The 144,179-nt window shown below is 47.1% G+C and overlaps 1 protein-coding gene and 1 long non-coding RNA gene across 3 annotated transcripts; one reads left to right on the top strand and one right to left on the bottom strand.

The window, feature by feature from the left end:
* The first annotated feature begins 16,172 nt into the window (after nt 1-16,172).
* Nucleotides 16,173-66,676, top strand: LOC135375524 (gastric triacylglycerol lipase-like). 2 transcript variants are annotated; one of them, XM_064608211.1, is made up of 9 exons: nt 16,173-16,420; nt 31,427-31,625; nt 31,724-31,844; nt 33,324-33,474; nt 39,607-39,702; nt 49,282-49,434; nt 53,861-53,932; nt 57,500-57,565; nt 66,285-66,676. In XM_064608211.1, the coding sequence occupies exons 1-9, from the start codon at nt 16,259-16,261 to the stop codon at nt 66,528-66,530; spliced, it is 1,266 nt and encodes a 421-aa protein (XP_064464281.1). In that variant the 5' UTR covers nt 16,173-16,258; the 3' UTR covers nt 66,531-66,676. The 2 variants fall into 2 exon arrangements, with proteins under 2 accessions (XP_064464281.1, XP_064464287.1); XM_064608217.1 differs by lacking the exon at nt 16,173-16,420 and adding an exon at nt 25,742-25,896.
* A 10,298-nt stretch (nt 66,677-76,974) lies between these two features.
* On the bottom strand, nt 76,975-116,837 carry LOC135375520 (uncharacterized). Its single transcript, XR_010417267.1, has 4 exons — nt 116,773-116,837; nt 111,669-111,743; nt 90,243-90,305; nt 76,975-77,086 (listed from the first exon to the last, which is right to left on the bottom strand). It is a non-coding gene; the product is annotated as an uncharacterized LOC135375520 (long non-coding RNA).
* Nucleotides 116,838-144,179: the final 27,342 nt, after the last annotated feature.

Genomic DNA, 144,179 nt, shown 5'->3' with positions numbered 1-144,179 from the left:
ATGATGAAGTCAATGTGCCTTCGCCACGACAGGTTGCGGTCCAGGATAACACCCAGGAACCTGTGAAACTCGACTTGTATGAGGGGCAATCAGCAATCCGCAGTTGGAACCTCCGCATCTCTCTCCGAGTAAAAGGAAGGACAGCGCTTTTTTCGGTTGAGATATCCATCCCCGCGTTCAAGAAGTTGTTGATGGCATCTAGTGTTCTTTGCAATCGATGTTGAATTGCCGGCCGGGACTTTCCGACAGTCCAGATACACGCATCGTCCGCATATATGGAGAGATTTACTCTCCTCGGTAGACATTCCTTGAGGTCATCCATGACAATATCAAATAGTAACGGGCTTAGGACACTTCCTTGCGGGACACCCTGTGGAACAGCAGTCTTTTCTGTGTCACCCTCGCCTGTTCTGACAAAAATTTTCCTTTGGCTCAGGAAGTCGGAAAGCCATGCAAGCGCTTTCCCAGGCACGTGCGACCGGAGTAACGCATGAAGAACACCGGGGTGACTTACGGTGTCATACGCCCGCTTGACGTCCAGGAAGACAGCCATCACGATTTGCCTCCGGGCTTTCGCTTCCTCAACAACAGAGACCAAATCCATCACTGAATCCATGGAACTACGATGCCTACGGAAGCCTGACATTTCCTGGGGGAAAACACATCTCCCCTCAAGCCACCACTCGAGCCTGTGCAGCACCATGCGCTCCAGGACTTTGCCTAGGCAGCTGGTAAGGCTGACAGGCCGAAAAGACGCCAGGCCCAAAGGGTGTTTTCCAGGTTTCAGTATGGGAACCACTAGGGCCTCCTCCTCTGAGCAGGGACTTGTCCATCCCTCCATGATTTATTGTAGATCTCTAAGAGGACCAGAAGGCAGGTGTCTAACAGGTTACGGAACGCAGCATAGGTGACGAAGTCCGGACCAGGCGACGACTTTTTCCAAGAAAACGCCAGGGCCGCCTTGAGTTCTGCAATCGTGAAGTCTGCGTCTATGTCGGGGTCCGATGATGGAGAAGCTTGGCTAATAGCGCGCTGTAGCTGCACAACATGTTCCTGAAAGCCTGAACATTTCGCTGTCTCGGAGCTCGCTGCTACGATCTTGCAAAATTCGTATGCAACTTCCTTCTCCTGCTTGGAAATCGAGAGAGACAGAGATCGCAGGGGGTTCTTCGCCGGAGGAGCTTCCCGGAGACTTCGAGCAACGCGCCATACCTTCGCAGTACTGGTAAAAGGGGTCAAAGACGCACAGAACTGCCGCCATCTACGTACATCCACGGCCTTCAGGGCCTTTTGTATCATTACGTTCGCACGACGTGCGCATCCTGAACATCCGTGAGTTGGCCAGATCGCCGAGCCTTTCGCTCCGCCCGTCTCCTCACGCAAACGCTCCACTACTGGATCCGTACCTGCATGACCAGCAGCGACCTTAACAGCCATGGTGGACGACGTTATGCACCGCACAGTGAGATCAGTAATTTCCTCTGCTGTCATTCCCGCCTGCACATCTTTCTTGCTCAGGTTGCGAAAGGACTGCCAATTGGTCAACCGAGCGATCCTGTGGCCTGTTCCGGGCGCGTACTTGGAATACGAGAGGAATATGGGGAGATGATCGCTGCCTCTGCCGTCCAAATCCGTACTCCAAGTGACATGTGGAAAAAGATCCCTGGGACAGAGCGAAACGTCTAGTGCGTCCGTCGAGAAGTCTCGACGCAAGAATGTTGGAGACCCATCATTCAAGACACAGCGAGCGGGCGAGCTTTGGCTATATGTAATGACTTCTCCGTGATCATTCCTTCAGTTGTCAACTAGCGCTCAGATAGCACTCTGGAATCCCCCATTTGGTAATTCCCTCTGTTTCTGTGTTGACCTACAGGAATAGTGATTCGCCTAAAATACGCATAAATTTGGCTCACATGGTATCCAGTTCTTGAGCTTTTTCCACAGGATTTCACATTTTCAAGTTTGGATTGAATTAACTGAGACCTAAGCATCCAACACAACGAAATCTGGAGGAAAAAAATTACGCTTCAGAAGTTCCTATAAAAAGCGAAAAAAGAAAGCATATATTTTCTTGTCCCACATGATAAGGATGTCGAAGTGCCCTTTTTCCTACACGCAAACAAGAACCTCTTATGTTGTCAGGTGACAATTGTTACTATTTTTTGGTACTGTGTGCCCTTTTATTTATTGTCGAATCGTTTTTCTTGGCGTCCAGGAACAAAAGAGAGAACAGTTTCTGTTAGGAATATCGCGACTCCCGCTGCGAGGCCTCGCCGCTCGAGCTTTTCGTATCTTCCTTGGTTGGTATCTTGTGTTTCCCGACCTGAAGTCTTTATCACCCTTCACCTCCTTTGTACGGTTTGGCAATCTAGCACACCATGCCGTGACGAAAGGAAGTCCCCTGTCACTGGGGATTGTCGACTGACACCATTTTTCTGGGCTGGTGTAATATAAACGAAAAAGAAGGGAAAACAGGGGTGAAAGGAATCTCTCAAATATGTTACTGAAGTTTCCGGATAATAATAAGCAGTCTATTTTGCGACGAAAATTTTGAAGGGTATATTGCGCCAACGCCTTCAAAATGAATTCAGATATGTGATAATACTTTGTCGTAAAACGAATTGTCATTTTTGCATGAATAATAGAGGTACTATCAAGGTAAATTGCGTGTAAGCGAGTGCAAAAAAAAAAAAAAACTGTTTCGAGTACTAGATTTTCCAGACTGGCATTGTAAGCGCTGTGTGCAGCCGAATTTACAGCCGCTGGTACATTCAGTTGAGAGTCTCCGATACACCGACATCTCGGGCGAGCATATGGAGTAACCTTTTCGTGGCGATTTCCTGATTTCTTAATTGGCAATCGACTAGTGCTCAGACTGAATGTCATTCTTTTATGACACCATCTGTGTGTGTATTGCATGGCTTTCCGACTTCCTGAGCCAAAGGCAAATTTTTGTCAGAACAGGCGAGGGTGACACAGAAAAGACTGCTGTTCCGCAGGGTGTCCCGCAAGGAAGTGTCCTAAGCCCGTTACTATTCAATATTGTCATGATTGACCTCAAGGAATGTCTACCGAGGAGAGTAAATCTCTCCATATATGCGGACGTTGTGTGTATCTGGACTGTCGGAAAGTCCCGGCCGGCAATTCAACATCGGTTGCAAAGAGCTCTGGATGCCATCAACAACTTCTTCGTGAACGCGGGGATGGATATCTCCACCGAAAAAAGCGCTGTCCTTCCTTTTACTCGAACAGAGATGCGGAGGTTCCAACTGCGGATTGGGGATTGCCCCCTCGTACAAGTCAAGTTTCACAGGTTCCTGGGTGTTATCCTGGACCACAACCTGTCGTGGCGAAGGCACGTTGACTTCATCATCTCAAAGGCTCAGCACTTTGCCGGCGTGCGCTGGGGCTGCACTGAGCGGGATCTTCTTGTCCTCCACAAAACTCTGGTTCGCGGCTCCCTGCTATACAGCTTGCCCGTATTGCACGGTATATCAGCCACGTCTGAACACAAGCTTCGGTGTACACTGGCACGCAGCCTGCGGACGTGCCTTGGTGTCCCGCGCAATGCTGAGACACGGATGGTGATCGCCGACGCCGGGGAAATACCCATCGATGTCCTCCGCCGAAGAGAAACCATCCGACACTACCTACGGTTGCTCGCTCACCACCGGCGTCATCCTCTGGTTCAAAAGCTACGTAGGCGGAAGAACAGTAAACTCTCGCTATGTGTTACAGTAACATCTGGAAACCTCCCTGGCTTCACTGTTGCCCCGACCGCCCCTTCAGTGGCACCATGGACACTGCCGAGCCCATCCCTCTCGACACACATCCCTGGCCTCCTGGGGCCGAAGAGCCAGATCCGGTTCCGCCTGTCACATCGCACTTCGTCGACCTCTGCGGAGCTGTATGCCATCTTGTTATCTCTAAAGTCTGTCTCCAAATACCCTCCCCGTTCCTGGGTGATATACACTGACTCAAAATCAGCCCTGCAATGTGCAGGAACTATGGGCATCCGCGGCTCGTTGGCCCCGGTGGTTGTTGGTATCCTGACGGCACTCAAGGTTCTCGGCGAACAGGGACACCGGGTGACCCTACAGTGGATCCCCGGCCACACCGGCATTCAGGGCAACGAAGAGGCAGATTTGGCGGCTGCTGCGGCCCATCGTATCTCCAGAGCCGTGCCCATTATCCTCTCCGACGGGGATAGGCGCTCCTACTTGTCTGCGTTGGTGTCACCCTTGGCCAGCAATGGCTGCATGACATCACTCAATGGTCGCTCCTTCATGCAGTGGACCCTTCATTATCATTTAGGATGCCAAGTGGCTTCCCTCGCAGCTTTACGACACTCCTGCGGCGTCTACGACTCAACGTCGCCTTCACCCCTGTGTTCCGTGTTAAGCTGGGTTACAGTAACACGGCGCTGTGCCTAGCTTGCCGCACCCCAGCTACGATCCCCCATATCATCGAGGACTGTGAGCGGTACACGTGTGAACGCCGGGTACTTCGACGCTAACTTGAACTCCTCGACCATAGACCATTCAGCCTGTCCAAAGTACTTGGCCCATGGAGCTCCCTTGCGCATCAGTGCCGGGCTCTTCGCTCCCTTTTTGCTTTCCTACAGGCCAATGGACTCCTCGAAGAGCTCTAAACAGAACTCCGACCTGTCGTCGCTTCAATCTCACCATAATTCATCCTCTCATATTAACCACTGTGATGTGGGGTAGTGTCCTGTGGCTACCACGGGGAAACATCCCATGTCATCATCACCTCTTCATTTATTGTTGTTGTTGTTGTTGCACATATTAACATCCGTACTATCCGATCACACTCCTCCTACGTCAGCATACACTAAGTAGTACAACAATACGAATAGCAACTAAAATTCTATAATCAGTCAGTACGGACACCAGTGATTTGTCAAAACGATAATTATAGAATAAATATATAACACCAAAATAAAAATAACAAAGTACTCATTTAGCAATAGGCAGGAGACAAGCAAGAAGGCGTGAATGTCTCGATTCGAACTGCGGACCTTTACCTCTCGACAAACAGCGCAGGGGAGCGTGCCGCCTTAAACCGGTGGAGTGCAGCTGTAGCTTCCACAGTTTCGCCACGAAAACCACCGCCCCCCTTGACCACGTGATCATCCGTAACGAATCACGACAAAATAGCCGGAAAACGGCGCCAAAAAGCGCGCGCTGGCTGATCGTACTGCGCATGTGCGCTGCGTGCCCTCTCCACACCCTCTCACTCATCTTCTCTCCCCCCTCCCCCTGTTCCGAGCGCTTCGCCAGGCCATCTGCTAATATTATCGGGAAGCAGAAAATGAAAATCCAGAAGACGAAGGAATTCACATGTACAAATTTATTGACACGGTAAACATATACACAAGAAGCAACATTTGAATGCAAGTAAATCTACACGATTATTACAGAATACTGCAGAATAAATAGTGCAGAGCAACAGAAAGCGTGACTATCATATTATACAATCCTTAAGGAAACCTATTCGGTTTGGAGAAAGTAGATATTATTATACCTATATATATATAGCACGTGATGAGTCGCAGAAGCCATCCGCTTCATCCTAGCACAACTGTCGAATTTTCTGGTGACGCGGGCCACGAACAGCTGTCGGTGTCTGAATGAAAAACAAAAGACAACAACAAGAGAACCTGTTAATAATATGGTAAACCCGAGCACAGGCAACGTTAATTGGCTGAATACGCTCTGTAAGACGTGACAGCGTTACGCGCCTAATGTCGACTAATGTCAAAATTGGAGGAGCACTGCGTACGCGATGCACGCTGTTTTCCTTTCCATGCACACCAGTGTATTAAACATCAGACACATTCAAATAGCGGAACAAAACGCAACAAGTAACGCCACGCACAATCATCAACCAGATCATGACTGATAACCGGCAGAAAGTGATGTAATACGGGGCAAGGCGTACCGCCATGCACATAGTTAGGCGACAGTATTAGACGTCTGATCACTGACATGCATCATACGTTTGTCTGCTTACCTTTCATTCAGGCGTTCGTCCATGGCTCGAAGATCTTCGAAATCCATGAAACGAAATCACCGCCTGCTCACATACGTAGACGCGAGCTACACAACGGTCAGACCGGTCGGCGCCTCGGAGAAACGAACGCGGGCGAATCCACCGGTTAAATGAGCCTCAGCCAATCATGATCGAGAAAGGTCACGTGGGGGACCGGAGCCAATGGAAAGTATCGCGGCGGCGAAACCGGCTTACTGTGCCTCCTCTGCTTAAACTCGCTACCTCAACCGTGCAGAATGGGGTTATTTCGGAGTCGGAGGCGAACGGTGTGATAAGGACGGTGAGCGTGGCGCCATCTAGAATCGGGAGAATCGTGAATCGGAGTTGCTCCCCGACTGGTAGGGCCTCTTAAAGGAGCATGGAAATCATTTGGAACATATATTTTTTTCACCGCTTGATATGAACATACTACTTTCATAAACTCTCACGCAAAATATTTCCTTCGAAAAGCGCGAATTTACTAAGAAAATTAGTTTGTAAGAATGCGCTCCGCGGCGACAGTCCGAGTCCAAGCCGAGTCTGGTGTATGGTGACGTCAGGCGGCCGACCACTCCATTGGCTGCCGGAAGGGCCGGAAGCGTCCGCTCCCCGCCGGAATCGTCTGCTAGCTTCGGAATCGTGGCGACTTACCGACTGAAGCGGTAACCGCATACGACGATTTCTCGACGGAAAAACGGCCAACTTCTCCACCGGCACGACAACTCGACGGAAAAACGGCGGGATGAACCGCATGCACAGATTTCCACTGCGGCGGACGGTGGCGCCCTAGTGGACGTTTCGTGACTCCGTGTTAAATTTTGACTTCAAATTAATTGATAAATATTTTCCTACACATAGAAAAGTTATAGTGGCACACACAAGAAGCTCATGCGGTCAAAGCATATTCGCCAAGCAAGCGCTACAAAAGCGCCCTCAGACAGCAGCGGGCGGGCGACAGCATGCTTACCGCTTCCCAGGTTAGCCATACGGGCATCCGAAATGCCCGCCACTGGTCCGGCACATCCGCTCGTGGAACGACAGCGCGTGGAGCGGTCCTATTGGCTGCCGTCGAGCGGCCGCTTCCGCTCTTCGGCGAATTTTTCTGTCCACCGCTGTCGTCGAGAAATCGGTGAAGTTCCCATTGCTCGCGTCGGCTCACCGGAAAAACGGTGACGGTGGCCGTTTTTCCGTCGAGAATTCGTCGTATGCGGTTAGTGCTTGAGACGCTGTTGCTATTTATTTGCGTTTGACATTCACTTGCGTTCTTACATGATTTGTCTCGTACGTTTTGCATAAAACAAGACTGCGGGCAGTGTAAAAGGTGTGACTAGGCCCCTGTGTTGCCGTGACAGGCCGGGTTGAGGTGGATCGTACGCGGTTGTGGTTTCTGTTCCGATTGTGCTGAGGTGTCGTTAATTATTGAATAGTATTGTGCCTGCGTGTGCAGCATATATATGGTACGACTAACTATATTCCTTTCAGTTGGAGATTTATTCCATGTGACATTGTTGTATGCTGCGTATGACCATTCCAAAAAAGAAAATGCTTATTTGGCCACGTGTTTTGGGATTTCCCACATATCGCTAGCAGATGAACTCTACTGACTCTATTTTGGTATCCATGTTGTTGTGCTCGTGGAGACGTTGCGCTCCTGGTATCAGTAAGATATGGTAAGCGCAATGTTACACAGCTAGGCATTCATCGGTCAGGTCTATCGCCTCAGAGATGCCAGTGTCCATGCGGTTCAGAGCACATAGTGTTGACCAAAACATGGAGAAGTCATTGTGGTCGACGACCTCTTCAGGTGAAAACACTGGTCACTGCGCCGCGTCTTCATGACTATGCATTTGTAACCACGAAGAAGCACTACATATTTCAATCCGAATGTTCGTTCACACTTAGCAGCATCACTTATCAGCCTCCGGTACATTCGTGTGGCGAAATCGAAGCTGGCGGAGCCTAGGCTCCAACTCCATAAAACGTTTCGTCAAGAAGAGCAGACGCGTCGCCTAAAGAGTGTTCAGTTCACCACCTGTCCTTTCCGCGACGTCCGATGAACAACAACGCTTCCTGCCCGGTCGCCTTGCCGGCGCCGCGACGCGGAGAAGCCGCAAAAAAGGAAGAAAAAGACGGCGCGGCCATATGACGTCAGCGGCTGGCAGCCGATTGAGGGGGCTTTTCTGCCGCGAGATTCAAAGCTCCCTAGCGCTCCAGGATTGCGCGCTACGCTCAACAGCGCTGTTTCAACAGCGAGTACGTGTCCTGAGCACCTGATAGCGCTAATCTAATCTTCGATAAGCTAATGCTTCTGACGTGTTACGGAATCACAAAGAAACCCTTCGTAAAGAAAACTTTCTGCTGTCTTAGGGCGGGGGATACACACGCAAACACAAAAAGGGAAAGGTTAGCGAGTGTCTATAACGGCGTCTTCCAATCGGTTCGCCATAATTGTCCACCTAAATAAGACTGAATCATCCTGGAGCGATCCGCAAAGGTTAAGAGATGGAGACAAAAGTGCCAAAAAGAAACAAGAGCTTAGTTGTCGGGAGTAGTCAGAAATAGTCTTGGTAAAGACCACATTTCCTAGGATACCACGACGTGTAGTTCGCACGAAACTTCAAAACTGAGTTGAGGGTTTCGCATCTAAGGTTAGGGTTCTGAAACTTTGACCCGTGCATTGGCATCGAAAAAATGCTTTTGGGCTCTTCTGGTTATGTGGTGATAAATGGATGTCTCGAAAAGTCTATATCTTTTTTCCCATGCCTTCGTTTTTCGAAGTGAACCTTGAATCGAGATATTTCGAGGGAGAAAATTTTCAGGAGACCGACGTCTTATCCCACAAACGTTGTCGATCGAACTGTGCCAGGAGTCATGGTTATGAAGTGATTATGAGACGCATTCGAGTGCATTACGCCAGATAATAGCCAAAGCATACAACAGCCCTGCGAACAGACAACCATGCTAGTCAAATACAAGAAGAATAAAAAGCCGGTTAGTTCTCAAAGAAGTTCTTAAATGTAGGGAGGATATCTCAGGTGTGTGGACTATAGGAACTGTCGTGGCTTTTATAGGACACTCCATGCCGGCCCACGTTCTTCTCTTGTCCTTCGTAAAATCCTGTTCCTGAAGCCATCAGCAAGTTTTTAGATTTCCGAAAAATCATCGACGAGAATGCGCTTTGCCAGAAAGCACCGTGTACACTCTAAAAACAGAGGGGGGGGGGGGGGGTCGAGGTAGCTTGCCGTTGTTGGCCGCACTCAAGTGGGCATCGTCACGACTACAGCCAAAAAAAAAAAAAAAGGAAAAGAAAGTGGGAGAGGGGAGTTGAGGACTTCAAAGTGATGTAGAGGCAGGATGACCGGTACTGATGGGACGGAAGCACACTGTAGGTGAGAGGTGCACTAGAGTGGTCTCTCCGCCAGGCCCGTTTCTTGAAGAAAGCGCTCGAGGCCGCGAGTTTTTGAAAGTCGTTCCGCACAAGGACCTTCGGGGAAGAGGACGTCCGTCAGTATACCAGGCCTGGCGTGGGGAAGATGGGTTTCCCGCATGGTATGGTATGCACGGCATTCTGTCAGGATATGTGCAATTGTCTCCGGATGATTACAGTGTCCGCAACTGGAGTCCTCCCTGGAGCCGATCTTGCACAGTTGCGAGTTCGTGAACGCAGATCCTGTGCGTAACCGATGGAGCATTGTCTGCATACCACGGGGAAGATCTTTCGTGGGAAGAGAGGGTCGGTGATCCTGCATGATGTCCTGTATGCCAGGATGACGCATCTCAACTAACTGTTTGACGACCATGAGCCTGTCAGTGTCGGCCGGGACTGCTAAGGATGGGCTGCAGCTGTTGTGTGCTGAGGAAGCTAGCTGGTCCGCTCGTTCGTTGCCTCTGATGCCGACATGAGATGGGATCCATTGGAGCGTAAGCTCACCTCCGGTTAGCCTATGCTGGGCACACGATCTCCTTATACATCGGGCCAGAATGCTACCACACATGGGGTTTATCACGTTGTTGAGGGCACTTCTGGAGTCCGTAAGCAAGACCGCCTTAGGTATTCCGGTGACTTGAACCGCAGGAGCTGCGTGTAGCAAGGCCAGGAGTTCGGCCGTCGTAGATGAGATTGGGTAACGAACTGATTTCCCTTGCCAGGCCTTGTTTATTGACGGGATGTAGTACGCGCTGGTAGCACTTTTGGAACGGTGGTCAATGGAGCCATCCGTGAACACCAGAACTTCACCGCATTGCACGCCGTGAGCCAACCATTGCCACGAATGATAAGGTTGCCGCTTCTGATTCGAGGACAGAGGTAGGCCTTTTTGTGGCAATTTGGATAAGTGAAAATTGCCACAAAAAGACGTACGCCCCCGTCTCTCTTCGAATTATAAGCGATAAGCCTTGGCAATGGTTGGCACACAGCGTGCTATGTGGCGAAGTTCTGTTTTTAGACTGTACATGGCATTCATTTCGCGGCATTTAAGCTGCAGGGAGAACCCTCGTACACTCATGTTCAATATAGCAATGGCAGAATATAGACTGGCAGACAGGAACGCTGCGAACGAGACACATTTCACTGTAATTTAGAATGTCAAGGTTGTGCGAAATGATGTTTGCTCTAAGCATGTGGAGGCCGGCAACCACGTGTTCGCAGCCACATGTGCATATAAGGGGGGGGGGGGGTAACGTTGGGTAGATGTGCATATGAAACATGAAAACTAAGACAACGTTCGACATAAAGCGCTAATAACATGATAAGGTTCGCGACCATTAATGAGATGCGTGGAAACTGTCGTGATGCATGGATTCTCAGAATATGCAGTCAAGATGTAGGTACTTTAATCAGACACCGCTTCTTTTCAAACTTTTCCGAGAAATGTCAAAATGCTTACATACGATTCCCTAGTGTTTTCCATCCTACGTTATTGCTTCTTGGTTTAGGACGCCACAAGTTCAAGCAATATTCGAAATATCGGCGGGTTTTCTGTCCTGAGGCAACTCCCTTCCTAAACAAATTATTAGTTGTACAAAAATATGCTGTCAGTATTATAGCTAATGTTTCCGTGACAGTAACACTAGAGCACATTTTTCTAGTCTCAACATTCTTAAAGTTAGAAATTATTACGCTTATTTTCTACCCAGGGCATATTTGGTAGCTCTCAAACAGAATAACACCAACATGTTGTCATTATTTTCGTTGGAAAACCATCCCATTCAACGTACCCGATACACTGAGCAAAGGAAAATTTCCACTTCAAGGAAAAAGAAGAAGAAGAAGAAAATAACTACGGAAACTTCTATCTCGTGTTCTTCCCACGATGTTAAATAGTTATTATGTGAGCAGTGTAAATATAATACGATCAGTAAGATTACGTTGCGTGACGCAGGGAGAGAGTGTCATCTCTCTGCGTCCAGCCATCCTACCTGCAGCGCAGTAATATTTTGGGTAAGAAAAAAGTACTATTTGAGTGCAAGAATAAGGTTTAGGGTTTAGTTAAATATGTTTCTTCCAAGTACCACCCTCTATACGAATCACATTGCACTCATGAATTCAACTGGGCGCAGCGCGTTTGGAAAGAATCGATACGCAAGTCTGGAAAAAGTACCATTTCAATGCAAGAATAAGGGGGGGGGGGTAGCGAAGCGCATGTGATGTTACAGTATTTGACGTCAATTGTAACAAAGACCAGACAGGTTGGTACATATTGTTGACAAACGAGACGTAGTACACAAAGACGAGACAGACGACGTCGCAACTTTCAACCACTGTTTGCTAAACGACAACATTTGAATAAAATGAAAATACATCAAAATATCCGAACAACGAGACAACACCCCGTGATTTGATGGCCATGATTGTAATACGGGAGGAACATAGTATGTTTTACCATTACATGGTGCCTTTGACCGCGAGCCACTGGCTGGACATAAAGAAAGAAAAAATAATGACACCACTCGGATGCATGCTTCACTCATTGAGCGTCCGCAGAAGCTGGTCAATTTCCGAAGTTGAAGTGTGTTCTTGAAATATTACAAGGAGGGAAGAAGTTGAAGGGATCTTTCAAGCCTAGGCTTAAAAGATGCTGCGAGAGGATTCGGCGTATGGTGTCCTAACACTGCGAGCGGCGAACAGACGATCGCAAGCTGCCTTGGCCTTTGTGCTGCATGTATGTATGTGCGCACACACAAAAAAGTAGGTAGTAGAGTAATAGAAGTAGCTGCGTTAGTGGAGCTTGGTAACTCCCGAATTCGGGGTGTGCTGCACCATTTGTTTAGTTGAGGAGTATGTTCCTCTTCTTCGTCGGACTAATGGACGAACTCTAATAGGACACCTTTCCATCATCATCACTTTCTCATCCCTTCTACAAGCGCAATTGGGTAGTGTACCGCCATAACGGCAGAGAATGACATCATCATCCCATCTATGTGTGTGTGTGTGTGCTCTTCGCTGGCTGAGGGAAGGGGGTAGCTGGATTATGTAGCTTGTTGATGATTACATTTACATTTATAGATCGCAGGAGGATCGTCCTTTGCACCTTAGATCTATCTGCTGATAGTCAAGATGCGGAGTTTATTCTTCTCTGGACCTGGCCTAGTATTCGTGCACGATTTGCGTATGTTAGAGTACGTCACGCAGCACATTGAGTGCGATTTTTCGGTGTGAGCTAGTATTGCAATTGCCCATTATCTCTGCATTATCTTCCTTCTCTAACTGTTCACGTTCTTTGGAGAACCTCTTGCACTGCGTGATGGTGGGTTGTATACGGCAGCGTACACGTTGAGCAGTAAAGGGAGTCTGCTTTGCCCTGCTTGAAGAGGACTGAGCTGGTTGGCAGAGCTCTGAGACGTATGCGGGGAATCAGTGTGGTGTATTCCCGTTTCATGTTGCCAGGTATGGAATACTTGAGCTCAGGATCAGTGTGTTTGATGTAATCTTTTGATCGCAGCGTTTTCAGCAAGAGTTTCTTTGCATGTACTTTGCATATACTGTTGAGCAAGTTTACTGCACCTGCTTTAGTGAACGGGATAGGTGATCCTTTCTGATGAGACAAGGGCTCGTTCGCCAACTTGTCTGCCAGTTCACTTCCCTCGATATCACAGTGAGCAGGTACCCATTGTAGTTTGGCGTGGTGTCTTCTATCGATTACATCTCAGTGATCAGTGCGAGTCTTGTAGTGGAGCAAATTTGTCATGTCCGGTATACATGGACCCTGTAGCATTGTAGTCAGTACAAATAATCCAGGAGCCGACTTCGCATGTCTTGATATAGGTGAGAGCTTTCAATATCCCATGCAGTTCTGCTGCTGCGGACGCTGTCGTATATGACAGCTTGTAGCTTTTTGAAATGTCTTCTCCATAAACTGCGCTGGATGAGCCGAGTGCTGTAGTAGATCCATCCGTAAAAACCTTCTCTGCTGACTCTCTTCCAGATAGCTCCGTGCAAGTTGTTTTAGCGCCACATGAGGGAGGTCAGCTTTCTTTTTAATACCTGGGATTTCAGTCCTGATGGCCATGGTCGGCAGAAGCCACGGTGCGTTTTCACGAGTAAGGGTGCGTTTTCTGCATTTTGGAAGAAACTTTTCTATGACTGCAAGATGCCGGTGCAACGCAGATTTTTTTTGCGATCTTGTATTTTTTTAACCAAGTAGCGCTGAGTGTGCCTGGTGATGGTTCGGGTCAGATGGCGTCGGATTTCTCTTTTCCGATGTGCTTCGAGTGAAGGTTCTTTTGCCTCGACAAGTACCAACTGTGATTGCACTGTTTTCGGAACCCCGAGGACTATTCTTGCACTGCAAGAGATGATAACTTCTACTGTCCTTGCTCCGCGGAGAGGTTCTGTATGACAGGGAGGCTGTATTGTACACTTTGCCTTGTGGGCTGCCGCTTCCGGTTCAGACACGTGTACACCTGGAGATAAGGTTTGTGCGATAGGGGGAGACGCCCCTGTCTTCGAGATGTTACTTAAGCGACGGTGGAAGGCAGCGGGAGGAGTTTTTTGCCTGGACTGGGTCTTGCGGCGACACGACCGACGCTGCTCTGCGCTTGAACATGTAAGAGAATAAACACTGTTTCTCTTGTTCAATTGCGGTGTTCGTGTTCTTCGGGGTTGCGGCGGGTCGATTACGGAACCACCCCGGGTTTGTGGGCCGCGGTTCCCACAGCCTGATCAAATAACTATGCAAAACTGCCAACGTTTGCACGTTTCCCCAACGGTAACCTCCGAGATACTTCATTAAGTTCATGTAACCGTTGCATTTGTTGTTCATGCGCTTAACTTGGTTTGTCCAGGACAGCATTCTGTTAATGTGAACACCGAGGAAACTGGTTGCAATGACTCGCTTGATGGGTTCTCCTTGCAAGGTACGCTCGATGTTGCCGAGACGCTTGCGTTTGAAAGGGAGGTATACAGTTCGATAATAATACGCTCTCTCTCTCTTTTTTTTCAACGGACGCATTAATGACTCATTGTTCAAAGAAATGTGAGACCGCTTCTCCAGCGTACTGCAAACCCGTGTCTAAGGGGCACTGACTGCCTAGCATACATCCAGAGGCTATGCCATCAGCATAGACAGTACAGTGAACCTTAGGCTGTAGTAACGCTATGACAGATGCCAATAGGATATTGAAAAGTGTGGGGCTAAGAACGCTTCCTTGTGGGACCCCTTGTTCAATTGTGTGGTAGGGCGATTCACCATCTGCTGTTTCCGTGAAGATGCTGCGGTTGCATAGTCGATCTCTGATCCAGATGTATAGTCTTCCGCTTATCCCGAAATATCTGAAGGCGTCTAATAAGAGTGTATGTGTGGCGGTGTCAAAGGCCCTTTTAATATCAAAGAGGACGGCAACTGTGATATTGCTCTTCGCCTAATTATGCTTCACTGCACTCACTATGTCCATGATACAGTCCACTGTGCATCTACCTCGCCGGGGTCCCGCAAATTCTTCAGACATATTTTTTTCCTTCTCTATGAACTATTTAACCGGGCAAGGACCACTCTCTCCATTACTTTAAGCAGGCATCTAGTGGGGCTTATTGGCCAGCATGAGTTTAAGGCTGCTAGATGTTTTCAGGGCTTAAGAATATGTATCATTATTGCTCTCTTCCAGTACTCCTCCGCGACTACCATGCCCCTTTACTGCTCTCTTCCACAGCACGAGGCTCAACGTTCCCTTTACACCTGCCGTTCAACACCGTCTCGGCTCCACCTCGTCTTCCCTCTGCCCCACTTGTGAAGTGCACGGCGATCTCTGCCACGTCATCCTGGCTTGTGGACAATATCATCATGAGCGTGCACTAATGGAAGACTTTTCGTAACGAATTGACAAGCGGTCGTTCAACCTCGCGAAGATCCGCGGACCGTGGTCGGATGCTGCCCACCAGATGCAAGGCCTCCGTCTTCTTGCGGAGTACTTGTGCTCCACCGGTCTGGTGACGGCTCTCTGAATTGTCTGATCATGTCTGAAGTGTCATCATCCCCTCATCCTTTCCCAACGCGCAACAGAGCAGTGTACTGCCTCAGCGGCGCGGTGAATCGTCCACCCCATCATCATCCAATGTATGTGTGTGTGCGCGTGTTCCCGACCGGGGGCGTCTGGCTACTGGCCCAGGCTGTAGGAGGGATGTAAAAGATGTAAAGATTTAGGAGATAATGCGAAGAGTGGATGTGCTTGTCCCGTTAGTCGAATGATGCCCCTTGGTGAGTCGCGGGGAAAGGAGATGCCAGCGTAGCGCAATGGTTAGCGCACTCGAGCAGCAATCCAGAGGTGCGTGACTCGGTTTGCATAGTGCGTGGCTTTTTCGATAGCTGCAGCACTTTAATTGTTCATGTCCTGAGGCAACTTGAGGCGTGTCTTCTGTTCGTATTTTCTTTTTTTTTTCAGCTTCAGAACTGCTGCTTTCTATCATGCGCACGCGTCTGTTCCGCATATGGGTTAGATGCAGTATTGAGCACATACGTAGAAGCGTAGAAGCGTATACATATACGTAGAAGCGTTTGACACGTGGATAACCTTTGGATAATAGCTTATGCGAGCATTCGAGCACGGCGGCCTTTTTTGCGTTGTCATTACAAATGAGTAAACGGGAAATGACGCGAGGCCTTCTGTATTCCGTACACTGAAGCACCTGGCTCGCTCCTGTTTCATTTTCTCTCCTATACCATCGTGGAGCTGTACCTGTTTCCAGCGAAAGTTCCAACGGTATTGCAGGGAGATGAGTTTCCTCCTGAAATGTGCTATAATTCTTGCGCTGTCCATGGCATGTGCTGTGAGATGCTATGCATGTTCAAACAATACCGAGCTGCTGGCGTCTAAGCTACAAGAACTCTCGAGTCGCCAACCGGGTGTAGATGACCCTGACAGATGCGCAGAAATTGTAAGTTGTGTTCCCGTTCATCTGTGTTACGGTGTCCGCAGGTCTAAATGTGCGGCGCAACGAGGGCAGTGACATTGGTTACCTATGTGCAAGAAATGAGGTAATGCTCTGTTTATTTGCGTTTCTTCTCAGACATGTTCCATGAATACCGTATGACTGCAGCAGCTCACTCTGAACATATAACCGAGGACATTGTTCTTTTAAAGCACGTCGGACTGAGGCATAATGAATCACCCCGAAAGCGGGTCCACGTTTTGGTCGTTATCGCGTAGGATTCCGCATTTTCGGTTTTTATTTTGCAGCGGATTCGGCGTACGTTTTTCGATGTTCATTGATTTTAACGAAATCGTCGTTTTTCGATGTTTTTCCTGGCGTGTACATGGTTTACACGACAGTTGTCGGCGAATAGAAATCACAATGTAATTTCCGCACGACGCTCATTCAACATGACGTTGTTCGCTGCGGTGGCGTTTTACGGCTAACGGAAAAGCAAACGGATTGGATGGGATTGGATATGAAAGAAAAATACGGAGTAAACGGACATTTTTCGCAGCCATCGTATTTTTGTATGGTTTCCTGGTCTGCATCAACAACCTGCTGTGCATGTGCAGTAATTTATCTCTGTCATCGTTCCTGGAATGTCCCTCTGTATTCGGTGTTTTTCGATTAAAACTGAAAACGCGGAACTCTAGTTATCGGTAATAAGGAGGACCGTCGGTTCAGTGACCGACTGTCATAGTAACGAGGGTAAAGTACACGTGTTCGCCCGCAGTTGCGCCGAAATACCGATCATTGTCATATAAACGAAGTGTACTATTAACGAAAAAGAATTACATGCGGAGGCCACTACACTCTTTGAAATGAACTTCACCACATAGCACGCTCCTAGCCAACCATCATCCCGAATGACAACGTTCTCGCCCCTGATTTGCTGAAAACGGGAGGAGGAGCCTATTTTGTGCCCATTATGCACGGCACAAAATAGGCTCCTCCTCCCGTTTTCAACAAATCGGGGGCAAGAACGTTGTTATTCAAGATGATGGTTGGCTAGGAGAGTGCCTTGTGGTGAAGTTCATTTTTAAGAGTGTAGGAGGAAATGGTTAGCGACAAAAATTTTCATAAAGCGGAAATGTCGTTTGACTGTACTTTGAAGCAACCCGAGAACGAAGGCACAAATGACTCCGCAACAACTCACAACTGTTCGTTTATTACACGCAAACAGTTCTGTTTATGCAGAAAAGTTACGTCACTCAACACCCGTTGTCTCACCTTAAATGGTGATAAGAAGCTCTCTACCACGAGTGTTGAGTGAGTAATTTTTCTGTATAAAAAGAAATGTTTGTGCACAATAAACGAACAGTTGTGAGTTGCAGCAGTGTCGTCTGTGTCGCAGTACAAAAGGTAGCTCTGAGAACAGACGACCACAGAGAAGGTCGCCATTTTTTTCTACCACATAGATATAGACGGGACGAGCGCGTACTTACAACTAACTTCAATTGGCATCAGTCGAAGATACAAATGAGCTTTCTAAATTTATAAACGAGAAGATTAAATCAGCTTTCTGGAAGGGGGTGACGAGAGATAAACTTGCTGCTTGATAGCAGACACCGCACTGAGCCGGTTATTCTCTTTTGCTTCTTTGAACCTTTATATCTTCGGCTGATGCCAATTAAAGTTAGTTGTAAGTAAGCGCCCGTCCCGTCTACATCTATTCTGTGGTCGTCTGTTCTCAGAGCTATCTTCCGTACTGCAGTGCATCAACCAGCCCGACAACGTATACTGCTCGTCTGTGTCTTTGTGTCTTCGATTTCGGGCTGCTTCAGAATTCATCACGCATTCGGGGGGGGGGGGGGATATGTTTAATGCGAAGTAAAAGAAAAAATAGAAGGGAAAGGTTAGCCACGCTGTAGGCTTGCTATTCCCAAAAAGCTATCAAGCATACGAAAGGGGATACAAGCAACACATCATCACAAGCAACTGAGCACAGAAAATTATGAAAACATACACACATTGGCTAAACGTGCATAAATGTGTCTTTGCGGTTTTGCTACTGCAGAATATTTTTGAAATTAACATGTGACATCGGCAGGCTATTCTTAGACCTTATCTACGCATTACATTTGTCCCCCTGTAACAGGCACACACACACACACACCTCTACCGCGACAACACCGGTTATCTCTCTTGATCAGGGATGGGCATAAATACATTATTGCGTACTTAAATATACATACAAAGCACTTTGCTGAAAGATGTATTTAAATCTGCATAAATACTTTTCAATACGAGTATTTAAATACAGAATATATATAAATTATTTAATTACCATATGTAGTGTGAAACACCAGCTCCCGTGGCATAGTGGTTAGGATGATCGCTTTCCACGCCGGGACTGGGAGGTGACACGGGTTCGAATCCTGTCACCGGCTGTGCTGTCTGAGGTTTTCCCAGGATTTTCCGAAGGCTTTCCAGACGAATGTTCCCACTGAAGTCGGCCCAGGACACATACTAAACCCCCTATCCCCCACTCCTTGCTGCTGTCCTCTCTCCATCTGTCCACGTCTGTACGCAGTTCATAACCACAGTTACTTCGCGACGCTAACTCGGAATTAAAAATGAAGATGTCGTCTGGAATTACAGAAATGTTGATGATCCTAAAAACAAGTTAGCAAGCAACAGTAGCATTTATTTGTTAGATTTTCGTGGCAATTTTAATGTTAGAAATTTCCCGAAGCCCGCCTCATAGGTCTTCTTTTCGGCCGTAGAATCAGACTCGCAAAGGAGAACACCTCTCCACAGGTGTTGATGAAGAAAGGCTCGTAATATATTTGACGAAGATGCTTTTTATCACAAGGCAGTAGGGTAGTTCCAACAACAACAACAACAACAATAAATGATGACGATGAGATGGGGTGTTTCACCGCTGTGGTGCGGTACCCTACCCCATTGCACGTGGAACATTATGTGAAGATCATGAAGGAAGGATAAAAACACAAGAAAGACCCAACCGTTGGGCGCAACAACAGTGAAAAACCCGCCATTTAAAATGGTTTGTCGCTTGTGTCTGCTTGCGAAAACACGCCATTCCCGCGCAGCTCCCCGAACTCTGCTTTGTCCTTCTTACAGAAAGGTCAAATGCAGGGTAACTTCAAGACATGAGTCAGCATCTTACGAATTTAGGAGTATATTGATAAAGTAGCCACAAGACAAATACCCAAAAACTGGTATTTAAATATAATTATAAATACATTTTCGAGTCTATATTTAAATACAAATTATAAATACATGAACTTACACTTTAAATACTATATTTTAATTAAGATATATTTAAATGCTGTTCATCCCCGCTCTTGAGCAAATGTCATCGAGCTTTGTGTTGATACGCGATTCAAGTACGCAAATGTTCCCCTACAAACCCACCTCTGGGGGACACGAAGATTAAAGTTAAAATTCTAGTTTTGCCTCATAAACAGAAAATTTATTCACGATACGGAAAACACCAAACCGTCGCCCTTGCTGAAGGGGTTTGGTGTTGGCTACCAAAACGGCGATTATTGTCCCTCAGAGGCATTTCTACAACGTTACTCGTTCTTAACCCTGCATCTCTGCTTTGGCGGTGTCGCTGTCATTGGTGAAGGACCAACCTACGAAAGGCCACATGCCCAAGGTTCGCTGAAAAAAACTTAAAGCGAGCTTCGCCCGCATTACACCAGTAGACGCAATGCATAAGAAACGTATAATTTCATTTTGACGGAGAACGCCGACACTTTTCACTGGTTCGCCCCTGGACCCTGTGAGATCTATATACAAGGAATAATGCCGAAAATGCTTTTCAAATGCTGCCGCTTTTGAAATCTTACATACTGTACTCAATGGGACAGGATTAGAATTCGCGCTCCATCGCGATTTCACAGTATTATACATCAAAGTATATGCGCTTCAGGAAATTTTCGACTGTAGTTTCACAATTAGGGGGACCATGTTTGTAACCTAAAGCGAATGTCTTGGTTTCGTAGAGAGCCAATTTGATTCCCGAGGGCATCAAAGTGCGACTAAAATGTGAGACGTCACACTTAAAGAGGGCTTAGCCTATCGACACTTCCGCATGTGGGAAAGCTGACTGTACTTTTGAGCACTTGTAAATGGGAGGAGGAATGAAACTCGAAAGTGAGGGGAATTATCAGAGTTCAGCGTGCATTCTCTTCTGATAACCAGCACCGCAAGACGGGTTTGATAAAAACATCTACAAAATAAAGGTGGCATTCACGATCAAAGAGGCTGAAGAGCATTTCTGCTGTCTTCTGCTTTAACAACAGAAAAGACAAGGCCGCAGATACTGCGTTCCCGCACTCTTAAAAATGAACTTCACCACATAGCACGCTCCTAGCCAACCATCACCCCGAATGACAACTTTCTCGCCCTAGATTTGTTGAAAACGGGAGGAAGAGCCTATTTTGTGCCCATTATGCACGGCACAAAATAGGCTCCTCCTCCCGTTTTCAACAAATTAGGGGCGAGAACGTTGTCATTCGGGATGGTGGTTGGCTAGGAGCGTGCTATGTGGTGAAGTTCATTTTTAAGAGTGCATGAGGTTCGCGTTTTGGGAAATCGAACGCTCTCTTCTTCTTAGTATCACTTTCTTAAAATCTTTCTGGCATTGTACTTATGGCGTTAAAAAGATGTACAAAAATTCTTATTATGAAGAAAATTTATTACATTAACCTGATGATATGTACAGTGCAAGCAGTAAATAACAGTGGTATATACAGTGAAGCCGGTTAATAACATACAACGAATGACAGTGGTATATACAGAGAAACCAGTTGATAACATAGAATGAATAATAGCAGTATATACAGAGTAACCAGTTAATAACATACAATGAATAAACAGTGGTAGATAAAAAGAGACAGCGAAGAACAGTGCATACAATGAACCAGTGAAGAACATTACATTACATTACATACATTATATACATTAGATTACATTACATGCAATGAACCACTGAAACTATGAGGAAGAAATCCTATACAGTGCTAAATTAGTGAAGAGAGAGGACTAAGAAGGAAAGATAAGACCAGCTTTCATTTGATGTTTTAACACTGTATGAAGGAGAGTGGTAAGACGACTCAACAGTGCGTGAAAAATATTAAGGAATTTTTCACGGTGAAAACGTTCGTGGCTAGCCACGTCAATGAGAAAGCAGAGAGGTCCAAGTGGTGCAACTCACGGGTGAAAAAGTTTCGCACCTCACCACGAGGGGATGCTACTGCTGCCAGGACCGGAAGGAACCTCGCACGTCTCACCACCGCCCTGTTACGGGCCCTCCAGAGAACATGAAACCCTAAAAAAGTAACCAAGCGGCATAGCCGATGCGTTACCGATCGCGGTGCAACACGGAGGGCACCCCACTCTAACGGGCACCGCAACGAGAAACAACGCGCAGTTCGCGACCAGAAACACCTTGAAACCCGGCATTCGTAAAATATGTGGTGTAAGGTTTCTTCTTCATTACAGAAGCAACAAGAGGAGTTTCTTGTTACACCCATCCGAGAGATGCGCCCGAGGGTAGGCAGAGCATCCCACGAGCCTCGTCCGCCGTCAGTGCCAGGCGCTCAGAAATCCGGACAGCAGGCACTTCCAAGACATCCCTGTCCCGCAAGTGGTGCTGTATCTGACAGAAGAAATCCACCAACGAGCCATGCAGCTGAAGAGGTGCTTCAGCGCTTACTTGACTGTCTAGTGGAGGAAGACCTGGCAGAAAGCGCGTCTGTTCAGAACAAAAGTACACTGCCAGTGGGTGCGCTGCACACGTGACATCACGAAGTACCCTTAACAGAACCTTAAGCGCCAGACATTGACAGATAACCGAGATGTTTGGTATACTCCAGCCGCCCAAAGAAACTGAAAGCATCAACGTTGGGCGGTTAACCATTGCTTGCCTTCCAGACCAAAAGAACGAAAACAAGATGGCATTCAAGCGAATGACAGTTCGAGGAGGAGGAGGCAAAATCTGCTCCAAGTGCCACAAACGAGCGCCCAAAGGAGAGAGCAAATAAAATAACTCCGCTCAGCGAAGCTGAAAGAAGCATTGCGCCGATCGCACTTTCGCACTGACAGCGGTAATGGCGGAGTCCCAGTTTGCAGTTTGGATCCCTCGCCTGTCAAAAAGGATCCCCAGGACCCGCAGCACCATACACTGAGCGAACGGAACCACGGCTCGCACAGAGAATGAACCCAATACCATGATCTTGCTCTTAGATGAGTTCAGCTGAGCGCCTGAAAGGAGAGCGTACCGATGAAAAACGTTACAGACGTTACGTATAGACCCCAAATCCCGCAGAAAGAGGGTGACATTGTCTGCATACGCAGATACCCTAATGGCCCCTCCGCCCGGTATTGGGAGACCCCGAATGCCTGGATGGGCGAGAACGTGTCGGACAAAAATGTCCAACGTGAGAACAAAAAGCAACGGTGACATAGGGCAGCCTTGTCGGACGCCGCAGGCTACTCTGAAAGGAGGGCCTTCTCGTCCATTGAAGAACAGGCTGCTGGTGTGGGACTCGTAAATATTTTGTATTACAGAGCAAAACTCACGGGGAAAACCATATTTGGGAAGGACGCAAAATAAGAATGAATGCAGCACCCTGTCGAAAGCCTTACTCTGGTCTAACGAGAGGACACAACCGCTGCCACTGTTCCGACCAGTATACTCCAGCAAATCGCGAATGCCTGACAAGGCTGCAGCCTTGTCTGTGCTGTGCAGGCTGTGCAGTCCCAGGCCGGGGAATGTATACATTCCCCGGGGGATACATTCCCCGGCCTGGGACTGCACAGCCTTGAGCTTCATGAATAATGCTCGTGGAAACGGCACAAAGGCGCCGGTTCAACACCGACATGAAGAGCTTGTAGTCAGTGTTCAGCAAGCTGATCGGACGCCACGAGCCCGGGTTCGACAGATCAACGCCTTTCTTGGGAACAAGGATAATACGACCGAACGTGAAGAACGTCGGAATTCTCGTACTAGTCATCATGGATGAGAATAACTCACTTCGAGTTGGTCTGAGTTGGTGCTGAAAATCGGCCTGTGTGAACGTCCCCTAAGGGCAGCTAACCGAGAATGGCGGCGCCCGTTTCCGTTGTGTCAAGTGTACTTTGTGAAGAAACGTCCTCTCAAAAGCGTCTCTCTGACGCAACAACGCAAGCCCTGTTACGCATTTGGGAGGATAATCTGACAGCCTTGCGTTCGAATAGGCGCAACGTGCCCATTTGCGCCGCGATGGCAGATCAACTGAATGCAACATTACCGACCGGCGAAGGCCCATACACCGCAAAGCAGGTGGGGTTGAAGATTGATAATATAAACAAAAAGTATCAGTAACTACTGTTTTCATACTTCGACGATGAGCGGAGTTTACCATTGCTGAGTGGCGAAAAGCAAAAAGACCACGCGGAACCCGCTTCCTCGTCGTTTTCCTTTTCATTGGCGACCGGATCGTGAACTGCGCGTGTGGCAGCAGCGAACTGTCTTCTGTTCCTAACCGTGAACTGTTCCTAACCGCGGTTAATTCTTGTAACCGCGGTTAGGCATAATCTCGGTTAAGGCTGCCCGTGTGACAAGGACCGCGCTATACGCGCTGTCAGGCCTGAAAGGCCATGCCATACCTGTCACGGCAGCCTAAGAGGTCACCTCAAACCTCTTATGGGACCTTGAAGGGTTCTCTCAGACCTCTCACGACAGCCTAAGAGGCGACTTTGGACCTCTCACGGAGTCCTGAAGGGTCTTCTAGAGACCTCTCACAGAAGGTTGAAAGGTCTCTCAGACCTCTTACAGCGGCGTAAGAGGTCCCCTCAGACCTCTCACGGAAACCTGAAAGGTCCGTCAGGCCTCTCAGAAAATCCTGAAAGGCTTTTCAGACAGATTTTTACTAGGGGGGGGGGGTGCAATGACTCGCTTGATGGGTTCTCCTTGCAAGGTACGCTCGATCTTGCCGAGACGCTTGCGTTTGAAAGGGAGATATACAGTTCGATAATAATACGCTCTCTCTTTTTTTTTTTCAACGGACACATTCATGAATCGTTATTCAAAGAAATGTGAGACCGCTTCTATGGCGTACTGCAACCGGTGTCCTAGGGGCACTGACTGCCCACCATATGCTCAGAGGCATATGTCATCAGCATAGACAGTACAGTGAATCTTAGGCTGTAGTAACGCTATGATCGATGCCATTAGGATATTGAAAAGTGTGGGGCTAAGAACGCTCCCTTGTGGAACCCCTTGCTCAATTGTGTGGTGGGGCGATACACCATCTGCTGTATCCATGAAGATGCTGCGGTTGCATGGTAGATCTCTGATCCAGATGTATAGTCTTCCGCTTATTCCTAAGTATCTCAGGGCGTCTAATATGAGTGTACGTGAGGTGGTGTCAAAGACCCTTTTAATATCAGAGAAGACTGCAACTGTGATATTGCTGTTCGCCTTGTTATGCTCCACTGCACTCACTAGGCCCATGATACAGTCCGCTGTGCACCTACCTCGCCGGAATCCCGCAAATTCTTCAGGCAGAATTTTCCCCTTCCCTATGAACCATTGTAAACTGCAAGGACTATTCTTTCCATTACTTAAAGCAAGCAAGTAGTGGGCTTATTGGCCTGTATGAGTTTAAGGCTGCTAGATTTTTTCCGGGCTTAAGAATAGATATCACTGTTGCTCACTTCCAGACCGGAGGTATCTGGCCAGTGGCCCAGCCTGTAGGCCAGGCGTACAAGATATAATGACGAAGGAGATAATGCGAAGACTGGATGTGCGTGTCCCGTTAGTCAAATGATGCCCCTTGGTGAGTCGCGGGGAAAGGAGATGCCAGCGTAGCGCAATGGTTCGCTCACTCAAACAGCAATCGAGAGGTGCGTGATTCGGTTGCGTGGTGTGTGGCTTTTTCGACAGCTGCTGCATTTTAATTGTTCATGTTGTTAGGCAACTTGAGGCTTGTCTTGTGTTCGTCTTTTCTTTTTTTTTTCAGCCTCGGAACAGTTGCTTTCCATCATGCGCACGCATCTGTTCCCCGTATGAGTAGCAGTAGAGCATACACGCGGAAGAGTTTGACACGTGGAGAACCGTTGGATAATAGCGTATGTGTGCGTTCGAGGACGGCGACCCATTTTTCGTTCTAGTTATAAATGACTAGACGGGTAATGACGCAAGGCCTTCTGTATTCCGTACTGTGAAGCGCCTGGCTCGCTCCTGTTCCATTTTCTCTCCTACCATTGTGCAGCATTACCTGTTTCAGCGAATGTTCCAGCACTATTGTAGGGAGATGAGTTTCCTCCTGAAATGTGCTATAATCCTTGCACTGTCCATGGGATGTGCAGTGAGATGCTATGCATGTTCCAACAATGCCGATCTGCTGACGTCTAAGCTACAAGAACTCTCAAGTCGCGAGCCAGGAGTAAATGACCCTGACAGATGCGCAGAAATTGTAAGTTGTGTTCCCCTTCACCTGTGTTATAGTGTCCGCAGGTCTAAATGAGCGTAGTTCTACGAGGGCAGTCACATTGGTTACCTACGCGCAAGAAATGGGGTAGTTGGTATCAGGGTTGGGGAATGGGATAACCCATTCCAATTCCATTCCGAGGAAAGGAGATTTATAATAATTCCATTCCTTTCAATTCCTCGGAATGAAAAGGTATGGCCAATTCCCACTCCTGGAATGGCTTGGCAACCCCATTCCATTTCTTTAATTCCACCAATAAAAGAAATTGGACCGGTAACCGTAGTAGCTAGCCCAGCAGTGCTATACAGGAAGGGAGGCGAATATGTTTAATGCGAAGTAAAAAAAAAGAGAATGGAAAGGTTAGCCACGATGTGGGCTTGCTATTCCCTAAAGCCTTCAAGCAAACAAAAGAAGAGGAAAGCAGCTGAGATACAGATAATTATGAAAAAATACAGAAGAAACAGCTCCTTCACTAATCGTTGCTCATAGGACGTACCAGAGAATGCCCAGCAGTTTAGATTCCGCAAGGAATCGTGCCAGCGCAGACGTGACTTCAGCGTGCTGGGTAGGGCACGTAGAAGCGCGAGGGAAAGCTCTCGGTAGCCTAGATGAGCAAGGTGGCGCCGGAGACTCGATCGGTGATCTTCGTACCGCCGACACGCAATGAGGATGTCTTTCACGTCAGCTTCTACGTTGCACGTTGGGCAAAGAGGTGATGGATGCTGATTCATCCTAAATAGGCGGAGCGGAGTTCGTGCCACATTCAGCCGCAGCCGATGAAGCAACGATTCCTCGATGCACGGGATGCGGCCAGGCACAGCATATGTCATCAAAGGGTCAATGGATTTAAGGAAGGCATTGGTTCGTATAGCTTCTTGCTGAAAGAGCTGTGTGCGGTTGGCAGTGAAGCAGCGGATTTTCAGCTGGCACATAGAGTGCGCAAGGGGAAAGACAGTTGGTTGCTCAGTGTCGTGGGCTTGCCAAGCAAGAGCGTAAGCACGATCATTGCCTGAAATTCCGACATGGATCAGAATCCATTGGAACACCACTTCGTGTCCCAGCGATACAAGTTCAGAGAGCAGGGCGATGATCGTGGTGTAGGTGTCACTGATGACTGCGGCAGAGTAAGAGGCTAGCGCCTCCAGAGCCACTTTACTGTCAGTGAGGGTCGTCCAGGCCCTGGGCGCACACGAGGAGACATGTCTCAAAGCGGACAGTAGTGCGAATGCCTCGACCTCAGGAGATGACATCAGAGGGAGCTTGAAGCCGTGCTAAGCTCCATCCTCTGAGATGCAGAAGACAGCAAGACGACCCATCTAGAAAAACTGAAGAATTGGTGTATAATTGGGTTCGATGCCGGTGGTGACTGTAGATGTGGTACAAGGTCAGTTGGCAGGTCACAATTGTTTGCACAACCTCTTTTTTCCTAAGGCCCGGAACCGACGTTTGTACAGTGTGATAGTGAAGTGTCCACATGGGTGGCGCAAAGTAGATCCGGGCGGAGGTTGAGGGGATGTTGCTTCGTAAGCGGCAAATAGCTTGACCGAATGCAGATGCGGATGCGCGTGTAATGCGACACTATCGCGAAGAATAAGCACCGATGGCTCGCGTGCCTCCGCCAAAACAGAGAAGGTTTCCGTTGTCTTTCGCACTCCCAAACAGAGATGGAGGCTTCTGGCTTTAATATTGAGCAGCTCCCGCTCGTGAGTGTTGGAGATCCCATAAAGGACAGGCAGGCTATAGCACATAACGTCAAGCAACAGGGAGCAGTGCACACGATGGAGGTTAGCACAGGACGGGCCCCATGTGGATCCACAGAGGTGCCGGAGCACATTGTAGTAGATGCAGGCGCTAGCAGAAAGGGAGTTCATCTGCCGCGACCATGTTAGTCCCCTATCAATGATGATGCCTAGATATACCGATGATGCGAGACGTAGTTCAGTCTAGAGCCAGCTAGCATGGTTAAGGACCTCCCCGGTCCGTCACGTGACTTTATGTGGCAAGCCTGGTGGGATGCCCTGCCCACCCTCGGGCGCCCCTCTCGGATGGGTGTAACAAGAAACTCCTCTTGTTGCTTCTGTAATGAAGAAGAAACTTTACACTACATATTTTACGAATACCGGGTTTCAAAATGTTTCTGGTCGCGAACAGCGCGTTGTTTCTCGTTGCGGTGCCCGTTAGAGTGGGTTGCCCTCCGTGTCGCACCGCGATCAGTAACGCATCGGCTATACCGCTTGGTTACATTTTTATGGTTTCATGTTCTCTGGAAGGCCCGTAACAGGGCGGTGGTGAGACGTGCGATGTTCCTTGTGGTCCTGGCAGCAGTAGCATCCCTTCGTGGTGAGGTGAGAAACTTCTTGACCAGTGAGTTGCACCACTTGGACCTCGCTGCTTTCTCATTGACGTGGCTAGCCACGAACGTTTTCACCGTGAAAAATTCTTTAATATTTTTCACGCACTGTTGAGTCGTCTTACCTGTCACCTCCACACAGTGTTAAAACACCAAATGAAAGCTGGTCTTATCTTTACTTCTTAGTTCTCTCTCTTCACCGTTTTAGCACTGTATAGGTTTTCTTCCTCATAGTTCCACTGGTTCATTGGTAATGTTCTTCACTGTTTCATTGTATGCACTGTTCTTCGCTGTCCCTTTTTATCTACCACAGTTATTCATTGTGTTATTGACTGGTTTCTCTGTATATACCACTATTATTCATTCTATGTTATCAACTGGTTTCTCTGTATATACCACTGTCATTCGTTGTATGTTATTAACCGGTTTCACTGTATTTACCACTGTTCTTCACTGCTTGCACTGTACATATAATCAGTAATAAATTTTCTTTATATATATAGCTAGCTGTAGGGGGGGATATGTTTATTGAGAAAAAAAGGGGGTATTTGGTGAAGGAGCGGCGTGTGAATGCCATAGCTACTGTCTTAGCCGGCGAGACAGACAACCCACAGTCAGCAAGATGCGCCACAAGGTGGTCTAAGGCATGTTGCAGACGACGCTGAATGGCATCACGGTGCGCTGCAGAGGTCCATATGCAAATGACATCGGCATAGATCGTGATATGGGTATGCTTGGGCGAAGAGAAGGGAGATGCGCCAGGATGACATTAAACAGGAGCGGGCTGAGGACGCTCCCCTGTGGAACTCCACGATGCATAAAGTAGTTGGCACTGTCACCATCTGCTGTGCGTACGAACAGAGACCTGTCAGAGAGGAAGGCTTGCTGCGGCAAGGGTACAGCCGTCCACACCAGCTTCTTGAAGCGACGCAACAAGAACAGGAGATCGACATTACTCTTGCACGGAAAAAGCACAAAGACAAGGTTATTTCGCCCTTGACAAAATGATTTCATTCCAATTTCATTCCGTCTGCGAAAAAAATGGCTAATTCCATTCTCATACCATTCCTAGGACAGTTTCCGCCATTCCATTCCAATTCCATTCCGGGCTCTGATAAACTTGGAATAATTCCGGAATCATTCCAACCCCTGAGTGGCAACGCCGGAACACTATGGTTGGTATCATACCTAGGTAGTAATGTCATTACTGTAATGAAATTACAGTAATGAACTACCTTTTCTGGTAATTTGTAATGTAACGCATTACTTCTGACATTATGTAATTTGTAATGGAGTTTAATTACATTTGGGCAGTACTTTTAATGACATTACACATTACTTTTTACAAAAGAATCGAGTGGGTGTTCTGTGTTGGCACTTGGCAGAAGTTGGCGACTGGCGAGTTCAAATTCTAACGCCCACTATGAACGGTGAAGTGGCCTCAGCCACTGCTATAGGCGGGTTTCAACGCCTCGCGGGATTCCAAGACATACTCGAAGGCTTCGCGCAAGCAGGGCTCGAATCCTTTGTACCAGTGTCCGAGGAAGTCCGTGCAGGACGGGAAGACTGTACATTACTGGGCCACCATCCAGGGCATTGTGCAACATGAGGAGATCCTCCTCGACGTGGTGGTGGTGGTGGTGGTGATAGGGCTTGCCGTTGTCGGCCTCACGTATGTGGGCAACGTCACGACTCACCCGCTCCTCCTCGACTCGCCCCAATCCCATACCTGCGAAATGACCAATGACGTTGACCCAGCGCTGGCTTTCCTTCCGAGAACGTCAATGTGGCGCTTACTTGACAAATTCCATGATAGAGTTACGCCTAGAAACTTGTGATGTGTCACCTGCTCTAGTGAGCTTCCATCAATATACAGGCGACATCTATGCATGTCTTTGCGCGTGAAGGCTAGGACGGTGCTTCTCTCGATGGATATCTCCATTCCTGCCTGGACTAAAAATAGGGACGAATGGCATCTAACGTGCGCTGAGGACGCTGACGGACTGCTGGACGGGAAGGGCAAGTCCAAATACAGATGTCATTGGCATGCAGGGACCAGCTGACTTCCCGCTGAATGCAGGTTCCAATGCCCGCCATAACGGTATTAAAGAGGAGCGGACTTAAGACGCTTCCTTATGGTACCCCCAGAGACGGGGAATTGCTCTGTGTCGCCTTGTGTTGTCCTGACGAAAATACATCGTTGACTGAGGAAATCAGCTATCCAAAGCAACTTTGTACGTGAGAGCGCAGCGCTGAATAAAACATGTAAGATTGATGGATGACTGACGGTGTCGTATGCTCTCTTAACGACAAGAAATACCGCGGCCGAGATCTTCCCTCCTCGTCGTGCCTCTTCCACCCACGTGACAGAATCTATTGGACTGCAGTGTCGTCGCAACCCAGCTTGCTCTTGAGGGAAGAAGGCACAGCTTTCGAGCCACCACACAATTCTACGCAAGACCATTCTTTCCATAATTTTCCCCAAGCAGCTGGTCAAAGTTACCGGGCGGAATGATGCCAGTTGGGATGGGTGCTTTTCCTGGTTTTAGCATATACAAGTAACATATGTTTTATTATGCATTTTTTATTATATCCAAGTAACAAATTATGTACAGATGACCGCCTTGTGTACTTATCCAACACTTATAGAACATGCAGCTGGCATATACTCCAAGACTGCCAGGGGTACAGTGCACACCGTTGTACCCTTGTGTCATCACTGGCCAGCTTGGATAATCGACCATACTCCACCGAAACGGCTCTTGGGTGCTGGCCCGCAAATCAACCCATACCTACAACGCGCGCCCTTGTGCAATTTCTCGTCTCGACGGACCTCTTGGGCACTTTGTGACACTCTTTGTTTTTTGTGCATTCATATTTCGCACGTGGACCCTCCTACGCTGTTGCTTTTAGTGCCAAGTTTTCTGGTGATGTTTTCATCCATTCCGTTTTCATCCCATTTCAAAGTGTATAGATTTGTGTAGTTTCCCTTTCTTTTCCGAATAACGCGTCCTGGAGTAGCCAATCCCGAGTGGCTCGAGACTAACATCTCTTTTTTTTTCTTTTACAAATCAATCAATCAAATCAATCCCTTGAGCCCCACTGTACTGCATTTCTCTGCTTTGTTGATTCTCTGCTACATATGATTTTTCTTTACTTTTTCAGGAGACCTTCATTGCAAGAAAGGGATATGGCTTCCAACGACACAGCGTGACAACGGAAGATGGCTACATAATTGAGATTCATCGCATACCGCATGGACTGAAAGCCTGCAATGCAAGCAGCAAACCTGTAGTGTTCCTCATGACTGGACTCTTCTTAGATTCCACATCCTACGTCTTAGATTTCGCGAACCAGTGTGCAGGTAAATGCGGCAGCGTTTCTTCGGGCATCACCTACAATACGGATTACAGTCGGAGGGACGAGGCATTTACGTATGCTTTTGCAACCTTCTTTCTACAGGATTTTTTCTTGCCGATAACTGCTACGACGTATGGATCGGCAATTACCGAGGAACTACCCTGTACGGAAAACGCCACGTAAACGAAACGTTCCAGAATTCTCCAGAATTTTGGGATTTCACGTGAGTAACGCCAATAGGTTGCATCGATTGACGGGAGTTAATAGACCATATAGCTTTACAACGTACCGCGTTATCAAGACAGACTCGTCCAGCAAGCTCTGTTTCGTCGTCGATGTCATCATGCCTTGTCACTTGTCACTAGCGTAGCCACAAAAGAGTTCAGGAGGGGTTCTCCAGGCAGTTTGCAGGAACAGAGGACCTGAGAATTCAAAGACCATCATTTTGCTATGAGTCTATATTCCAGAGAGAGAGAGAGAGCAAGAAAAAAAAAAAAAACGTGTTGCCTGCCGCTTTGCTGCTCTCCCCGTTTCGAATGGCGAAGTCCTCCACCATGTTCTCCGTCTTCCGAAGGAACGATTTGGGGATGTTGCTGCATGCTATGGCCGACAACCGAAGGCACCGCATGTGCATGGTGATAAGAACGTGCTAGCTTGCGGAGCACTAGATCACGGGTTGTATACTGACCCATGTAGGTAGCAGTACTGGTGGGGAGGGGTGGGGGGTCAACACTGCTTCCAGTGCTGTACGCCGGATATTATCGGCGCGCTTTAAAGGGATCCGGATTGTTGAAATGTCTGTACTACTGCCTGCGGTACGAGGAGCATGTCACCATACTAACCGAGTCTGGGTCACTTTACGTCTGAACCCACTCCCGGTTATTAGTAGGGCCCGGATGTTTAGGCATTTGTCTATAAATAGCTAGAGACGCCTAAATATGACATTTTCGGGGTTGTCTGCCTTCCAATCGACTCTGTTGAATTGCAGCCCTTTTTAACATTTTTAGACACCAAAAGAGCCTCTTCTTAGAGTTGTAAGTTCGAAGGCGGCTTTCTGGCTCGTGCTGAGAACTGCGTTTTGCTTTTCGTTATATTGCGTGTTTGGGCCTTTTGTTCCTTTTTTGCGTACATTTGACCCAAAGGTTCGGCCTCTCTGGGTCTTTCAAGATTTTCGACGGCGGGAAAACTAAAAGTATTATTCAATATAGTGCGTTTCCCGGCTGCCTCAGCATTCATGTACCAGACGTCAAGGCTGGTATGGTGCCGTAGCCTTTAAACGAGCAAGTTTTCCTTGATGGAGCATTCTGAAACATCAAGAAAACCAATGAGCGTGCTAGTTTAATCTGCCTGTTTTTGTTTTTTATGGCCTATTTTGGTATCTTGGGAGGCATAAATGTCTGCCCATTTCCCTCGTTTTTAGTGCCTAAAATTCCGGGTCCTAGTTATTAGGTCCTAGTTATTAGGGTCCGTGTTATCAGGAGTCTGCTGTATAGTTATTGCGTCGGCGTTGACCAATGTCTAAAATGACTACGCTGGACATACCGAAGATGATTTTCGTTGACTTCCATTATTCATGCCCTCACATGAACGCCGTGTATTGTATTGTATTGACGCACAGTGTATTCAAATGATACTCGAGGCTTACCGTTTTTGCCTCAAAAAGAATAAGCAAAACCGTCCCTTAAAAAATTCCTTTACGCAGCTTCCATCAGTATGGCTTCTTTGACTTGCCGGCCGAAATTGATTTTGTACTTCATAAGACTGGCAAGAGCCAACTGTTCTTTGTGGGGCTAACTCTTGGAACTACCTCGTTCATGGTGATGATGTCGGAGCGACCACAGTATAACGATAAGGTAAGGAGAACCTCGAAGACATTGGGGAGCTTTAGAGAATCACAAGCAGACCCTGCTTTAGACACTATTTCGCTCGCAGCCGATCGGACCGCGGCCGGCTCCGGAGGCTAGTTTGTTGTTGTTGTTTTTAAAGTAGCACAGAAGTCATTTCTAACACCTAGTTTTCTTCCTATAAAACTGTTAAGTAGGCCAGTAAGATGCACCATGCGAAGTAATTTACACCACAGAGTCATAATTATCGCAGAAATTGAATTTAAAATACGCCGCAATAAACGACCGTGCGCAACGATGGTGAAGAGCAGTACCAGCTTGTGACCTGCCTGAAACCTCGCGCTGACGCTATAAGGACAACGCTCGTTTAAGCGTTGAGAGAGGTCAGCCAATATTTGGATTGCTACTCCTCAAAAAAGAAAGCGAAAAAGGTCATCCAGACAAAAAAAAAAGAATCACACACTCACACACACACACACACACACACAAAGACACAGGGAAATCAAGATGCGCGGAAGCGCGTGTCACAGGTCCCGCAGGTTTGCGGCCTTGAGGAATTGCAGCAGGTAGCCTGCCGCCTTGCGACAATTGTCGTCTATAGACCATGCACCCAGAATATCTGCAATGGTAAATGGTCGGCTGTTCAGTGTGGAGAGACGCTTTTCGAGGATCTTTCTCTCGTCCTCGTGTGTGTCCTACGTGTGTCCTACGTTCTAGTGTGTGTCACGAGCTAACGACTCCGAGTATTTGCAAGAAACTGCCTTTCTGAATACGTCTAGTGAAGTCAAGATGCCGGAGACAAGTGCGCCAACCTACCTTGAGACCCCCTCGATGTTCATGGGAGCGGTTCACGACGAACGATTATGGTAGACAGCTAAATGGTAGACAGCTATAATCAGTAGCGATAATGTCAGCAACCCGGCCCTCAACGCACACACTCAAGCGTCCGTCGCACTTAACACTGAGAGGGGTGCTCCTTATGCCACCCCCAAACATGTCAGAAGCCAGTGTCGGAACGCCTGGCAATACCCAGTGCCTAACATTTTGCTGTAATATTTGCCTCTAAACCTGCAAATCGTACAAGAATTTCTAAGTTAAACGTATGGAATTAAAGGTGATTTTCTACAACATAATCATAACGACATTTCATTTTCTTTTCGTATTCTGTTTTTTTTTTATAGACGAAATAATCCTGCTGGCTTCTAACGCGGTGTTTCACGAAAGTCCTGCAGCCGAATAATTCGTAAACAGGAGGCGCTCCCGGAGAACTTCTTTTCGGGTAAATGCACTTGAGCCATCGGACAAGAACTTTGCAGTAAGCGGCTACATATATCTTAGAGACATATTCATTTTTGAGTAATTAATGAGGCTCGTGCAGATGACGTCACACGCAGCCTTTGAGCGCTTTTGAGTCACGCGACTCGGGAAAACATGGGATGCGTCACAGGCGTCATACCGCGTGCCGAATGAGCCAACAGCGTGTGCTTTTACAATATACGCTGGTAGTTGCATGCACACTGCAAGGGCTCACGGCATGCCCTCCTGCAGTAACTTCGGTGCGCCAACATGTTTTCCTCAGTCACGTGACCAAACGTGACGTCACTGCACAAGCCTCATTGGTTTCGGTTTGCATACTTCTTTTCTTTCATTCTTTTTTTCCGCGAACTAGCGTAACAATGCACTTTTTCGTTCAACCATAGAACAGTAGATTATACGACCACCCGCTCGATTCGCATGCAGGGGCGCCGAAAAAAAAAAAAAAAAAAACGAACTACAAGTAAACTTTCACCTTCTCGTCTTGTTGTCTACGTGGCTGGCAGCGCGTTCGCGCTCTATCGCTAATTGGTTGTGACAGTGCCCCATTTATCGCGATGATTGCGAGCGATTGCACCCTGCGTGCGAATCGAGTGGATCAACGCCTCATTTAGCGTGCGAGAGTTGAACGATAGGGCGCGCTATACGCTATTCTGCGGAAGAAATATGTAAATCGAAACCAATTCATCCGTCGAAGAAATCACAAAGTATCGAAGCCCTTTCTTTCTTTTTTTTTTTCCTGGGATATGCTTGGCCCAATGTCCTGGCGAGTAAAACCGAGGCCTCAGAAGTGAAACCTAATAGGATTTTTATTTGATGAACCTGTTTGAGCCGCTAACTGCTTATGTCTCAGGCGATGGCTCAAAGATCCTTACAAATATATATATATATATATATATATATATATATATATACCAGGTGTTATGCAAGTGTCTTCTTCGCAATCAATGTACTGATTGGCAGGCAGACATGTACAAGATACTCAAAAATGTATACTATCGTTAGAATGTAATTAAGATAGAGTTTAAATATATGGAACTTAATGTAAGTAAGGTAGAGTACAAAATAACTTCAAAAATATTTGAAATACAATTAAGATACTATTTATCCTTGAACGCGAAAGGTCACCGGTCACTGGTCAATGCGGCAAGTCCCCGCTTTGTGACATGAATCGCCTAAACCCCGCGCACTACGCTAGCCGCCGCAGTGTGATAGGAGTCATCTAAACACGAGTCTCAAAAAGATGACAAAGAGATACCACATAACTCCACTAAGTATATGTGACCCAGAACAGAGCAAACTTCGAGCAAGTCCATGCTCGGCGAGGTCAGAATTCGGCGTCACCGCGTCAGGGCACACAAAATAGAACCCTCACTGGCCAAGGGTTAGTACACACGGGACAAGATCTCTAAATCGAGACCTCCAAGAAGGGCCAATGTCCGCGTCAAGTCCGAGGTAGTCAGGAAATTTCCACTGAACAAGCAAGATAATGGAAAGACGAGGCACAGAAAGTTTGAGAGAGGGATCCAAAGTATGTAATTAGAGTATTGGGTAGAAAATACCCTAAAATGCATTTTAAATAGAGCACAAAAATACAGAGCAAAAAGTATTGAGTAGAGTACTAAAATACCGCAAATTGCATTTAAAATACAGTATTTTAAATACAATACTCCAAACACGTACAAGTCTGCTGGCAGGCTTGATAGTGTACTTGGGAGCCACAGCTCCAGATCCACACATGTCACACAAGTTATACAACCAACTTCCTCGGAGCGTTTTAAAAGAATTCGTTTTTATTATGCCACGCTTTTTATTGAAAATTTATGTCCTGAAATACAGAGCTCATTTTTTTTGCAGTTGGTACGTATAGCGCCCACGAGAGAGAGAGAGAGAGAGAGAGAGAAATACACGATAACGATGATATGGGGATGACTTCCGCTCATTGAGCAGAATGCTACCCCATTGCTATTGGGGAAAAATGAGAGGATGGTGATGAGGATGATGCTGACGACGCTGACAGGGTTTTAGTGCCCACGAATTAATTCCATTGGCCCCAGAAAAGAAGCCTCCACTTAGAGAACTAACCGCCGTATTCTTGAACGAGCTTCGACTCGAAACTCGACTCCAGCTGCTCCTCGAGGCCGGTTTTGCGCTTCATAAATCGACCTTGACTCGAAACGCTCCTCGAGTGGAGGAATTCCTCCGTGCACTCTTCGAAAATCTCGAGGTAGCATCGGTGCTACCTCGAGAACGCTCCTCAACTCGAGTTTGGCTGGTGTCATGGCGGAAGACACGTCGTTCGCTGCGTCCATCGACTGCGTTTTGTGTCACGATGGCCTTGAACTGGGTGCTGACAACATTACCACTCAGCGACAACGTTCAATAAGGGTCCATCAAACTCCTTTTGACCATTTTGATGATCACGAGTTCCTCATATGGTATATACGGTACCGCTTCATGAAGAAAACCGTACGAAGCCTTTTGGATACATTGCCAGTGGAGGAAAATGTGTGCAATCGTGGGCTGCCTCTACCTCCTGTGCTACAGCTGCCCGTCGACATGTGATTTTGTGGCGTTAGGACTTTTCGAACTGCCACGGGAGACATTGTGAATATGTCAGAAACGACGGTGCGCCTCATTGTGGAAAAAATCCCACACCTTCTCGCAAGCACACTTTTCAATACAAGGTGTAATAAATGTTCCTTCTGTCGCGCTATTTAACACAAAGAAGGTGTGTTTGAAGGATGTTTTCGCGCTAAAAGTGGTGCAAAAAAAAAAAAAGAAACAGTGCATTGACTGGACATCTAAAAAAAATAAACATCTGATCTGCCTCCTCAATGTTTTTCTGTAATCTTTATACTGTATCAAGCTGGCCCAACCCCTGCTCCAGCTATCACTGAAACGGCTCAACAAATCTTCCAGTCATGTTTTTTTCTCTCTCTCGTTTTTTTTTTTTTTTGCAGTTGTTGTTTTAATAATACGAATTCCGTTTGTTGGGTGGGATAACAGGCTCCACCGTTTAGGCAGAGCGCGATTGAGGGCCATAAAAGTTCGCACGACATGCTCGCGGTGACTCCCCAAGAATGGTCTCCCCGATTCTTTGCTAGGGATGTTGTTGTAAAATCTGTTTTGTTTGTTTGATTGTTTATAGCTACCCTCAAGGCGTTGGGTAAACTACCCATCCGCAAACAAACAGTCATTCGCGCCACATATTGTAACATAATGGAAGAGTGACAAGCAGTGACATCATCTTTGATATTATTTGATACGAGGGGACCATGCTAATAAGCTAGCTGCTGCCGTTGTGGTTGTAATTGCCAGACCAGAAAACTAGGAAACCTATCAGTCTGTTTCCCTGTTCGAAACACCTGCACCCTTCTTCAAACACTGGCAGACCTTTGTGTTTGTATTTGTAATGCACGTTGGTGGAAATAAAGTAAATAATTATTTATTTTTCATGCCATAAGTGTGTTTTAAGCACGATAATTTACATTTTCGAGTGGTCCCGAAAGACGGCTGGGGACGAGGCTACAGCTTTATTCGAGGACGGTTTCTCGAGGAGCGCCTTGGTGGAGGAATCCCCGAAGCGGGTTCATGAAAGGCATGGGCTCTTCGAGTGGAGCAGCGCCACTTTCCTCCACTCGTTGGAGTCGAGGCGGAGCGTCGAGTCGAGGTTTGTTCAAGAATACGGCGGTAAATAACAGTAGGTTCCAGGCGGGAAACAGGGCGTGAATTTCTCTAGAAGAGTAACGTTGAAAGAAAGGTTGTTTCTCGAAAATACTAACGGTTTGTTTGCTCGAGGAGCAATTCAGTTGGTGAGGTAGTCCCGAGCGAGGTGCTTGCGAAGGCCTTTCAGGAGGCTGCAAGATTTTTCAGCATTTGGCACACCTTCTGAACCTATCGCGATCCAGTCCACCTTGGGCATTCAATAATTGTAAGTCTAGACGGCTGGTGGAGCCGCCTGATATCTGGTGTGTGGGTGTGGGTGTGGGTGGGGGGAAGGCGCTATACTTCATTGTTGCATGGATCATAGAAATTAAACTATTTAACATTTATTATCTTCTTGCTGCTGTTGGGCTCGGCGCCGTCGATGTCCCTCAGAAGAGCAAAGTAATGCACTAAGCTCCGTACCAGCTACCGTGGCATAGTGGTTAGGATGATCGCTTTCCACACCGAGACTGGGAGGTGACACGGGTTCGAATCCTGTCACCGGCTGTGCTGTCTGAGGTTTCCCCTGGGCTTTGGGAAGACTTTCCAGACGAATGTCTGCGCAGTTCCCCCTGAAGTCGGCCCGGGACGCATACTAACCCTATCTGTCCCTCCACTCCTTCCTGTTGTCCTCTCTCCACCTGTTCTCGTCTGTACGCCGGTCATAACCATAGTTATTTCGCGGTGCTAACATCGAAATAAAAATTAAGAAAAGAACTAAGCTCCGGCGCGTCAACAATTGGCGAGTGCTCGCCAGCATGCGCAAGGATGTACGTATGCATAGATTATTGGGGTGCATGAGAGAAGGTGTTTAGCGACGAAAAAAAAAAAATGAATGTGTCATGTGTGTGCTCATATGGTGTACTGTCCACTGGATAAATGGTGAGTTCAATGAGTGCAAGCTACACTCTATTTTACCTTGACAATTTTTCCATTCCTACCAAGTTCATTGAAGTTTAGTTGCTCGCTTGGCTTTCCTGTCATCCTGTTCATTTATCGTATTATTCATAGAGTCGTTGCGACACGTTGCCCCAGTTTACGAAATGGTGTTTGAAACGATATGTACTACGCAAAATGCTAAATTTGCACTCCTTCTGTGCCTCTTGAAATTTTGCGCAGATCATAGCCGCTGCATTCCTGTCCCCGGTGCACGACCTAGATCATGTGACGCTTCCCTTCTACGTGGCCACGTTTCCAGTTGGCGAAGAATTTCTGGTAAGTCCCAAGAAATTATCTACCTCCTGTAATAAAGTAAATACCAGGAACTGTTGTCCAGCAGTAGGTAGCGGGGTTGCGGAGTTGCCACTCCGGAGTTGGAATAATTCCGGAATGATTCCAGATTTATCAAAGCCTGGAATGGAATTGGAATGAAATGGCGGAAACTGTCGTAGGGAAACTGTGTGGAAAACTTCCCCACTTCATCAGGATACATCTGTTGTTGTTGTCGTAGGGATGGAATGGGAATGGAATTATGCATCTTTTGGCAGGAATGGAATTGGGATGGAATGGCCTGGGTGCCCAGGTGGTAGTTCTGGTTTCAACCCGGTTGTTTCTGTCCCCTTCTGCCCTGCAATAAGCTCGTCTTCGTGCTTTTTCCGTGCTGGGTAAATGTCAGTCTCCTTTAGCACTGATAGCCTTGCTAGCACGGTTACCGGTCCTTTTTCTTTTATTGATGGAATTAAAGGAATGGAATAGGGTTGCCAAGTCGTTCCAGGAGTGGGAACTGACCATACCTTTTCATTTTGAGAAATTCAAAGGAATGGAATTATCACAAATGTCCATTCCAAGGAATGGAATTGGAATGGAATGGCTGACTCCATTCCTCAACCCTGGTAGGTAGTGTATGATGGGACACGCAGTTTCTTCAAGAACCCGCCTGATGTAATTAACTGGGTGTCAGGAGTTCTCATAAGAAAGGTCTGACGATTGTTCCACTGAAGATACCCGACCAATCGCTTAATGACCACTGTTACTGATCTCTTGCCGGTCGCAACCAGTGCGGATTGCTTGTGGTCCAGATGTGGGCGTTGTCCGTGTTGGCGTATGCATTCCCAGTAAATTGCGGCTCATCGCTCCAGAACACCATGTCCGAGACGTTTGTGATTGATTTCGTTTTGTCCAGATTGAGTAGATGTCTCAGAAAATCCGCAACACACAAGGCCTGGTGCCAACTAACATCGCTATAGGCGGTAGTTACGGTCAGTCCCATAGTATCCTCCGGAGACGCCTTGCCTCGCTGGCCTCGCTCACCGGGTATCCGCACGAGCGACTTCATCTGGCGAGGTGTCGGCAAAGGAGAGCGAGGAGGAAAGCACGAGATATCGCGGAAGAAATGCCGGGTGCATCCGTACGACGTCTGAAGTGACGATGAAGAAGTTACTCAAACACGCGACGGAGGACGGCGCTGAATGCAGCGCAGCTAGCCGACGCAGTTTCCCGTCGGAGAAATACTGTGGAGATCGCACAGAATCTCTCGGCTGTAGACGAGTGCACGAGACGACGTGACGTTGCTCACGTGCACCCAAGAAACTATGACGCCGCTCGTGTCGCCCTCGCGCCTGCGCCGACATCTCGCCCGAAAAAGTCGCTCGTGCGTATACCCGGCCAAAGGATCTGGGTACTGCTCAGACTTCTCGCAAACTCTGCAGTGACTGCCGTAGATCTTAACCTTCGGCCGTCATCACTCCTTCATCTGTTATCACACCATCTCATCTCATCCTCTCTACAGTCGTGACGCAGCTCACATACGTGAGGCGAACAACGGCAAGGCAGTCTTCGTCACCAGCACCACCACTACCATCTTCGGGAGACTAGAACTGGATAGAACTAGAGAACTGTGGTGCGGCAAGCTTGTGTGCGCCGACTTGCGAGTGTTTGGAAAGACCCTCACGGGTGGTGAGGTGTAGGAAGATGTAGCCGGCTGAGCATGGGCGCCCTCCACTTTTTCTTCACGGGAGGGGGGGGGGGGGCGGAATGTTTGGTGTGGTGATGTTCACGGTACAGCATATGCTGCGCGTCAACTGCGCCCGCAACTACGTTAGTGAGCTATATGTCGTACGCTATGGCTTTTGCGTACGTAAGGGAGAGAGCATTGCGCATTGCGCAGAGCCAGCACGCTATTCGTTACGTGCGCAAAGGCGACAGTGTACGGTATACTAAAATTCATTACTAAGTCTTGGCTCAAAAATCATGCGTTTCTGGAACGTAGATAGAAAATGAATCATGATTTGTCATTGTGCTGCAACGGCAATGATTACTTGCTGAAGGCAGTGAGGCAAAGGCCCCGCCCTGCGATCAGGCAAACAGGAGGACATATCAGTCTCTTAAAGAAGCGTCCCCGCAACGGAATCCTGTCTCGGCCTTGCATATCGCTTAGGGTGTAGGCGAAAACATGCTCGCGGCAGATTTATGTGCCCCATTAATGACACCGGTGGGCGCCTCGACAACTCCGATACACAGTCGGCCCAAATTTCCCATTTTGGTGAACATCATTTTGACGAAATTGACGCCACGCCTTCTCCTGGCACGTTTCCGCGCTCTTCCTTTTTCACGAGCCTTACCTGACCGAATAAGTCTTCAGTTCAGTTCAGCAGTAGCAATGTGGGGGAAGTAAACGTTGCTTCCAGCACCATGTGTCGGAGATCTCCGGCGCACGTCAAAAGAACCCCAGGCGGTCCAAATTATCAGCAGTGCTGCCCTGCGGCACGTGCAACATGTCGCCACACTGCGCGACGAACCTTACGTGTAGCAGCACGATACCATTATTATTATTATTATAATTATTTCAGTTCTGATACAGCAGCCGTGGTGCGCACTTCTCAGTCTAAGCTACCACAATCTAATGACCGGGAAAGAACTCGCCGTGCGCAACTCCGGCGATCTCTCACAGAGACCTGGGGAACCTCCTCCTCCTCCTGCCGCTTCTCCTGCACCTGCCCACCCTATCCCGCCAACCCCACCAGCGATGGGCTACATCGTCGTTGGGCTGCCGCCATTTTGGCACAGTAGCCCGTTCACCTGGTTTCAGAAAGTTGAGGCTCAATTTCTCCTCGCTGGCATCACCAACCAATTGAAGGGGTGCTGGCGCATGGTCATTTCTCTCAATAGAATAACCGAGAGGATGGATGGCCAGTTGGTGGATCCTGGCTGCCTGAAGGTAGCGATGGGCGAGCTCGGCCATAAAAAATTGAATGCAAGATGGTACGATGTGGTCCGGATGTGTGCCTGGTAAGCTTGGACCCCTGGCGTGCAGAACAGGAAGACACTCACGACCGAGCGCATCTTCGGCCACACGAAACGGGCAGCTACGAGCCGTTGAGTTCGTCGTACTCCGGGGTGGGATAAATCGTGCAAAGAATCGAAGATGGCACGACGGAAAGCGGGAGGGAACTAAGGGCGTAGTGGCGTTCTGCTGCTGCCACGGCAAAGAAATAGGCCTGTGCCAGGTATGGCGATATCTTCTACACGCGTGGAAGTGGAGGCAGTCTGAAGGGCTCGAAGCTCGAACTCGTCGGACTGGGCTCGAGCCCAGCCTTGGCGCGGACAACTGTGCCCCTTGGACAACTGTGCCCTTCTGTACTGTCTTTCGGCTCTACACAGGCTTTCCGGAACACCACTAAGTACCCTTCGGAGACTCTTTGCCCGTTGGTTTCGTCGCTGCCTTGTAGTTCCAAGAATGACTGAAGCAGGATAGGTCCTGGCTGACTCTGGAGAATACCCGATTGAGGTTCTACGTGAGCGTGAAACATCTATGCATTCCCTTCGTTTGCGTGCGCACAATTGCCGTCGTCCGCTTGTCAGTAGAAGTCTAAAGGTATATTTTGTCGAGTGACGCAGATGAGACGCCCGAGCCTCATTGGTTTCATGTTTACGGACGTAACACCACCGCAGGCGCATCTAAAAGTCCCGCCCATCTTCGTGCGTCTTCCGGACTTCCGGGAACGAAAAGACTAAGTTTTCTCAGAAGTCCTTCAAGCTCAATTTTACGCTCTGGTAGAAGAGAAATTTCCCAATTGAGAAGCAGCATGTACTGATGGCGCTTCCCCAAATGGCAAGTCTGGGTTGCCCCTTCACCTGGGTCGATCCGGAGGTGTAGTGTAAGGACGCCACCTTTCGCATCCAACTTCATCAACAGCTGCAGAATTCCATGCTATTCTATTATTTCTGCAGCGCATAGTTGATTTTACTTCACGATAATAGACAGTGTTCAGGGTTCTCAAAATCTGCATTCCAAGCTATTCAAAACACAGGCACACGAGGCTCGTATGTATCCCATAGTGACGGACGTGTTAACAAGTGTTGCCACTTCCGCGATTTTGTCGGTAAATCACGCAACGGAGCCGCTGACCCTATCTTCTTCGAACCAATAGATTCCTGATAGGCAGTTAGAATATTGGTTGTTATCAGCTAGCCAGCCATGTTTGAACCTAAGTCCTTCCGTTATAGCAAGTTTCCCATGAAGTTGGAAACATCACTCTTTAAGAAAATGTATGTGCCAAAAGCTTGTTTGGCCCTGCCTCTTCCTTGACGTAATCAAGTTCTGCTGCATGTTCGAGAGTAATCCAACTTTCAACGGCAGTCACCAGCGTCACCTTCACGCTGTAGCAGAGTTGTACAGCAGAGTAATTGATTACAATTACTGTTACTACTGCGAGAAAAGTAATTCTTTACCGTTACAAATTACTTAATCAAAAATGTAACACGTTACCGATTAAAAATGTAACGCGTTAGTTTTCCCGTTACTTTTAAATTGTGGGCCATACCACAGCCTACAAGCATACAACCATGTGAACCAGTGAACCATGCAACCAGTGAATGCAACCATGCAGCTCTTGTTGCAAATTCTGAGACACCAACATATATGATAAGTGAAATTTACAAATATATTTGGAAGCAACATACAAAACACATACACGCATTTATTACAGATTTATATACACATTTACATATATATGTACACAAATCCGTTATGTACGAACGACTTACGTTTATACATATGTACATATACGCGTGCCTAATACATGGACCAATACGTGCTGACTAGTCTATGACTCACATCACATATTTACATAATTACATGCTCTAAGCAATAGGTCTCTAAGCAATATCAGCGAAGTAGGTCACGGTTGTAAGGGATTATCATATTACTGTGGTGTGCATGAAACACGTGTGGACTAGAGACGGCCGTCACAGTGACCTCTGCGTCATTGCTTCAGTCGAACGCGTGGTGGAACTGAAGAACATATTGGCTTGCTGAAAAGGGTTGCAACTGATGAAAGAGAAGTTCGTGCGGCGATACTTCGGCCCGTACATCGTTCTGCGGCAAACCTCTCCTGTCAACTATGTTGTTGAGGATGCCAACCTCACCCGTCCTCGCACACGCTTATCAGCGAAAGAAGACGTCGTCCACGGTTCTCGAATGAAGCCCAACTTTGCCCCGCACCTCCACCAAACGTTAGGCAGCACAGCTTCGTGACGATGTTATGCGTTTAATGGCCAGTTCTCACTTGGCGACGCCCGACGCGGGGTCGTGAGCGGGCGGTGGAAGTAGAGGCGCATTTCCGCAGCCCCTTCAGCGCGCGCGATTTTCATGTTCCCACCACAGTGGCATTCCGTCGTCCAAACCAGACGACAAATCAGGAGGCGTGGCCTTTCTGTGGCACCTTATTGGTCGCCAGTGTATCGTCCTCGCCAACTCTCGCCGACGTCGTGAACGAGACCGGCATGGCAAATTTTTTGGCTCGACGTCACTCCTCTCCCAACGCCGGAAATGCACGTCTATTTCCGCCGCTAGCTCACGACGTCGCGTCGGGCGTCGTCAAGTGAGAACTGGCCCCTAATAGCTGAAAGATACAGACTGCGCATGGTCGCGTCGGACGCACCCACCGTCCCTTATCGTCGTTGCAATTATCGCAATCATTTCCTCGTCGCAACGTTGAAAACAATATTAGCTACCTTGAAAAAAAAAGAAAAGAAACAAAGCTGTTACTTTGTTATCGATAACGTCATTCGGCTTTATCGACGATGGTCAGACCAAAGTCAGATGGGGCAGATTGCAAAGCTTTCGGCTTTTCAAGGACCCGGAACACTGGAGTAGCCAGAGGGGGGGTGGGGGGTATTCACCCTCGCTCCCGAAACGGGACCTTCGGCAGTACATCTTGGAGAGGGGGACGAGCGGAAATCCTCCTCTCTCATGTAATGTCCCTGCCGAAATATATTTCTGGCCACGCCGCTGACCCGGAAGATTTGATGGCAAATATTTACATCGACTGCACCCTTAAGTGCCCTTCCAGATCAGGCCGGTCAGCGTTGTCAGCCTTTCCTTCTCATTTTGAAAGGGCTCAAGTGCGACCGAATCCTTTATATACGGGCGTTCAGTTTCTTGCTGCAATGCTTGCACATCAACTTTTACACGTTTCCCTCAAGTTCAGGGAAGTGCTTCTTTCCACACACCTGGAGGCATTACTGTACCACTTCAGTGCACTGGGACGGGACGCGACAGAAGCGTAACGTTGGTACGCAATGTACCTTCAGTGGTGGTGGTGGTGGTGGTGACGGTGACGAAAACCGGCTTGCCGTTGTTGGCCTCACGTATGTGGGCTGCGCGTCACGACTGTAGCCAGGATGAGATGAGATGGTGTGATAACAGATGGAGGAATGATGACGGCCGAAATTTAAGATTTAGGGCTGTCACTGCAGAGTTGCCGAGAAGTCCGAGCAGTACTCATAGCCTTTGAGCGAGGCCAGATTCCTGGAGAAAGTAGACGAGGCTACGAATTTCGGAGTGTCTTTCCGTGAAAGAGCCTCTGGGATGTAGGACATCATCCACCGTACAGTTCCTGCATTGGCCACGGTATTTCTCCCGCACCGCAGCATATGCACAGCAATGCTGTAGGTTGTGCTCGATAGTTTCAATTTGCTGACAATGTATGCAGTTTGCAATGTACCTTAAACCACACACAAGACACAGGGTGCAGCAATGATGCAGAAGCAGAGGCGGTCTGCCTCGACAACAACAACAACAACCTTATTGCGAGATGATGAACGACGAGTTACACCGCCAGGGGCGATACTCTACCCCATTGCTGGTGGTTACGCGGGGGAAGGAGATGATTAGGGTTAGGGATGATTAGGGTTAGAAGGTTAGGGTTTTGGTTGTGGGATGTGCGGTCAGTGTTGCTAGAGGAGATTTACAATGCAAACCCACAGGAGGTGGTCAGAAAAGGGAGGGGCGCATGTCATGCGTCCATGCGTCATGTCATGCGCCCATTTCTCATGTCAAATGCCTTCATAGAGGCTACCAGTGCTACTAAACTAACGCTTACGTAAAAATGTCATCCCCGAGACCGCGCACTCAAACATTTCGTTTAATGGATCGCGCTTGTACCAATTCCCAATTATTACGTTACCATGTATGCTGTTCTCGCTATACTGCTGTCTGTTGTTATCTATTTTTAATTTTCTAACAGTTACGTAATTCATGTCAGTATTTGTGATTAAGTTATTCTGCTGTGAATCAGTAATTCTACAGAAATTTTCACAATGCTTTACCGATGCAACATCTGCAAAGTTCTCGGCCCATGGAGTAACCCTGGACATCAGTGCCGTGCATCTGGCGCTTTTCTTTCCTTTATGAGGGCCACCGGCCTCCTTCACGAACTGTAGGGATTTCCTTCCCTCGTCATCCTTTCATGTGAACCTTTTTGGAGTGGGGTAGGGTCCTGCACTCAACGCAGGGAAACATTCCACATCATCATCACCATCCATCCATTCATCTATGTTGTTGTTTACCGATTGTATCTTGTATGGTGACATAATCGTTGTCAAGCCCAACTTCACAGCTCTTTTTTTCTATGCCCCAACACCTGATCGGTGAAAATATATGCATTAAATGATGAATCGTAAAAGCACTATTCGCGAACTGATTGAACCGGCATGATCCTCCATATTTCTGGCTATTAGGCACTGTCGCTAACCTGCTACTGTTGATGATATTTCTACAACTCAGTATCATGAGGATGCGTTGTATTTTCTGAAATGCATCATCTGCCTTAGATAAATCACATTTTCAATGAATCTGTATGTATTTCCCTGGCTGTAATTGACACCGCACGGTGTGCGACTCCTGTATTAATACTAGCAAGTCTGCCAAATAAGAAACGCAGTCACATCACATTTTCTTCAAAATGGCACTCACAATGGCTTAGATGAAATACAGGATGGCCCAGCTAACTGCGAACATATTCTTTAAAAAGAATATATCACTTTCTCCGAGATAAAATCAATAGCAATGTAGCATATGCTGGAGGGCACTCCTTCGGAGGGCATTAACAAACTCCCAAGGCAATGTCTTAATTAACTTTCATTAATTAAATTTTTAATTATAAAGGTTACGCAGCTGTCCCAATGAGAACATCTGTTCCTTTCGGTCACCTCATATCGTAGCCGTTCTCAGAACAAAAATCCGTTGGATAGATCGTCCGCAAAAAATTCGTGAAGGAACACCGTTTTTTTTTTTCTTTCGTGCATTGCGCATCTTCGGAGACGCGTCTTTCCTTCACACCTAGAGTGAGAGGGTGAAGGAGCACAGTGCCGCCTCATGCGTTGAAGATGAGCCTTAACTTGCGAAACAAAACAAAAACAAATGTATTGGGCGACTCTATCGGAGCTGTCCTTATCCTGGGTTGCATTTTCTGTTTTCTTTTAATCTCTTTCCAGGACGCAAGAAGCGACAGTGTGCTCTTTTGACCCTCTCACATTGGGGGTGAAGGAAAGACGCGTCTCCTAAAATGCGCAATGAACAATTCACGAATTTTCTGCGGACGATCTACCGAACGAATTTTCGTGTCCTGAAGACGGCTCCGGTACTAGGTGACCGAAGGGAACAGATGTTCTCATCGGGACAACATCGTAGCTTTTATCATTAAAAAGTTAATTATTGAATGTTAATTAAGACATTGCCTTAGGAGTTTGCTAATGCCCTCCTAAGGAGTGCCCTTCAGCATATGCTACATTGCAATTGATTTCATCTAGGAAAAAGTGATATATATACAGGGTGTCCACGCTAAGTGTGAACAGATTTTTTAAAAATATATCAATCACGTTTTCCGAGATGAAATCAATTGCAATATAGCATATGCTGAAGGGCACTCCCTAGGGGGGCATTAATAGACTCCTAAGGCAATGTCTTAATTAACTTTCAATAATTAACTTTTTAATTATAAAAGCTACGAAGTTGCTCCAATGAGAACATCTGTTCTCTTCGGTCACCAGATACCAAAGCCGTTTTCAGAACAAAAATCCGTTCGATAGATCGTCCGCAAAAAATTCATGAAGGAACGCCATTTTTTTCTTTATTTTATTCATTGCGGAGGAGGAGGAGGAGTGTCGTTGGGAGGAACCCGAGAGGTCTGCCTGCCTGAATAGGCGGCATGTTTCTCGGGAAGGGAAAGGTGGTGGAGAGGAGGAGAGGTGGAAGTGGAAGACCGAGCGGAATCCGCTCGGGGGGAGGATAGCTGCGTAGCTTTTATAATTAAAAAGTTAATTATTGAAAGTTAACTAAGACATTGCCTTAGGAGTCTGTTAATGCCCTCCTAGGGAGTGCCCTTCAGCATATGCTATATTGCAATTGATTTCATCTCGGAAAAAGTGATTGATATAAATTTTATAAAATCTGTTCACACTTAGCGTGGACACCCTGTATATATATATATATTACCAGTTATCTGGGACACCCTGTATAGCTAGCCCTGCTAGCAGATGTTGCCAGCTGACAGTTTATACATTCAATTTCAGACGGGTATATATCACGCTGGAGAGCGCGAGTTTCTGCCGAAGAACATGACAGCTACGCAGCTCGCATCCTTCGTGTGTCAGGATCCGGGTTGCCTTTTCTGTGGCCTCTTTCTGCAGTACACAATTGACATGGAGAGCAAGTACGTCAATGGGGTAAGTAGACAACATTTGTCGAAGGAAGACATCTTGAAACAAACTTTCACATTTCTAAGCAACCAAAACGAGCAGTAGTAAAAATTCACTGTACGCTTTGGCGCACTGCAAATACGTACGAAATGGGATAGCATTGCAGCAGACGATTATAACTGTGCTGCGACCGTACACGATTTGCGTCAGGCGCAACGGTTAACCCGACACAGGTTGCCGTAGGCCTGGTGCAGAAACACGTGTGTCACCTGCAAACGGCGTCGGCGGCCTGCAACGGCGTCTGCAAACGCCGTTTACTTCCTGTTGAAGACGCCATATTTTTTGGTGCGCATTTCTGGGCACGCGCCACAGGGGTGACACAAACCCGCCATTGGTGTAACTACCCCTGAAGCGAGTGCTTTTGGGAAATCTGCCATCTTGTCTTGGTCGGACGTCACAGAAAACGTCATTTTGAGGTCATGCGACTTTGTTTACATGTCGTTTTGCCGCTTACCGACCTATATCCGTCGTCATAACGCCAGCGTAAATTATGCGGTGCTTCTTCCGCAACATGGTTGCTCATTTTCTTCAGTTTAGGTACACAGCCGGAAGAACACACCAGGGCACTCTCTACACCTGTTGCTCAACGGCGCCCCTTTCAAGCACTCGCGCTAGCAACCTCACGCTCGGAAATCGACGTTGCAAATGAATACTGTGCCCGTCTAACGTCAGCTTCGATGTCTCAGGGATCGTCAGCTCGTGCCATCCCGGTCGTCCTGGAATCCTCGCAGGAGCAATGTCTGGATGTCCCATTCTCCTTCAAGGAGTTGGAGGCTGCCCTAAGGAAATCACCCCCTCACACCTCCTCTCCTCCTCCTCTCCTCTCCTGGGCCTGACTGTATTACGTACAAGGCCCTCCAAAATCTACCCCTCCATGGCCGACACGCACTCCTTAAGCTCTACAATAATTGTTGGCGGGATGGTGTTTTCCCAGCAGAATGGAAGAATGCGATGATAGTGCCGCTCCTGAAGCCAGGCAAGTCTCCATACGCCATTGATGCCTTCCGCCCAATAGCCCTCACCAGCTGTGTCGGGAAGGTTATGGAACGGATGGTATCCGCACGATTGAACTGGTATTTTGAGAGCACCCGATTCTTTCCTGAAGCTTGACCCTTTAATGACATATGCTGTGCCTGGCCGCATCCCGCGCATCGAGGAATCGCTGATTCATCGGCTGCGGCTGAATGTGGCCCGAACTCCTCTCCTCCTATTTAAGATGAATCAGCACCCATCACCTCTTTGCCCAACGTGCAACGTAGAAGCCGATGTGCCACACATTCTCATTGCCTGCCAGCGGTACGAAGTCCACCGATCGAGTCTCCGGCGCCGCCTTGCTCATCTAGGCTACCGAGAGCTTTCCCTCGCGGTGCTACTTGGCCCTACCCAGCACGCTGAAGTCACGTCTGCGCTGACACGATTCCTTCGGGAATCTAAACTCCTGGGCATTCTCTGATGCGCAACGATTAGTGAAGGAGCTGTTACTTATTTATTTATTTATTGTATTTTTTTTTATAATTTTCTGTACCCCAGCTGTTTTCTTCTGTTTGCTTGAAAGCATTAGGGAATAGCAAGCCCACACCGTGGCTAACCTTTCCCTTTCCTTCTTACTTTGCATTAAACATATCCCCCCCCCCCCCCGGAAGAACAGCGCGTAGACGATCCAGCTCGCTACGGAGGAAACCGGTTTTGGGTGGAGGGGACTCAACATGGACGGCCCGTTCTTGGAAGGAGAAACCACGTGACACGATCGGGCCCAATCGCGGACACCGAATGGAGGCTCAGACGCGGAAAAGGAATGCGATACTACAGTGCTCTAGAAGTATGTAGTGGCAAATGCGGCGCTCCCCCTCTGAAGATTATCGAGTGGATGCCGCGGCGCGGCGCTCCTGTAGCTACCCCGAGCGCGTCCGAGCAGCGCTCCATGTAAACTGTACGCGTTCTCGGTGCCAGTGATGGGCAAAGTACCTCAAAATTATACTTAAAATAAACTATCGAGTACCTGGCGTCACTAGTACATTAAGTACAGTACAAAGTACCCAACTTCAAATGTACTTCAAGTAATGAAGGAAACAATATAAAAAAGCATAGAACCAGGCACTCGGAGAACTGAAATGACAGTTGACAAAGTCATTGTGCTGCCGGTTGTAGTGTCATAATGTGCGTGTGTCTTTGCATTCCATTCGTTTTACATAATCATAGAAGCGCAGATACTTTTTCAAGATTTGAAGCCTCTCAACAGTAAATTTGCTTCAACAAATATGCTCTTTAACAGCACAAAAATCCTTTTCGGAAAAGTCAGACTTGGGCTGTTGGTACTGCATATCACAAAAGCACTAAAATGACGGCAAGAAGACGAAAACACACAGATAGCGCTATCTGTGTGTTTTCGTTTTTTGTTGTCATTTTTGATACTCTTTTGTGATTTTTGTCTGGAGTCCAAGTTTGGTTACTTGAGTACTTGATGGGAAAGTACTCGGAAAAAGTACTTTAAGTACGGTGCAAAGTGCACGATTTAAAATGTACCTAAAGTACTACTTGAGTACTTGGATGGGTAGAAATCCAGCGAACCGGTAGAATGTAGGAAGGGAGTTGCCTCAGGACAGAAGCCGCCGATATTTCGAACAGAGACTGTTCGAGTACTTGAGTACTTGAGTATCAGTACTTGAGTACTTGGTACTTCAAGTACTCGTCGCGAGACAACTGTGATCATGGGCGTGGTCGGTCTGTGGATTGTCTTTGCCCACCTGAGGGTTCCTTAACGTCCGACAGACACATGGTAGTGATCGGAGGAATGGAATAGCATCGACATTTATCGGAAGGGACGTTTCCGCAAAAAGGGCAGATGTTTTTGAAGAAAGCAACATGCTCCTATATGGACCTCGATTAGTATTATTCTGTTTGTCGTACCTGGTCCCCCGGAGATACACGATCCATATCACACACGTGTATTTGGTTTCAAGATCTTACTCAGACGACTTACTCTCAATAGCAGTCGGTACCCAGCAAACCTGATACATACAGCAAATGTCCGTAAGATATCTCGCCAGGGACGTTTGGATATCCACTGGAGTTTGCCACAGATCCGCTTTATATCCCTGCGATATCCCAGCGACTAGCATTTCTGCCCTGTTTGTAGATCCACTGGAAGTCCCTGTGACGTCTGTCACAGATATTTGGATATATACGGGAGATTACGAATATCGTACATATTTTGCTTTTAAAAATTTCGTGCATGAGATATTCAGTGTTTGTAGAGTGCGTAGAGACCACTGCAACTGTGTACCGGCAAATAATATTTATTTTGCGTTTTAACCTCCATACAATGTTAACTTTTTGGTACCTTGTGCTTCACGGGCTATTGTACAACCTACGTACAGAAACTCAGGAATCCTCCAAGGTAGCACGTATATGTAAGGTCCACCCCGTATGTGCATGTGCAGTGTTCTATACGCAATACTGTATATGCAGGAACTCAATGTTGTGGTGACTGCATCGGGTGGTCTGCAGTACGTATTACAATCGATTACTATCGATGTACAGTGGCTCTTTGTACTCCAGGATTTAGCATACTGGAAGTTTTTCCACCTGAATTTGCATTAATTTAGAGCACGTTTCTTACCCGATTTTTACCCTGCCAATTTAGAAATTATTTCTTCAAAACTTCACGCTCTACTCATGACGCTGTGTACTACGTCGCCACACATTACTATGTGCAGTGTGAAATTTACCTCACAATTTATGCTAATATACACTAGAGTAGTCGAGCCTTGATATAGGACATTAGCGTGGAAGGAGCGTGGATTAGGAAGCAATGCGTGTCCGTCTTCTTTTTCTTCTCCATCAGAGCTCACCAGTCGTTTCTTTCACAAGTGCACATGTTGAAGAAATGCGCTTGAAAAACATAGGCAACAGAACGGAAGCTCACAAGTATTCACACCGACCAGGCGTCCTCGGTATTTTCCACTCCAGCGGCTCGGGTTGTCAACAGCAGCGCCACAAGCGGACGTCCGCTTTTTTTGGCTCAGCTGCCCTTGGGGAGTGGGCCGGCGCTCTTCCCACTATGTTACCCTTCTAGAACACTGTAGCGATACTCTGTACCCCTATTCAGTACCCCCCTTTTTTTGCTCCACCAGGGCGTAGCAAGCCGACATAGGTCTGGCTGACCTCTTCTTGCGTGGAAGCCACTTCCTGTTTATTAAACTTATATATACCCCCACCCCCTATTCAGTGACTCCAGGTTAGGCAGGTGCTTGCTCTGCAATATAATGTGACAACTGAATAAAAATTATTATTGCTACTATTATGATTATGACGATGGCGTTCTGTCTGTGAAGGATGCAATTGCGTTTGGAAGGAGTGACAATAAGGGATCCTATATTCTTATTAATTCCAGACAAGGACTCCTGTCTACCTTTGTCAGTTCGGGGCCGGAACATCTACTCTTAACGCCATTCATGTGTATCAAGTAAGTTATTGGACCTGGACCTTGCATGAGTTGGGGTACACGATGTGTATTCTTGTTGTACTTCCGCGATGGCTTGGATGGTTCACGATAAATGGACGTCGATCCAGGCATCGTGCTCTGTACCAAGGCTTGAGGCCAGGCTTTACCCAGTCTTACAATACGATCCTTAAAAGGCATGTCGTTCAGCGTATACAAATCTCCAGTGGTGCCTACGCCCACTCGTATGGTCTTGCTTCTCATACATTATGTCGGCGTGCTATGCGATGTTGAGTGCGATATACTGCCGTTGTGTGTGTGTGTGGCGTGGACATTTACTTGCCACCGTCTGCCAAAACAGCAACAGCTGAGTGCTCTCTACATTCATTCGCCACCATCCAAACCTACCTCAAAGTGAAACACACGATCCCTTAGTGCAAGGCCCGGCATGATATGCATACGTACTAATATTAATCTTAGGAATTCTTCCACTGTAGTTCAACAAGACGTAGTAGGGCAGTCAAGACCTTAGTTGAAGAACACAAAGACAAAAAACACTGAAGACGATGGTAGATTTATTAAGGTACAAGCTTTCAGACAGAGTGCGTCCATCAGGTGCGATACGTTTGAACGGTGGTACACGTATTTATATCGATGTACATCAGACAAAGGGGGCAACGACGGCGATGTGGAGGAAATACATATTCTTGTTCGAGCGGATTGAGGGCGCGAAAAAATACGAAACCAAAGAAGGCGACGTACAGTCGTAGTATTACCCCAAACTAAAACCGTTGGAAGTGAAGGCTATTTTTTCCGATGGGATAGCTCGTGAATATCATTGCCAATTATCATGAATTTGGATGAATTCGGCACGCTCTTCATATTGATGTGGTAAAACAGTGACCGTTACTTGGCTAATATCTCAGTTCAGTTCGCAAAAATAATTAAATTTGCGCTACATGATATTCACATCAGGATGCGGCAAAAAACCTAGTAAGAACAAATGCCGTTGACCGCATGATTCCAGGTGGCGTAGTTTTCTTATTATAATTCAATGACACGTTTTTTGGGACACCCTGTATGTCAACTCCCGTGGATGTAAACCCATGATCGATAAAACAGCAGTATAAGCATCATATCAGTCAGAGGCCTCCAGAATAATTTGTGAGGCCTTCCTCATTAGTGAAGAGGAGTCCTACGTAAGCAGTCTTTGGTACAGGCTGACGGAATGCGAGATTATATATTCGAATGACTAGGACGAACTGGATACCATCTCTCTTTTGCCACTACATTCCTATGACGTGATAGCTTGTTTTGTTCCTTGTGTTACATAAACCTGTCTTGTAACATAATAAATAACAGTTGTAAATTCGCAGTTCTGGTGTAATTTTTAGAGAGGGAAAGAGCTTCGTTCAGAGATGACAAGTCCTTGCTCACAATATGTTGGAACGGATCTTACCATATGCCCTTTCGTGATATTGTGGATATACTCGGCATCACACATGTCGAGACATCAAGTCTAGCAAGGTAGAGGATGTCCTCGATAAATGACATCTATGATTGTTCGGACGTTGAGTGCGCGAGGAAAGCTTTCACTCTGCATGTAACTTGCGAAAAGCGGAGCTCCCGAAGAAGGAGAGATCGCAGAGACGTTCAGTGAATAGACCTCTCCCTGTTTGTAAACAAATGACGTCGTAGTGTTCGACAGCGCCACCAGTATGGTAGACTTGAACTATGCTCGAAGCTATATATAGCTTCCCTATAGGGAGAACAAGGTCGCGCCCGAAAACCACGGTCTTCAGGAGATTACGATAGTCCCTGAAAGGGACGCGACCTTCGGTCCTACTTTTCTTTCAATAGGAGGCAGCGGACAAGTGTCCATTCGTGGAACCGAGGTCTCCCGTTGCGATCTATTTCGATTTCAGTCTGTCTACCAATGTCATGATGACGTTTTTCGGGTAGAGGTTTATTGTTCCCAGGCTTGAAATCCAGTTTCGTGGTTGAGGAACCATGTCGTTGCCGCAGCAGAGATGTAAAAGAGAATGTTGGTGATCCTATTGGTGTATCCACCTGTTGTGACGCGAAGTATGTCCAAACCTCTCAAGCCAGTCATTAACGTCCACGCTACCGAAGGTATTAGACTCGTCGTCGTACCGCTGGAACAGGGAAGGGCTGCGACGACGAAGGTCCCACGGGAGCAATCGCGTTGCCAGCAGCAGAAAGCCCAGTTCAAGATGCCATAGGAAGAATTCGGGGTCTACGAAGTTCGAAGATTCTAGATTTCACAGAGAGGGGAAGTACTCGCGCCTCCACCAAATATTAGGCTGGCTCGAAAAGCGAACTTCGTTGTGACGACCACAAAGACGGGGACGATGAGGATGATATTTGTCCCACAGTACGGCTAAATTTTGAGTGGAAAGCTGAGGACAGCTCATCTCGTCGTCTACGTCACGCATAAACTTTTTTTTTTGTGTGTCATCAGTCTTCCTTGCAGTCCAACATGTGTATCATGTATTATGCGCCACGATCAAGCACTTCCAAACAATGCTGACGACGTACTAAACAAAACAATGAATGGGCGTGTTCGGATCCCGTCACAAGTAGCAGTCCCGAGCGTGGTACAGTTGTTGTACGTTCATTGTAACACACTCTAAGAAAAAAAAAGACTAAAATGGGGAGTAATTGCAGCTGCAATTACCCCCCGTTTTAGTCCCCTAACAACAACATTTACTCCCCAGGACTGCGAATTGTCACTGAACTTCGCGAATGGCTTTCCGTGCGCAACAATCTACGTGAATATGTGCTCTTCGTCAATGTGATGGCATAAGGTCCTATGACTCAGCCAACTTAGCGATTTTCCACCCCCAAAGAGTAAGAAACAGTTAGAGCTTCTTTCTTCGCAAATTGTGCCCTATGTATGTAGCAAGATTTTATATCGCTCGATATATCACGGTTGACGGTTTGATTCAAAGTATTTCCGTGCATGGACACGAATTATGTACTTGGGACTCTTAGAAGAGAGCGCGAGATTCAGTCACCTCCCTGTGACATTCCGTTGCTCCCGTGCATATATACTCCCGAAAGGGACTATTTTTTGTGGCAATGCATTTAGTCCCCAAAAGAAGCAAAATTACTCTGTTTTTTTTTTTTTCTTAGAGTGCAGTATGAAGCGTGTTTTTCTTTCGCAGAAACATTATTTTTGTTTCTCTGTCCGGGGCTTTTCTGCAAGGCAGCTTTTCCGTATTTTTCATCCCAGGTATCATTTTCATTTCAGGTATCTCCCTCCTTATTAGATTTGTGTAGTTTCCCTTTCTTTTCTGAAAAACGCGCCCTGGAGTAGTCAGTCCCGAGTGGCTCGAGATTAACATCTCCATTTGTTTCTTTTACAAACAAATCAATCAGTCTCCCTCCTGTACGGTTCTTCTTCGTTCTCGTCAATGAAACAAAATGCCCTTCCCAATTAACTGTCCTTGCACCTATAACATGTGTAGCAGTAATGTCATCTGTGTGAGCCGGCAAGATACACCATGTGTACTTCAGGGAATGCATTATACGAATAGTGTATCATCTAACAAGTATTACTTTCCACAGGTTGGGAAGCACAAGAAATTTCAGACTTTCGACTGCACATACATAAAACCTTCTTCCATGGATTGCGTAAGTATCTCTCATGCATGCCGCCAATATATCATTGTTTATTTATTTATATAGTTACCCTCAAAGCCGTGAGGCGTTACAGAGGGAACTGGTAAATATATTACATAAAAAAAGAAAAGATGATGGCTGATAGAAACATGAAGATACAGTGAATACAAAATATACATGCTACTTTCGGAACAGATGAAAAAAAAAAAAACCTACCAAATCGGCACCGGAGTTCTTTTATATCAAAGATAGATGCGATGGGTACAGGAAGGTGGTTTCACTCGGACGATGTTCGAGATAAAATCTAATCATGAAATGACCTTGTTAAGCACGTCCATGGCCTATGATTAGCATTGGAGTTTTCGGGAATTATTTTTTTTTTAGATTCGGGGTTTAAAAATCGGGTAAATAACCACGTGCCCTAAATTCATGCAAATTCTGGTGGAGAAACTTTCAGTAGGCCAAATTAGGGGAGAAATCGGGCTCAGTTACTCAAATTCAACTGAACTGGTTCGGTACAAATGATGATGTAACTGCGTTTGCTGCAAAACAAGTTACTGTACAGCTCTACAGACGTCTCAGTGAGGGCAATTACCCGGGTAAAAATCGGGTTTCACCCTGCAGAGTCAACCTTCAATGCGGGGTGCAAATTTCTGGAAGAATTGGGTTAAACCCTAAAACTTCAGGCTCTACTTATGGTCAATTCGGGAAAAAATATACAGGTTGTCCATTTTAGCTTTTACGGAATTTTTATGAAAAAAGCTATTAGAGCAGCATAGATGTTGTTTAGTTCTATCCATCCTCTAGAATAGAGTATGTAACTACCGAATAGCTAATTACCTGAAATTCATTAATAAACTTTTCAAATAAGGAATTTTGGTCAAAAGCGAGATAGGAGGTGAATCACCTCATGATACTGCCTCCTTCAGGCCCATCGCCCTCACCAGCTGTTTGTCGAAGATGATGGAGCACATGATTCACTCACGGCTAAGCTGTTTTTTTAAAAGGATGCGGTACTTCCCGGAGGTCATGGCTCGATTCCGGCAGGGCAGGTCATCCATCGCTGGTCACGTCGTGGGGTTCCTCGTGCAACGACCTCCGACATGTCCATGACGCACTTGTGCTGTGGCTGCTACGGTACCACCTCCCAACGCTCCACGGGATCAGTAGAGCGGGTGAGCGGGACCTCCTCAACGCCCAGGCGCGCGGCCTCCGTGTATGCCTTGGACTGCCATGTACGGTTGAATCCTCCACGGTACTTACGGAGGCGCAAGAGACGCCCGTGCATATCCTGCGGGACAGAAAGACGTTCCGCACCTTTGCGCGCTTCCTCAGGCAGCACCCTTGCCACTACCTGCTGTCCAACGAGGATGCCCGCCCCGCATCGACCTTTGGCGGCGCCGTCCGCCGACTTAAGGCTATCCGCCCGGATCGCTCCTCGGTGTATCCTTCGCCGCCCCTTTATGGGCCCTCGCCAAGCACCAAGTATTGACGAGCGTCCCTGGCCTAGGACGAAAGAGGGAGACGCCGTTAGCCGTTGCGCGGCAGCTCGTCCTCGAACACCTATCGGTGCAGCATCAACAGCGTCAAGCGATCTATACAGACGGATCGGTAACACTTGGTGGGGCCACTGCAGCCATCTACGTCCGTCATGGTAACATCGAGCAAGCTTTCAGGCTTTCACATACCACCTCCTCCACCGAAGCAGAGCTCTTCGCAATCCACGTGGCCCTCAGGCACATCACAAGATCGCTACCAGGAACATGGACGATCCCGTCGGACAGCAAGGCGGCACTGGAGACACTCGACCCACACTGCCCCAAACCACCGACGACCTACACACAATGACCATGTCCATAGCCAACACCGCCCTTGCTTCCGGGCACAATATACAGGGTTCGCCAAGATAAACGTCGGGGTTTGTAACGAAGATAAAACAAGTAAGAACAGTGTCGGAAAGCTAAAGTAGACGTTACAGGACGTATTATGCCCCCAAATTTTATGTCCATAATGCCGCCTAGTCTGTTACTCTGCGGATAAATCGTGAAAATTAAAAAACCGCCGCTGCCTAATCGGCTATACCTGTGTTCCAGCTACTTTCCTCAGATAGCGACACCGTCGAAAGCGGCGTCACAGAGAACTAGTCTGCATTCAGTTCCACATGTTCGATGTCGTCTGCAGCACCGCGCTCGACTGCTTCGCTATCTGACGGAAAGGAGCTGAACCACAGTTTTTGTTTCAGCTCCTTTCCGTCAGACGCGAAGCACACACTTCCGACACTGTTCTTATTTGTTATATCTTCGTTACAAACCCCGAAGTTTATCTTGGCGAACCCTGTATGTCTCCAGTGGATATCCAGCCACATTGGCCTCGGCGAGAACAATCGAGCCGACGCTGCAGCCAGGCGTGCACACGAACAACCCGACGCCGCGGCTCACATGCCGCTCACTCCGTCGGCCTGCCGCATCCAAATCCGCCGCTGGGCCGCCCAAGAGGCGCGATGCTCCATTCGCGAATCCGCCCGTTTCAACGAGTTTCTTCGCTCCATCGACCCGGCAGTGGAGTTCTCCCCAACACGACGTCTCCAACGGCCACAAGAGACACTCCTCCACCGGCTGCGCCTCAACTTGGCATACACGCCACCGGTCCAGCGCATGATGGGGAGGCAGACCCCGGCCCTCTGCGACGTTTGCGAAGTGGTTGCGGACACGTCGCACATCCTGCTGACCTGCCGCATGTACACTAACCATCGCGCCACCCTTTCCCGTTGCCTTGAGCGTTTCGGGCACAACCAACCGACGCTGGCCGCACTTCTTGGCCCTGTGCCTCAGCACCAACAATGAGCAGTCACAAGTGCTGTATTGCACTTTCTGAAGTGCACTGGCCTGGCCTCTAATGTTGAATTCCAATGGCAGAGTCGGAGCAAGTGGCAGACTCGGCAATGGAGCGGCTTGATCTGGCCTAGAGCAAGTGATCCGAATCTGCGACTGGAACACTTGCGCCCAACGTGGAGTGTAGCCCTGGCCAATCTCCCTTGGTGGATGACGGCCAGCGACGGAGGAAGAAGAAGAAGAAGAAGGTACTCATGTTCCATTATAACGCCATCTTTTGCAACATCAAGGTCATTCGAATCTCCTAACGTTGCCATTGTAATGTCTGACTTATCGCTTCCTTCATGAAACAAAATCGCCAACGTACGACGCGAAAGACTAGTCATGGCGAAGACGCGTTGCGAAGCGGCCATGTTGGCGAAGCAGAGACAGGAAATGGGAAGCACGAGCGACAAGTGACACGTCACGTAGAGTTCCGGTTGAATCTGCCTATTTTGGCGGAGCAGTTTGGGTTGCTCCCTGGAGCGACCTTGGCTCGAATGCCGCTCCGAAGCTCCGATTGGAAGACTCCAGAACTGTTCCCAATATGCCAATCGAACAGACTTGCTCTCGGCGGAGCAACAAAACTTGCTCCGGAGGCGCTCCGAATCTGCCATTAGAATTCAACATCAGCTCTGAGCTGCGCGCTCCAGGAGTTCACCTTTTCTTTCCCCTTCTTTTTCTTTTTTGTTTCTTTTCTCTTGTTCTTACTATTTCCTTTTTTCTCTTTTTCTTTCTTTTTTTCTTTTTGCTTTTTAATTCAGTCTCACCTTCCTTTTCCTTTTTTCTCCCTTGTTTGTTCTTTTCATTTATTTTTCGTTTATTTTAATGGAATAGCATGCCGACCTTGGTCTGGCAGACCTTTCCTCTGAATAAATGTATACCCCCCCCCCCCCCCCGAAATAGGAGATTGACTCACTAACCTCATCGAATGTCATTCCGCGTTTAAAAATCCTTAAGCACGCACGTCCAATAAAATATCCACCCCTGAATTTTGATACGCCAATAAACCTAAACCGAAAAAGCGTTTCCGAGGAGCACGTCGCCCTCGCGGACGGAGGCCTATCTGCGCCGGAAAGCGGTTAATCTGTCCAGCTGAGCGGCACGTACTCCAATCATCTCTATTGCTTCAAAGCACGAGTGGACATCTGATGTGCACTCAGCGCTGTCCTCCCCCTGTTCCCAGTCGCCGCGGTTTCGGTTTCGAATTATTTGCATATGAAAGTTCTGGGATGGGGGGGGGGATATATACATATTAGACGAAAGGGGAAAAAACGGGGGAAAGGTCAGTTAAGCGGGACGTCGGCTTGCTATTCCGCAACAAAAAGAAAGTTAATGAAGCTGAAGAACGGAGAATAAAATATATAAAAAGAAAAGAAAAGAAATGGGAAGGAAAGGGACCAACAAACGGTGAGAGAAGGATGAGCTAGATTAAAGACAAAGATGACAAAAGAAAAGATGACTAACAAACAGTGAAAGAATGATGAGATGGATCCCAGAGGCTGACTTTAAAAGAAAAGCATGAGCTTAATGCGTTGAGGGTGAGACTGGGGCACTGAAGAGTGAGATTGCACTACTGGAGTTCACAGGCTGTTCATAAGAGTTGAATCGCTCAAGAAAGTCACAACTGCTTTGGTCACAGACCGCTGTGTGTGGTGTCGTACTGGGCCGAGCAGAGTGGCCAGAGAAAAGTCTGTGCACCGCAGCTCGAGTAGGCGCCGTCTGAGCGTGGCTGGAGGGGTGTGGAATCTGTGACAGTCGAGGAGAAGATGTTGAATATACAGTCGACCCCCGTTTATCCGGACGGTGCCGTTCCCGGCGAAATCGTCCGGATACCGGGGCATCCGGATAAATGAAACGATCGAATAGAAGCGTCCTACAGAGCAATGTTTAATTAAAACACAGAAATCTCGTCAATGACAGCTGTTACATAGTAGAATAGGCACTGGATACCTGCAAACTTTTGCTAATTGCATAGAGTTGAGCCACGCTGTTGCACTGCTCAAAGAATGTCGGAGCCTTGTTTCTCACCGGCGTCATCGGCACCGTCTTGCTGCACATCATCGGAGGCAACAGCAGCAATCACACCGTCATCAGTCATAGCTGCACACGCGTCATCATCGTTATCAACGTCAACGTAGTCAGAAACCGCAGCATCATCTACGGCAGTCGCAGTGAGCCTCTGCATCAGGGTTCGCAGCTCAGCTAGGGGAATATCTTCGTCGGCCAACGGGCCGTAAGCAGCAGGACCTCGGGTTAGAGTTTTCCCCTCTAGAACCGGACAGTTGCTCGAGATATTTCCAAATGACTCGACTGGTCAACGTCACCCAACGCACACAAATAGAAAAGGGGGTAATCGGGCACGGTTGCCTCCCCTACGGAGGAATGTAGGTCCCTGACGTGAGACGGGAATAACCCCAACACAGCGAAAAGGGTGACGAAGCGGGGTCAGCGTCTCCTCTTACTCACGGTAGTCCGGATATCTGAAGCTGAATTACAAGAATTTTCGACTTTCGTTCCCTGGAATTCTTGTCCGAGTCCGGAAGCTGAAGTCCGGATAAACGAGAACAAAATACATGGAGGAAAATCCGTTCCCGTGCCTTTTGTCCGGATACCGCGGGATCCGGATAAATGAAGTCCGGATAAACGGGGGTCGACTGTATAATAAATCATTTATAAATATATATTTACCAATCCGTGCTCACTTATAAATACGTGCTGTCAGCAGTTTGTCATAAATGGCCCCCTGTTATTTCTCATTCACATTAATGACCTTCCATCTGGATTGACATCTCGTATTCGCCGATTTTCTGATGATTGCGTCATTTATCGTCATGTACCAAGGTCGTCAGAACTTGTTGCCCTTCAAGATGACCTTCATAAGATCGCTTCCTGGTGCTCCTCATGGCAGTTGCGATAAATGTCGTTCACGCGGTGCACCCCCACTATATTTAAATACTCTTGCGGTTCGTCTTTGCTTGAACACCTTACCTCATATAAGTACATCGAGATTCATCTAAGTAGCAACCTTTGGTCTTGCAGCATAGGCTACGAGAGACAGGGAATGGACAACCGTCGAGCTCAGGGAACAGGAAAAGAAGTATTTAATGGCGCAGCAGGAGTTGAGCTAGCGCATGCTCCCGTGCCTCATGGTTATCGACTTCCTTGGCCACAGTCTCATCACATCTCTCATAAGACTATAGCAGCCGCTAATCGAACCTTGGGATTCCTTCGACGATGGTGGCATACCTTGAGCTTGAGGGAACGAGAGGACACACGAAGAAGTAGACAGGACAAGGCTCAAAACCAACAAAGAAAACATTTATGGATCAGGGAAAGGAGTCAGGAGGGGGAGAGGAGGTTACAAAGGGCATCAGGGAGATTGACCGAAGGCTGGCTGACGCAAGCATTTCCTTTGGCGGATCGAGACTGGCCCAAGTGTCTTCCACTCTATTACGCACGAACGGTATCCAGCGCGTTGAATCTCCTCGTATCCACTGGAGAGTGATGGTCGAGTCGGTCCAGAAGTAGTGCACAGCCCGTAACTTGAAGTTACTCTCCAGCCTGGAAGACATCAGTGCTCCCATTAGCTCCAACCCAGCCAGAGTCATCTTCCTGATGGGAGCTACCCTTGATTTGGCTGTTATCAGTTCTACTCCTTGTTGAGATGATTTGCAGCCAAGATGTAAATATGCGGCTGTGCCATTCGTCTCGAGATCGAACAATGTCGCCACCATGCGGCAGCTCCGTGAACTGCCCTTAGTGGGGATGCGCGGCCTGAGCCTGTGCTTCCTGGTTCCCTGGTTCCCTGCACTAGAGTGCTTAGCAGAGAAGAAAACTACAGAACGTACATATACATATGTTCCGGTATGCGGATTCCACTCGGCCTTTGTTATATTATATTTGTCGCTGCGGTTCTGTGTGCCAAACAAAATGTACCGAGAGGTAAGGTCAATGTTGTAGCAGTTCTTTTTTTTTTACCATAAGTATAATGATGTCACAGTTATTTATAGAATGGTTTCTCTGCTGGCCGTTCAAAGTTACTTCATAGTGCTCAGTTATGGTATTCTACGCGCACTAGACACAAGGTGCATCGAATGTATAAATATATGTATCATATGGAGGTTTTCAAATATGTGAATTTCAAGCTTTCATCTCATTTCATCTGACCGTATGACATACGTGATCATTGGAAAACACGCATTCAAGGTAAAATGCTATCCCCGAACGTTCTCTGTAAAACACACGTGTTTTGTGGTGTATGAAGCACGTGTGCAACAGCGAATTTCAGAATATACCTGCCGCTGAAACCAAAAACTTAGTTTGTATATAGTTATTACCTGACCAGTAGCACACCACACAAAGTCAAGTCCACCACAGAGGTGTGGTTATCTTGTAACATATTTTAACACCGTCTAATGAATGCCTGCACAGAGAACGAATCAACACCTCAAACCTCTCCCATACTCGCACGACCTGAATAACCACCGCTGTTATACGACGCAAAAATTATAGCGAAGGGCTTCAGTACTTATTGGGCTATTCTGCCCTTATATTGCTTTCTTGCACAATTGTACATTTAGATCTCCAAGACCAGTGGAGACAGGAATGTTGAGCTTTTTTTTTATTCTTGTTCTTCCCAAAAGACAAAAACAAAATCTCGCTTGGAACAAAGGAGGCAGTGTCTCCCTTCAAACACACACAGGTGATTTTCTTTTCACAACTTCGCGACTTCAGTGTTTCGCAGTGCATCACTTTTGGTCAACTTTCACACCTTATCAGCGTTGTAAGTAGCGCATTTCATCACATCCAGAATATGTGAGGCACTGACAGCGGCATTTCATCCAAAAACACTGCGATACCCGCGTAGAAAAGCCTGCGCCTGCTTCGCCGCATCACGCCGTATCCCCACTAGAGCTCCGCCGCAGCGCCACCTACAGTTCGATCTCGAGGCGAATAGGCAGTAGGGCTTGCATCGAAAAAAAAAAAAATAATAATAATGTAGCTCTGCTTCTTCGTTATCTTAGAAGCGCGTGCCGTGGTGACGTGGAATTTGACGTGTAATTATAGTGGCACATCGAAGAAGATCTTGCGGTCAAAGCATATTCGCGAAGCAAGCGCTACAGAGGCATAAAAAGGCGTACCCTGACATCGTTGCACGGTTCGCAAATTACAAGAACGTTTCGAGTGCATAATTTTGCACACGAGAACATTGGGCGTTACATAGTTTCACACAGCTTTTTTACTTATTTTAAAATCAGTAGACAAGCAATAATTGCGCGTCATTTAATCTGCGAACCGTGTCAGGTGTTTCTAGAAAGAAAATTGTTCACATTTTACTAGTACTGCAAAACCGTAAATATAAGTCTTTGATGATCTTATTAAATATCCGAGGTAATAAGCAGATTACATGCCAGACGCTAGTTTTTGAGCACTGACGCGTAGCATGCGTATAGCGTAGCATTACATACACCTGGAATGTAAAGCGACTAATCTATATTTTTACTGTATATTTTGATAAACTTTATGACATAATTGCACGCATATTTCCTCGATTTTTTAGCGAATATAAATTCAGGATTTGATGATAAGACACGATGACGCCTTGTGGGTGCCTTTTCATAGGCAACACACTTTTCTGCCACCATCAACTAGAAAGCGTTTCCCTTAGTCTAAATATTTTGAGGTAATAATTGAACCTCCGAATGCAATAAGGGGATAAGTCGGCTTACCCCATTTTTACTATTTTTGCTGCTCTAACATCTACGTACCAGTATGTAACTCTATTGTCGATCTGGTGTAAACACGTTAAAGAATGCTTTGCTCACCTAACCTTATACGTCGTCATTTCTCTTTTCCAGAGCCCACCACGACCCTACGACATCAGCAAGACGCAAGTGGACGTTGGGATGTTCTACTCCGACGGGGACGAGCTCGCCACCCCACCGAGTGTTCAATCCCTCATCGCAAAGCTCGGAGATCGAGTGAAATTCGTTCAACACATTCAGGATACCGAATTTGGCCACGCCAACTTTGTGACCGCTGCCTTAATTCAGGAATCCTACATCCTTAAACCCATGTTAGAATTCTTTCGTCGGTACCACTAACAGGAGGGGGGAGTTCGATTTCTCTCTTCCTGGGTGAGAACGGTATTCTCTGCCAGTCAGCAATTTCTAGTCCGATGCTGATTGATTGATTGCCAATTGCTATTATACTTTTTCGTGCCTCCAATCGAATAAATAATTTCCGTTTCTCTTGACTGAATCAGACCAACACCATCTAGATAGGTCGAAGGCCAGTTCACGTCCTGCTTTCCACAAGCGTCACGTTAGCTGTACAATAGTTGACGGATCGCGTGGCTACGTGCCCACTGCCGGGCATGCGCTCTCGGTGCGGGAAGCAGCGAGCGGAAAACGGCGAGAGAGTCTACACGGGAGGCTCTTTTCGGCTGTAGTTCGAGTCACACAGGCTCCGCCTCATGGCGTGCGTCATATGTCACGTGAGGAGGGAAAGAGAGAGCAAGGCATAGAGGAGCAAGGGATGGAGCGGGAACGGCGGGAAGACCAAATATGGGGAGGTCAGCTTGGTATGTGCCCTGCGGCAGAACTGTTTGCAAGTAGGGCAAATTATGCGATTGGGAGTTCTAACTTCAAAAAAGGTATTATGGGCGGTTATATGTACGCAGCCCGTCAGACTGAGAACAGGATAAACATTCCGTTAAACGTTCAGTTGAAACAGTCAGCACTTCCAAAAGCGTCATGAAATAGCCGTTGCCTCTGTACCGCTGTCCGACGCGTGTTACCTATTACGTCTTCTCGAATTCAGCATTATGTATTCGATGCACGGTGATTTTCACATTTATTTTACTTCACAAAATAGTATAGATTATCATAGCTATATGACACTTTGTACGAACTATGTCTTTCCTTTGTCTCGAACTTTGTCACTCATATCAACCTCTGTGAAGTAGGGTAGGGTCCTGTGGCTACTAGAGGAAAACATTCCATGTCGTCATAACTTCTCTATCATTTATTGTTGTTATTGTACATGCTTCCGAATTTCGAGATATAGACATTAACAAGAACATGTACAGAGAAACTCTTTCATTAAATGGAATACATTAATCATATGTATGTTGCTCTCAGTCGATTCTTTTGCTAGTTTCTTTTATTTTATGTTTCCAGCGATTTGAGCACACAAATTTGAATCACACATCACAAGCACAACTGCTTGCTCACACCTGTCGCAGTTAGTCTAAACTGTATTATGCTGCACATTATGCACTGTGCCGCATATTACGGCTTTGGCCCGGGGAAGCGGGGGGCGGGGTTATATTTATTAGACCAAAGGAAAAAAAACAGGGGGAAAGGTGGGGAAGCGGTGAAATATCAGACACTTCCCAGTTTCGCTCGAAAGGAAGAACCGCCTGAATAAACCCAGTGTAGCGAACCGCTGTCGGTTTTGCACAAACTCATCTATGCAGTGAATGCAGTACTACGCGTAAAACACATTTACCTTATAAAACTTCGAGCACATGTCCACATGTGCACATTCCCATCTCTCCGCAGCAAGAATAATCCCCAACGGTCAGCGCGCGGGCAGAAGCGACCTTTTCAACGTTCGCCGAGAGGCGGAGGGCGTGTGACTCGAACTACAGCCAAAAAGAGTCTCCCAGTCTACATCAGGTTCGCCGTACTCTCGAGATAAAGGCTGCGTTCCAATACCTCGCGCCCGCGAAGCCGCCTGACTAGGCAGCTGAGTAGGCCCCTTTGCTTGTCACTATTGGAACAGGCTTGCCTAGCCAAGTCGCCTGTGGCGCCATCTCGTTGCTCACGCAAGAAATGCGTACGGCACAAGCGCAGCAGGACTCTAATGCGCTAAGTTTGTAGGACATCGTGCATAAACTGTCACCTTCACAACTAAACATGTGTTGCAACTCTCTACGCAGTTTTAAAAAAACATACCCCTATGTGCAATTTTACATTTAAAGGGACCGAAAAGTGAAAAATAACCCCCATATTTTTTACCACTGTCGTACACAACATCGTTGTTTGGTAAGACACAGAAAGCATTACTTCTCAGTTCGGCATATTTTTTACGTATAAATATTTTGAAGATTGCCGGAACATGGACGGTGCTGCCAGCGAACGGCGAAAAAGAGCAACTTGGGTTTCAGGTCAAGGGCTCCCAGGATTGGTCAACCCTTACCACGTGAGAGCTAATTTTATAGAGAACGAAGCTGGCGCACATTATCTTACAGCTAAACACTATTTTAAAAATGACGCTCACTTCCATAGCTTTTACGTTAATAAAGCATTCAGCTACTTCGCCGCTACGAGCTACGATCCGCCGCGCCATCTGCAAGGTCGTCTGTGTTATCGCGTTTATTGTTTACGTCGTGGGCGGTCGTGTTGGTCGCGCGAAGAGAAGTGAATGACATGTTCGTGGTTGTTGTGTCAACTATTGTAGAGTCCTACATATGAGTGGTGTGGTTTTGGTGTTCGGGGATGCAAAAATCATGTTCGTTCACCATCGGCGGGAGGCGTTTCTACCACAAGATTCAACAGGGGAGTGCGCGAAAACGAATGTGGTTCAAAGCACTCGGTTATTAGATGTAGCAGTCGTGTGGTATGTGCTAAGCTCATTTTGCTGCCGATGACTACGAAGATGCCGTAGAAGGCGAATTGCGAAGACGTCCGAAGCACACTGATGCTCAGTACCCAGTGATTTTGCTTCACCGAGGTGACGAGTTCAACACAACGTCTTAGGTATGTACAGGCGTCACACACGTATAAGTTATAATATAGCGACGACGTATTCCATTTAACTTATGTTATCCTTCTTGTCCCGTACTCAACTTTGTCAACATCAACAAATTTTAGGGGCCTTCCAGTGTTGAAGTGGCGCAAGACTGCTTCGTATGTGTGATCCAGGCACTCAAGTTGACATGACAGAAATAACTGAAAGCAGGTATGCAAGGTCCACAGATGGAAGCACTAGATTTGTTACGTATTGCAGACTTTGTGAATTTTTTTTTTTTTTTTTTAGTCTTTGGACAGTTGCAGAACATTAGTATGACGTCAACAAGAGGAGAAGAAACCGATGAGAACTACTAGCATGTTTGAAGGGTACGAGAATAGTTCCTGTTGAGATGGAGTTATGACTTTGTGACTAAGGAACACTAATTAATTTTCTAGAGATGCATCCTCTACACATGAATACCCAGTGCAACAGCAAACGTTCATTGTCTTTGAAGCCGCAACTACTGGAATTGTTCAATGTGTGTCAGAGCTGCAGTGAGCCATGCAAGGTTACCACATCATATTGGTCCCAAAATTTGCAGAGTTCCCCTATCTCGGACGCAGCTGCCATTTCTCTTTATTGCTCTTCCGATCCTACCTTCTCAGAAATGAATATGGTTCACCATACACGGCATGGGCACTGCCTTTCTCTGCTCATGCTTTCGGTTTCTTATTCTGTTGATAAATCTTCACTTGAGTTTGCAGCCATTATGCTGTCTACTGTGTTTGCCCCTCATCTATATTGATGTGCTCTAACGGTATAGCACATCAACATCCCAACAACCTTCCAAACAACCTTGCCTAGTCCTACTTTTGGGTGGAAACTACACGATGTGGTAACATCCACATATATAAAGTTTTAGTCGACGGAGATTTGCTGTTTTTGTACAACCTTCATTGTACATTTCTTTTGTCTCACTTAGCATGCCTGAAGAAATGTTCTGATCTTCATCAAGATAACAGGTCATTGTTTGATCTGCAGCATCATTTTTCCTGTAATCTTTTCACCAATAGAGAATACAAAAGTGAACAAATGGTAAAATATAACTAGCTTGTTAAATTCAAAAGGGAAGACAAAACTGTTTATACTTCTCTTGTTTATTTTGTTGTAGGTTTTACAACTGTACGTTCAAGTACGTCAAAACATCACAGGGCAGGAAGTCCTACTCTATGTCCTAAATCCCTGGACAATAAAAAAGAAAGATATAGTTTGAATTGGGACAAAACGTTGCTTCTGCTCTTATATTATATTTCAATTAAATGTTACGATGCATTTGTAGTGTACGCTGAAGCCAGTTTCAATTTGCAGGGCTGTCAAAAGTACTTTACAAAAGTACATCTCAATTACAGTAACAGAGAACTTATGCAATAAATTATTTAGCCATTTTGGAGTACTATGCACACCAATGGTGCATTGTTAACTTTGAACCCAGGTCAAGGGTTAATAATAGTTGAAGTCAGCCCTCAAGTCCTTCTTTACAAATGTTAGTTGGCGACGTGATAATGAATCAGTTACAAGTACTCCGTTTAGCAAAGCAGAGTTAATTAAGTGTTAAATCCCAATCTTGGTTCAATTATTAGTTGACATTTGGAAACGTGGTCACTAAGAAGTATACTAAAAGGTTATGAACACAATTCAGCTGAATGACACTGATGAAAATTGTCTTACTTACTCCTCACATATACAAGTGAGACATGAGTATAACCTACACATACATCTATGCCCACAGGTTACTTAACCCTCCAGGTACAAACTAGTAATTATAATATGCTGTGACAGCAAAGAAAAAGCAATGAGAAAAACTTGCAGCAAACAAGAAATGAAAATGTGCTGACAACATTTCTACAGGTCAGCGCACTGATGGGAAAGCATCCCTAATAGCATGCATGACGCAGATCGAGATCCAGTGGAGTATTTTCTATTGTATTTTCACGGAGCACCCCATATTCTTGTGAATCGCCAACGGGTGGTAAAACTGAATTTCCTGCAGAAATAAGGGTTTTCCGTCCAGTTTGCCGTTCAAGTAGCGCGTAAAGACCACATCGCGCTGCCGTGTACGTTGCCATGCTCTTCGGTTTCTCGGATGTATGTAAAAGACACTGGCAGTACTTCGGTGTCAAGGCACAGTATTTCGAAATATTCGTTAGTTCTGATGCAATCGTCTGTCTGCTTTTCACACGCATTCTCTACCTCTCGGCAGCAAAAACCGTAGTATCCACCGTAGTATCCGCCGGTTTGCATTTCACACACGAACACCTGCACGACGAAAAAACAGCGCTTGTTTCGGCTTACATAAGTGCTTCTCCCTGATACATGGAAATTTCACAAAGCAGTCCATGTTCACAGCACGGTGAGCTACTCCTGAGGACGAATGTGACTCCGATTAATCTATGGACGAGGAATCTTCTGCTGCGAAGAACACACTTTCCAGCACGCCAACGCACGAACAGCAGTTCTGTGTGAGTGACAGTTCTCGAATGCGGAATTCCAGCGCACTTATTCCAAGAGGCTCGACATTCTCGACGTAGAAAGCGGTCACAAATGCCCACTGCCATTTTCGTTTTCGCCGGATTAGCGCCCGGAAGTGCGCGTATTACATGCGTCCTCGACAGATGGCGCGGGGTCATGCCATTGTTGACAGACTGCTCGGTTTCCTACTAGGTCCCTGGACATGCGATTATGGAAAATTCGATTACAGAAAAACTACAGCGATTTCAGCGGAGTTCTTTGACATTTGAGCTTTTGAAGGTTCAAGCTTTTCGCTGAACATAAAATTTCGATAGGTTTATATTCACTTTTCGGTCCCTTTAAAGCCAGCAGAAACAGCGGGCACGCTGGTACCGTCAACGCGCGTCTCCATCCCGGCTGTCAGATGGTCAGGCGTATAACTAGACTGCATCGTCACGCACTAGGCGGTAGCCGACTGAATAGCGGACTTTGCGAGATTTGGAACGAGACTTAACATGGCGGCACTTCCGGTTAGACCGCTAGACAGTCGACTAACCGCGGTATTGGAACGCAGCCAAAGAGACGAGGGCGAGGGTAGCGAGACATCCACGCGTGCCACGAGGAAAGAAATCGTTTGTTTTCATGCGCCACGGGCCCTCGTCTTGCCCTTCGCTTTCATTGGTCAGTCGCTCCCATCCGCAGTTTTCAGACGCGCAAGGGTCCAGCTCCCGTGGCTCAGTTGTGAGCGTACTGGCCATGTCACGTCGAGACTGGGAGATACCCAGGTTAGAATCCCGGTGCCGGCTGTGCTGTCTGGGGGTGTTTCCTGAATTTTCTTCAGCTTTTGCCTTCATGTTTTTGACTTCTTTCTCAAGTTCAGCACTGGATGGCATAATGAACAGGTAGTTTAGGAAGAGTCACGACTACAACAGGAATACAAGAAAAAGGTTACCAACCTATTGATAATCAAGCAGACATTACTCCTGCACAAGAACAGTCCTGGCTCTGGCAAAAGTGCTCAAGAGATGTGAATTCCAGTGAGACAGCGAAGCGCTTTTAAGCAGGTGATGTAGACGACTTTAGGCAGTAGGTTCGGATTTCACATGTCAGCCGAGCGAAGAGGAGATCGGTAATACCCGTCGCTTGTGTCGTGTAAGAAGAGAGCGTGGGGTAGAGCAGGATCCAACGAAATCTGTTGATAATCCTCGCGGCGCTAACACGGATATTAAAAACAAAAAAAAGCATAACTTTCTGGGCGTTTCAGTAAATACCTATGTTACTTGATCCCCCTTTGGCATTTTCACACAGGTTGGTGACACAGAGAGCCTGATACCCTAGTCAGACGGCAAACCTAAGGCCGTTAGCGGAACGGCGGTTACTTCACCTGTTGTCCAACCATCATTTCGAATGACATCGTTCTCTGCCCTAATTTATTGAAAACATGAGGCGTACGCCTTTTATGTGTCAATTATGAACTGCATAATTATGACAAAAAAGGTGTACGCCTCCCATTTTCAACAAATCAAGGCAAAGAACGATATCTTTCGAAATGATGGTTGGACAACAGGTGAAGTAACCGCCGTTCCGCTAACGGCCTTAGGTTGGCTGTCTGACTAGGGCATGATACGGTTTGTGTATCCTGATGTTTAACTGAGGCTGTTGTTACCTCTGCACAGCTGCGCAACATTCATCCAGGGTGTTCAGAATCATACTTGACCAACGACGAGAGCTGGGCCTGTGGGTACGAGGTCATAACGTTAAAGCGCTACGCCTATGTGTCTATGTGTTTTGTATCTCTCTCCGTCCTTTTGCCAGTAGCGCTTTAAAGTTACGGAGTAGAGAATCGTTTTTTAGAAAAATATATCACCATCGCACCAGTGGGCTGAAATTATGTCTCGTCAGAAGCACACGATAAACATGTGATGCATTGCTCGTGACGTTTTACGTAGATGTAGAGAAGCGCAACACGGGTTTGTAATCAGGGGGTCACTTATTTGAAAGAAGCGAACATGTCTGTTCTGGACTTTTCGTTCCTTGTTTCTCCCCAACTTCAAAGACGCGTGTTCACAACTAAGGCAGTAAAGGCAAATCAGCCGGTGGAATCAAAAAGTGATCTTAAAGTGTGTGGAGATGACTTCTCAGCTTCGACAGTGACTGCGACAGTAAATTGCGAGTGAGTTGGTGTTGACTTGACTTTGTCCCGGAGGTTAGGGAGAACACGTCAGATAAAATCAAAGCATACAGCGCAAGCACTCGATTATCAAAGTGGCAGTTCACACGTGCATCCCGAGACTTCTTGGCTAGAAAGGTAGACCAAGCAGGCATCAGCTTCGAAAAATTAGCGGGTTACTAAGCTGCCATGACAGCTCAATATTATGCTTAAATTTGGTCGAACGCCGATGCATCTCATTCGCTTGGCGTTTTGCTTTCCCGTGACACGTACGATATCCGATGAGTGCCAAATAGTTACCTAGCAACAATAACTTTATTTCAGGATGATGGGTGGGGAGTTTCATCGCCGGGGGCGATACTCTACCCCATTGCTGGAGGTGAAGCGGGGAATGGAGGAGTGGGTCCCGTTACAATGAGGATCGAAGTCCTGTGGCGTCCAAAAAGGCGAAGAGAGCCTTGAGGGCAGAGCGTTGGTGAGCTGGATGCGGCCAGGGGCCAAGCAATTTTGTGAGGGAGAGGGGACGGGAGTCTAGCTAGTTGAGGGAGGCGGAGAGTACGGAGCGGGAAGGGAGGTAGTGTGGGCAATGGAGAAGAATGTGCTCGAGATCTTCAACAGCACCGCAGTGACTGCAGTGGGGAGAGTTAACTTGTCTCAAGCGGTAGCGCTACGGAGCTGTGAAGGCCACGTCGAGGCGCATTCGATGAACTAATGCGGCGTCTTGACGAGAGATATGTGCTGGCATGCGGAAAGCGAGCGCTGGGTCAACTCTGCTCAGCATGGCGGGGGATTGTATGTCGGCGGTCCGTTGGCGGCTAGCCAGAGGAGTCACAAGGCTTCGAGGTATGGACCGCCGATCGCCTCTCAGTTGCAAAAGCTATGCCACTCCGATGTTTTCACTGTCGCAGGAAAAGAGAGGGAGTCACCCGTGTGGACGAAGTTCGGCGACAACGAAGAATTCGGAGAATGCATTCGTGGTATCGTGGAGGGAGTATTTTATCCAGAATCCCAAGCACGGAAGGGTGTTGAAAAAAATTTGGGGTCATTATTATAGTTACGTCATTAAAGCTTAACCTATCATTACCGACATGTAGCTAAAGGTGAAATCGCAAGGGCACCCCGTATATGGGGTATACGGGGAAAAAGTTAGGGGGGTGTCACTGAACATTTGGGGGGTTAGGGGGGTCTGGATAAATCACTGCGTGGAGGAAGCCTTTCAAGCCCATTGTCCCAAATGGCCGCAAGCATGACAAGAAATGTATCAGGACGAGATGAAGACGGGGGTTCGACTGTGTCTTAGCGTCGGACAGACAGACGAAAAAGATGTCTACATTTTGTCTCGATAATCTGCATAGGGAACGCAGTTCAGATCTAGTGGACGATGTGTAAATTAAAAAAAAAAAGTCAATTTACAAAACTTTGTCTCTTGGTTTTCTTCGAAAGGAAGTCCTCATGGTGATATGTTATGACAACCGGCTGTGGCTGGTAACTGAACTCTTGAGAAAGAAGAAAGTGAACCGCCAGTTTTTCCTCGGGTCGCTACTTCGGATACGACAAAAGAACATGACAATTGGGTTCCGAGCTGCGATGTGGTCAATTTTGCGAAATGAAGTCCGACATTTACATTCACCTCCTCTCCAACGCCAGCGTGAACAAGTTTCCCTCGAGTAAACTCAATACCTTCACGGTAGCTTTCAATAGTTCGCTTCAGCTTTCGTAGCACTATAAAATTAGCCTGATGGATCTCAGCATAAGGAACAATTTTTGAAATATCGAATACGAAAAGCAAGATGCGAAAAATTAGGTTGCTTACGAGGAAACCGTCGAAACCAAGAGGTCGTTACAAGTCACCGTCAACCTAGAAAATTATTTAAGGAAAGCCCTTTGATAATTTATCATTTCTTTCGTGTACAATAAATCGTGATTCCACCTCCGTTTACCCAAGGACGTGAAAATGCTGGAGTTGAACCATCGACTCACACAGGCGCTCGGCACATCGCTCGTACCACGCCACGCAATGCGAGGCAATGCGGTGAACAGGAAACATAAGGACCCTCCCAAAACGAGCAAATGCGAAGTCAGCTCTGCCTTACTGTCAGCAGTCAAGGTTGTACCCAAGGCCAAAATAATCATGGTACTGTGATGTTACACGTAAGGTTTGTCTGCCAGGTGTGGCGACATGTGGCACGTGCCGCAGGGGTAGGACTGCGGATAATTTGGACCACCTGGGGTTCTTTTAACGTGCGCCAGAAATCTTCAACGCACGGTGCTGGAAGCAATATTTACCTCCCCCACATTACTACCGCCCTCGGCCGGGATCGAACCCGCGATCTTGAGCTCAGCAAGACAGCACGTCAGCGACTCAATTACCGACTTAGGCCAAGCCAAGCTTAGACCAAGGCCAAGCTCGTTCAACATTGAAAAAAAAAAAAAAAAAGAGAGTATTTTCAACCACACTGGCTCGGCAACCTTGAGGAATCGGACTCACAACCGCAGTGAGGGGCACAACAGTGAAGAGCAACAACAACAACTTTATTTTGGCTTTGGAGGGTGGGGTGGTTCATCGCCACAGGCGATACTCTACCCCATTGCTGGTGGGAATGTGGGGAATAAAATACTAACGAGCCCCTTCACAATAACTATCGAAGTCCGATGGTGTCCAGTAATGTCAGAAGAGCTTTGAGCGCAGAGCGTTGCTGGGCTGAATTAGGCCAGAGACCAAGCATTTTCGATAGGGAGAAGGGGCGAGAGTCCAGCTGACGAAGAGCATTTGATGGCTTTGCTTTGACAAGACAGCGAAGACAAGGCACAGAAGATGATATCAGCGAGAATTTCGCTCCCGATAGACGTACGTGCGGGAATCTATGGCAGGAAAATGACACATCACAAATGGCGTGTCTCGTTCCTGGTCCTGGTGGCGTAAATTTGTTCACCGATTCTCCTCTTGGCAGCGCGCTTCCGCGCGCTGCCAGGTATGCTATGTTCGCTGCTCCGTTTAATCTTCCTAAAAAAAAAAAAAAAAAAAAAAAAACGCTTCAATGCCGAAGGTAAAACTTCAGTTCTAGACCCAGAATATTTATTCTTTGAGAAGTAAACAATAAAAAGGTCATTTTATACTTCAGTGGGTTTATTCGGGGTCACCCGCCATCAACTCTAGCGAAAGAATGTTGAACGAAACCAGCGGAGAATAGCCAAGGCAATGTTCCCGTCCCGGGGTACGAGGTCGTACTTCAGGTAGCAGACCTGAAACAAGGACAGCGGGTCAAAGAAGGCTGTGACACATTTGTTAAATGAAGTACAAAAATAAAGAACGTCGAGCGGCAATAAAAAAAAGTCATATGGTAGTCCACACGTGCTTGTTTGCAAGCGCCGCTGACCAGGAAATATACGGTCCACTAATTACTGGACTCGCATGAGGTGTACATGCACATAATTCCAAAACAAGAGAAAGAAAACACAAGATACATACGAGGGCAAATGTGATCGCGATTCGCACACATGAAGGAATTTCTACCTAAAATATTCCGCTATATGCGCGCTAATACAAATTGATGCCACAACAAGACTTGATGTTAGGAAGTGAAATGCGGTTGCGCGAGCGGACCCTTTTTTTTTTACTCGCGTGGATGCGTTTTTGTGCTGGCATACTCGCAAAGTCGCGTCTAATGAAAATACTGCAGCTTTAATGGCGCTCTTAAATCACCAATGATGCTAGAGTATGGCAAGCTCAGCATACAGTTGTAGGGAGCAAGGTTGAAAGCGTCTAACTATATGCGCCCCAGGTGCAGCCGATGTCGTCATCAGCTTCCCTGCCAGTGGTGACCATCGCATTGAGATATTTTAGTGAAACTTTCGAGATATCGCGATATTAACTAACTGCAGACCTTTCATGGTCTCAACACATTTCCCATATTGTCGCCGACGCTAACAGTTCCCTTGGCTTCTTACAACGCAGTCTAAGGCTTGCGCCCTTTCATGTAAAAAAACACGCTTACACGACTTTCATCAGGCCTAAACTTGAGTATGCATCGCCTATCTGAGACCCCTACCAGGACTTCGTAGCTTTCCTCTGCAGTTGAACGAGTACAAAATCGAGCAGTTCGCTACGACACTAGCATTACCGCTCTCAGGAGTGACCTTGCTCTTCCTACCTTATCATTGTGCCGTATCCAATCGGGATTTTCGCTTTTTCACAAAATATATCACAACCATTTCTTCCGTACATCTCCTTCCTACGTATCTGAACCTCATGATCACGAAAATAAGGTTTCCGTACATAAGTATAATACCCTTTACTGCTTCTAGTCGTTTATTCCCCGTTTGTCAAGACTCTGAAATGACCTTCCCCGCCATGTAGCACTTTTCATTGATCGTCCCCGGTTTCAGGCGTTCATCACCAATTTGTTACCTCTCCCCTGACTCTTCTTTCTGCTGTTTTTGTTTTTCCGCACTGTTGTTCGCGGCATCATATGTGTGTACATGCTTGCCGGTTTTTGCTTTATGTCTTGATGACTTTAGTGTTGTATTTCCCTTTTTTAGTATATTTGATGTCTCTCGTGCTGTTTGCCACACATGTTCGTTTTCTACAGTGTTATTGTCGCCCAACATCTCCGTTATGTTGTACCCGTTTTGGGTCTTTAACATATTATAAATAAATAAATATGGCAACAAAGTTTGAGCAGAAATCGAGTGAACGGGCATCGATGGACAGAACGAACAAAGACAAACTGGGCAGGAGTTTCATTTGGCGGGAGCGAGCAGCCGGTGAACGACCATTAGCCCTGTACCACCAGCGAGGGTGCAGTGATTAACATTTTCTTGTGGCTCGATATCAACGATCGGCAAAAAGCGAGCGCCATTTTAAGTGCAGACTTGTGCTGAGTCTGCCTACTACATTGCTTTGCGACTGGACACCGAATGTAAGCGAACAGCCAATGTTACACTTAGGAAGACTGGCAAATGTACACGACCGTAGTTTCCCATTATGCCTTTCTACACGTTACGATACACAAGCCTCAGGGTCGTACATTCGACCAGATTGTCAAGTACGATCGTGTTCAGGAACAGGAGGTAGTGTACATGGCGTGAGTCACAACAGTCGAGGGACTGTCGATGTTCAACAGTAGGAGATGACTTCAAGTTCTGTCATGCACTTGGGTGCGGCGGCCCGCAACTCAAATATTTCTGAACAGATTATCAGTGCTTACAACAGCACCAGCTTCCTAGAATCACTGTGCAAGCACCGGCGTTATGCGCATCCCTCGGTTAGTTGAACATTGTCAACTGTAACGTAGAGTAAATGCATAAGCGCCAGGCACCGAAGCTGACACCGTTGTTCAGTCGTCACTGCCTGGCTCTATCCTAGATATTGATAGGCGGCAGGAAGTCCATTGTGTCCCCTGACGGCCATGTAGGTCCTGCTGTATACACGTGCGACTGGGAAGTCCTGTGCCTTCGGCAGATTCCAACCGCGAAGCTAGGGACCATTTTGATGGATTTGTCACCGTAGGGAATAGTGCTGGGGAGAGCCCAACAGTGGTTCTAAAATCAGAGGTTCTCAAAAGAGAGGTACCATAATCACTTTCCCTGAACATGAATAACTTCCGAGGGCTTCGGGAGAAACATGAAAGGCTCGAAGCAATATGGAGGCAAGCTCGTATTTTAAACGGCTACCCTCGTGCGCCCTTCACGCGTTGTTGTTGCCTCAATTAAACCTCATCATTGAGTTCCTGCTTTCTTTAGTGATCTGCTGCTATAAGCTCGTACCTATAAATGTGACGAGCAGCACAATGCAATGTAAAATGGGTGGCGTAAACTCCGCTGTCGTGCAGCTCTGGGGACTCATTAACTTCGTCAAGTACAAGGAAGACATGGGGTTGGGTTCAGTTCTACGGTTACCATAGCAAAGCAACGCGCCTGAAGGAGCTGGACGGCACCACAAAATTCCTCTCCAAGAGGGCGAAAAGAAAGACTTTTGCCACCATGGAAACACGTTTAAGAATGACTATTTTTTGCCTGTTGTCGATCGATGTTTGGCGCCCCTAAAGCGGCGCTTTACCCAGTACGACGCTACTATGGCAACCGTCAGGGCTTTGTCAAGTGCTATGCCTCTAGCCGGAATGGACTACGAGGAAAGGCGTGAGAAATGTCTTTTGACCGGCTGCATCCGACGCCACACGGGAACTATCAGTATTTTAGCCTGTCTCAATTCAAAATCCCCTCATTCACGATTTTTCTAGCGGGTGAAATGGGAAGACGTCTACCGTTCCGATCCATAGGTAGCATTATAGGGTACCGTTCCGATCCATAGGTACCAATTTAACGTTGCACTTCAAATATTTCCCGTAATTCCTCCAAATAATTCGCGTGTATATGGGAACCCTTCTCCAAAGAGGAGGTGGTGTGTTGAGCAACATATCCAAGTTTACCATTCCCATATGCCAACAAATAAAACCAATATCCAAGAAAAAGTTAAAGCGTTTGGAACGGAATCTGGCCGATGGCGAAGGTATATCCTGCGCAGTAAAATGACAGCCATAGCAATGGGGAAAGACATGCTGGATGCCGTGCAGGGCTCTGGAAGGAACAATGGAAAGAAACGTCGCAAAAGACAGCAAAAGGCACGGACACACGACGCACCTGCGCATATCTTTGGTTCACAATGGAGGTCGCACATCCGCTGCGCTCTGGCCATGACGTTAACTAAAGACAAAAAAACAGTCGCAACGGTCACCACTCTGTCTGACGAGTGATGTGATGATATTCGAACCCCCTTCTGTTTTTTACGGAGTGGAAGATACTTCGTACTAAATCTTTTATCCTGTCAATGGGGTAAATAATACAGTGATCGAATTTTCTATTCAAAATTTGCAAAGGGCAGACTTCAATCTCCACGGCATCTTCGCGTCTTTGACCGCACGTATCGTTCGCGACGACGGAGGAGAAATTGATTAGGAAGATGTCGTTTTTCCAATAAACCATCTGTTGAGTGGCATGGTTAAGACGGTCACCATTTATTTCACCTGCACAATGACGACACTGCGATGAAGAGTACCCATACCTTTTCTGGCACGCCTGATCTTCTCGTAATGTTCCGTTTGTGAGATCAGGTATGTCAGGGAGAGTGCAGGCATCTATCGACCAACCCAAGAGACCTCTGTGTATGTATTCAATAAAGGTGTTCCCGTGAAAAAAAAAACACGGGGTCTCGTCAGAGTTATTCAGACTATTTAATACGTTGAATTTCGATAGCCAAACGGTGGTTTAGTAAATCAGTGACAAAGTTCACGATGTAGACTGCTTGCAAATGATGCTGCTTCCACAGTGCGTACTTAATATGAGCAATAGCACGAGCGAGAAAATCCAGATGTCTGTGGAGACATAGTTGAATTCTGTGTTGGAGGAGCTCACATATTCGCTCATCAGTCCCAAGGGTTCTTCCAGAACGGTTATACTGACGTTCTTGTAATGGGCGCAGACCATCTACAGTGGCCCCGGAAAGATCTCTCCTATATTGCCAAAGCCCACCATATCTATGACGTAGCGAAAAGCAGTGATGACGAGCTCGTTACGGGGACTCTCATTGTTGAAACGTTCATTGTTCACTTCTTCTCAAAAAGCGTGGATACGGGGACAAGTTTGTAAAGTGTGGTAGCTAAACATTTCCACGTAGGGGTCATGCGAGCGCAGTGCGCGCTGCCTTTATAGGGTGTTTTCAAATAAACACACACAAAGAAACAAGAGCGAAACCGAAATGGAGAAGCAACCCGTTGCCGCCAAGAGTGCGCGTGCAGAGATAGGAGAGAGTGAAACTAAAATGGGGAGCGCCCGCTAGGAGTTCACCGCTGGGTGCGGGCCGGTTGCGGTGGCGCAGAGGGCGCTAGGAGCGTGCGCATGCATAGTACCCATATAACGGTGCTAGCGTCAGTCGGTCGCTGGCTCTCGTGGAGTGACGACGTGCGGTCGGTAGCTCCGCCGTTGCAGCACCGCATCAGTTGAGGCTTGGCTGTCGAGGGGAGTGGATGCTCTATTGCCGCTGAGGAAAGTGAGTGATTTGCCATAGCCTTTTTCCCGATGTTTGCACATTTGTTACTGCACTCGTGCTAAGCTTTTTCTCCGTGCTGTCACATGTTTAACATTTGCCGTAGCGGTAAGGCCTTTCTCCACATGACTGCACACGTTTGGCAGTGACTTCCACGATGTTGAGTAACGGAGTGTTGCGTGTCTGAGGCATACCTGCAAACTTGGGAACATCCAAATTTGGGAGACTTCAAAAGGGGGTAGGGGCTAGAAGGAAGCCATTATTGGGAGACTTTTATTTGCATATGTAATAGGAGCACACTTGAAGCCAGCAGCATCATGGAGCACAAGCTTCGCAGCAACAAACTTTGCCCTCTCCAAGAAACTATCCGGGTGTCAAGCAGTGGCAAGGATATGACACTTTCTCAAAAGAACGTGAAGACAAAACTGTCTTAGTTCTCTTCACAATGCTGAACTGCCCTCACATTCAACATTACTCGTTCAGCACTACCTCAGTAATGTGTCTGAAATTCAAAAGCCCATCTAGACTTCCCAGGAGAGCCTAAGTATAATAGTTGTTGAACAAGTTAGTTCAAGAGTCATTAAAAAAGTAGTCTGCATAATACGTCAGAACCATCAGACACAGTTGTACACCACTGTGGTCAGTGTAGCATGCATATCATGAGCTCTTATGGGCGGTTTCCAATTTCACTGACAGGTGCAGTTGACATAGTTCGAAGGACAATCCTGCTCCGTGTTTCCAACTTCCAACGCTGCAAAGCAATAGGCTTTGCAACCGTGAACTCTGCCGAACGCATGGTGCCCTTCCTGGACGCGATCATGCGTCCCAATTCATCTGCGTATTGCTTCAGAAACACGTCTAGATACTTGTTGCACTTACACTGAGCTGTGATGTGCAATATGCAAGGTAGAAACAGTGCAAAGGCACCTTTGTCGCAAGAAAACATAAGGAGAAAATGCCCGAAACTCGAAGTCCTAGAACTAGATCCATGACCAGAACCCCTGAAATTCATAACATGGAGGCTCCAGAAAGCGATAGCGATGCCGATAGCAATCGTGCTGGTATTAGATTTACGTTTTCGTCTGTGTGGCCAGAGAAAAAGCAGGTGTTTGAGATATAGAGGAAACAATTGCGTTTTCTGGGAGATTTGCTTCTCAGTCGTGCAATCATACAAACCGGTTTGAATCCGGGAGTCTCTTTGATGAATCGGGAGAGTTGGCAGGTATGGTCTTAAGCTTTTTCTCTGTGTTGTCGCATGTTTAGCGGTGTGCGCCTAGCATTTTGTGGTTGGCGTGTTGTGTTAGCTGTTTTGCAGTTCCCAGTAAACCACGAACGTCTAATGGACATCTAGAGGATGGTACACCGTGGATATTTTGGATATCTAGTAGACATCCGGATATGTCCAGCTAACGTGAAATGGATGTACTATGGATCGTCGGAAGCTCATCCATAACTGTATAGATGGATATCGTCTGGATGTAACAGCTGGACATTAGCACATCCAGTGGACGTGCTTGTGAGGCATTGCGACGTCTAATATACGTCCTATCGATGTTCCTACCGGATTAACATACGACAACATATAGACGAGATTGCAAATCTACTTTTTCAGCTATTTTGTGTGCATGAACAGCGCAAATGCCGTAGCCCTGGCCGTACCCCACCCGACACGGCTTGGGCATTTCTCAGTAGCCTCTATTGGCGTACTGGATGGAACATATACTAAAATACCAATAGTTGCGGGATGTTTGTTAAGTGCAGTGGGGCCGAAAACGTTTGTAACGGTGACGAGGATGTGTTTCTGCAATTAATTCGTATGTCTGCAATGAGTCAAACTGCCCGCTAGCATTTCTGATATTCCTTGCTAACAAATATTGTGTTTGGAATTCAGGCTATTGTCTATGATGAGGTTACCTACTGAGTGGCGCTGTCAAACTGACAGGTTTCCTGTGTTGGTGGAAGAGTGCTACGTAGATACTTTGCAGAGAGCAGGACGCGAACAAATGGAAAAACTTGCTTTTACTCGTTCTCCAATTTATCACGTTCTCGCAAGATAGATTTGCTTCCTTCTAGCGCTATACGTAAAAATTACTATTGAATTGATAGTCGAAACAACGTTTCGTAAACATACGTCTATATTATCGTGTGTTAATCCGGTAGGAACATCGATTCGACGTATATTAGACGTCGCAATGCCTCACAGGCACGTCCACCGGATGTGACAAATGTCCAGCTGTTACATCCAGAGGATATCCATTTATACAGTTATGGATGAGCTTCCGACGATCCATAGTACATCCATTCCACGTTAGCTGGATATATCCGGATGTCTACTAGACATCCAAAATGTCTTAGATGTTTGGATCTTTCTAGTATGTATAATAGACGTTTGTGGTTTACTGGGTTAGGCCTAATCGATCCCGTTAAGTCTTTTCTCCGTGCTGTCGCACGTTTAGCAGTTGCGGTTAGGCCTTTTCGCCGCTGTTTTGTACGCGCATGTTTAGACTTGTCTAGCGGTGTTGCAATGTTTACCCGCCGCTAGTATTTTGTTGTTCTCTGTCTTTTGTGCATAAACCCAGCAAACCATTAATATCCATGGGACATCCCTACAAGGTCACGAACGTCCTGAATATCTCGACATCCATAGGATATCTATGGGATATCGCACAATTTCATTGCGCTTTGGGCTTACTCCAGTAAACAACAGATGTCCCTGGTATGTTGGAAGGATATCGCGCTCTGGATGTTTGAATGTCCCATGACAAGCAGCCTGCAGATCCTAGGGATGTCTATGGGAGATCCAGGAAATATTTGTTTTTCCTTATAGAGACGGTAACCTGAATTAAAAACAGTAGTTGATAGGAAGGGATGTCAGAAATGTTGTTGGGTATACTGTGGGTTGATGCAGAAACACAGGAATTGCGAAGATACATCCTCGTTACCGTTACAAATGGTTTACGCCACGCTACCCCTAACGAACGTGTGTGTAACGATTTGTATTTCAGTATATGTTCCATCCAGCTCGCAAATAGAGGTTACTGCGGGTTTTTCCAAGTGGTCCAAGTAAGGCGGGCAGGGTTCGGCACTTATGCTGGCGTGTCCCATGGTGTTGCTGTACTGTGATGAATCCTGTTAGGCTAAGGTAATGTTTTTGTTCCCAATAGTATGAAATGGGTTAAAACACACAATAAATATTTGCTGGAACACAGTTGCAGTGGTCTCTACACACTCTACAAACACTAAATATCTGATGCACAATATTGTTAAAAGCAAAATATGTACGATATTCGTAATCTCCCGTATATATCCAAATATTCGTGACAGACGTCGCAGGGACTTTCAGTGGATCTACAAACATGGCAGAAATGCTAGTCGCAGGGATATCGCATGGATGTAAAACGGATCTCTGGCAAACTCCACTGGATATCCAAACGTCCCGGGCGAGAGGTGTTACGAATATTTGCTGGATGTACCTGGTTTGCTGGGAAGCTATAACGGTCGCGTCATCTGGTGTGATGCCGTGTAACTAGATGGCAACTTGTCATTTATCTCTGCACCTACCGGACGTTAACAAGCAACATGGCGGTCGCTAGTCACCCCCGAGCGTTTTCTTTGACACGGCATAGTTGATTTCCGAATAAATTGTTTCTCTCCAGTTTATTTCTATCTGTTCTTTTTTCTTTTTATGACCACGAGTATCCAGAAAGGTGCAGGGTGGTGTGGAACTGAGTTAGATGATCCCCAATTAATGTGGTGACTCCATGGATGGTCCCAATTACTGGTGGGGGTCCTAATTAGCTCCTAATCAGCCCTGTTAACCCTGTCTGTTTCCAGATAGTCCAGATAGTCATACTACTTATGATAAGATGCTGACTTTCATTCACTCAACAGATACCACGCGATAGGACGGCGACAAAAAGCGTACGCGTTGTGATTTGCAGCCAGCGACACGCTTTAATGTTTTAATGCTACAGTTCGATATCATGGGGAAGCAATTTTCGAGTGCAGCAATTTAGTCCCCACTATTTTTTGTTTTTGTTTTTTGCAGTACTGCTTCCGGAAATATTTTCCCAACATATTTCCTATTCTCTTCACAACAGAAGATGCTAGAGAGGTTAGACACCTTCTTATGAAGACTATGAAATATATCCACATAATCACGGGGCCGGGTTTTACCACAGGGCTTTCCAACCACGATCGAAGATGATACTAAATAGGATAAGCAACGGAGAGACATGTGCTCGAGTGAATTATTTTCTTCCAGGGAACTTTGTCACATATATTCGTACCTCCTGTTTCATTTCATTTGATGGGAAGTAATTTATGAATTGAACTCTGAAATTTATCAAGTTACCTAACGTTTGCTTTGTGGAAATGGGTTCCTTGTGGTCATTTCACGTCTAGAGTACCTGTAGCACAGTGTAACAATTGGTCAAATATGTTTGCCGAAAATTATCGGAAATGAGTCCTTGGCTACGCTGCTTTCTTGCCGGCTCTAGCTTCAGCCTCAAATTGAGACGTAAAAACTGATTTCCTTAATTTCCTGAAAACATTTTCTCTTAATTTCCTAAAAACATTTTTTCTTAATTTCCTAAAAACTGATTTCTTAGGCAATTTGAGGCTTTGTATGTATTTGTCTTTTCTATGTTGTTCCAGCGTCGGAACATCAGTTCTCTCATGATTTCTTCTCTCATGACATGATAGCTCTGATTCCTGCGCTCACTACGCATGTTTGTTCCCTTGGTTAGCATGCAAAACTTCTCACACTCGCACGGCATGTCAAAATAACATCCTCTCGTCATAGTTTCGTGTTCAAACTAGGGTCAACAAAGATGAGGCGGAGCCAAGGAAACATTTCCGAGGATTATCCGGGAATTTACTTCTGCGAGTCTCATTCCATTACAATGCGTTACGCGTGCTATACTGATTGGAATCACCGTCCCAACAAACAACAGACGTGCTGACGACGTCTGTAAGATATCCCATCTTGGACAATGGGATATCCATGGGCGTAGTCTGAGTATCCCATAGATATCCACGCGACATACAGGAGACCAGGATATGGGCACTGTTTGGACGTCGCAGATATATCCCTGCGATGTCACCTCGGGATAATGGGACCAATGTGGGACGTTTATGAACCGTTATTGTTTACTGTTCAAATTCAATATAGTGTGCACTTATTTTACTTGATGCATCAGAAGTGACGACGCCACGGTTTTATTAACGGAAAGTAGCCTACATATAATATGTTCATTAATGAATGTAAACGTGTTTAAGGTGCTCTCATCCTAAAAATAAGAGCAGTCCTCCAATGTGCGCCCCCCTCCACCCCACCGCGTACGCGGAGGGAGACCACAACATCCACAATAGCGTCTGTTGCCAAAGTGGCTGGAGCATATATTGAGATACGAGTTCTAAGGGCACGTTCATTATAAGAGTATTACGGCGTAACACATTTCGAACGGTGAGGGGGTGCGTCTTTGCAGTTAATTCGTGTATGTGCAGATTCAAGGTATAACCAATAAAGTTTCTGACTTTCCTTCCTGTCTAATATTGTGTTTTTAACTCAGGCTATTCTCTATAATGTGAGGAACTGCTGAGTGGAGCTGTAAAAGTGATCGAATTCTGTTGCTCGACTACGTCACGCTACGTGCGGCTCGGTGTCACGCACAGATAAATACGCTGCATGGCCAGCAGCACGCGAACGATAGAGATATATAACGGTTTTACTTGTTCCCCCATATCTAGTTAAGATTCACAGAAGTTTTTGCTTGCTCTCAGCGCAAGAAAAAAGTTGCTGTCCCTATAATATGTGAAACATATTTATCCATATATCTCCAGGCGACGCCCTGGCGACATCCCACTGATGTTCAATGGTTCAATCAGTGCCCAAAATCTGGTATATACTAGATCTTGCATGGATATACCTCGGTGATGCAGGCTTTTCAAACATCCAAAGTGCAATATCCTACAGACGTCCCTGGGACATCACTTATTTACTAAGTAAAACAAACTCTAATGCTTTTTTGGGATATCCCACAGATATCGCATGGATGTCCAGATATTGAGGACGTTCACGACCTTGTAGGAATATCCTAGGGATATTAGTGGTTTACTGGGGTGAGGAACCAATTTCCAGAAAGAAAACGTTAGGCTGGCTTGGGAAATTTCGGACTTCAATTCGTCAAATTAAATTTCCATTCCTTTAAATGAAATGCTACCAATATGTGACAAATGGTTCTTGCAGAATAAACCCCTTGACCACATGTTTCTCTGTTGCCTAGGTTATTTCTTATGGATGCCTATTATGGTTGATGTGCCACCCTGTATATTTATACCAAGGATGGGCATAAATACATTTTTGAGTATTTAAATATAAATACAAACTACTTTGCTGAAAGCGTTATTTAAATACTCTGCATAAACACTTTTCACTATGAGTATATTTAGATACTAAATCAAAATACAGCATTTAAATACCGTAACTATACTACCATAAATACTGTAAGGAGGATGTCATCTGGAATTACAGAAATAACGATGATCATAACAACAAATTAGCAAGGGACTATAGCATTTATTTGTTAGATTGCCATGGCAACTAGTATATTAGAAGTTTCTCGAAGACTGCACCTTTTAGGCATCTCTTGTTTTGTCGTACAACCAGATTCGCAAAAGAGAACAGCATCTCCACAGGTGCCGATGAACAAAGGCTAGTATTAAATTTGAAGAAGATGCTTCGTAGAACAAGGTAATCAGCCGCGACCATTGTCCGCAACAACAGCGAAAAACTCGCCGTCTAAAATGGTTTGTCGCATGCATGCTAGCTCAAACGCTCGCCCCAAACTTGTCCTTCTTCCCGAAAGGTCAACTGCATGGCAACTTAAAGACATGTGCCAGTATATTCGGTATTTAGAAGTATTGATAAATATTAAGCTATTTACAAGAATAAATGCAAAAAATGCTATTTAAATATAGTTATAAATATATTTTTCGAGTCTGTATTTAAATACAAAATATAAATATATGTATTTATATTTTAAATAGTATTTGAATTACAATGTATTTATACTGCCCATCCCTGATATTTACCCATCTACGAGGGTAATCTATGTATCATTCCTCATCATCTCAAAGGAAAGTTACTGTTGGTTGTGTATGATATCTAAAAGTTTCCATGTTCTAAAAGTCATCTTATGCCAACTAACATTCTGCACCAAACCCCTTGATGCTACCAGTTGCCATCGCATTTTTAAAAGACTTTGGAAGCATCATCCGTCAATCTGAGTGACGTATATGTTGTCACTAAATGTAACAACACCCATTCTAGGTGTAATCACCATCCTGCTGCATTGCAGCTTTGAGGTGGACCCAGACAGAACACTATCTTCTGCGGACGTCCGAAACAGATCCCTGAAATGGATGTCAAGTGGACATCTCTGGGAGCTACATGAATGGACGTCCCTAGGCGTACATCCGCAGGATGTGCCGTAACGGACGTTTGAAGAATTGTCCGAATAGGGTCCCTGACGGGATGTTACATGGATCATTATCGTAGGAGAGAGAGAGAGAAACATGGCAAAGTGTGTCCTGGCGTGAGTTCGATTTTCAATGAACCAACTGGATGCCTCACAACAAAAGTAGTAAGAAACAGATGTTATGTCGTAGTGAGTTAATACACCAAGCAGTTCTTCAGTCCACTGTTATTGGTATACGCAATCGCATTAAACTTAAGCACCTCACCATTTAGTTTGACTCGGAGGCAAACTGAACTCTCGAATTTGTGGAAGCTCCTGAGACAAGCAATATATAGTATGTGTTTTCGCTTTGGGAAGGTATGGCACTGCCTTTCTAAGTGGTCTTCATGGTTCTAAGAGCTTGTATAAGTACGTCTTTATTTTTGCTTTTTAAAACTTCGTGCTCATTGTCCGTAACAGAAATGTGATAAACAAACCAAAAACGAGCAACAGAGAAAGAAAGATGCAGTGGCCTTGAACCAACCAACCAACTTGAACCAAAATGGCGAAAAAAAAACGCCTACAGGCCTAGTAAGAATCTGCCAACTTACGCAGCAACTCAATAAAACAGTATCAGTAATAATGATAAAATGCAGGGCCCTGAGCTCGTACGCAAGTAAGTCCGTGCAACGTCCGGGCATCTCCGTGTAACTTCCTGTGAGGACAAACGACGGATATTTGTGGGAAGTCCAGACCGTGGCCACTCGGAGATGTGGTGGACGTCCGTCGGAAAAATGTCTGCCTCCCAGGGAGATCCGAATTTCCGGGAAAGGATATCCCCAGGAGCAACATGAGAAGTTTGGTTCCGTTTGGGCGAATGGATCTGACACATACGTACCTTCAACTCCTCTAGGCCAGCTCGGTAGAGCGCCATAGTAAGGTTTGCACGTTGTAAATACTTCTGAAAAAAAAAGACGAGAGAAGAACGGTTGCATATCGCAGCTATCTATGTGATGTCAAGGGCATCAGAACAATAACAAGACGTATCATAGTGTCACTGAAAAGGTTTTCTTAAGAGGGGATATCACCCGTCGCAGTCCCATGTATTTTCTATGGGACAAACTTTTCCATTTTTCTCGATAAATACTCGTCCGATCTTCATAATATCGGTCTCATTTGATAGCTTATAACAATTATGAGATAATGAATTTTTCAAATTTTCAATTTTCGCTTGGATTTTTCGTTGAGACGTTGTAGAACGTGTGGAAAATAGCCAAAAATTGACCTTGGACTTCTGAAGCGAATAGCAGAAAAAGAAATCATCCTAGGCGACATTTGCTCAATCAATTTTCTTCTAAAACCTGTGTCCTGAACGTTTTGGTACCACTACCTCGCGTGTAAAGTCAGCCGTTCAAGAGATAAATGAAAATACCTGAGGGTATGTACAGCGCTTCCTCGGGACAACTTTTTCTGCCGCCCGGTGCTGCCACGACGCGGGCTTTACGTCCAGAAGGTATTTATCCGCCAAGTGTGACCCTTATTTCAGCATACTATCCGAGTTTCTCTTTCCCAGGAACAAAAGGGGGAGGGCGCTAAGCTCCACTACAGCGGGGCTATTCTTTTTCCTGCTGTGTGGCTTACCGCGCCAGCCTTTGAGAAGCGGGCACAAGTTGGCATGTAATGACTCAGCATGCTATTAATATGCAGGTGAAAGTTCTCCAGGTATTTATAAAGCAAATACCACTTTCAATGCTATCACTGGGGGTGTGATAGATCAGCTTCATATGTTATAGTGAAAAGAGTAGACAGAGCGACGAAAAAAAGTCGGACAGCTGGGTTTCGGCAAATAAGGCAGCGAAAAGCTACCGGTGAGTCAGTTGCGTAAAGCTCATAACTGAGAAGCTAATAAAAATTAATGGCTTAATCTCTTCAAGTGAAGGCTCTCTATCCATTTATCACCCATGGTTGTCGATAGATAGTTTGGTCAGAATTAATTATCATCTATCACTCTCGCCACCTCTGGGTTATGTTATTGAGGGGAGCGGACAATTGCTCACCGGACATTTGCTCACCCTGCTCAATTTTACCATGAGCCCACCCTGACAGTTTCATAATTTATTTTCATCTTGTCCACTGTGTGAAGCAGTTAATACTAAACCGTTTTAAATATTTTTTAATTTTTGAACTTTTGAGAAGCGAATGCGTCGTCCAACAGCTGCTAAAAAGCCAGCCTCAGTCTTCCCTTTGTGAGGGGGGGGGGGTACGGTTATTACGAAAAAGAAAGGAAAGGTCAACCAGACGGAGGCCCACTTGCTGTTCAAAAAAAAAAAAGGAGAAAGGGGGAAGACAAGTAAAGGAAAAGAAAAAGAACGAAGCTCGGGGCATAAAGTTTTCAGGAAACGACCACAGGGCTAATTATTTTAATCTAGCATTATCACAGCCAGTCATCCCCCTAGCCACAAGAGCCACAAGAGCATGTTCTCCTGTAACAAACATTTTATACTGTGCCACCAAAACGACACATAACTTGCGAAAACAATAGGCACGTAAAAAACTTGGTGAGCATTTGTCCCCCTTGAGCTTCCGGGCGGTGAGCAAATGTTCTGGATCCGTTATTGAGACCTCTCCTCCATTTCGGAAAAAGGTTTTTGGAAAAAGTTCTCCTCCATTTCGGAAAAGGGTTCCGGAAAAAGTTGTCCCTGGTTGCGTGGGCGGAAATAACGGTCCCGCGGGGTTCCGTGCACCGAAAAATACAGAAGCGCCGTTGTGAACAGCTGAAGAAACGGATCATAGCCGGTTATGCCTATCATTCGCCCTTATTATTTGTTGAAATTGAGAGACATTTTTCTAATTAACACTGATGTTAATGAACAGTAAAAGCTGCATGCCATTGAACGAAGAATATAAAGTCATTGTCACCAATCATATTAGACCCTCTATCTATGGGGGTCTAATATGACAGCACACATTATCATCACTCCTTCATGAGTTCCCGAACCATTTTATCCTACACCCTAGTGCTTTCTTTAATTCTTTTCTTTCCTTTTTATTTATTTCTTATTTCTTAATTTTATTTATTTATTTATTTAATTATTTCTGGAATAACAAGCTGACGACTCGTTTGGCTGACCTTTCCCCCGTTTTTTTTTCGCGTCTAATAAATATATCCCCCCCAGTGCTGTACATTGAGGAGAATGACGACCTTCAGCATGGAAAGCGACGGACGACACGGAACGTCTAGGTAAATTGTAGCAAGATAAGTTGATAAGGAAATTTAAAGATTACGTCCGTTTCATGCCGAATAATTATTTCACATATGGTGGATGCCATGTGTAAGGGTATTGGAGAAAATGGCCAAGAAAAAAATGTTATTGAACTATTGTGGTGACCGTTTGATGCTCGACGCGTGAGTCATAAAACAATTTATCGTTTCTTTTATATGTCCGTTTATCAATGTTCACTCATCTCCAGAACGAAGGAGATATGTCAAACCACTGACCTATTTTCAATCGTGGCATCTGACGGTTTCGCTAAAACCCGATTCAATTCCATTAGTGCCCCTGCGAATTAATTTTTATCACAATGAAGTTCACCAGGGTGCGAGTAGTATATTATCAGCTCAAGAAGCCGGCAAGTCACGCAGTTATCTGGACGCCAATAATTAGCAATTAGAGCTAATTGGGACCCCCCACAGTAATCAGAACCCTCCAGGGAGTCATTACACTAATTGGGGGGCATCTAAGACGTGTCCAGACCACTGTGTGAGTTGCCGGCTACTTGAGCTGATAAAAAATAAAAAAATAGGTAGAAAATAAAATAAAAAGATAGAAATAGACTGGAGAGAAACAATTTATTCGAAAATCAACGATGCCGTGACGAAGAAACGGCTCCAGGGTGACCAGCGCTTGTTAACGTCGGGTAGTTGAAGAGATCGACGACAGGTGGCCACTTAGTTGCAAGGCATCACACCAGATGGCGCCACCATCATAGCTCTACGTGAGAAAGACAGAACAAGATACAAGCGACGGGTAAAAAATGGCAACACTGCTGAACAAGTCTAGGCATACGAGAGAAAAGGTCTAACCGCTGCTGCTAAAACAGCACGGAGAAAACAGTACACATCGGGTAAAAAGGCTTACGGGGGCGATCGCTTAGGCCTAACCACAGCGTCACAACACTATGCAGCTAACACAAGGCGGGAACCACTGGGCACACATCGCTCAACATGCGCGAAAAGGAGCGCGTCAAATCACTCACCTTTTCCCCCGCGGCGACTGCCAGGCAGAAACTGAGCGAGCGCGGACCACCCGAGCATACGTCTGCTCTCCGCGACAGCCAGCCAGAAACTGAGCGAGCGCGGGGAGCGCACGTCTGCTTTCCGCGACAGCCAGAAAGAAACTGACTGAGGTGACGCGCCGCGGCAGCTATGGATGCGCGCGCGCTCCTAGCGCCCTCTGCTCCACCCGTCCGCGCATGCGCGCGTGCTCCTAACGCCCTCTGCGCCGCCCGCGGGTGTTTTCGGTTTCGGCTCTCCGCTGCGCGCGCGCTCCTAGCGGCGACGGGTGGCTTCTGAGTTTCGGTTTCACTCTCCTTTCTTTGTGCGCGCGCGCTTATCTGTATAAAGGCAGCGCGCACCGCGCTCGCGTCATCATTCTGACCGATACGTGGAAAACGCCATGTGTGGTTTATTCTCCTGCGTTTCTCGTCTTCGCAAGGAAAAGACAAAAAACGAAGAACTTCACGAATTTATTCGCGGCATCGTGGAGGAAGCCTTTCAAGTCCACCGCCTGGAATGGTCATAAGCGCGTCAAGAAATGTGTCAGGACAAGATGAAGACGCTCGACCGCATCTTAGCGGCGGGCAGACTGGCGAAAAAGAAGTCCAACTTTAGCCTGGATAATCTGTATTGGGAACGCAGTTCCGATGTAGAGGACGACGACGGCAACGTGTAAATAAAAGCAATGCATTTCTCTTCGAGTCTCAGTCTCTTCTTTCTCTTCGTGCAACGTGTACGCACGCAACATGTCTTCCCCCGAACCTTTTCGTTTCCGTCATCCTTTTCGCTGTATCTTAAGAGGCCCCTCCATGTGCGGCAAATCTACTTTCGTTGCTAACGTGCTGAGGAACCTGAACGACGTGGTGGACAAGCCTCCGTCACAAATATTCTACGTGCAGAAATATGCTTCGCCGAGCATGCAGGACGAATTCGGAGACTCCGTAAAATTTACCAAGGAGCTACCGCGAGAGTGTGACACGTCGCGCGCTACGCTGATCGTCGTCGACGATCACATGACCGACGCTGGTTCCTTAAAGGAGGTGACCGATCTTTTCATTCGGGGTTCTCACCACGCCAACGCGTCGATCTTCTTACTCGTTCAAAACATCTTTTTCGACAGTAGCCATTTTAGAACAATATCCTACAATGCCAGTTACGTCGTCCTGTGGCGCGCCGTGCACAACGTGCACCAGATGGAACATTTCGGCCAACAGCTATTTGGCAGAAAAAGATTGGAGTATTTTGTGAACGCATATAAACAAGCGATGTCGTCGCCCCACGCATATTTACTCGTGGATCTTCACAACTATACGCACGAGGATCACAGGTTGCGTAGCAATATCTTTCCGGGCGAACGTCAATATATCTACGCTCTGAAATGAATCTCCGCCCTCACCTCACTTTACTCAAAGTACTCTCCACTCTACCCCCTCCGCGCCGTCGCGACGTCTTGAGACGTTCGTCCTCGTCCGACATGAAACACCTCTCCGAAATTTGCCTCAATGTATTGAACGGAAAGGTGGCTCAAGCTCCAGATACCTTCGCGCATTTGAAGAAGCACAAACGCTTTTTACGACGGCTCGCCTACAAAAAGATTCACAAGAATCCGCAACGTTTGAAGCGCTATCTGTCTCAGCAGCGAGGACAGGGCGTTCTTTCGTCGGTGGTTCCTCTCCTGCTTTCCGCCGTGTTGAACCTTTTCGCCAATGGCCAAGAGAATTGAAGTGACCACCTCCTCCTCCACCGGAAACATTCTTTCCTCGAAGGAGAGTGACGACGTCAAAGTGAAACTCATACTGCAAGCACTGTATCGCATACTCAAGCAGTACGGATTTGACCCCTACGACAATAAAAACGAAGGCGTCCGACGCTACAAATGACTTTGACTATTCGCTCCTCTCTCCAGAGGTGGACGAAGAGGATGCGGAAAGGGTCGTCTCGGAATTAAAGAAGGTTCTTTCCTGGGATCGCGAGGGTTGTGTCTCCGTGTCGGGTAAGCCCATCAGACACTCCTCCGTTTACGCGACGTCACTTTGAATTCGGAAACCGCATCCCTACGGAACACACTCAACAAGTATTTCCAGACGCACAAGCTGGACGCCTCGCTAGAATTCACGGATAACATCTACTCTCTGAAAACGCCGAAAGGGTTGCACGTACCGGAACCCTTTGTCAAGCTGCTACATCTCACACCCGTCGAGGAAGACGGAGAAACGCTACGCGTCTCTCTCCCCGTAGCGCGCCAATTTTCTTTCACGATCAAGACGAAAATTCCTCGATCTTTGCAAGTACATCTGCCTCCCGGCTATTATGCGATGCCGCAAGCACTTCTGGATGCGATTAACCAGCGCGTAGGCGAACGCGCGCGCTTCACCTTCGACGGAACCGAACAGAAATGTAAAATTCGGCTTTCCGAGGGCACCTCCACCCTAAGACTTTCCGAGTACCTGGCCGTGCTTTTGGGCTTCGAATCGCGTACCGTGTTCACGGGGGAGGATGCCACGAGCTCCGTCGAGGTACTCCAGGAACCCCCGTTTCACAACATAATCGTGTACAGGGATATCGTGGAACCCACGTACGTGGGGAGCGGGAAAAAAACGATATTAAAAATACTACCCTTTTATTACGAGAAAGACAAGCACGTCGTCACCTACACATTAGATAACATCCAGTATTTTAACCTGTCTCAATTCGAAATTCCCTCAGTGACGATCGTTCTCTCGGACGAAACGGGAAGACGTTTGCCGTTGCGGTCCAAAGGCAGAACCAATTTAACATTGCATTTCAAATATGTACCATAATTCCCCCAAAATAATTCCCGTGTACACGGGACCCCTTTTCCAACGAGGGGGCGGTGTGTTGAGCAACATATCCAAGTTTATCGTTCCCATCTGGCAGCAAATAAAACCGATCGCCAAGAGAACGTTGAAGCGCTTGGCGCGGAATTTGGCCGATGGCGAAGGAATATCGCGCGCAGTAAAAAAGACGGCCATAGCAATGGGGAGAGACATGCTGGATTCCATGGAGGGCTCTGGAAACAACAATGGGAAGAAACGCCGCAAAAGACAACAAAAGGCGCCGACACACGACGCACATGCAGATATCTTTGGTACGCCGTGAAGGTCACACATCCTCTGTGCGCGCTCCGTCATGACGTCAACGAAAGGAAAAATACAGACGCCGATCTGTCTAACGAGTGATGTGATGATATTCGAACCCCCTTCCATTCAATACGGCGTGGAAGATACTTCGTACCAACTTTTTTATCCGGTCAACGGGGTAAATAATTCCGTGACCGAATTTTCTATTCAAAATTTACAAAGGGCACACTTGGATCTCTACGGTAGTTTCGTGTCCTTGACCACGCGCATTGTTCGCAACGACGGGGAAGAAATGGACGAGAAAGGTGTCGTTTTCGCAATAAACCATCTGTTGAGCGGCATGCTTAAGATGGTCACCGTTTATGTGAACAACAAGCTCGTCAGTTCCAACGAGTTATACGCCTACAGGAGTATTTTGGACGTCGTGCTTCATTCCACGCCCATGGCTCAAGAAACAGTGCACGTGGCTGGACTCTATGTCGAGGACGACGAACATTTAAAGAACGATTACGACGTCTCGTCTCGCGGTCCGAAACAACGTTACGATGCGACGAAGGGTGGAAAATACTTTAACCTGGTCGGCCAGATCAATACCGACCTGTTTCAACAGCCGCGCCTGATGGTACCTGCCGTCGAAATTCGCGTCGTTTTCCTGTTAAACAACGACGAATTTAAACTCATATCGGTCCCCAACGACAAGAAAACGTACAATTACGAGGTGGACATTAAAGAAATCACGTTACACTTGAAAAAGGTGACGCTGGCACCTTCCCTGTTTTTGGAATACGAGCGGCGGCTTCAGACTACGCCGGCCATCTACGTGTTACGCGGATTGGAAACCAAGGTGCGGAGCTTGACTGCCGGGAGCTTGGACGCTCACGGTCGATCCTTCGAGGTGGAGTGAGATCGATTTTCTCAACATTCCTCACGATTCGGAAGTGGGTTACGTCTACATAGCAGACTTGTCGTATCCCAAAGAACTGCGTGCGCTCACCAGGGATTTTCCCCTGGCACCCGAACACAGGTGCGTAGACGAGAACGAATTGTCCCCCTACCAGCAGCACTTGAAAGATGCGTTGGCACTGAACACCCCTCCCACAAAAAAACTCTTGTACACTTGTTACGACAAAGAACGCTACATCGTTCATTATGCATTGCTCGCACTGTACGTGAGGTTGGGCATGAAAATAAAACGTGTTCACAGCATCATCTCGTTCCGGCAAGACAACTTTTTGCGAACCTTCGTGCAGAGGAAGTCACGTTGAGGAATGCCGCGTCCACGAAATTCGAGCGACTTCTGTACAAGACCATGTCGAACAGTACGTTCGGTAAGACGATACAAAATGTGAGACGCATGAAAAAGTATGCCCTAGCCTATGACGAAGAAACCGCGCTCTGAAAAGCTAGCTCTGTCGACTGCCAGCATTTTCTCATTCTGAGTGACATCTTCAAGTGCATCTTATATGAGATGAAACAAGGTGAGATGACAAGGTGATATATGGTATATACATGTGTTCGAGGTTCATCTAAATTTTCTGTATATCCGCGGCTGCTACGGAGCAAGATGTTTCTCCGTGTGTATGTAATCCCACTCCTTCTTTGGCGTCTAAGACGCTAGAAGTATAAATAAATAAATAAATAAACAGCGTCGCATCAAATGCACGCACCTCCTTTACGTGGGCTTTGCCATTCTTGAAATATCCAAAGTCCGAATATGTACAGCTTCATCTACGAGTAGCTCTTTTCTCGCTTGACGTGTCCGGTGCAATTGATCTATAGCGACACGGACAGCATAATTTTTTCTCTCACGTGTGAAAGCCTGGAAGAGCAGCTGATGAAGATTGAGAGTGAGTTAGATCTGTCTTCCTATCCACCGGACCACCTGCTTTTCAACGACGAGCACGCGAATCAGATGGGGTACTTCAAAGACGAGACGGGAGGTGGTGTTATTCAAGAAGTCGTAGACATCCGAGTGAAAATGTACAGCATTCTCTTGGCTGGGACATACAAACAGATCGCGAGAGCGAAAGGAGTTAAGAAAGACGTGGTGAGGAAACACTTATTGCACGAAGTGTACCGAGATTCTCTGTTCAATGAAAAGATGGTCTCTCAGAAGCAGTGTACCATCCAGAGTATAAAGCAAACGATGTACACCATTTCGAGACTCAAGAAGAGCTTGGTCCCCTACGACGACAAGCGCTATCTCGTGGATGCCGTACACTCCTTCCCTTACGGAAGCTGCGAATACGGTAGGCTATGATGGTGAGTTGACGCGTATAGGATTACCATAGCACTCTCTCTTTGTGCAGCAACGGAAAACCCGGAAGAGAGCCCGAGAGCGTCGTCGTCAGGCATCGAGTAACCGTGGAACAAAGAGCTGCACGCACATGTAATCGAGAACAAGTTCTAGTCGAGACATGCTTCTCTCTCTCTCCCTCAGACAGGAGAAGCACGGGTCATCGTGGCAGTGTGGTAGCGGAATGGGTGTATGAAAAGAATGACCATTCCGTCATAGTGCTGGTACCGTGACCCGCGTAATGACGACGCTGCGATGAAGATTCCCCTTTTCTGGCACGTTTGATCATCTCGTAATGTTCGTTAGATCAGACAAGTTATGGAGGGTGTAGGCATCTACCGTCCAACTCCTTTGTTTGTATTCAATAAACATGTTTCAGTGAAAGCAAACACAGAGTCTCGTCAACGTTATTCGGACTGTTTAATGTGTTGCATGTCAATAACTCAGCGGTATTTCAATAAATCAATGATAAAGTTCGCGATGTAGACTGCTTGCAAATGTCGCTGCTTCCGCAGGGCGTGCTTAATATGAGCGATGGCACGAGCGAGAAGGTCCACGATGTCTGCAGCGATGTAGTTGAATTCTGCGTTGGCCAGACCCACAAATTCACTCATCAGTCCCAGGGGTCCGTCTGGAACCGTTATGCAGACGTTCCTGCAACGGGCCTAGATCCGACGCACCATCACCTGCAGCGGCCCCGGCGAGATCTCTCCTATATTGCCAAAGCCTACCATGTATATCACGTAGCGAAAAGCGGTGATGACGAGCTCGTTGCAGGGACTTTCGCTGTTGAAACATTCCTTCTCCACTTCTTCCCAAGAAGCGTGGGTGCGGCAACAATTTTGTAACGAGTGGTAGCTGAACATCTTCACGTAGTGATGAAGCGAGCGCGGTGCGCGCTGCCTTTATACAGATAAACGCGCGCGCAAAGAAAGAAGACTGAAACCGAAACTCAGAAGCCACCCGTCGCCGCTAGGAGCGCGCGCGCAGCGGAGAACCAAAACCGAAAACACCCGCGGGTGGGCGGGCAGCGCAGAGGGCGCTAGAAGCACGCGCGCGCGCGCATGCGCGGACGTGTGGAGCAGAGGGCGCTAGAAGCGCGCGCGCATCCATAGCTGTCGCGGCGCGTCACCTCAGTCAGTTTCTTTTTGGCTGTCGCAGAAAGCAGACGTGCGCTCCCCGCGCTTGCTCAGTTTCTGGCTGGCTGTCGCGGAGAGCAGACGTATGCTCGGGTGGTCCGCGGTCGCTCAGTTTCTGCCTGACAGTCGCCGTGGGGGAAAAGGTGAGTGATTTGACGCACTCCTTTTCTCGCATGTTTGCCGTGTTTAGCGGTGACCAACGAGTTATTTGATGCGCTCCTTTTCTCGCATGTTTAGCGATGTGTGCCCAGTGGTTCCCGCCTCGTGTTAGCTGCATAGTGTTGTGACGCTGTGGTTAGGCCTAAGCGATCGCCCCCGTAAGCCTTTTTCCCCGATGTGTACTGTTTTTTCCGTGCTGTTTTAGCAGTAGCGGTTAGACCTTTTCTCTCGCATGCCTAGACTTGTTCAGCAGTGTTGCCATTTTTTACCCGCCGCCTGCATCTTGTTCTGTCTTTCTCACGTAGAGCTATGATGGTGGCGCCATCTGGTGTGATGCCTTGCAACTAAGTGGCCACCTGTCGTCGATCTCTTCAACTACCCGACGTCAACAAGCGCTGGTCACCCCGGAGCCGTTTCTTCGTCACAGCATCGTTGATTTTCGAATAAATTGTTTCTCTCCACTCTATTTCTATCTTTTTATTTTATTTTCTACCTATTTTTTTATTTTTTATCAGCTCAAGTAGCCGGCAACTCACACAGTGGTCTGGACACGTCTTAGATGCTCCCCAATTAGTGTAATGACTCCCTGGAGGGTTCTGATTACTGTGGGGGGTCCCAATTAGCTCTAATTGGTAATTAATGGCGTCCAGATGACTGCGTGACTTGCCGGCTTCTTGAGCTGATAATATACTACTGGTGCGGACAATGGCTCATCGGGGTGTCCGCCCATTTGTTCGAAAGCCGTTTGATCGAAGCCGTTTGATCGAAAGCCGGTTGGTCGACGCCGTTTGTTCGAAGGGAGTTTAAAGCTCGCAGCGTGTCCTCAGCACCTCTTTTTCTGTAACTTTTGACTCGAGCATACGGAAGCAGGCAATCAGTGTCCTCTGCTTCTTCTTCTTTTTTTTTTCGTTTTTTTTAAGCTGAAGAAGGGAGACCACTGGTTATTTGCAGACCTTTGTCATTCACGAACAGCACAGCTGAATAGAACAATGCGGAAGAATCTGGCGAACCTGTAGGACACATATTGAAGAAAATGGCCTCAGGTAGGGAGCAGCCGATAATCTGTGCTTCTTCTGGGCACCCTTTTCATTGCTGGCGACAAATTTAAAGGGAACGATCTGAAATCGGATTGCCATTTGTGCGCGAAAGCCACTCGAAGTCTGTGGATGCTAAGAAGGAAATTTGGCCATGGTAGAAAATAATGATATTAAATTAGCAGCCATATAAAACCTTAGTTCAACCTTGGTTAGAGTATGCATCTGCAGTCTGGGATCCCTACACATGCACGCTATATATATATATATATAAAAGGTAGATAAAGTACAAAGATCAGCTCCCCGGCTTATATTGTCTGGGTTTCGAAGGACTTCTTCGGTTCCATGTATGTTGCAAGAACCAAATTTAGATTCACTTGCACATAGGCGTCTTTCTCCTATAAAATGTCAGCTAACTACAAACATTAATAATACATTGTTAAAAGTTTGTCCACATTCGACGCGAATAAATCATTCAGAAATGTCATTTATTTACTTGATTTATTTATTTGTCAAAATGTTTATTATTCTCTCCTCCTCTCCACCACATTTCCCTTCCCGAGAAACATGCCGCCTATTCAGGCAGGCAGACCTCTCGGGTTCCTCCCAACGACACTCCTCCTCCCCCCCTCCTCCTCCCAGCCCGTGTGACAACATGCCCCGCTACTGGGGCGTATTGTTACACTTGACGACCTCCACGCAAATCTCTTTTATAAACTGTTCTTGGAACCCAGCTTTAGTTTAATATGCCTGTTGACATGTTCACAATAAACCATGACAACTTTTCCTAGTTTCTCCCAAATCCTTTTCCCGCACCGGTCATAGTACACAGCCGTAGGGAGATGCTGCAGGACAAGTGCTTCCAAATGCGATATACAAATATGATGACACGGTACTCTAAACATCCACCAATGAGAAAATTCAGAAGAAGGCCTCTGCACTCTTTCACGACAGTAGTCAGTGAGGCCGAGCGCTTCTATAAAGCTCCACGAAGCACGGCGGAGCAGATAAGGCTTGCTGCTAACTAAGCTTTTGTGAGTCCTTTGTGAGTCGGTGAGCATCTGTGTACACCGGTATGTCCTCAGTGGCTATCTCGCAAGCAATTAGCCGCGGTATTCAGGACGCGGTGGTCTGTCTAAAACGGTAACAGGACATGTCGGTCATTCTCCAGCAATTAACCACCTTAGGGCATTACGTCGCAAAGCAGAAAGAACGGCTCGTCGGACAGGGCAACTTACGGACATTGTGGAATACCGCCGGATGTAAGCTAAAGTAACACGAGAACTTAAGAAAGAGGACAGGAAGCGCTGGCGTAAGTTTTGTCACCATCTTTCACCGTCTGACCCGGCCACGCAGATCTGGCGGACAATCCGATCTCTGAAGGAGGCGCCCCCTCAAAAGAATCCTCTCGCGGCCTTGGCTATCGTTCAGGGTGTAGACGAAAACACGCTAGCGACGGAGTTCTGTGTGGTACTAACGACACCGGCGGCTGCCTCGACGACACCACTACACCACAGTTTTGTCCACGGTTTGACGGCTGATCTTCACCAAGACTGGCCCCGTCCACCGGAAGTTATGGACCCAGACTTCACACTAATCGAGCTAAAGGCAGCGTTGAAGCTTGTGAACGCCGGCTCGTCCCTGGGACCCGATAAAATCACCTCTGCCGCACTGCGAAACCTTGACGGGCGGTCACTCCAAGCTCTCCTTCATGTGTATAATACGTCTTGGCAACAAGGATCTTTACCACCTACCTGGAAGGAGGCATTGGTTGTTCCCATCTTGAAACCAGGCAAGCCCCCAAATGCCCTCTTCACCTTTCGCCCTGTGAGCCTGACAAGCTGTATGGGAAAACTGATGGAGAGAATGGTTTTGCATCGCCTTGACTGGTGGCTCGAAAGACAACGTGTGTTCTCTCAAGAAATGGCTGGATTTCGTCGCCACCGATGCTCCATGGATCCAGTTCTCGACCTAGTCTCTACAGTCCAACATGCTCGTGCCCATTGGCAGATCGTCCTATCGGTTTTCCTCGACATCAAGCGCGCATATGATACCGTCTCGCACATTTGTGTGCTGCATGCCTTGCGCTCGTTTGGGGTATCCGGTCGGCTCTTCATCTGGCTCCAAGACTTCCTTACGGACCGAACTGTCGCTTTCCGTACGTCCCAAGGCCGAAGCCCTCAACATCCTGTTTATCAAGGTGTCCCCCAAGGAAGTATTCTCAGTCCGACACTCTTTAATGTGGTGATGGCCGGCCTACAATCAGTAATTCCTCGCCAAGTGTCGTTTTCCGTGTATGCAGATGACGTCGCCCTTTGCACAGTAGAAAAATCAGCCATACAGCGCCGCCTACAGCTCGCTTTAAATAATGTACATACGTACCTCACGCACCTTGGGATGGACCTTTCACCCGAAACGTGCGTCGAGCTCCCTTTCACGCGCAAAGCTATGACCAATTTCCCTCTTTGGGTTTGTGCCAAGAAGCTTGCGAGCCGGTAAGCTTCCACCGCTTCCTTGGCGTGGTCATCGACCCGGACTTGCGCTGGGCTCGCCACATTAAACACCTTGAAACTAAAGTGCAGCGACGGCTCCCCGCATTTCAACATCTTTCTGGCTCAGGATGGGGCTGTGATAAGAGCTCCCTGCCCGCAGTTCACGCGGCGTTGGTGAGGGCGACTGTCCTTTACAGCCTTCCTATTCTGCACAGGATATCAACAACATCATTAAATACCCTTCGGTCCCTGTTTGCTCGAAGCCTTCGTCGTTGCCTCGGAGTTCCAAGAATGATTGAAACACGGCAAGCCCTACCTGAAGCTGGTGAACTCTCGGTTGAGGTTCTACGTGAACGTGAAACGGCTCGGCGCTTCCTACGTTTGCGTGCTCACATTCCCCGTCACCCGCTCCTCAGGAAAATTCGATACCGCCCTGAAAGCGACTTCTATCGAGTAGCGCAGACGACACGCCAGATTCTCACTGGCTTCATAGCTAAGGACATTATACCGCCGGAAGCCCTCTGGTCTCTGCCGGTACCGCCGACTTTCGTAAGTCTTCCGAACCTTCTCGAAAGACGAGATCAGGTCGCCCCTCAAGTCCTCCGAGCCCATTTTCATGCTCTGGTAGACGAGAAGTTTTCTACGTTTACGGCAGCATATACAGAGGGCGCATCCCGAAACAACAAGTCCGCCTCAGCATGTGTCATACCATCCGAAGGCGTAGTGCAAGGACGACGCCTTTCACATCCAACCTCCTCAACAGGTGCGGAACTCTATGTCATCCTTTTCTTTCTACAACACATCGCTGATTTTACCCCGCGGGAATGGGCAGTCTTCACAGACTCCAAATCTGCACTTCAAGCTATTGAAAATTCCAGCATACGAGGCCCATCCGCATCCCTCGTCACAGATGTGTTAATGGCTTACCACACTGTCTACGCAACAGGCCACAGGCTAGTTCTCCATTGGGCTCCAGCCCATTGTGGTGTCGTGGGGAATGAGCAGGCCGACAGCGCCGCAGAAGCAGCACTCTCGTATCGGAAACGGACCAGTATTGTTCTGCTGATAGGAGACCGCCGTTCCATTTTGCGACGCCTGGTGACACCCCTGGCTTCCCGCCAATGGACAACCGACATTCTCCCCCTATCTATGTTGAGCAGAGCTGATCCAACGCTCGCTTTCTGCATTTCACGAAGCACCTCTCGTCAAGATACTGCATTAATCCACCGAATGCGACTCGATGTGGCTTTTACCGCTCAGTGGCGTTACCGCTTGAGACAAGTTGACTCTCCCACCTGCTGCCACTGTGGTGCTCTTGAGGATCTGGAGCATATTCTTCTTCATTGCCCCCACTGCCAACCTTCCCGAACCGCACTCTCCGAGTCCCTTAGTCAGCTCGACTCTCGCCCCTTCTCCCTATCGAAATTGCTTTGTCCCTGGCCCAATAGAGCCCAGCAACGATCTGCGCGTAAAGCTCTTTTGACATTTCTGAACACCATCGAACTTCGATCGTTATTGTAAAGAGTTGCGGAATGGGGTCTCCCATTCCGTTCCAATTCCATTCCGAGGAATGGAGATTTGCGATAATTCCATTCCTTTCAATTCCTCGGAATGAAAAGGTATGGTCAATTCAAACTCCTGGAATGGCTTGGCAAACCCAATTCCGTTCCGTTAATTCCCTCAATAAAAGAAAAAGACCGGTAACCATACTGGCAAGTCCAGCAGTGCTCGAGGAGATTGGCATTACCAAGCACGGAAAAAGCACAAAGATAAGGTTATTTCACTCTTGACCGCGTGCAGATGCGGTGCAAAGGGTGCGGGGGAGACCAAACTGAGACCACGTTGAGGCCAAAACTGCCACCGGGGCACCCAGACCATTCCATTCCATTCCCATTCCTAGGACAGCTTCCGCCATTCCATTCTAAATCCATTCTGGGCTCTGCTAAATCTGGAAGGATTCCGGAATCATTCCAGCTCCGGAGTGGCAACTCCGCAACCCTGCTCAGCATCAACTGCAGCTCACTGATGAAGTACATTCCTAGACTACGAACATAGTCGTACTGATATCTCATGGTGCCTACTGAGAAGTTGCTGTAATTTACAAAATCGCCAGACCAGCTTTCAAGGAGTTGTAGGTTGTTGTGTAGTTGGACAACTGTAATTATTAAATTTCTGTTGTGCACGTCGTTTCAGAGTTATCCACGAACCACCGCCGACGACGACGTAGGTGCGCGCTCTTGACGACGTTCGCTTTTTGTTTGAGCTCGGGGAGACCGTCCAATATGCGGAGTCCACTTGACGCCTCGCGAAGGAGCGCTGTGGAGCATGCAACGAACTGGGACACATCGAACGTAAGTATACCAGGAAGAAGCCACAGTCTTCTCGTTCGTCCCAGGGTCGCTGACGTGTGAAGATAATCACACGCCTTTGGAGATTAGGATGAAGTCCTAACCCACATCATCAACGGAACACCGGTTTCGCCCGACGGCGGGCGAGACGGATGTAACGTTCGATCGGGCTTTCAAGGTCGCACTTGCAACGGAATCAGCAGTGGCTCAGCAAGCGCACCTGAATATTGGCAGCCCTCATTTTCGGACCACGTGACCAACGTATCCGCGCTCAATTAGTTCAAAAAGTCGACCTGGACTTTAACAGTGCCTTGCGCATCACCGAAAGTTTTCTGAGGGCAGAACAAGAGTCTCGTCAACTCGATCGCAATGTCTTGCCCCCGGCAACTTCTGCGCATGTCTGCAAAGTACGGCATGGCGAGAATCAACGACAGTAGAAATGTTTTCGTTGCGGTAACAACAACCATTGCTTACCGGTCCAGGGCTCTACCTCCCCGTATTATTTTTAGTCCGTCCAACTCCAACAACCATTGCTTGAAAGAGTACGGTATAATTTTGATTGTAGCGTCGTAACGGAATCTAAGTTTCGAATTATGATAAAAAGTACGAAATTAACATAGCGTGTAACGTAATTTGAGGTCAACCTGTTTTTGCATTTTAGTGCCCATTTAAGGTGCCTGAGCAATGGGCAGAAGATAGAAAAAAAAGAAAAAACACATCATGAAGCAGTTCTGCCCGTTGCTCAGGCACCTTCATTATGGAGTTTGTCCACGTGCCCGCCCGTATCTACGCCGTTTTATGTTGTCACAATTTGACATGGAACGAGCTGAGCCCCTGTAAGATCAGCGCAACCCCGCACAGTGAACTGCAGGTTGTACTAGAAGACATGCGATGCACAATGACCTGGTTTCAGTTGCACGTTGAACAAGGCCGCGAATTGAACTCCCAGTGGCCGTAGCCTATCCCAAGAGATATTTGCATGATCATTCGCAAAATGATAAGCCGCTTATTTACGTCGCCGGACATCGTGAGCCACCCTGCAGCGCTGGTTGGTGCGAGCGATTACAGTCGAGTAAGCATCGAAAAGTGCATTCTGGAACGCATTCAAAAAAAAAAAAATTCTGGAAGGCAAAGAGTATCTACCCTCAAGCCTTCGGTCGTCCCCCGGTCACTCCTACATCGCAGCCCCCTTTACACTCTTAACTCGGTACCCTCTAGTAAAGGGTAAAAAAGCGCAATATTTCACCCTCTATTTCAGAAGCTACCAGGTACCCTCTGAGCAGTACCTTTTATAAAAGTTACAAGGAAACCCACTAATTAGAGGTTACGGCCTTCAATCCAGCACCTGCCCGTAAAGGTTACGCCAACGTGCGGCTTTTTATACAGGATGTTCATTTTTATTCGCAACAGATAGCGCTCATTTGGCAGGTGGGTTATGTGAATTTTTGCTAGTTAATCGATCCGTAGTTACAAACACATGCGTCAGGAAATGTCGGAAATGTTTGTAACTACGGATGGGTTAATTTGCGAAAATTAACATAACCCACCTGTCAAATGAGCGCTGGTGTGATGCGAATAAAGACAAACACCCTGTGCGTGGGATATGGACAGACATTTACAGAACACACCAAGGTACCAAAATGAACCAGCAGAAAAGGATATCTTGAACATATGTATATTACAAAAACAGAAGTCTGTCGAGAGGTGACACATTGTGCACAAGTGCGATTCTGATGTGAGGAGAAACCATGGTCGCTTTACCATGTATGTGGAAAAAAGGACTATCTTCTAAGTGAGAAGCAATGCATAAAAGTGCGAGGAAGCCAGCGAGTAAAAAAACTGACCTATGTTTGCTAAGCTGAACAGACCCAACGAAATGGAGAATTGCAGCAGAAAAAAATTTATTCCACATTCGTGTTGCAGAGGCGAGCACAAATGGCAATACAGTATTACATAAAACGCACACAACCATGAGGAATATGAGTGTACAGTAACGCAGGAGACACATACATTACTGCGTTATCAGCGTTGGAGGCGCTCTGGGACGAGTTTGTGAGGTACTGCATTGCGCTGGTGACGGTATGTGAACCTGCATGTGGGATCCTGGGAACAAAAGTTTGGGCAATGAGAGTAACATTTACGGAACCATTCAAATCCGTACAAAGCACAAGGTACATTGCAGCACAAATGCGGGAAGGCGTTCACTCCGCGATTGAGTCTTAGAATATCGTAAGACTACAACAAGTAGGAAGCTGCGAATTATATATCTCGATGCATATATCCGCAGCTCGCAAAATGCACGCCGGTGTATTGACTTGGCGACCAAGTAAGAGCAGAAAAGTAGCAAGCGTAAGTCGCGTTCATATGCAGGACCGCAAAACGCTTGCCATAATCACAACAAACATGCGCTAAGAGCTCTTGCTATCAAAATAACGCACGTACCTAGCACAAAATGTACACTTACCCAGTGTATGAAGTGTGTGAATTAGGGCTGCGGTGGCGACGTTCGTTTTCGGTTATATATTCTTTGCAATCTTCGCACTGACTACACTTTCCCCTGAGAACACCGAAAGTATCCTTGTTTGCTAGCGACATCTAGCTTTTCCGTTGTTCCTGACGATACTATGATAAACACGAGGAAAACCACTGCTTAAAACAGATTACATTTGTTAACGGACGGACGACGAGCGTTAAGCGTTTCAAGGAAACCGCTGTCAGTGTGGATAGACCTAGACCAGGCTCGGCTACGCAGCGAAATCGGAAATCTTGGTGGTTGCGGCATTGACAATGGTTTTCCACCCTTTAGAAAGAAACATACTATCAGTATTTCAGACTGCGAACTTATAATCTGTGTTCATACAGCATTGATAACATGTAGTCGACGTATAGATGACGCTGAAACAGATAAAAAATAACAGCGTAGATTCGCAACTGTCGTCTCGAATGGGAGGCTGAAACGCGGCATTATGCTGAAAAACAGAAGGAAAACAAACGATAAGAATCTAACAAAGAAATTATCGTTGGAGATTTCGCTTAGAAGTTACAGTGCCGGAGTAGAGGGTACATTTATAAGTTACAACAAGCTGTGTTTGTTTTTTGCGAGATGTAACTTCTATTCGTGTTGTAAAGACATGACTTTGGTCGCTTTTAACCTCTTAATATACGTTACAGTGGTGTAACCTATAAGAAATCTCGAAATCTACGTCTATATAGAAGTTACATGTTTCTAAAAGTTACAATAAAAGGTACGGGTTTAAGAGTGTATGTTGTGCTCTTGCTACTTTCTAGGTATACACTGAGTCGCCAAACGTAGCGCCAAGAAGAACACGCAAAGTAGCAACAAAATAGTGAAGCGTACAACGCCCTAAATTTATGTGCCGCATCAGTCAGAATGTAGCAAAATTTCGCGCAGATTTAGGCAAAAAGCAGCAAAAGTAACAGATGTTAGCCTCGTACATTATGTGTCTGCACATGAAACGAGCTCTTAACGAGCTAGGCTCTGGCCCTCCCTCTCTCCCAAAATTGCTTGGTCCCTGGCCACATCCAGCCCACCACCCTTTGCCCTCAAAGCTCTCATCTTTCTGAACACCATAGGACTTCGATCCATATTGTGAAGGGGCTCATTGCTTCATTCCCCGCATCACCACCAACAACGGGGTAGAGCATAGCCCCTGGCGATGAAACTCCCCGGTCCTCACCTCGAAATAAAGTTGTTGTTGTTGTTGTTCCACAAGGAATGAGAACACCTTCTCTGGGTGCTGTACCGGACAAAGACGTCAAAACAGGGGCCGAAGTACAGGACCTTTCCTTGTGGCTAGTGGCCATGTTTTGCTGATTCATTCGCAGCGTAACTGCAAGTAACTAATACCGGTCACATCGCAATGCGCCAACATTCAAACCGTGACGGAAAGTACTGATTATGAGGCTGGACCCAGCCAGGAAACACCCACGAGGAAAATACTGCCAGCCAGAAAAAAGCCAGACAGCAGAGAGAACAACAACAACATCTAGACACTAACGATGACCCGAGCCGTAGTCACACCTCTCGACTGCGGATCAAGTGCCAGCGCAGAGTAACGGACAATATTGCTGACATGTATCAACCATGGTTACGGAGTTGCCACTCCGGAGATGGAATGATTCCGGAATGAATCCGGAATGATTCCAGATTTAGCAGAGCCCGAAATGGAATTGGAATGAAATGGCGGAAAGTGTCCTAGGAATGGGAATGGAATGGTCTGGGTGCCCCGGTGGCAGTTTTGGTTTCAACAACAGAGAGAGGGCGCAGACAAGCTGGTTCATGATGACAAGGATGCAACCCGAGGCAGAGAATTAAACAACAGACAACAATTTCTTCAGACACAGCAACAAAATTAAGTAGCGAAACCGTCACTTATATACACAACAACTTCCGGAGAGGGGGTATGGGCACAAGGGAGGGCTTGCTGACGCAATGCCCACGTGCGGCTATCTCAAAAGATTCCCTGAGTAAACTCCGCCACAAATTACTTTCTTTACACAAAAATTCGGTTTCAGAGAAAATCGGTTGGCAATTGTTGCATTCACGCACGTGGGCTACGAGTTCACTGGAAATATGATTCTTCCCCGTATTTAGGTTATGCTCTAGCAGCCTATGATTCAAGCACCTCTTTGGTTGCCCCACATAGCATAGACCACAACTAAAAGGAATACAGTAAACCACTCCGCTGAAACAACATACGAAGGGCTTTTTGTGGCTTTTTGTGGCAATTTGTGGCGGAATTTTACTCAGGAAATCTTGACATTGCGTCAGCAAGCCCTCCCTTGTGCCCATACCCCCTCTCCGGAGGCTGTTGTGTATATAAGTGGCGGTTTCGCTATTAAATTTTGTTGCTGTGTCTGAGGAAATTGTTGTCTGTTGTTTAATTCCCTGCCTCGGGTTGCATCCTTGTCATCTTGGTCTCAACGTGCTGGTATCTCCCTCGCACCCTTTGCATCGCACCTGCACACGATCAAGAGTGCAATAACCTTGTCTTTGTGCTTTTTCCGTGGTTGGTAATGCCAATCTCCTCTAGCACTGCTGGACTTGCCAGTATGGTTGCTGGTCGTTATCTTTTATTGAGGGAATTAACGGAAGGGTTTCCAAGTCATTCCAGGAGTTGGAACTGACCACACTTTTTCATTCCGAGGAATTGAAAGGAATGGAATTATCGCAATTCTTCATTCCTCGAATGGAATTGGAACGGAATGGGAGACCCCCTTTTACAACCCTGGTATCAACACCCGATGCTGTCTGTCGTTTTGGATGGCTGCCATGTCTCGGCATTCCAATCTCGTTGACGATTCTGGTGGTAAACTCATTCACACGCTGAACATCGTTCCAATGCAGTTACCAGGAGGAAATCAAGAAAGTTGAAGTTACACATTGCTATGCTCAAAATGTCCGCGAGGGACTTCGTTCCCATAGTTTTCACTTGTGTATGTCGGGTCCAAAACTCACCTCGCCCATGCTTCCGAGCGTCAACAGTGCTTTTATTGAGCAGTCAGCTATTTGCTTCGAAGACGTATCGGTGTCCTTGAAAGGAAGAATACGAGAGTTAGGTTCTTTGGTTGTCGTTTATTTTAATGTAGATTGGTTACGTTTTACAAGTAAAACTGTCAGCTGTAGTCCTTTAGTGTGAAGAGACCTACTTCATATTGTTTCAGTGTCTGAACCAACTGCGTTACGATGATTACACTCGCGTCAACGTCATTCGTCAAATGGGAAAGGATGTTCCCACCGCATATCGTGTCAAATTATTTTTTTAAATGTAGACAAGCGATATTGTTATGAACAGCACAGCGTCATGATGGCAATGGCTTAATGAGAGAATGACAATGCGGTCATATGCATCTTGTCATTGTCTTCGCTACAATATATACTAAACGGCTAAGCAGATTTTGCCCGGGCTTTTTGCTAAACGCGAACGTGGTCCTTAACTCATAAAAGCACTCAGGGCACTCTCTACCCCTGTTGCTCAACGGCGCCCTTTTCAAGCACTCGCGTTAGCAACCTCACGCTCGGAAATCGACGTTGCAAACGAATACTGTGCCCGTCTAACGACAGCTTCGATGTCGCAGGGATCGTCAGCTCGTGCCATCCCGGTCGTCCTGGAATCCTCGCAGGAGCAATGTCTGGATGTTCCGTTCTCCTTCATGGAGTTGGAGGCTGCCCTAAGGAAATCACCCCCTCACACCTCTCCTGGGCCTGACTGTATTACGTACAAGGCCCTCCAAAATCTACCCCTCCATGGCCGACACGCACTCCTTAAGCTCTACAATAATTGTTGGCGGGATGGTGTTTTCCCAGTAGAATGGAAGAATGCAATGATAGTGCCGCTCCTGAAGCCAGGCAAGTCTCCACACGCCATTGATGCATTCCGCCCAATTGCCCTCACCAGCTGTGTCGGGAAGGTTATGGAACGGATGGTATCCGCACGATTGAACTGGTATTTTGAGAGCACCCGATTCTTTCCTGAAGCTATGGCTGGTTTCCGGCAAGCGCGGTCCGCGATTGACAATGTCATCGATCTCATCTCCTCCATTCAGCAAGCAAAGTCTGATGGGCTCCTAACGGCCGCTGTCTTCCTGGATGTAGCGAAAGCATACGACAGTGTTCTCCACAATGTTGTAGTCGCGTCGCTTCAAGAAGCTGGTGTGGGTGGCGGTAGGTATTACCTGGTTGCAAGCCTTCCTCTCTGACAGGTCTCTGTTCGTACGCACAGCAGATGGTGACAGTGCCAACTACTTTGTGCATCGTGGAGTTCCACAGGGGAGCGTCCTCAGCCCGCTCCTGTTTAATGTCATCCTGGCACATCTCCCTTCTCTTCTGCCCAAGCATACCAATATCACGATCTATGCCGATGACATTTGCATATGGACCTCTGCAGCGCGCCGTGATGCCATTCAGCGTCGTCTGCAACATGCCTTAGACCTTCTTGTGGCGCATCTTGCTGACCGTGGGTTGTCGGTCTCGCCGGCTAAGACAGTAGCTATGGCATTCACGCGTCGCTCCTTCACCAAGTACCCCCTACTGCTAGCTGGCTCTAGACTGAACTACGTCTCGCATTATCAGTATCTAGGCATCATCATTGATAGGGGACTGACATGGTCGCGGCAGATCAACTCCCTTTCTGCTAGCGCCCGCATCTACTGTAATGTGCTCCGGCACCTCTGTGGATCCACATGGGGCCCGTCCTGTGCTGACCTCCATCGTGTGCACTGCTCCCTGTTGCTTGGCGTTATGCGCTATAGCCTGCCTGTCCTGTATGGGCTCTCCAACACCCAGAGCGGGAGCTGCTCAATATTCAAGCCAGAAGTCTCCGTCTCTGTTTGGGAGTGCCAAAGAAAACGGAAACCTTCTCTGTTTTGGCGGAGGCACGCGAGCCATCGGTGCTTATTATTCGCGATAGTGTCGCCTTACACGCGTACACACGTTACCTTGCCCGCCATCCAGCCCATTACCTCTGTGACATTGCGCAACGTTATCCCGCATCTGCATTCGGTCAAGCTATTTGCCGTTTACGAAGCAACATCCCCTCCACTTCCGCCCGGACCTCCTTTGCGCCACCCATGTGGACACTTCACTACCCCACTGTACAAACGTCAATTCCGGGCCTTAGGAAAAAGAAGGTTGTGCCAACAGTTGTGGCCTGCCAACTGACCTTGTTCCACATCTACAGTCACCACCGGCATCGAACCCAAATATACACCGATGCTTCAGTCTCTCTAGTTGGGTCGTCTGCTGCCTTCTGCATCCCAGAGGATGGAGCTGAGCACGGCTTCAAGCTCCCTCTTATGTCATCTGCTGAGGCCGAGGCATTCGCACTACTGGCCGCTTTGAGACATGTCTCCTCGTGTGCGCCCAGGGCCTGGTCGGTCCTCACCGACAGTAAAGTGGCTCTGGAGGCGCTGGCCTCTTACTCTGCCGCAGTCATCAGTGACACCTACACCACGATCATCGCCCTGCACTCTGAACTTGTATCATTGGGACACGACGTGGTGTTCCAATGGATTCCGAGCCATGTCGGAATTTCAGGCAATGATCGTGCTGACGCTCTTGCTCGGCAAGCCCACGACGCTGAGCAACCAACTGTCTTTCCCCTTGCGCACTCTATGTGCCAGCTGAAAATCCGCCGCTTCACTGCCAACCGCACACAGCTCTTTCAGCAAGAAGCTATACGAACCAATGCCTTCCTTAAATCCATTGACCCTTTAATGACATATGCTGTGCCTGGCCGCATCCCGCGCATCGAGGAATCACTGCTTCATCGGCTGCGGCTGAATGTGGCCCGAACTCCTCTTCTCCTATTTAAGATGAATCAGCACCCATCACCTCTTTGCCCAACGTGCAACGTAGAAGCCGATGTGCCACACATTCTCATTGCCTGCCAGCGGTACGAAGACCACCGATCGAGTCTCCGGCGCCGCCTTGCTCATCTAGGCTACCGAGAGCTCTCCCTGGCGGTGCTACTTGGCCCTACCCAGCACGCTGAAGTCACGTCTGCGCTGACACAATTCCTTCGGGAATCTAAACTCCTGGGCATTCTCTGATGCGTCCTGTGCGCAACGATTAGTGAAGGAGCTGTTTCTTCTGTATTTTTTGATAATTTTCTGTATCCCAGCTGTTTTCTTCTGTTTGCTTGAAAGCATTAGGGAATAGCAAGCCCACACCGTGGCTAACCTTTCCCTTTTCTTTTTTCTTACTTTGCATTAAACATATTCCCCCCCTCATAAAAGCACTATTCAGATTGAAGGAGAGAAGAATGTGTGAATGTACGAAAGCTACCTGGGCGAATCTAAGCAATGTGTACTCGCTTTCGGGGACATACAGGCAACATTGTCGCCGGTACACAGCTGAGAGTATTCGTTGGAAATGCATACATTACAGCGGTAGCTGTTAAGGGCGCATCCATCCGAGATCTCGTGGTCGGCAGCGGGAAACGCCCTGCACATAACCTGCGCAGGGTATACTCCAAGTGGTCGAGACCAGGGTTGCGGAATGGGGTCCCCCATTCGGTTCCAATTCCATTCCGAGGAATGGAGATTTGCGATAATTCCATTCCTTTCAATTCCTCGGAATGAAAAGGTATGGTCAGTTCCCACTCCTGGAATGGATTGGCAACCCAATTCTATTCCGTTAATTCCCTCAATAAAAGAAAAGGACCGGTAACTTTTTTTTTTATTTCGTGTTAGCGCCGCGAAGCAACAGTGGCTATGAGCGTCGTACAGACGTGGACAGATGGAGAGAGAACAGCAGGAAGGAATGGGGGACAGGGGGGTTATTTATTTTTTTATTTTATTTATTTTTATTTATAAAATACTACAAACCCTGAAAGGGTCCCAGTAGGAGGGGCACAGAAAGTCCAAAATAAATATAAATAGCTAGTTAGTTAATAGGTTAGTGTGCTTCCTGGGCCGACTTCAGGGGGAACTGTGCCGACATTCGTCTGGAAAGTCTTGGGAAAACCCAGGGAAAACCTCAGACAGCACAGCCGGTGACAGGATTCGAACCCGTGTCATTTCCCAGCCTCGGCGTGGAAAGCGACCATCTTAACCACTATGCCACGGGAGCTGGTAAAAATCTGTAACCGGTAACCTGTAACCGGTAACGTCCCCTGTATACGGCATGCTGGAGATAGTTGACAAAAACAATCCGGAAATACCGAGGTTGTAAAGACGGCTCGCAATTCCGAACCCCGCAAAGGATGACCCGGCGAACCTCTTTTTACGGCCATCTAGAACCAACCAAACAACCGTTTGTACCATCCGTCGAGTGACGCGTCAACTTAAAGCACTAAAATGCAAAAACAACTTGATCTCAAATAAAAGTCCGTGTTTCAATTTGTATAATACAAGCAAAATTAGTTCACACAGCGCTACCATTTAGAAGAAAACGCAATGAAAACAAAGCCGTCTTTGGCGACAACGAGTAGTATCCCCAGGAGGCAAAGATTGGCGGCATCCAATGAGACAGCAGTAGAAGCGCCCGAAACGTATCGCGGGCATGTGGATTTGGAGCGGGTCCGATGGTAGTGTTCCATATATGCGCGGCATGATGCGCACTGCTGCATTTTTCAATACCGATTCACTGAATTGTAGCCCACAACTGTTCTTGGGAATGTTCCACTGACAACATTTATCTTCACGTCTTTCGGACAGCGACACCAGTCCGCTTCGCAACGCGCACTATGTTTTTCACCGGGACTGCTCCATGGCGTGGTATGGACTAAAAACACTGATGCAAGAGCTGAAGCGACGTTCACTGCTTAGCGCCGAACTAAGAAAGAGACCGGCATAATTTCGATTGTAGCTCCGTAACGGAATCAAAGTTTTGAATTACGATAACATGTACGAAATTAACATAGCGTGTAACGTAATTTGAGGTGAATTTGTTTTTGCATTTTAGTGCCCCTTTAAACTAAAAGATACGATAATGAACGTCATGTCCAGTTTAGAATCCAGTAGCACGACCGTCACCGGATATTTCCGCTCCAGATTTCGAAGCACGTGCGTGTTGAAGGCGCGGAACAAAAAGAAAAAAAAAATCCTTACGCGGAACTCACATTTGCTCGGAATGGATACTTGTGGTAACAAAGGCGGATCGTGACGCACCCAACATGAAGTCCCTAAGGAAAAGAGAACGTGTCATTTTACGCACCAACGCTTTGACCGTCATTAGAACGTGCCTGCTCAACGATGTAAAGTTGGGGACACGGTTGTCTAAAGTCTCCAGCCCGTGGCGGAGCGATCCCCTATCGCCGATGTCGCGCACGAAGGAACTATACCAATACCCTCCACGAGGGGAGGCCGCGCTGAACTGCTCTCCCTAGCAGACAACGCTGAGAATGCGATGGTACTCTCTCTCGACGGGCGGCGCTGCCTGGCCTTACCTCCGTGACTGTAATGGTATAGTACCTTCGTGCGCGAGATTGACGATAGGCGATTGCTCGACCATGGGCTGGAGATTTTAGACAACCGTGTCCCCAACAGTACGTGTGGCAATCGAGACAAGAAAGGCTTTGCATCATCTAAGGCAATGGCTGGCGTCACGTGTTGAACCATTGACTATTTACAAACAGAAGGCACATCCTGAACTTGTCTAGGATTCCTTACGTCAGTGGACGTGTGGCGCCACGCTGTGTCACTCATTTCAGTTGATCCCTTTCGCTGCTTACAAACAGAGTTCGAGGCAGACTTGTGCCCCTTACTCGAAAAAAGTAATTGATTACCGTTACCGTTACTTCTGTGGAAAAAGTAATTGATTACCATTACCAATTACTTGACTTCAAATGTAATTGAGTAGCGAGTAGAAAAGTAACGCGTTACTTCGGTCGTTACCCTGCATTCACGCAAATTATAACCGTCTTTGTGTGCCTCAGAAAAAAAAAAAGGTTCAACAGCGGAGCAGCTCAAATAACAAGACAAACAAAAACACGTAGGACAAGGAGATCTGACTGTACGCCCGGGAAGACGTTGACCCGATTGTGGAAGAGCATTGCGTGGAACTTCCCCATGACTCACTAAACCTCCAAAGCTTTAGGTACCATCACACTGGTGTAGGAAGAGATTAGGGAGAGAGACTCTGAAATTCCAGAGCGTTATTACAATGACCCCCGCTTGCTATAGTAGAACAGCCCAACAAAGGCTGATGGCACCAGGGGCTTGACTTGGGGCAGAACATCTGAAAGATAAGCTAATCTCTGCCGGTAAAGTAATCAATTACTGAGTAATCGATTACTCAGAAAAGTAATTGATTACTGGAAAAATTACTTTGACAGTAAAGTAACTGATTACTCGAAAATTGCTCACAAAGGTAATTGATTACAAGTAACGCAATTACTAGTAACGTGTTACGCACAAGTCTGGTTCGAGGTAACACGATACAAGTAACTAGTTACTGTAACTAAGTTCCTTTTTTTTGGTAACTTGTAACTTAACTCGGTACGTTTGCATCGTGGTAACTTTCAGAGGAACGCGTTTTTTTCAGGAACTTTGTCAAAGTAACTTAAGCGAAGCTGCGAGTTAGTTTATTAATACGCTTTTTACTCAGGTCCACGTATTTTCTTGCTCTCGCTCCGGTTCTTTCATGTCATTTTATGGCATAAAATGTGATATTCAATCAATGACAGGATTCTATTCAGAAAGTAAAAACCGCCGCCATTGAAATGGAGCTGAACATTTTACACCCACTGGGAGTAAGATGCAAAGCGTTCGAATTGTTGTACATAAATGAGAACGATCTAAGCGTGTAGCATTCCTCTGCAGGCAACTCAAGGTCTAACTCAACTGCTCACGCGCGCTGCACCTGTGTAGTGCTATTTTGTGTCCGAAGTAACTTTGAAGTAACTCGTTCTTTTTTAAGCAACTCCGTAACTGCGAGTTATATCTCAGGCGGAAGAACTTCGTTATTAACTTTGCTACATTTTTCACACGGTAACTTAACTCGTAACGAGTTCTTTTTGACGGGTAACTTCTCAATCTATGTTTACAAATAGAGCACTTAAAGGGACGGTCTCGTACCCCCTGCCCCTTTCATAAAGTGTACCATTGAGATTGCCCTTTGTTGAAAATGGAATACTGCTAATCAGGTAGTCGAACCGAACCCCAAACCGGACCGAAAACCGTACCCGAACCGTTATTTTTGCCGGAACAGAACGAACCGAAATTTTCGGAACACTGCTGAACCCGAACCGGAGCAGAACCATAAAAAATAATAGCGGTAACCGGTTCGCAACAAAACGGTTCGGACATAGAAGTCAGCACAAGAGTTCCTCTTTATCCCCGAACGAAGACACATCGGTATCATCATCACGCGCCTATATCATGAATTTCAGAAATTTTCACCTACCAGTCAGACGACGACGTATAGTAAGTATACTTTCAGCATCTTTTTAACATGTTGAAGCGCAGTTGTCCTTGTGAGCTCCGCGGCTGGCGCCCCACGCACGCGGTGATGCGGCGTCTACTCTTCAGAAACGAGGTGCCACGCGGACGAATGCAACAGGAATGGAGTAGGCCAGTTATGTAGCTCTACACGACGAATATGTGATCAAATAAGCGCCCAAGATTTCTTTTTACACGTGAGCAGTAAAAATTAAACAAGTCAGAAACATGAGAAGTGGAGAAGGGGCGTACGCAGAACGGTGCCTGTTTGATTGGTCGTGGTTTGAAAAGTAAATGTGGTTCTGCTTATTGGTAGTGCAGTTGTGTCGTGATACATTGCCTTTGTGAGGTGGATTAACTAGTACACTGCTGTGAGCTTGGACAGAGTAAGGCTGGCAGGCTTATTTTCGACATGCTTCAGTACGGTTTCAGATCGATTCACGCTGTGAAGGCAGTGTGCCGGCAAGTACTGTCGTCTATCTTACGCTGTCCATCTTATTAGGCTTCGTTTAAGTTTATCTTGCTGGCACTGTGCGTGTGAAAAAGAGATTTTGGGAACAGAAAGTAGCGGGACAACACCGCTTCATCAGCGTGGACACTATTTGCAATAAGTGTTCATCCATTTCTTATTTCTGTCGCTAAAGAGCTACCTCACCGCTAAAGACGTCAATGCAGACAACTGCAGTAAGCTATTAGCCACGCATTTCCTGATAAAAGCAGTTTTATGGAACATATAAAACGGAAGCGTTGAACCGGTTCGCGAACCGGTTCGGGGCTGCGAACCGGTTTGCGAACCGGTTCGGTTTTTGGCGTGGCCGAACCGAAACTGAACCGGAACGAAATCAAAACAACGCGAACCCGAACCGAACCCGTATTTTTTGCGGTTCGACACCCTGCTGCTAATTTACCCGACAAAACACGCCACAGTTATCAAATAACCGAATTAAATTGATAAAGATTGCAGAGCACGCCGCGATCTGTGTTGGCAACAATAAGAACTGCCACGTCGCTCTGCGGGTAAGTCCGTGATAGGATACAGAAATCGTCTGCTTTTGCGCGTGCTAGTGCATCGGCGTGAGTAGACGACTTTCAGATGTTACTGGGCACCGCGGCAACTCTCGTACATTTTCTTTCAGTTCTCAGGTGAAAAACGCGCATTCTAAGTAGTGGCAAGCATGGTGGTTCAGAACAACTATGTTAACCCTCAGAGACAAGTTAAAAGTCGCAGAACAACCCCATCCACAATCACAAATCTGAAGTCGCTTGCCATCGGCGCGCGCGGTCGCATTACAGCTCTGACCAAAAATATATTACGCGCGCTTCTATTACACTCCCCGTTGTACACTGATCATGCTTCGAAATGAAGTGTCGCTGACGACGTACATGGAGAAAGAGTACATGTTTGTTTAAAAACCGCATTAAATATTCGCGGAAAGAAAACACGTGACTTAGCTTCCACGTATCCGATTGTGCGCCACATTATGGGAGACCCCACAGTCAATGATGATGATGATGATGATGATGATGATGATTAGGATTTTTCTGGCGCAGCGACTACAAAGGTCAGTCAATGCTCGGACTACATTCTCCGCTAGCGGAGGTATATGCCTGAGTGTCCCCATTTCGAGAGCAAAGGGGATTACTCAAACCAAGGTGCTTCTGCAAGTTACAATTACCATGACAACGACGACGCACCCGCAGGCCGACGTCATACGTGACGTATGCATGAGAGAGGCGCAGCTTTCGTCGTCTGCTCTTATGGCACGTTTCGACAAATTCCTCGAAAACGACTTGGTTATTCAGAATGAAATTTTGACGGTTGTATGTGTACAGTACTCGTGAAACTAGTTCTGGCTAAGTTTCGGAATCGCCCCGGCTGTACGAGACCGTCCCTTTAAGTAAATGGGCGTGGCACAACATGGGGCCGCTAACGGTGGGAACCCAGGGCAATTTCTGGTTGTGCCTTCTGCTTGTAAACAGTGAAAAGTCGAATAGAAATAGCGATGTGTGGGTAGGCGTTTTGTGAGGAGCCACCTAAGTGGCATTTGAGCACGTCACTCGCTCTTATAGTTTTATTAGCTCGTCCATAAACAGCGCGATGGCCTTCTAGTATGGTACAAAGTTAGTACAAAACAGTGAAAAATAAATTAGTTAAACATTGTATAATAAAAAACGTCAATGTCACAAGTCAATGTCACAAGTCAATGTCACAAAAGTCAATGTCAATGTCACACGGGCCAGGGGACTCAGTGAGCTACGTCTCGGAACATTAAAAACGCGACACTAGCGGAAAGTTCTCATTGGTGCATGAAAACTAATGGATTCAATCAAGCACTGGTATCGAAAATGCCATGAACGCATTTGCACAAGGTCTCGACTTTTCCGTCTCGCAACCAACGTGTCTAAATTGCAACGGCTAAATATTCTGTTATACCCATAAAAATAGCGTCTTCTGAGATGTCTATCAAAGTGAATTCTAATAAAGCGGCGTCGTACATTTTCTGTGTTCGATGCCAAAACATTTCCGATACAATTCCATACAACGGATCAGTACTCTAGCTTTGGCAAGATTAAAGAAATATATTATCTGATGAGACAATGAGAATCGCCGAATCAACACGTGACCCTTAAAATAAATCTCACCACAGGGTAGGACGTGCTAATAATATAGCTAACATGTTCGACAAAGTTCAACTTGCTGTCCACGAAAACACCCAGTTACAAGTGATCTCTTCAAAGGGGTATCCCCCACCATGTACGAGAAGTCAATAGAAGAACGTCTTCTAGTAAAAGACAGTACGCATGTTTCCGATGCGTTTAAAATTACCCCGTTTTGTCCACACCCTAATTTTACCTCGTTAATTTCACTTCGAAGAACAAGGCAATCGTTTGTCGAAGCTATAAGCATATAAAGCTTAATATCATCAGCGTACAGGACGGGCGTACAGGACAGGACATAAGGGCCATTTCTGACTTGACGACGCCCGGCGCGACGTTGCGAACGGGCGGCGGAAGTAGAGGCGCATTCCCGCCGCCCCGTCAGCGCGCACGATTTTCATGTTCCCATCACAGTGGCATTCTGTCGTCCAAAGCCATGGAGGTAAGAAACTAAGGAGAGGGCTAAAAGATCGGAAGGCCGTGGGACCCCTCTAGCGGTCGCTCCTGGCAATACCACGCCCATCTAGTTGCCCGGTCACGTGATCCCCACATGTTTCGGCGTTATGGCGGTCTGCGCGGAGGCTTTGAAGTTTAGCAAACTTCATCTTCAGCAAACGCCTTACCTTCAAGGAGTCCATTCGCACAATACTTTGAAGGTTATGAGTTGTTTCAACATTTGCCGCGTGATAAATCGCAGCAAAATAGCAAAACAGAAGAGAAGCCAGGCAATGTCACGATGACGTACGTATATCTTCTAGCGATTTAGTGATCCATTGCTTCCACACTGAGATGATCTATCTTGTGTTTCAACGGGTGTGATAACTTCGAACTCCAAATATGTTATGAAAGCGGAAACAAGTTATTCGGCCGCAGCTCGTCTCTGTATTCAGGTAAGATACGCCGCGGACATGGAGGACGCCATGTTTTATGACGTCTTGCCGTGACGTTTATGGGTCACGTGTGTGGGCAACTAACCACAATGCCATGCGCGGGTCACAGCACGCTCGCTTGCATTGGGAGAGGCGCTTAGGGCATCTCCTTAGTTTCCTACCTCCATGTCCAAAGCAGACGAAAAATCAGGAGGCGTAGCCTTTCTGTGTCACCTAATTGGTCGCGCGCTGTCGTTCTCGGCAGCTCTCCCCGACGTAAGAAGTTTGGCATGGCATTTTTTTTTTTTTGGCTCGACGTCTCTCCTCTCCCGGCTCCGGAAATGCGCGTGTACTTCCGCCACCCGCTTACGACGCCGCCTCGGGCGTCGCAAAGTGAGAACTGGCCCTGACCCTTATAGCTGCAGAACGTACAACTGGCGCCGGATAACCGACCATCATGCGTGCTAAGCCTACCGATAATCTAACAAATTAAACCCAGGTGCAACACAGTACGTAGAGTGACGCCAACTTTGGTCGCATCAATATCGTCATGGCGCTCTGCGCGTGCAGCTACAGTAGCGTCGTCGTAGAAACCTGTTTTCGATTTCTGCACCCGTAGCGCTGTACCCATACATGATCCCCCGGAGACTGCGATCTTGAAATCAAATAGTCTACTATAATACAGGGTGTTTCACCTAAGGTGATAAAAAATCATAACTGGCTAAGTACTCGCCGGCGGATTCTCGGACTTTCGGCAATTACCTTCTGGAAACTTTTGCCACCATTGAGGAAGGCTTTGGACAACTTTTAATCGCGGGAAATTTATTTTTTCAATTGAACTTTGAAAATTGCCAAGGAAGACTATTCCCTAAGCTAATTAAATAAATAAATATGAAAATGGTTTGTCTGTCGGCTTTTTCCAATCTCAGGATTGTTCACAACTGACAGTCCTGTGAATATAGCACATTAAAATTACAGTAAGTGTAAGTAAAATTACAATTCTTATTTCGCAGATGGTGGCGTCACAATACAAAACGGAGATGGAAATGAACAAAAAATAAAAAATAAACGCCATCAATCTCTGTCACCACGTATATGACTTCAGTATGTCAGGTTTTTGGCAGTTTTTGTGTGGAACAGGTCCTTATGAGGATACTGAGGACTGAGGGTACTGACGGAACGTTGGAGAAGGTACACATGTAGCTGGTAGCTCACTGCCAACCACAGTCAAAAAGGAGATGACAAACCAAAACGAGCTGACTACACGTGTCCAAGCAAGTCAAGTACAAACTACGGGCTTCGAAAGCTGCCAAAATAGAGCATTTTTGTGTGCAGAACAGTTCGCTCGCCTTCATTGGTCAATGGCCATCGTTGGCAACGAAGGCGAAAAAGGAAGCAAAAGGAAGTAGAAACCTATGACGGAATGCAAGATGTGCAATATCGAGACCTATTGATAATGATGTTGTATGGCGGCAGGGGCCAAAAAGGTGAAAGAGAGAAAAAAAAAACAGTGTAAAAGCCTGAGTTCATACTCATATGTTTGTAAGTCAAACGCCGCCATGCCAGTACTGGACAGCTGTTTCGGCCTATCTTGGGCCTCATCAGCAGTACGCAGGCAGGCAACGTTTGAGCGGATGGCGTCAGAAGGTCACGTGGCACGTGATGTCTCCCGTCACGGTGTCCAGGCTTTTACATTATGGAGTTCATCGATCAGCTACATTCTTAAAAAAGGGTGTACTTTAACTCCTTTCCTTGCCACATATATCACTCCCTTTCAGAGAGTACAATTACTCTCAAAAATGAGTCCTCACTCCCTATAGGGAGTAGGGTGACGCTCTAACCCCTACTGGAGAGTGTGTTACTCTCCGGCAGGGAGAACGGGAGTTATGCTACTCCTTTGAGGGAGTGAGGAGACTCGTTTTTAGAGTAATTGTACTCTCCAAAAGGGAGTTATATATGTGACAAGGAAAGGAGTTAAAGTACACCCTTTTTTTCAAGAGTGTAGCCTGCATCTACTACGTCATTTTGTCAGACCGTCAGGCGTATTTGGGACCTCCGGCAAACCCGACACTGAGACTGTAAAAAAAACACAACAACAACAACAACAACAACAACATATATATTGTGATGATGAAGTGGGGAGGTTTTCCACTCTAGGAGTGGAACGCTACCCCATAGCTAGGGGTCTAATATGAGTGGTGACAATGATCAGTGATGACGATGAGAGATGACGGGAATGATCGAAGTGGCGTTGACGATGCTGGACGTGATCGTGGTGGTGGGAGTGTCCGAGGGCGCTGCTGGGGTCATAGTGAGTCCTTTAGGCCTGTCGCCTCAAAGAAGTCAACCACGTGACGTAAGGCCGCCCTGGAGTCGGCCGCGGTGTCCCAAGGGCCGAGGATGGTCGACAAGTTGAAGGGGCGGCAGCCAAGGGTGGCATGCTGCGACTGCAGTGTACGCCTCTCGTTGACATAGGTCCGGCAGCGGAGAAAAAACACAAATAGGCCAATGAACTTCTTAATGTCCAATTAATTAGCTTGAAGAACTGTCTCCAGCATTTCTGTCCTAATAATTTCAGGTTAACGCAACGCTTCTCGACTTGAGCAGGAGCAAGGTACATTCATACCAGGGGAATGAACGTGTAGTATATTTCTATTGTTGGGAAAAACTTACGTGACCTGACGTCGGACCAATCGTTGGGCCTCGGTAGAGTAGTTTTTTGCTTTGTTTTATTTTGTCTCCCTGGGTGACGGGTGACGTAAAGCGACGCTGCCGAGCCGTTCTCTTTCCCTTTCCCCTCTGTTCTCTCCCCCGCTTTGGCGGTTCTGGCTGGGTTTTCGTTCGCATCCAGTGAAATAAATAAAACGCGGAAGCGTTGGCTCTTTCTGTTGCACAAGGTGCTTTATTTTTCGGGATTGGTATTTCCAAATCACACATATGCAGTCTTCTGTATCTGCGCCAAACACGAACTTGACATGAACATTGTTTCTGAAGTTCGAGTAATATGCCGAAGCAACTTCGCATTCACTGTTAGCTGTGTCTCACGTGGAAGGTGTCACAGTAGATCAGTAAATTCACTGCACAGGCACACACATTCACAAATCCAGCATGACAGGAAACATGTCCATGTCCCTTTGCTGCTTGTGTAGCGTCACATGTCAAGGCTGACCCGTCACTGAAGGAACCTGCGCAGCTGCTAAGCCGAAATATGATGTTCCAACCACTCAGAGTGGCTTATCCATTCTACTGCATTCATGCAGATGCTTTTCTGAAGCAGATATGAGTTGAGCAGCACCTAGTTGATACCTGAGCAAGAAAGACCAGAACAGGGATCAGAAAACGTGAAAACTAAATATTCTACCGGCCGAAATGTTGCGTATATACCACAGGTGTGGTGCTATGCTATGCTACGCTAAGCGGCAGAATGGAATAGGAACTGACTTACCTCCCATCGAGTGGAAAAACACAGTATTGATCCTTCTTGAATCGCTGTCGCACCAAGCAAGCGAAGCAGACCTGCCTTCCACTTATCTATCACTGAATTCACTTGCAGAAGTATCCGAGAGGGATCGAGTTCTTCAGAGTCGGTACCGACGGGCACTAAAAACCATCCAAAGCGGTAACGGCAAAGGTGCTTTGCGTGCGTCCCTGCTGCACCATATTTCGAAACTTTATGGCGAGCTGCTCCGACACTCCAGACACGGCGGTGCCGGCTTACGCGCGCCACAAAAAGGTTAGTTTTAAACCGACCAGTGAGCGCTCGCATACCGGGGAAGCGGCCGCAGGAGCCAATGGGATGCTCTCGGTAGAGAACTCGCGCTTCGACGTAAAAATTTTGACGTTTCATGACGTTTGATGACGCGAAGGCTCGCAGCGCCTCACTTTAGTCCGCAAACGAACTCGCGAGTTTCATCCCTTTGCTCATACTCGGCGACTGTGCTGCAAGCCTACGTCGAGAGTATACCATTGAAAGAAATAATGCCCTCAGTTTAACCAAAATTACTTTTCTATTTTCTTTTTTCTCCTTCGCATAAATGGGGTGCTTCTCTACAGTTCCGTGTCACGCACGTCTTTCGAGCCTGCCATCGTGGTTGAAAACTTTCTCACTGAAATAATTATGTACTTTTCAAGGACTTCCGTGATTTTACGAGTTTTTTACTACACCTAAATCACTGAGAAAAGAGTTTTGTGCTTGAGTGAGTGCCGATTTTCTTAGATACTATGGTCATTTTTAGAAGAAAAAAAAAGAATTTGGGTAGGTGCTTTCCAGAGTTCTCCACAATTCTCCAAGCAGATACACTACTGGGATTCGGTCAGTAAATGGCATGGTCCTTCTAGAAAACATGTTTAAATTTTGATCTTCTTCGGTGCAGTGAGACGCTCACGGCACGCTTCCCTATGAAGTATGCTACTTCCTGGCAGCGCAAACTTCAGAACCCTCTAGCATCGGAACATGACGTTTTTAAGGCTACTACTTCGGATTTGGCACATGTCAGCCTCCACAACGAACTCTGATTTGTTTCGTGAAAATCGGCTTTGGTCAAGCAGCATTGCTGGATCACTTGGCGTAGAATGTACCACGTGTCTGCTTACCCGTCACTTGCGAGCAACCAGAGAGTGGTGGGTGCGTCGCGTTTCCGTCAACTGCCCTCTTTCATGTCATTGCTTCTACTCTGGTAAGGTCAAATGTTGCGATTTTCGTAATTGTTCCTTCAGACAGTGCAATTTGTGTCGCTACACTAAGACCCATGCATTCAAAGGTTGAGAAGTTACCCATCAAAAAGAACTCGTTACAAGTTAAGTTACCGTGTGCAAAATGTAACTAAGTTAATAACAAAGTTCTTCAGCCTGAAATGTAACTCGCAGTTACTGAGTTACTTAAAAAAAGAACGAGTTACTTCCAAGTTACTTCGGACGCAAAATAGCATTACGCAGGTGCAGCGCGCGTGAGCAGTTGAGTTAGACCTTTAGTTGCCTGCGGAGGAGCGCAACACGTTTAGATCGTTTTCGTTTATGTCCAACAATATACCTCTCTATGTTTGTAAACAAATGACGTCATAGTGTTCGACAGCGCCAAAATTTTGTAGAATTGAACTACGCTCGAAGCTAGAGGTGAATAAGGTCGCGCCCGAAAGCCACGGCCTTGAGGGGATTACGATACGGTATCTTAAAGGGACGCGACCCTCAGTCCTACTTTTCTTTCAATGGGAGGCAGCGAACAAGTGCCCGTTCGTGGAACGCAGCCCTCTCATTCCGGTTTGTTTTGGTTTCAGCCTGTCTACCAATGTCATGAAGACGTTTCTCTGGTAGAGGTCTATTCAAACGCATCTTACTCCCTGTGGGCGCGCAATGGTTCAGCTGCATTTCAATGCCAGCGGTTATTACTTCCTGAATAAAATACTGTCATTGTTTGAATATCACGTTTTATGGGGAAAAATGCCATGAAGGGACGGGAGAGAAAGCATGAAAATATGTGTACGTGAGTGAAAAGCCAGTTAAAAGTAACTTGTACCTTAACTTAAGTTACTTTGGCAACGTTACCTATAAAAGGAACGAGTTCCTCTGAAAGTTACCGCGGCGCAAAAGTACCGAGTTAAGTTACAAGTTAAAAAAAAAGAAAGAACTTGGTTCAAAGTGACGAGGTCTTACTTGCCTTTTGTATTATGGAGGCGTCCACAGCGTAGCGAAACATGAAATCCTTCATGCATTTTTCAAATATCTTGGTTGCCCAGAAAGTGCCCTTAGCATTCGTGATGACGCCTAGAAAGAAAACAAAGAGTTCAGTTGTCCCGTAGCTCCACTACGGGTCCCTAATACTGAAGCGAAAGCCTCGGGTCAGGAACCGCCGACATTAACAAAAGACGAATCTTCTACTGCGACCCGTCCTCATCAATGGCAGTGTCGTCTAAGAAAAGAAATGATAGAACCATGTTCGGTTGCGGACAGAGCTGCTCTGCCGCGTTTGTCGGGGCAGAGCTGGCGCCATTATAAGAAGAAAACTAGAGGAAAAGAACGCAAACAAGGCGAAGTGAAACCGTCTTCAAATATACTATGCAGCTTTTACAGCTCAGTAGCTTTACCGCTTGAGACAAGTTGACTGTCACCGACGCTGTCACTGCGGTGCTCTAGAGGAACCTGGAGCACATGGTTCTTGAGCATTCCTTCCCGAACCGCACTCTCCGCGTCTCTTAGTCAGCTGGACTCTCCCCCTCCCTCTCTCTCTCTCTCTCTCAAAAGTGCTTGTTTCCTGGCCAAATCCAGCCGACCAAGGCTCTTTTGTCATTTTTGAACACAATAGGACTTTAGTCAACTTATTATTACATTCCCCACGTCACGACAAGCGATGGGGCATCGCCCCTCGCAATGAAAGTCCACATTCTTCATTCTAAACTAAAGGTGTTGAATGTACATACTGAATTTGTCCCCACAAATGTTGAATGGTTCTACCGCTGGCTTCGCAGACTCCCCGGGTAGACCATAGACCAGCAGCAGAAGATAGTACGGAAGCGCTCTCATGTTGACTGCGAGACAAGTGCGGTAGTGAAGTGCGCAGTTGTGAAAATTTAGAGCCGTATCCTTATGTTATATTGGGAATACTGCGAGTAGCTCTGTTTAAACATATGCGCGCCATACTAGCCGGATTCGCGCACGGTTTCTTCCGTCAATGACGCACCTTGTGCAAGGTAAACATAAACGAATGATGCAGACCTATAATTAATGACTCTCGGAACTTGTACAGACACTATAGGTAGCTTCATATGTGATGCCCTTGGTGCACTGGGAACAGGAAGGAGGAAAAGGTTTCTTTTCCTGACACAGACACGAAGCCGCGTCCCACCTTGTATGGGCAACATTTGAGGAAGTTGTGTGAACTCAGGTTCCCCTTGTACAACGACAACGACTACTACATGAATAGACGATAGAATGAGGTGATTCACCGCACCAGTTGCGGTACCATACCTCAGTGCATGTGGGTTAGTATACGAGTGGGATGACGATGAAAAAGATGAAGCATACACACATGACACACGCAAATGAGATATCACACACGCAGGTCCGTCGTAAGTGATGGGGATAGTAGTTCATCCGATCGGCCACCGGAGATGAAATGCTGTGAAGATCACATCTCCGCATTCATGGCAACAGCTCTGAAGTCATAGGAGTTCAAGCAGGTTAGAAGGCGTCAGGAACACATAGAATGAGTGCACGTATTGACGGTGCTGCACAGGGTTAGAACAAGGACCCAAGATTGCTGCAAGGCTAAACGGCTTCTTGTTGATACGGGGCAGTTGGGACTGGAGCATTGCTCTCTCCGAACTGTATAGAGGGCAGTCGTTGAGGACCTGTTGAATGCTTGTCACTATGCCGCACTTGGAACACGAGTTGGTTGAAGCATAACCTAGTCTGTGTCTGAACGGCGAGGTGAAGGCCACATTGAGGCGAAGTCGATGCAGAAGGAAGGTGAGACAGCGGGGCAAACAGCCTGGGAGGGTAAACGACGAAGTTGGATTGACGGCGTGCAACAAGGACCTGTGGTAATGACCCGGCGATATTGTTGGGACGCCATTGGTAGGATCATCGCCGACAAGAATGCCCTCCTGTCACCACGGATCAACATATGCGGTATCACCGCCTGGCATTGTCTGGCAACAGCAGCCACTCTGTCAGCCTCTTCATTTCCGCTTAGTCCACAGTGACCTGGGATCAACTGAAAAGTGATGGAGTGACCTACGTCGCAAAGACGCTGAGCGTCGCTGAGGATGTCCATGACAATTGGAGCCAATGTACCTCGTGCATCCATGCACTCTATGCACTGCAGGACTGCCCTAGAGAGAGAGAGAGAAATACATGATGACGATGATATGGGGATGGCTTCCGGTCATTGAGCAGAATGCTCCTAGACTGCCCTAGAGTCCGTGTATACAAACCCACATTCGCGGAGCTTCGTGCAGAGCATACCGCAGGAACAACAAGGTGCCTTAAAGCTCTGCGGACGTAGAGGAAATGCAATGTGCCAGGCGATACCCGTAATACAGCTGGACCGGTGGAATAACGAAGGCGGCCGATGAACTTACAGGTGTAGAGGACCCGTCGGTGTAGACGGCAGTGTGCTCAGCGTAGACACTAAACATCATTTCCAATGACATCTAGCGAAGGACTGACGGTGGCCCTTTATTCTTTCTTTAACGTTGAGTCCCAGAATGCCGGGGGAGACCGAGGGCAGCGGCAGAGACCACAGGGGGAAGACAGAGATATTGTTGGCTTTACCACAAACGAGGGAAATTTAGGCTTTGCTTCCGCAATGATTTTGTAGAGGCTCTGCTGGCGCTCAGGGTTCTATTATGTGTGCCCTGACATGGTGATGCCGAATTATGACCTCGCCGAGCAACGGCATGCTAGAAGTTTGGTTTGCTCTGGGTCACATATACTTAGTGGAGTTATGTGGTATCTCTTTGTCATCTTTTTGGGACTTGTGTTTAGATGACTCCTATCATGCATCGGCGGTTAGCGTAGTGCGCGAGGTTTAGGTGATTCATGTCACGTAGCGGGGACTTGCCGCATTGACCAGTGACTTTTTACGTTCAAGGATAAATAGTATCTTAATTGTATTTCAAATACTTTTTGAAGTATTTTGTACTCTATCTTAATTACATTAATTTTCATGTATTTATACTCTATCTTAATTACATTCTAACGTTAGTATTTATTATCTTGCCTTAAATACATTTTTGAGTGTCTTGTACATGTCTGGCTAACTGGCATTGTGAAGCAACCAAAACACAAAAGGCGGTTGTCTGCGTAGCGTGCTATCTTCTTTCCGCATCATGCTTACGTTTGATCCAAACGAACTCTCTCACATAGGTGTTCTTGCAGCTCTCGTTTTCTTTCAGTTGCAGAAATATTGGTGTAGACGTTCCTACGTGCATCCACTGCCTATTTACTATATACTTTAAATATAACTGAAGCTACTTGAATGGGATAAAAGAAAAAAAAGTGTTTATATCGCATCGCGGTCATCCTACTTGGCCTCTTTACTGTGATTATTACCTCTATTACTGTGACTATGGCCTTTACTGTGACATATTGGCACAAAATTCCGAACTAAGCTTTTAGCACTTTTGGTAATTTTGGAGAGTTGGTTGTTCATAAATAGAGGGTTGATTGTACAGTGCTGCACAAAAGTTGACGGAAAACGCTCCGGCGCATTCCTTCCACAAAGTCACAATCCAGCAGCGAATGGTACCGTACCGACTTACAAACCGCTGTCTAGGTTACCTACATGCAAATGTTTGTAAATCCGTACGGTACGCGTCCAGCAGTGTACACTGTTAAAATATTGCCATGACTTCCGAACAAAACTGATGTCGGAACGTTCCTGCGCTTCCAGGAATCGTGGGAAGCACCTCTGAAACCATCGGAGGCAAGCAGGGACGTGTCTTTTGCTGGAAATTTAAGGAAAGTTGCACTTGCAAACAGTGTGAGCCTACTTGTGCCAGTGGCAATGATGCAACCCTCTTAAAACCGGAGCGAAACTTGCACAGTGCACGTTCCGCTCACATGCTGTTTCTGGGGCAATATCTCGTAAATGTTGGAATAAAAGCTTTTTCAACACTGTTCTCTAACATTTTCAACCTTGAATAATATATGTATTGGCATTGAGGCGGTATAGACTTCGATATATGTACTATTGTAATATTGTAAGAGTAAACAACCGAAGCAGAGGAGTTGTGTGTTGGCATCGAGGCGGAAGACCAGTCACAATGACTGGCTCTCATATAACTATCTCAACAAGCTAGGACTAAAACTAGAACTAGTGCAATGCCAACTCATGCTTGTGAAATCACGTCACGTTAAGCACGTCACGGACTGCTGTTCGTGCTTGTCGTCGCCATGCAACAGACCAAGAGTTGCGTACGGGATAACGGCACGAAGGAAAGTAATGCTTAGTAGTGAACGACCTGCTATAGATCAGGAAAAGATCTTCCCGGAACAGCACCGCAAGCGGTACTGCTCCGACGACCTTGTTATCGGCCGCGCGTTCAAAGACACGGCCCACCCAGGGGCGGACCGCGTTATCAAGGGGCCCTTCTCCTGCTATAGGGGACCTCTCTGTATTGGCATCAGAGCGGAAGACCAGCCACACAGACTGGCTCCCTCTAACGTTTCACACGGACTAAACTAAGGCTACGTAGATGCCAACTCTAGAGCAATATGATCTCTAGATTAATATGTGTGCTGGACGTCACCATGCAACGAACGAAGACTCGCGGAAAGCTGCGAACGTGACAACGGCACACTGTACTTGGCCACCTAAAAGTGAAGCACATAAGTACCTCTATCATCTTCAAAGAGGACCGAAGATGTCTGCCACCGTCTTGCAAAGTGCACAGCTCCCAGCACAGCTCTCTCTCTACGAAGAGCGCGACGAACCCCTGCTCGAACAAGATTTAGCACTTCTGCTACACTACGGATGCGGCCACCCTGTGCTGCAATGCAGCGAGAAATCCACACCTGGTAGTTAATCTCAACTGCCAGAAGGAGGAACTGTTTCCTATCGCGATGCGGGACGGGAGGCTGAAAGAGCGTTTGAATGACAGCCCACCGAATGCGTGACACACCGAACAGGACTTCAACTTTGTGCCATAGAGTATCGGGCACAAGGCACTGATGAAACGCGTGTTCCGCAGTTTCGTGACAAGCACAGAATGGACAGAAAGGAGTGGTGACTCCGTACCGAGCCAGACGGTCCCGAAGCGGTAAAACGCCGTGTGCCAAGCGCCATTGCAGGCTAGCCCGACGTGCGTCGAACCAGCCCGCGGTGACAAGACGCCAAGCAACACACCAAGGCCCACAGCCGGCGGAGGCATGGGAAGAAGCTCCAAGAGAGATATGTACAGTCGCTTCACAGTCCAGGTAGAAATGCGTTCACCTGGGTAGGACTCGCGCAGGCGCCGCATGGAGGAGGCATACTCCCTGAGGTGGGGTGCGACAAACTCAGACCGAGGGCCTACACAGCGAAAAAGCCGAAAAAAACCTGACATCAGGACCCAGGAGGAACTGTAACAGATCATGGGCAGGGTGGCACGGCTCCATGAGCGCATCAAAAATACCTTTAAGACCAAGGGCGAGACACTTGGTCTTCATATGTGGAACCCATAGGCCACCTAACTCCCGCTGCAAGCACATGCGGGCGCGTGACACCCATTCCACGCTGCCACCCCAGATGAAACGAAAAGCTGTGCGAGTAGCAGCTACCAAGATCTGACGAGGGGGAATAACGACACTGCCATGGTACCAGTACTTACTGAAAAACCATGAGGCGGCAAGACGGGCTCGACACGTGATAGGGAGCACCAAACCTCTGAGATCAGCAAGAACGGGGACACTGCGCTCGTGCACCCTCAGCCATGAGGACGGCGACAGTCCGCAACTATTAAAGTTATATCCTAGTATGCGAACATCGTCTTTGACAGGAATGCCAAAGGGCGCACTGCACGAAGGGGTAGCATTAAGGAAGAGCAAAACACTCTTCGCCTGATTAATGCGCGCATTTGATACGTTGCCATAGGCATCTAGAACACCTAGGACAGCGGCAACGGAAGCTTCATCTCTAAGTATTAGAGATAGGTCATCCGCGTACGCAAAAAGCGGAAGAGCTGTAGAGCCAGGTAGTTTGAGCATACGTGAAGGGAGGAAAGTTGCAAGAGACTCCAAAAGTGGACTAAAGACCATGGCGTAGAGAGCAGGAGACAAAGGGCAACCTTGCCGCACACCGGACTTTATTGGAAAACGGTCAGACAGAGCCCCATTTAGCCCAATCGTAGCTGAAGCTCCGGCGTACAGAGTTCTGACCCAGTCAATAACCGTAACAGGGAAACCAAAAGCTTGCAAGACCTGGTACATGTACCCGTGGTGCACCCTGTCGAAAGCCTTCTCTTGGTCAAAAGAGGCCAAAACTGCAGGTTGGATGCGACTATGAGCCCAATAAAGGGCATCACGCAACGCAGAAGCGTGGAGCTGGAGGGACCGTCCGGGGACAGCGCAGGCCTGCCAAGGAGGAATAACAAGGCCCAAAACAGGAGAAATTCGTTGCAATAGCGCGTTAGAAATAATCTTATAGTCCGTATTCAATAGAGACACGGGCCTATAAGCGTTCCGATCGAGCCTGCGAGACTCGTCTTTGCAGAGCAAGATAATAAAGCTGTCGCGCATGGAAGGACACAAGAGACCGCCCGCCAAGCAGCTATTGAAAAGGATAGTCAAAGGACGGGACAAAGTCGACCACAAGCATTTATAGAATTCGGCAGGAAGTCCATCAGAGCCAGGAGACTTCCCAGTGTGCAGGGCCTTGACTGCAGCCGAGTATTCAGCTCGCGTAAAAGGGTCGGCGCTGAGAGCAAAGTGCTTTGCACAAGGCAAGAAAGAGCGGGCCTCCTCAGTGGGCAGGATCGCAGCGTCGTATAGGGTCGCGAAATGTTCTCGAAAGAGCGACCTAATGCCATCGGGCTGCCCACAGACAGACCCGTCAGACGCCGCCAGCTCCCCAATGACACTCTGAGGGCGGCGATAGTAACGGCAAAGGAGGAGGCGGGAACAGCATGATTCCCGTGACCAACACTCAACTGACTGGAGCGAGGCAAAGCGATCCCAGGCCTGCATTTGCAAGGCAGAAATCCTTCGCAGGACTTCCTGTATGGCCTCGTCGTTTCCAGGGCTCCTAGACCCCGGATGGCGCAGTATAGATAGCACCTGCCGAAGATGCCGCATTAGCTGCCGACCCTCACGCGCACGTCTCGCCCGCCACTGACAAAAAAGCCTCGCGGCCCCGATCTTCGTCTCCTCACACCAGCCTGGCGTGAAAGGAGGGGACACACAACGAGCCTCAAGCCATGATTTCACATCATTGCGAATTGGGGACCTGCTCTCTGTATTGGCATCGGAGCGGAAGACCAGCCACACAGACTGGCTCCCTCTAACGTTTCACACGGACTAAACTAAGGCTACGTGGGGACCTGCTATAGGATAGTTATTGCGAACATCGCCGCAAGCATGCTGTCCGAATCACGCGACTGCCACATACCATGCGTGCCAGTTCTCCAAGTTTGCCGGTGTGGCGGGAGCGTTAGGAATGAAGATGTTCGCCTCTCCCGCACCGTAGCGGCACACAATGACGAGGACATTTCAGTTATGAAAACTGAAATAAATGCGATGTGATGTTGTTGTTGGTGGTGATTTGAAGGGAAAAAAATACCTTACCGGGAACAGCACCGCAAGCAATGCCGCCTCGATGGCCGTGACAAACGGGACATTTTAATAACGCAAAACTCTCGTATCGTTTCATTTTGCAATCCCTTGTTAGGCTTCCAGCGGAGTGCAGACATGGACACATAGGGAGAGGACGACAAGAAAGAGTGGTAGACAATGGGGTTAGTATGCGTCCTGGATGGACCTCGGAAGAACCAGGGACAACCTCGAAGCAGCACAATCTGTAGTAGGGTCTGATCCACCCACTCTAAGAAACAGAGGAGTACTTACTTTTACTCCTTTTGGGGACTAAATGCGTTGCCACAAAAAATAGTCCCTTTCGGGAGTAAATGCACGAGAGTAAATGAATGTCACAGAGTGGAGACCGTATTTCACGCGCTGTTGTAAGAGTCCCAGGTACATAAATCTTGTGCATGCATGGAAATACTTTGAAGCAAACCGTCAACCGTGATATATCGAGTTATATAAAATCTTGCGCCATACATAGGGCACAATTTGCGAAGAAAAATGCGGTAACTGTTTCTTACTCTGTATGGCTGGAAAATTGCTACGTTGGTCGAGTTATACAGCCTTATGCCATCAAATTGACCAAGGGCCTAAATGCAACAGTCTACTTACATAGACTGTTGCATTTAGGAGAACATCCGCGAAGTTCAGTGACAATTTGCCATCCTGGGGAGTAAATGTCGGGACTAAATGTCGGGTTAGGGGACTAAAATGGGGAGTAATTGCAGCCAAGGGGAGTAGAAGCTGCAATTACCCCCGTTTTACTCCTTTTTTTCTTAGTGTGTACTTCCGAGTTGACAGCATGACCTTGGTTCCAACGAACGAGCGGACGTCTCAACCAGCTCGGTATGCGTATCGTGACGAAACTGGTTACGAGACTGAGAATAAAAGACATCATGGGGAACTAACACTTATTAATATGATATTGCGTAGACGCGGGCAAGCTGGTTGATGAACTCCATAGCGGCGAACTTTAGTGCTCCGTCTGTTGTCAATTCATCCTGTTTTCAGCCGTATTCATTGACCGCTTCGTGGCATTGGTCTTAGTAGCCCTTCCGTTTTTCCCATCCCTCTTCTCACCTTTTCCAACGTACATTGTATATAGTTTTAAGTCTTAGTGAAAAATAAGCGGGTTGGTGGTTTGAGTTGCTGTGTTGTGCTGCCTATGTGTTTTTGCCCCGCTCAGATTGGTCGTATCCTTTTGTACTGTAAAATATTGTTAGTGTAATGCAAGGAACTCGAGATGTGTTCAAAGTGCTTGCCAAGAGCATTGGCCTGTTCCTCTAATGTATTGAGATAGTGAGCCATTCACGCACAAAAGGGGAATACAGAGGTTCGTGTAGTCACCTTTAATTTTTCTTAGTATTTCGCACACATTTTTGGTTGAGGGTTACTACTGCAAGATGAGAACAAGTTCTTCCATGACTCGCATTTCGCCCCTCGGTGCATCTGTCTTGTCTTTGATATCGCTTGAAAAAATATACAGGGTGTTTTTTTTTTTTTGTACAGATTTTTCATTAAAAAATTATACGGGCTATAAACAGCCTGTTTTCACTTCTATCATCTCTGTGCCGCCGGACGCTCTTGGCCATCTGCTGCTCAAACGTCGAATGATTATTTACCTAAAAATCGTTAATTAACTTTTTAATTATAAAAGCTAGGAAGTTGTCTCAATAAGAAAATCTGTTCTCTCGGTCACCTGATATCGTAGCCGTTTTGAGAACAAAAATCCGTTCGGTAAGTCGTCCGCAAAAAAAAAAAAAGAAAGAAAAAACCGTGAAGGAACACAATTTTTTCTTCGTTTTGTTCATTGCGCATCTTCGGAGACACGTCTTTCCTTCAGCCCCAGTGTGAGAGGGTGAAGAAGCACAGTGCCGCCTCACGCGTCGAAGATGGGCTTTAGCTTGCGCAAACAAAACAAAAACACATGTATCTAGTGGCGCTATCGAAACTGTGCTTATCTTGGGTTGCATTTTCTGTTTTCTTTTAACCGTTATCCAGGCTGCAAGAGGTGACAGTGTGGTCTTCCACCCTTTCACATTGGGAGTGAAGGATAGACGGATCTCCGAAAATGCGCAATGAAGAAAATAAATAAAGGAAAAATGGTGTACCTTGACGAATTTTTCGCGGACGACCTACGGAACGGATTTTTGTTCTGAAAATGGCTACTATATCAGGTGACTGAAAGGAACAGATGTTCTCATGGGGCAACTTATAACTAAACAGTTAATTAGCGATTTTGAGGTAATTAGTCATTCGACGGTTGAGCAACAGATGGCCAAGAACGTCCGCACCTCCCCCCCTCCCCCAGAGATGACAATGGTGAAAACAGGAATGTCTATAGCCCTTAGGTGTTTTATGAAAAATCCGTATAAAGAAAGACATCCTGTATATATTTTAAGCATTTAAGCCTCAACCGAGTAGCCACTTGCGGCAGCTAGATAGTCAGCGTGACATCCCTAATGCTACCACTCCCCTCCGTGCAACTTTCGCGGCCACAGTGCGAGGTCCAAGAAAGACCGACGAGTCCCTGCCAGCAGCGCCTCGACGGCTGAAGTGACAATCCCCCCCCCCCCCCCCAGTCTTCAAGTGACTTCTGTGTCATCATCCCCTTAGTTCTTGCTGCTATGAAGGCCATTGTTGCTTGTTGCCCTGAGGCTGCTCGGTTGCCCGAAGTCAAGGCTCTTCTAGAGATTGACAGCCTTCTCCTCGGTCATGGAGCAAATCTATAGCAATGCTGTCTTGATGCAGTGGAACGCGCGCAGTCTGCGCAACAAGCCAGATCTTAAAGAATTATCTGGCCAGATCTGCCAGATCTTAAAGAATTTCTGCTTCGGCATCGAATTCCAATGTTGGCTATTACTATTAGTGAAGCTTATGTTAAGAAGGACCTCAGGCTCAGCGGTTATAGTTTGGTCACGCAAGAGGATACAGATATCTCAAGGACGGTTCTGCTTGTTCGACGTGATTTCAATGCAGCCGCCCTTCCAACGCCGAAAGTGGCTTGTCTAGAGTGTATCCGGTGTAAAATTCGCTTCGGTAAAACTGCCGTCACTGTGGTGAACTAATACGTGCCGCTGCCACGTCATACATCGCCGTGGCGCCGTTTTTGCGGAGGTTTTTCTCTACGGATGTTCCGGACGTCTCTTTCTGCTCAAGAGGTATTTATCAGAAGCTACATTGGTACACAGACCTTGATGGCAGAGGAAGCGACCACGTGCCCATATACATCACGTATGACGGATATTCAACGAGAGCGGGACGTAGAACGGCGAAATTAACAGACTGGCGTTCGTTTCGTACAGCATGTGGAGACGGAGCCCACCCTTTGCTTTCTGTGGATCAGCTAGGAAATGTCATTCTCGATGCCCTTGCCTCGTCCTCTAAAACAGTCAACGTGTGTTCTGGCCACTTAGGTTCTAACCCTCGTGTGGAGCAGCTACGTGCCGTCCGAAGACGCGCTTAGCGTAAAGCTCGACGGACAGGAAATCTTTCTGATATACAGGAAGCAAGATGCGCGAGTAGGCTTGTACAGAAAGCACTCCGAGACCTTGACCGTCAACGGTGGCGGCACTTCTGTTGCTCCTTATCACCTTTTGAGAGCCCTGCTCGGGTATGGAGAGTCGCAAGAAGTTTAAAGGAGAACACTCCAGTTAGGAACCGACTTGGAGCTCTTGCGCTCTTAACATCTACGTCTGAGAAAGAGGTGGCCAGAGGATTCTGCCGTGTCATTACGAAGAGATCCAATGTGACCAGCACCGACGAGTACCTGACCCATGCAGCCCATGTGACATCTATTCTCGAGCATGCTAACCCATCAGCAGTCCCGGCCTTGGATATGGACTTCTCCGTGAGAGGACTTTCATCGGCCATTACAGCTCCATTACATACACGGTGATTCGAAACCTTGACCCTACTTCCCTTCAGGCCCTGCTGAACATCTGCAATCACTCGTGGAGGCACGGACAGGTTCCTAGGCAGTGGAAAGTCGGCCATGTGGTACCGTTTCTAAAACCAGGAAAACACCCATCTCAATTGCCATCATTCCGCCCGGTAACTTTCACCAGCTGCTTTGGGAAAGTTATGGAAAGAATGGTCTTGCGTAGAATTAACCCTTATGAAAATGGCCTATAGACCAGGTATATAGAATCTATAGACTTCTATATTGCTGGGTTTCGACGGCACCGCAGTTCGATAGATTCTGTCCTCGACTTGGTCACGTCGGTGGAAGAGGCACGACGAGGCGGGAAGATCTCGGCCGCTGTATTTCTTGACGTTAAGAGAGCTTATGACACCGTCAGTCATCCATCAATCTTACATGTTTTATACAGCGCTGCGCTGTCACGTACAACGTTGCGTTTGATAGCTGATTTCCTCAGTCAACGATGTATTTTCGTCCGGACAAGACAAGGCGACACAGAGCAATTCCGCATCTCTCAGGGGGTACGACAAGGAAACTTAAGTCTGCTTCTTACTTAAGTCCTTAAACTTAAGTCCTAAGTCTGCTTCTCTTTAATGCCGTTATGGCGGGCATTGGAACCTGCATTTAGTAGAAAGTCAACTTGTCCCTGTATGCCGACGATATCTGTATTTAGACTACAGGCACTTTCCGCCCAGCACTCCGTCAGCGTCTTCAGCGCACGTTAGATGCCATTCGCCTCTATTTGCTCCAGGCAGGAATGGAGATATCGGTAGAAAAAAGCTCAGTTCTAGCCTTCACGAGCAAAGACATGCACAGATGTCGCCTGTATAATGGTGGAAGTCCACTGGAGCAGGTGACACATCATAAGTTTCTCGGCGTAAGTCTATCATGGAATTTGTCGTGGAAGCGCCACATAGACGTTCTTGAAAAGAAAGTCCAACGCTGGGTCAGCGTCATTCGTCACTTCGCAGGTATGAGATGGGGGCGAGACGAGAAGGATCTTCTCATGCTGCACAATGCCCTGGTTCGTGGCTCAGTAATGTACAGTCTTCCCGTCCTGCACGGACTTCCTCAGACACTGGTACAAAGGATTCGAGCCCTGCTCGCGCGAAGCCTTCGGGTATGTCCCGGGGTCCCGCGAGGCGCTGAAACCCGCCTGGTAGTGGCTGAGGCCACGGTCATCAACATTGAGGTTCTCCGTACTCGGGAAACTGCACGCCACTATCTGCGTCTGCGACCCGACGGCACCCAAAGTGCCTCCTTGGACGTTGCCATCGCCGCTTGTCACTGTCTCCATAGCCGGCCACGAGAACAAAAAAGGAGCTATCCTGACGTTATCCGTAAGCAACTTACCCTTGACTTCATCGAGGCTCGATACCGCAACAGTACCGCTGTATACATGGATGGATCGTCGACCAGGGACACTTCATCTTCAGCCTTTGCCATTCCGTCAGAGTCTGTTACACGTGGGTGTTGTCTGTCTCACCTCACCTCATCGACATCCGCTGAGAATTATGCTATCATGTTATTCTTGACATATGCTGAGGACTGTGAACCGCGGCACTGGGTAGTTTATACCGACTCCAAAGCAGCTCTCCTGTGCATTAAAAACATGGGCATCCGCGGTTCCTTTTCCTCAGGGCTGATATGTATCCTGTGCGCCCTGAGGTCCCTTCAAGATCGCTCCCACTCCGTTTCCTTTCAGTGGGTTCCAGGGCATTGCGGAATAACTGGGAACCACGAGGCCGACGCTCCCGCTGCCGCAGCACATCAACAACGGCCTTCTATGCCTATTATACCCTCGAGTGGAGACAGAAGATCCCTCCTCAGGCATTTGTCCGATTCCTGGTCTACCCTACAGTGGCAACACGACATTCCAACTAGGTCATCTTTGGCAAGTGTAGACCCAACGCTGTCATACCACCTGCAAAGGTTCCTCGTCCCCTAAAGTCGCTCATCCACAGGCTACGTCTGAATGTGGCCTTCACTCTGTTCTATCGCTACCAGCAAGGCTGTGAGGCTAGACCTATGTGCAACGAGTGTGGTGTACTTGCCAATGAAGAACACATACTCCTCCGCTGTCGTACCTATATCAACGAGAGGCGTACACTGCAGTCACAGCTTGCCACCCTTGGCTGCCGCCCCTTCAACTTGTCGAGCATCCTCGGCCGTTGGGACACCACGGCCCACTCCAGGGCGGCCTTACGTCATGTAGTTGGCTTTTTTGAGGCGACTGGCCTAAAAGACTCATTGTGACCCCAACAGCGCTCTCGGACATTCCCACCATGACGATCACGATCAGGATCGCCATCGCCGCTGCGATCATGCCCGTCATCTCTCACCGTCATCGCTCATCATCGTCATCATTCATCATTGTCACACTCATGTTAGACCCCCAGCTTTGGGGTAGCGTTCCACTCCTAGAGTGGAAAAACTCCCCACTTCATCAGAATATACCTGTTGTTGTTGTATATATTTGGCGCAGGTGAGTATCTCTGGAAGATATAGCACGCTCGATTTTGTTCCCTCCGATTCTTTTCACAGTTCCTTGTCCACCGAGGGTTGGAACGCTTGGGGAGGCGACCTGACGTTCGAGTAATCGATTGGATGGCTGCATTGCCGATGGTGTCCGTTACAAGGCTGTTTGCTTGCTGAACCCTGCTGTTTGCTGCTCCACAGGTGCAATGTGCTGGACCCTCGTTGTAAAGAGGCCCACCAGGGGTGCCACTACAATCCATCCATCCATCCATCCAGCCCCACAGCTCTTCAAGCTCAGCTCCTTCAAGACATGCGAAATACAGTAGACAAAGTGTTCACTTGTAAATCAAACATCTACACAAAATTGCTTTGCAAATTCAGGATCTTTTAGCACCATACAAAACACTTGCCATTACGGTATGAAATCCATCCCTGTGCCACCTTACAAGGTTCCACTGCTATGGACCAACTATGGAAATAAGCAGACACCGTTCCCTTTTCTCACAAATTTGGTCAGCTGATTGGAAAGGCTTTCTGTGTACAGTTTCAGAACAGAGTTACACGAACTTGTTGAAGTCTTATTAGAGACCGGCCACTCTGTTACGTTTTTTTTTCGTGTGTGTGTGTGTGTGTATGTGTCAATATGTGCACAGCTCGGTGCAGTTGTGTATTTTATTTATGCGGCTGTGATTTGCTGTATGCTCCTAGTGGTAATACCTCAGTTATCGCACACTGCATTGGTGCTAGGCACCTCAAAAAGGCTGATGCCTTTCGTGCCTGGTAGCCTCATTTAATTGTCTCTGAAATGAGATCCTCATAAATTTATATGTTTTTTTTTAACAATGTTAGGGTGATGACTTCATGGAAGTGGAAGGAACAGGAGAGGAAAGCAACGCCTTCCATGACCAACGGATGGCAGCTCCCTTGTGGTCACGGTTTTTAGAGCGAGTTGGAGGCGCCTGATCCATACTTTGGCCTAGCGAGTTTCGTGAGAATATAGTTACGAACGAACGACAGCACACAAGCAAGTGATATATTGGGAAAATATTTACTGCTTATTTGTTTAACAAATACGTATGGGATACGCACATAGTACACCGAATTTAGATATCAAGTGATGAATTTAGGAAAACGACTACGACACGTTTACCGGAATGAAGCAGTCAACGGAAAGCAACGCCTTCCATGACCATCGGATGGCAGCTCCCTTGTGAACACGCTTTTTTAAGCGAGTCAGACCCCCGCTTGTTCCATACTCTGCTCTTGCGATTTTCGTGATAATAAAGTGAGAAAGGAACGAGAGCATACAAGCAAGTGATGTAATAGGAAAATATTCACCGCTTATTTGTTTAACACATATATATGAAATACGCACATAGTACTACGTAGTTAGGTATCAAGTGATGAATTTACGAACAGGAGCACGTGAGGTTTAGCAGAATGAAGCAGCCAGCGGAAAGCAACGTCTTCTATGACCAAGGGATGGCAGCTTCTTTGTGAACACGCTTTTTTAAGCGAGTCAGACCACCGCCTGTTTAATACTCTGCTCTTGCGATTTTCGTGATAATAAAGTGAGAAAGGAACGAGAGCATACAAGCAAGTGATGTAATAGGAAAATATTCACCGCTTATTTGTTTAACACATATATATGAAATACGCACATAGTACTACGTAGTTAGGTATCAAGTGATGAATTTACGAACAGGAGCACGTGAGGTTTAGCAGAATGAAGCAGCCAGCGGAAAGCAACGTCTTCTATGACCAAGGGATGGCAGCTTCTTTGTGAACACGCTTTTTTAAGCGAGTCAGACCACCGCCTGTTTAATACTCTGCTCTTGCGATTTTCGTGATAATAAAGTGAGAAAGGAACGAGAGCATACAAGCAAGT

This window comes from Ornithodoros turicata, chromosome 1 (genome assembly GCF_037126465.1).
Source record: "Ornithodoros turicata isolate Travis chromosome 1, ASM3712646v1, whole genome shotgun sequence".
In the NCBI taxonomy this organism is placed as follows: domain Eukaryota; kingdom Metazoa; phylum Arthropoda; class Arachnida; order Ixodida; family Argasidae; genus Ornithodoros; species Ornithodoros turicata.
This window is presented reverse-complemented; position numbering and strand designations above follow the sequence as displayed.

Coding starts and splice junctions, on each gene's coding strand:
- LOC135375524 (XM_064608211.1), top strand. CDS start 16,259: ATGAGTTTCCTCCTGAAATGTGCTATAATTCTTGCGCTGTCCATGGCA. Junction 16,421..31,426: donor CTGACAGATGCGCAGAAATT/GTAAGTTGTGTT, acceptor TTACTTTTTCAG/GAGACCTTCATTGCAAGAAA. Junction 57,566..66,284: donor AACCTTCTTCCATGGATTGC/GTAAGTATCTCT, acceptor TCTCTTTTCCAG/AGCCCACCACGACCCTACGA.